General features: G+C 43.2%; 1 protein-coding gene and 1 long non-coding RNA gene across 3 annotated transcripts; both read right to left on the bottom strand.

Moving 5' to 3' along the window:
- Positions 1-3,545: 3,545 nt before the first annotated feature.
- LOC115646426 lies at positions 3,546-10,985 on the bottom strand. Its single transcript, XR_003999023.1, has 3 exons — positions 10,834-10,985; positions 3,925-4,109; positions 3,546-3,800 (listed from the first exon to the last, which is right to left on the bottom strand). It is a non-coding gene; the product is annotated as an uncharacterized LOC115646426 (long non-coding RNA).
- A 19,380-nt stretch (positions 10,986-30,365) lies between these two features.
- KCNJ15 (potassium inwardly rectifying channel subfamily J member 15) lies at positions 30,366-61,464 on the bottom strand. Of its 2 annotated transcripts, none has more exons than XM_030552251.1 (2): positions 61,398-61,464; positions 30,366-32,399 (listed from the first exon to the last, which is right to left on the bottom strand). In XM_030552251.1, exon 2 carries the CDS (start codon positions 32,381-32,383, stop codon positions 31,256-31,258), a length of 1,128 nt encoding a protein of 375 aa, XP_030408111.1. In that variant the 5' UTR covers positions 32,384-32,399; positions 61,398-61,464; the 3' UTR covers positions 30,366-31,255. The 2 variants fall into 2 exon arrangements, with proteins under 2 accessions (XP_030408111.1, XP_030408102.1); XM_030552242.1 differs by lacking the exon at positions 61,398-61,464 and adding an exon at positions 34,342-34,406.
- Between the last annotated feature and the right edge of the window lie 82,715 nt (positions 61,465-144,179).

Genomic DNA, 144,179 nt, shown 5'->3' on the forward strand with positions numbered 1-144,179 from the left:
ATTCTCTCCCTGGGGGACAACTGTGTACGCAGTGGAATGTTTTGATTTGGTAGGTTTGGGTTTTTTCTTATACACACCCTTCTCTGTGTTTATGTTGGAGAAGGCAAGGTCAAAGGACTGCATCTGGTACTTGGAATGGAAGGTGGTAAGGTCTGTCATGGTCCTTAGTTCCTGTAGGAGTTAGTTCCACAGTCTTGGATTGGCCTCTGAAAAAGCTCTGTGTCTTGCACAGACCAGCTTTATCTTTATGGAAGCCAGTTAATTGTGCCTGAGGAGAGAAGTTATCAACCACAGTCAGCATTCCAGAGCTTTAGGTCATCTTATAGATATGCCAGGCCCAGGCCATTAAGCATCTTGGAAATAAGGACCAAGACCTTGACTTTGACTCGACATTCTATGGAAAGTCAATGCAGAGAGTTGAGGACAGGTCTGATGTGCTCATGATAATCCATCTTGCTGAGGAGATACGCTGCAGTACTCTGTACTAGCTAGAGTTTTCTAAGAGCTGATGGCTTCATTCCCAGGTATAATTGATTGCTGTAGTCCAAACAGCAGATGATAATGGCTTCTATAACCCAGACCAAGTCACCATTCATCAGGATGTGATGCAATCTCCTAGCCATCCAGCAATTGTAGAAAGAGTTATTTGTGGTTCCTGTCATGCGAGAGCTCAGTGTCAGTGAGGAATCCAGAAGCCTCCTAAAGTATGGACTGAATTGACCAGTTGTGGCTGTGTTCCTTCATCCAAAGGAGACCGCTCCATAGCTACAACCTCTTCAAAGTGCTTTTCTCTGCCCACCAGCATAATCTTCATTTTGCATGGGTTTGGGATTGGATTGGGTTTGAAAAGAAACCTGGACCGCCCTGGTTATGCCTGCCTAGCTAATTCTGAAGAACAGTTCTTGCAGCAGAATGCTGGTATCTCAAGGAATGCAGATTAAAAAAACCAAAAAAACAAACAAAGAAACAAACAAAAACAACTGAGGTTTATTTTGTAAGAATTTTGCTGGACTAATACTCCTTCGGCAATTATCAGCATGGAGTGATAGCAGAATGGAAAAGGTAGAGTATGTGCAATATTATAGTCATATTGTTGAATTAGGATAATTTATTGGCGTATCAGCCTCTGTCCCCCTAACACTGGAATGAAAAACCCTCCAGCAGTTCAGAGCTCTAGGAGAGCACTTTAAGCTGCTGTAGATTTCATTTTCTTGTTCCTCCTTGGCCTACCCCTGCCCTGAAACACTGTGAGCAAGAATGCTCCTCACAGAGCTGTATCCAGAGCTGTGCTGCTTAGATGCAATGCACACTCTGCCTTGGGTCCTCAAGTCATACATCTACTCAACCCTGTACAGTAGATCCAGGCTATTTCTCCCATGGATGGGGCCCTTTGCAACTGAGGAAGAAACAGTGCTTATTTCCACAGCCCTCTGTGAGCCTGATCCAATGCCCTTTGACATCATAAAAGTATTTCCATTGACTGCAATGAGCTTTGGACTTTCATGTGAGCAGGGAACTCTGGGGGCCCCTTGTATTTATATCTTTACATAGGTATTACATGGTACATCAAATATTATTTTCTGCCATCTTTCCTACTGGGACTCTAATTTTTGCCCAACCCTACAAAGCATTTTTAGGACTACAGTCTTCAAATTTGTAACAAGTTGTAATAAAGAGACCCTTACTCTGCCTCAGTCCCTTGCTCCAGTGATTGCACCCCCACTCTGCTGTGCCCCAATTTCCCCAGCCCCTTGCTCTGGTGACTGACCCCTGCCATGCCCCGATTGGGCAGCCAGGCAGGTTCCACATCAGCTCCTCCCAGCCCAGCTCTGCAAGTGGCAGCTGAGTCCCAGCAGATGGGGGAGCAAGCCTCAGTGGCGGGGGTGGAGTGAGTGACAGGTGGGGCGGGGGGTGGGGCCTTGGAAGAAGGAGTGGGGCCTTGGGGGAAGGGGTGTTCAGTTTTCAGGGATTAAAAAGTTGGCAACCCTAGTTCAAACTGGATACTCCAAGGACCAACAGACAAAAGATTTTTTGCAAAATAGCTTAGTTTTAAACAGTCTCAGGACCTGCTTCCTGATCCATGGAGGACCCCAAGCTTTAGGGAAGTGTTGGAAAGATTTGGCTTACTGAAACCCCATAAAAGACTGGGTGTTGGTTCTGAGCTAAGGCTGTGATGAACTCGTGACCACAAAAGGGATCCCTTTTGAGGATCTGAAGGACTCATGTGCCAGAGCCCATGTTGGAGACAGCTGGGGTGAGCTCTGGTAATATTACCAGCATACATGTAGGTTCTTTAATTGTTTTTAATAGGCTTTCTCTATAGTGCTTTTTCCTTAAGAATAAAATAGGTTTGTATAGTAAGTATGTGTGATAACTTATAACTGTTGGCAGTTATTACACTGTGTACTGTCTAGGAGCAATCAGAGGCAATCAGGCTTGTCTAGGCAAACTCTCTTTTGCTGGGAATAACACACTAAATGCAGAGAACTGCTCAGCCTGGGAATTCTCCCATCAGAAGGAAGAGAGATGTGGGTCTGCACCCAAGAGAGGTGATGACCAGGGGAGCTGGATGCCTGAGAGTGGGTGCCCTTGCTGAACCATTAAAGGGAAATGCAGATGCAGGTGCCCTGAACTGTGACAGGTAGGACAAGAAATAATCAGCTTAGTCTGCAGCAAGGGAGATTTAGGTTGGATATTAGGAAAACTTTTGAACTATAAGGACAACTATGTACTGGAATAGGTTACCAAAGAAGGTTGTGGAATCCCAGTCACTGGAGGTTTAAGAACAGGGTGGTTAGACAAACACCTGTCAGGGAAGGTCTAGGTACTTGGTCCTGCCTCGGCATGGAGGAGACAGATTAAGTGGACTCTTGAGGTCCCTCCCAGCCCTATATTTGTATGATACTAATCAAAATATGTTTGAATAGTGGCCCATTTATATCTTAGGATCAAATCATGTTCAGCTCGAGTCTGTCCTCATCAATGGAACTACTCATGCAAGTAAAGCAAGCAGGATTTGGTCCTTGAACAGAAGTCATCCCAATAAATTGCAGAGTTCCATAAAGCTCATTGCTCACGCTGGCCAAGGTCAGCATGTTACACTCTTCAGTGAGTTAAAGAGCTTTCGTTAAAAAAGCTTCTTTGAGTAAATATGAGAGTTATACTTTGGGGATTCATGAAACAGTAAAGAAATAAGGGAGCTGCATTTACAGTCCGTAGCTCAACAGGCAACAGTTGCTATCTCAACTCTCAAAAATTATCTGTGTGTTAACAAAACTAAAGAAAATTGACTTGGATTTCGCTTTGTTTGTAATCTACAATGACAAAGTGGGTTAAAATTCCTAAGAAAGCAAATGTTAAAACTAGTCCACTTCTCTGGGAACCCAGAACCATGCACCATGCAAATTCATGAAGCTGCAATAGAGATGTAGGCTGCAGATGGTGTGGATGTGGGGAGCAGAGGGTGCTGGCTGCAAGGAGGGTCCCTGAGCTACCCCACCAACAAAGACCAAGTTAAGTCAGTAAGCAGGAGAAGGGAGAGTGTTTATTGTTAATAAAGGACAAGGGAGGACGAGTGCTGAAAAACTGCCCATAAAGCTTTCACAGTTACCAGGTAAACTGTGCCTCTGAGCCTTTCTGGTCTCTCAGTGCACATCCTTCTAGGTCTCAGGCCTTGCGTTGTCTCCTCTCTTGGGATGGAATGACATGATTCTTCATTCTCAGACCAGGAGCTGGGTTGCAGTCCCCTGGGTCTCAATTGTGATCACCTCAGCAGGTCTGGTTTACGCAATTCCATTCCCCTGGGGCAATAACAGTGGTCATTAGTGACCAAACAGCCTACTTAAAGGAAAGAATCATGCATTTAGAACAAAAACATTTCAGAGAAAGTATATTTTAAAACAATAAAGCCTATTGTACACATACCTAATTCTTCGCTAAGGCTTACCACTCCCTGGATCTAGGAGGCCCAATTCCTTCAGACTCCTCCACACAGCCTTGTATGTGCCAGCCTGTCTGCCTAGATGGCTGCTCACAAGCGACTCCTCTTTTCCTCTTCAGGAAGTGCTTTTTAACTCTTCAGTCTCCATTTGCTCTCCAGCCTCCTAGTTCTGGCAAAACAAGGTTTACAGGGTGTTGGAGACTCAAGCTAACAGCTTGACTCATTGCTTTTCTAGAGTGCACCTAGATCAGTGGTGGGCAACCTGCAGCTCGTCAGGATAATCCGCTGATGGGCGCGAGACAGTTTGTTTACGTTGCCTGTCTGCAGGCATGGCAGGCCGCAGCTCCCAGTGGTCGCAGTTCACTGTTTCTGGCCAATGGGAGCTGCGGAAAGCGGGGGACAGCACGTCCCTGTGTCCCGCACCACTTTCTGCAGCTCCCATTGGCCAGGAACAGCGAACCATGGCCACTGGGAGCTGTGGGCAGCCATGCCTGCAGACAGGCAATGTAAACACTCTTGGGGCCTGCCAGCAGATTACCCTGATGTGCCACATGTGGCCCGCAGGCCACAGGTTGCCCACCAGTGACCTACATGGTCTTCACTAGGAAGCCGTTATGTTGCCTCCCTGTTTATTCTTCCCACAGCCCCTACTGCATTCAATAAATATGCTATCACCCTACTATAAATTATACAGTCTCCCTCAATAACTAGACTACATATCACTATTCTCAAATGCTTACCTAGCAGGTTCAACGGTATTCATAACAGTGATACGTATCAGCTCCACTTCTGTCACAGAGTGACAGAGGCATCAGTAGTCCTTTATACAAGAGGGTAAAGAGTTGCATTAAGAGACTATAGGTGGGAAGGTTTTACTGCATGTGCCAAACATAATATAGTCTTTTATACTTGTGCTCAAAGGTTGGTTATAATTTGATAGATTATATGAATTCTTTAAACTATGCGGAGTTTACTTTTAAACATTTTTCATTATCAAAGCAAAAAGCCTGCCAACCCTGAAGAGTAGTGTTATGTATCCACAATGCACAAGCTTTTAACCACAGTAGAGTTTGTTCCAGTCATGCTCCAGTTACTGAACTATTTCCTGTTTATTTTCCACTGTAACGCAAAACTAGGCACATAAGTGGTAGTTATCAACTTCTAGCTCAGGTCACGGTGGGACCTAATCATTTGGACCTTGTAATGGGGTTGCTACTCACTGCTGGTGTGCCACCTTATCACTCATCTGGGGATTAGCTCTCTACTGGTCAGACACCCCTTTCTGCGGTCACTCTGCCTATTGTCTCCATCTCACCCTCCAGGTCTGGATATTCTTCTTCTTTGTGACTCGACCCTTCGGCCAGGGCATTTAATTCTCCCCTCCAAGAAGGTCTGTCAGCATTTCTCTGGAGAAGCTGTTCCTCTGCCTTTCCAAAAAGTCCTCCGTTCTAAATCCAAAGCTGTGCCACATACTTGGTGGCTGGTAGAGGAACCCAGGCCCATGAACTACCCCAGGTTCCAGCCCACACACCCTATGCTCCGCAACAATGGTTCTATTGACTCCCGGACCTGGTTGTTACTTCCCTGGGCTCTGTCCTACCCCCTCTTTCTTTCCTCTGGCACCTCTGGGTTTAGCACTCACCCAAGCTTCCTCCACTCCCTGTGGCTGCTTCCTCCTCTGGCTTTGTGTCAGACCCTGTAATCTGTAACAAACCTCCCTCCTGTCAGGGAGTGACAGCAGATTATTTCCCCCTGCAGCCTCCTTCTGGTCTCAGCTTCTTTGCTTTATAGAAGTCCCACCTGTTCCTGTCCAGGTGAGCTTCATCCTTAATAAAATATTATTGATCCCTGCTCCCCTTCAGATTCAGCCTAGGTGGTTAAGTGGCCCATCCAGCCTGCCTTCATACCTTCATCCCTTCAGGAAGTTGTAGGGTGAATACCCTCATCACAGACCCTTTCAACTTTCTGTTCACTTACAACGGCTATAGTGCAGACACTTTCATCTAGACTACTTCATTCATTAGCTTTTCCTTGAATGCCAATTAAAACAGAATCCCGAAGGTCTCCATTTGGTATAGTATACCCCAGGGACTGGCAACCTTTGGCACACAGCTCATCAGGGAAATCCGCTGACGGGCTGAGACGGTTTGTTTACAGGCAGCGTCTGTTCCGCACCTCCCATTGGCCTGGAACGGTACATCGCAGCCAATGGGAGCTGCGATCAGCAGAACCTGCCGACGCTGCAGGTAAGCAAACCATCCCGGCCCGCCAGCGTATTTCCCTGATGGGCCGCGTGCCAAAGGTTGCCGATCCTTGCTATACACTGATGTTTGTGAGAATGTGACGTTTTCTCTCAGTGCAACACAGCATCTCCTCAAATGTAACAACCAAGTACTGTGACTCCAGACAGCAGTCCTCTACTTGGACCTGAGTCTGCAAGATGCTGAATGCTTCCTGTGAGGTGCTGAGTCACCTTGCCTCTGACTGAACCAGAGACTAGTACAGTAATTCATTCAATCACCTGTGGGAGGTTGTACCAGGCTGCAGGAGGCCCTCACCAACTGATCTCAGGAACAACAGCTTCTCCTGTGGACAATATTTAGCATGCACAGCTGAAATTGCTTCATAGGTCTTCATACCCTTTCTCTTCAAGCATGTGGATAAAATATGATAGGCATAGAGACAAATTCTACGCTGAGGCTCATTAAAGGCTTGTACAGAATGTAATTCAGCCCCATACAGGTGTTGTGCTGGCCAACCAGGGAGATTTGCAAGCCTATTTCATTAACACCATTTTTATACCAGGCCCTATGTGTAGAGAAGCTATACTGTGACAAGGTCAACGTTGCTGTTGGTTGGTTAATCACTATGGTTTGTTTCGCTTATGGATAGAAGGAGGTTGTAAAGCTATTTCAGGTATGTCTATACATGATGCAGTCACATCTTTGATTGCAGTGTAAACATATCCTCAGCATCCAGGTTCAGTTCCCATTCTGCCACCAACGTCCTATGTGACCGTGGGCAAGTCACTGTGCATCAGGTCCTCATCTGAAAATTGGGGCTGATAATCCTTCCTTTTGTCATCCCTTTGGTGGTCTTGTCCATTTGGACTGTAAACTCTTGGGTGTGTACGTTTAAAGCAAGGGGAAGCAGCTGCAGCCAATGACGTAGAGGCATGAAAGCGACTGGTTTCCGCCCTGTGCACCAATACTGACATGGTGAAGGACATAAAAACATTTAGTATTTGTAAATGTCTCATGACTTTTAAGCCAATCTTCTGATTTTTGTGGTGAGAGTCCTGGTTTTTGACTGTATATCAGGGATTGGCACCCTTTGGCATGCGGCCCGCCAGGGTAAGCCTCCTGGTGGGCCAGGCTGGTTTGTTTACCTGCCATGACCGCAGGTTCAGTCGATCGTGGCTTCCACTGGCCACAGTTCACTGCTCCAGGCCAATGGGGGCTGCGGGAAGTGGTGCGGGCTAAGGGATGTGCTACCTGCCATGTGCCAAAGGTTGCAGATCCCTGCTGTATATATTGGGTCATAGCAAAACTTCACTAAGATTTTAAACAACTGTAAGATGCTCCAGCTGTATTTGTACTCTGTGCATGGAATATGCAAATGCAATATAATCATTTTAAAGGCAAAAGGTTTGGATCCTTTCCCTTTTGGCTAAGTAGTTAAAGTAATGGAAAATTGGTGCTTTGCACAGCACAGATAAAAGCGCAAACCAATTTGCTAATGGCAGCCTCAGCTTGTGAAATGAAGCATATCAGGTGGGAAGGTCTAGCACATATTTCAAATGAAGTTGCTCGTCTGCATGCAGGATTTGTTGTTCCTGCCAAAACATACATTTACTGCATAAGATAAGAGGGGGCCAAGGTAGGCACTTTTAAGGACAGAATCTACTTTTGAATTAAACTATTCCTGGATATTGAGAAAATGTCTAAGAAGGACCTGAACTTGTAAGCAACTGAGCAACCCCAGGATACAGAGCATCCTTGACTCAGACTGAAATCAATGGGAGTTAAGGGATCCCAGCACCCCCTGGTGTTGCTCAGCACCTTGCAGGATCAAGCTCTAAACAAGTAATAATGCATATTTATGTGCATAACAAGACATGGGCCTGAATCCAGAATCTCTTTTGAATTTCCAGGGACTTCACATTCAGTTCTCAAATCCAAATCTGCTTCTATGGTTCTAGTTCCAGATTGGGTGTATTGCAGCTCCAGGGCCTGCCTTGGCAAAGTGCTGGAGTCATACCATTGAAATTCATGGATGTTGAGGGTATGCAGCATTGCACTGAAAGTACTCAGGACCCTGCAGGATCATGACCCAGACTCATCGGGGACTGAAATCTCATAAGCACAGCTTTCCTGGTAAGGAATCTCATTAGATGAACGTATGCAATCGCCGCTCCCTCAACTATGAATGTGCATTTCAGCCCTGAGTCAGCCTTGAACCACAATGCCTGTCTGAACCTCATCCAGATTCAAACACTGCTTCTTCACCCATTCAGAACACCAAAGAATTCTAAAGTTGAATTTTGGAATTCTCCATGGTATGTTATAATCAACATGGAACAGAGTGTGGGTAAAACAAGCACATAGTAGTATTTGGTTACTGAGGCCCAGATTTTGATGCCTTTACTCACACTGAATCATAGTTTACTCTCTGGGCAACACCACTGATGTCAACGGACCAACTCATTGTGAGTAAGAGTGACAGAAACTGGCCTTTAATTTATTGCCTGTAGTTTCCTGACCCTGGAGTCAGAGAGTTCAGAATATGTGAAAAAGGAAGAGCAAACATGGGGCTCTGTTCAGGTAGTTGCCAGGTCACAGCAGAAATGTTTACTCAAAACCTGAAACATTAAACCTGGAAAAAGAGCGAGAGTATCAGCTATTTCCATCTGAGACTCCAATATTGAGTTTCTCCCCACAGGGAGAATTTGCCCTTATGGTGTCTGGTAGAACAGTGCAAAATATACAAAATAGGTGAAATTCACCTCTATGCAGAGCGACTGCGCGAAAGCTTTCCCACTGCTTAAGAGTCTCATTTAACCCTATTTTCAGGATAGGCCTCTTGCAGGCAGTTTGCTGCTCAGAGATTATTTCACCCAATGAAATGTGAGCTACCTAAAACCTATCTCATGCTTCCACAACACTTAGCAAAAATGCAGGAACCTGCGGGAAATGATACTGTGGAAATTGTATGCAATTGTATGTGCATTTTTGCTTAGCTACTATGTCAATGACGGACTTCATGTAGCAAACACAATTTGCCTAAAAAGTCATTGCCTGTTTTCTAGGAGCCCAGTCAAGCTCCCATGGAAGTCAGTGGAAGACCTTGCATTGACTTCTATGGGAGCTGGATTAAGCTATATCTTCCTGGGAGTGATTTTTTCTCTATCAGCTGGTTTACAGGTAATTTGCTAGCAATCCAAGCTACATGTTACCCTGAAAAAACAGAAACTTCACATTTCAGATAAGATTGCACCATAACAAGTCACTACTGGATAGAGAACAGGAGAAGGAAGAAAACTGCAGACAAAGGAAATAACAGATGAGCCTATTAGCTAGTTATTTAGGGCTGATTTTCTCCATGTTTTGCAGCAAAGGGGCATAGAGAAGGAATATTTCAGTCCATGGCTTTGTAAGTCTGAAGAGTAATGCAAAATATTCATCTGCTGAGCTATTGGATGCATGTTAGAGTTTGGGATTTAGGCCAGCCTCTCCTAAGCATCAAAAGTTGATTCAGAAAAAGAGTGAGAAAACACATTATGAACTCTATTCAACTAAGCACAATTCCTAGCGACAGTGGCAAGAGTGTTTACTAGGCCAAGACTTTTCGCAGAAAAATTAGAGACCGCGGTCTGGATGGCAATATGCTCTGATATGTTCCCTTACAGCAAAATAGTATAGCTAATGAAAAATGGAGGCATGGTTGAACAGATGAAGGAACAAACAGGATTTTTGTTAATGATAGCACTGGATTGTGAAATGAAGCACACTGCTAGGAAGCATGTGGCATTGCTGATGGGCATTCATGTTGTGAATGCTAAACTATGCATTTAGGACTGAATTCATCCCAGTGCAGAGGATCAACACCAGGACAACGCTCCACTTTAGTCTCACTTAAACCCCATTTTAAGAGATTAAGTGGGATTTAAAGCCTGGCTCCAAGAAAACATCTTCAACAAATATTTAATGTTAAGCATATAAGTCTTGTTGAGTTCACTGGAACCTCTCACAGGTTCAAAGTTAGCATGTGCTTAAGTGCTTTACTGAAGTAGCGTCTAATGGCAGATGGGTCTTGGGCAAACTTCTGCACATGAGTAAATATCACACACGGTTTACAAAATTACCTGTTAGACTCGTAAGGGCTGGAAGAGACCTAGAGGGATCTTCTATTTCAGCCCCCTGTGCTGGCACAGGCTCAAGTAAACCTAGACCACCCCTGCACAGGTGTTCATCTAGCTGGTTCTTAAAATCTCCACAGCCTCCCTTGGTAACCTCTTCCAGTACGTAACTATCTCAGTAGTGTAACTATAGCGCCCTTGTGGCCAAGATGGAGTCTGCTCTGTAAGCAGCTCTGGCCAAGAGAAGGTGTGCATGCAGGAACACAGGAGTGAAACTCACTTTCACCCCAGGGGCACCAGTTCCAACCCCCCCTCTCCTCCCAAGTGAACACACACACACTGGAATAGGAAATATTTGCTTACAGAGGGCTGAATGGAGGAAAAACAACAGGGGGTGGGGGGTGATAAGGGGTGTGGTAAAATAGGGTTATATCCAAAAAGAGCCCCACAGACCCAGTGGTACCACAGTATGAAAGGGAAGACACCAAACCTCCCTCCTTATTCCCAGTGCAAAGTCACAAGCCCCAGTACTCACAGCCCCATATAGCTCTGGGCAGCAGTGATACCAGGTCCAGCTCTGGTCTGGCCTTCTCAGGTGATTCCTCCCTGGTTCAATGCTTCTCTTGGCCCTGGCCCTCTCTATTCCAGGCTTCAGGCTGGTTCTCGGCTGCTTCACTCTGTGAAGACCTGCTTGCAGCAGCCCTCTGGACTGAAGCGCCAGACACACAAACATACCCTGTCACCCTCTCTCTTTCCACTCCCCTGGAACAAACAGCACTTCCGCTGCATCAGGGCAAAGTTTTAAAGGGGCCAAGCTCATTAAGTAGTTAGTTTAGATATTGGAAAATTTGTTCTAAATATCCCTTGTTGCAGATTAAACTCATTACTTCTTGTCCTAGCTTTTGTGCACATGGAGAACAATTGATCACTGTCATTTTACATCAGCCCTTAACATGTCCAGTTCTTTTAACCTTTCCTCCTCTGTCACATTTTCTAAACTTCTGATCATTTTTGTTGCTCTCCTCTGGACGTTTGCCAGTTTGTTCACATCTTTCTTAAAGTGTGATGCACAAAAATACTCCTACTGAGGCTTCACCAGTACTGAGTAGAGCAGAACAATTATCTCTGTGTCTTTCATATGACACTTCTGTTAAGACACCCTAGAATGATATTAGTCTTTTTATTTATCTATTTTTTTTGCAACTGTATCTTATTGTGGGCTTATATGCAATTTGTGATCCACTATAACCCTCCAAAGCCTTTTCGGCAGCAGCACTATCACCTAGACAGTTTCCTCCCATTTTGTAGTTGTGCATTTGGTTTTTCCTTCCTTAGTGTAGTACTTTGCCACTAGTCTTTATTGAATTTCATCTTGTTGATTTCAAACCAATTCACCATCCTCTAGATCAGTGATTCTCAAAGCCAGTCCGCCGCTTGTTCAGGGAAAACCCCTGCCACATCTGCAGGTTCGGCTGATTGCAGCTCCCACTGGCTGCGGTTAGCCGTTCCAGGCCAATGGGGGCTGCAGGAAGGGTGGCCAGCACATCCCTCCACCCGTGCCACTTTCTGCCACCCCCATTGGCCTGGAGCAGTGAACCATGGCCAATGGGAGCGGTGATCAGCCGAACCTGCGGGCGCGGCAGGTAAATAAACAGGCCCGGCCCGCCAGGGACTTTCCCTGAACAAGCGGTGGATTGGCTTTGAGAACCACTGCTCTAGATGAGTGGTGGGCAACCTGCGGCCTGCACACGGCCCATTAGGGTAATTCACTGGTGAGTCACAAGACAGTTTGTTTACATTAACTGTCTGCAGGCATGGCCGCCTACAGCTCCCAGTGGCTGTGGTTCACCATTCTCAGCCAATGGGAGCTGCGGGAAGCAGTTCTGGCAGGGACATGCTGGCCACCACTTCCCACAGCTCCCATTGGCCAGGAACGGCGAACTGCAGCCACTAGGAGCTGCAGACAGTCAGTGTAAACAAATGATCTTGCGGCTCGCCGGCGGATTACCCTGACGGGCTGTGTGGGGCCTGCAGACTGCCGGTTACCTACCACTGATCTAGATACCTACAAACAGATTGTTTAATAATTTGTTCCTGTATCTTTCCAGGTATGGAAGTTAGGCTGACTGATGTTTTGTGGTGGGTTAGGCGTGCTCTGAGCCTGCTTACTGGATCACACCTCACAGGCAAGATAGGTGAGAAACTCCTATCTATCTTGCATAGGCTTGTGAAGCACACTGGGGCTTAGTTAGGAGATAAAAATTCGGGTGCCTAGAGTGAGGCAGCAGTGCACGGTGCTCAGAAGCAGAAACATAGGTGCCTGGGGAACTTTTACTGCAAAAACTTAGGTGCCAAGTAGATTTTGGTGACTACAGAGTTCGGCAGCAGCTGAGTGGGATTTTTGTGCATACCAATAGTGCCTATTGCAATTAGGTATCTAAGTCCTTTTGTGAATCTAAACCAGTGCCTCTAATATATGCACAGAATGGAGACTCTTGTTCTGGAAAGGTAAGTATTCAGATAACTCTAAATTTCTGCTACATCTACTAAAGTCCCATATTATATTCTATCGGAACGTTTACAAGTCACGTGATTTTATGTTTCCTCTATTAACAGTCCACTAAATGAAAACCATGAAAATCATAATCATATAATCAACCTTATTCTATTGCCAGTGTTTAACAGAGAGAGAGGTTACCGTGATGCACAAACATAACGAAAAGAATAAAAAATATACATGCAAATAGTTCATGTTTCAACAACACACTGAAACACAAGAGCACATTTAAAAATGATTGAGGGAAAAAGCAAGACCTTCTTCACGGTGTAATTGGGCACAGAGCATAGTCTATGTGCTGATGGGCATGAAAATGTAATTGCCACATCAACTATTGAAATGAATGATGCCACTCCCATGCCTATAGAACAAAATTTATGGGCCAGATTCACTGCTGGCATGGCACAATTCCATTGACTTCAGTGGAGCTGAGTTCACTTAATTCAATAGTGTATTTGGCTGACAATCTCCAAAGCCCTTTGAAATCTGTGGAAAGGCTTCTTTTGCAATCAGTGAGTTTTGGATCATGCCATAAGTGCGGTTTGCCAACAATTGTATTAAACTTATGGTATAGACCATCATGTTGACCAGACATAGTACTGCAGCCCAGACCAGTATAAGAGTGGGACTGAAGTACCCAGTAGTTAGTGGTTCTATTTCTGTATGTCAGGGTCAGGTCAATAACCAGTCAATGCACATTTAGAGTAATTCCATTTAGTAATTAGACCATCCATTTGCTTGAATTATAGTTACTGCCAAAGTGTTGTCCCATCACCTAACACATTGCTCACCACCAGCCACAGAAAAATTAAGGCTATTTTGAATCACGCTTCATCGGAAAAGACATGATTATGGGCCAATGCATTCTTGCACTCCACCAGTTCTCTATTCTTTAAGCCTATCCAAGAAAATAATTTTCCAAAACAAGTTCTTAGGTAGAAGCTAGGACTGAAAAGAAACTAAGAGAGAGCGAGAGAGAGAGAGAGAGAAAATGTATTTTAACTACCAGTTAACACCTTTTATTTGTAGATCTCATTGTTATAAAATATTGCTAGAGATTTACAGTCACTGGCTTGTGTGATTAAAACAGTTACTCTAATTGTAGCTGATAAAGAAATGCAGCCAGAACCCAGTGCAATGTGAAGCTTTACAAAAACTGTACTTTAAGATGCTTTGGAATGGATCCCAAAATCACATTATGGGAATCACATATGGGTTCAGAATAGCTCTGCTAGAGAATGTCAGCAAGCCGCATCCCCAGTCAGTCTTTTAGCTGAAGAATTTCACAGGGAGTCACAACAGCTCCCTTAGCCCTGCAGTGTTTGCAAGAGGAGGGAGAGTGTCTCTTCTCCTGCCTGCCTCTGTGCAGCTTAGTGTGTGTGGAAGGGAGTTCAGGGAGGAGGGCTGACCAGGAACATGTGGAAGAAGAATGGTAAAAGAAGAATGGCAGGTGAGCAGTGATGATAGAAATGATGCAAAACAAAATAAGTATTTAATAGAGACATATCCCTGCTTACAAGGACTGGAAGAGAGAGATCCAGATCTACTGATAGAGCACATTCCATGGTGTGCAGTACAGACAGTAGCAACAATGTCACATACCTACCATGGCCTAACTGACAGAGCACTCAACTAGGAACTTGGGTTCTAATCCTAGTTCTGCCACTGGCCTATTAGGTGACCTTGGGCAAGTCAGATCTCTCTGTGCCTCAGTTTCCCCTTCTGTAAAAGTGGGGATGATTCTATTGACTCCATTAATAAGTGCTTTGAGATCTACGGGTGAAAAGTGATATATAAGAAATAGGCATTGTTATTAAATAGCAATTGCATTCAGGTATCAGCTGGGTACTTGAATAAGATTCTTGGGCTCACAAGGGTACTTGGACAACTGGCTGCTGATAGCAGATGGTCAGGTTTGAAAATATCACTTGCATTTCATTTCTGGCTACTATCAGACTACAGCAACTCTTGTTTACCCATCTGCTAAATATTAACACTGAAAAGACCTGAATTCAAATTCCAGCTAAACATCTGCATTTAAGGCATAAGAGAGAGAATTTAAATATGCCTTTATCTGTGATCAGTTTATCATCATAGGACAGAATTAGAGTTAGGCAAAATGTTTGTTATAAAATGCAAAACTATTTGACGTGTATTTCATATTTAGTTATGATCTCGATTGTGGACTCAGTTTTTGCATAGGAGTTCATTGAGGCTTTTTAAAAAAAAAAAATCAAAATGAGGCCCTTTTTCCAGTGGACCCAGGATAGTCTTCATACTATTTCGATCTATGCCAGGGAAATTCTCAGCTCAACTGTTAAATTGGCTTTACACCTTTGCCCCACCAGAGCAGTGCAAAAGGACCTTTGTGAGCCCAAGAATCTGGCCTATTGATTTCAGTGGCAGGAAATTTGACTGTTTGTTGAGCATATGTCAATTTAATTAATCCTCACAGGCAGGGGATAAGGAACCATTGTTAACAATATCATGCAGTATTAGTGCATCTTTCCTGTGAAAGAACATTTCTGTGAAAGGAACTACAACCATTACCAACAATCTAACAAAGCCTGGGGAACTCAAGTGTTATCTAGAACTGAGGGAATTGGGAAATCACACTGGAAGCAAGTTTTGTTTGATTCCCCTCCCCCCTCAAATTTAGCTCATTTGTCCAGGTCAGTGGGTTCAGTACTGTAAGTGAACAGAGAAATCAACGCTTCAGAAGAGAGCCATTTTGGAGATCAGAGCCTTTTTAAAACCATCAGTCAGCAGATTTAGTTTTTTTGTTTTGAGTGGGCTGTTCTTTGTAAACATTTTATTGCTCTAGCCAAGTTTTGTGTTCTGCTTTCGTCTGCTGTGGAGAGAAGGAACAATCAGCTTAGTTTCTCTCTGTGATTTATTTGTAGAGGTAAGCAAGGTAAATAAAGCCAATAGGTTCCTTAGCTTGAAGGGCTAGATTTACAAAGGAATTTAGGTCTGACGATGCTGGGTATCACCACACTCAACATTTAGGTGCCTAGAAATTCACTGGGATTCACAAAATCTGGTATAGGTGCCTGGGGTCTTATACACTGAATGAAAAGAGATAGGCATCTCAGAATAGGAGTCACAAAAATCAGCACATTAAATGGCTCCCTAGCCAATGGGAGATGCTGAGGCAGGGGATGTGTCCTAAACCTGACCCCCTCTCAGGGAATTAGGCTCTTAAATCCAGGCAGGTGCCGTCCTCTGCTTGAGATTCTCAGCTGCAAACCCTCCCTTGAGGTTCAGCTGTGAGGGCTCCACATCTCGTGCAATAGGCCTGAGAAGGAGGAGGAACAGCTCCCTCATAACTTTTAGCCCAATGGGACTCCCTCAGGCTCCCCTGTTGAAGCTGTTCCTCTGTGAATAAAATATAAAAAGTCATTGGAGCAGGGGACTGGATCCTAGTTCTTCCACTTCCAAGGTGACCACGGTATAACCACCTAGTGACAGAACCAATCTCATGCTTGTGCTCACTCTCCTTTCCCCTGCCCCATCGTTCTTTCATGATTTGTCCACAGTGGAACAGCTGCAGTAGGGGAGATCGAGGGAGCCCTCTCAGAACATGCCATAGCCCAGGGCATGCCCCTGAGAGATAGCAGATCCCTCTTAAATCCTTTCTCTTCATCAGGCAAATGGGGGACTTGAACTGTGAGTTTCCTCCATCCCAGGTGAGTACCCTAACCATTAGGCTAAAAGGTATGAGGGAACTCCTTCTTGCCCCGCAGCTATTCTGTGTAAGCTGCCCTATAGGGGCCAGATGGGGAAGGTGAAGTCCAAGCATCCTTACTGGACTGGGCAAAGCAAGCAAGTAACACCTATCTTCCCCCAGTTTGTACGTTGCTCTGGGGATTAGGCCTGGTCTACACTATGATTTTAGGTTGAATTTAGCAGCGTTGTCTCGAAATAAGCCTGAACCCGTCCACACGACGAAGCCCTTTTTTTTTTACTTAAAGGGCTCTTTAAATCAATTTCTTTACTCTATATCCGACAAGAGGATTAGTGCTGAAATCAGCCTTGCTGGGTTGAATTTGGGGTAGTGTGGGCACAATTCGATGGTATTGGCCTCCGGGAGCTACCCCAGAGTGCTCCATTGTGACCGCTCTGGACAGCGCTCTCAGCTCAGATGCACTGGCCAGGTAGACAGGAAAAGGCCCGCAAACTTTTGAATCTCATTTCCTGTTTGGCCAGTGTGGCAAGGTGCAGGTGAGTGCAGATCTCATCAGCATGAGTAACCATGATGGAGTCCCAGAATCGCAAAAGAGCTCCAGCATGGACTGAATGGGAGGTGTGGGATTTGCTCGCCATATGGGGAGATGAATCCATGTTAGCTGAACTCTGTTCCAGTAAACAAAATGCCAAAACATTAGAAAAAGTCTCAAAGGGCATGAAGGACAGAGGCTATAACAGGGACGCGCAGCAGTGCCATGTGAAAATTAAGGAGCTAAGGCAAGCCTACCACAAAACCAGAGAGGCAAACGGCCGCTGCAGAGCAGAGCCCCGAACATGCTGCTTCTATGACGAGCTGCATGCCGTGCTAGGGGGTGCAGCTACCACTACCCTAACCCTGTGCTTTGACTCCATCAATAGAGGATCATGCAACACGGAAGTGGGTTTTAGGGACAAAGAAGATGATGATGAAGAGATTGAAGATAGCTCACAGCAAGGAAGCAGAGAAACTGATTTCCCCAACTGCCAAGATATGTTTTTCACCCTGGACCTGGAGCCAGTAACCCTCGAACCTACCCAAGACGGGCTCCCGGACCCTGAAGGCAGAGAAGGGACCTCTGGTGAGTGTACCTTTGTAAATATTACATATGATTTAGAAGCAAGTGTGTTTAATGATCAATTTGCCCTGGCATTCGCAGCCAGTACAGCTACTGGAAAAGTCTGTTAACGTGGATGACGATGGAGCAGAAATCCTCCAGGGACATCTCCATAAGTATTATACAGACCAATAGCATGTAGTTGGGAATCATTGCATAACAAAGCATGGCAGCAAATAGTCCCGGTGTTTGCTAGCATTCAAACAACATCCGTTCTTTATCTCACTGTGTTATCCTCAGGAGAGTGATACCATTCATGGTCACCTGGTTGAAATAGGGTGCTTTTATTAAGGGGACATTCAGAGGTGCCTGTTCCTGCTCGGCTGTTTGGCTATGACTGAAAAGAAATGTTCCCCGCTGTTAGTCACGCGGTGGGGGGATGGGTGAAGTGTGAGTGATCTCTCACACCAAATCAGCAGGCTCTCAATACAAGAGCAAAATGTGACCTTGTAACGAAAGCACGTGCTGTCTGATGTGAACAGCAAGGTTTAACATGAAAGAGTGTACCCAGTTTTCTCTAAAATGTGTCTTTTTAACCACTCTCCCTTTTCCTCCACCAGCTACAAATGTTTCTCCTTCACAGAGGCTAGTGAAGATTAGAAGGCGAAAAAAACGCACTTGGATTGAAATGTTCTCTGAGCTGCTGCTGTCCTCTCAGACCGACAGAGCACAATGCACAGAGAATGTGTGAAGGCAGACAAAGTCAGAGTGCATGAAAGCACAATATGAACGTGAGGAGAGGTGGCATGCTGAAGAAAATAAGTGGCGGGATGAAGATGATAAGTGGCATGAGCTTGCTGACAGAAGGCAAGAGTCGATGCTCAGGCTGCTGGAAGATCAAACTCATGTGCTCCAGCGTATGGTTGAGCTGTGGGAAAGGCAGCAGGAGCACAGACCACCGCTACAGCCCCTGTGTAACCAACAGCCCCTCTCTCCAAGTTCCATTGCTTCCTCACCCAGATGCCCAAGAATGCAGTGGGGGGGCTGCCAGCCACCCAGCCACTCCACTCGAGAGGATTGCCCAAGCAACAGAAGGCTGACCTCCAATAAGTTTTAAAGTTTTTAAGGTTTAAAGAGCAGTGTGTCCTTGTCTTTCCCTCCTCCCCTCATCCACCCTCCCCCACCACCCAGTGCTTCCCTCCTCCACCACCCCTCCCGGGCTACCTTGGAAGTTTTCCCCCTATTTGTGTGATGAATTAGTAAAGAATGCATGAATGTGAAGCAACAATGACTTTATTGCCTCTGAAAGTGGTGATCGAAGGAAGGAGGGGAGGGTGGCTAGCTTACAGGGAAGTAGAGTGAACTGGGGGTGTGGTTCATCAAGGAGAAACAAACAGAACTTTCATTCTGTAGCCTGGCCAGTCATGAAACTGGTTTTCAAAGCTTCTCTCATGCACACTGCTGCCCTCCTGTACTCTTCTAACTGCCCTGGTGTCCAGCTGCGTGTAATCAGTGGCCAGGCGATTTGCCTCAAAATAAGAACATAACATAAGAACGGCCGTACCGGGTCAGACCAAAGGTCCAGCTAGCCCAGTATCTGTCTACCGACAGTGGCCAATGCCAGGTGCCCCAGAGGGAGTGACGCTAACAGGCAATGATCAAGTGATCTCTCTCCTGCCATCCATCTCCATCCTCTGATGAACAGAGGCTAAGGACACCATTCTTTACCCTTCCTGGCTAATAGCCATTTATGGACTTAGCCACCATGAATTTATCCAGTTCCCTTTTAAACATTGTTATAGTCCTAGCCTTCACAACCTCCTCAGGAAAGGAGTTCCACTAGTTGACTGTGCACTGTGTGAAGAAGAACTTCCTTTTATTTGTTTTAAACCTGCTACCTATTAATTTCATTTGGTGACCCCTAGTTCTTGTATTATGGGAATAAGTAAATAACTTTTCCTTATCCACTTTCTCCACATCACTCATGATTTTATATACCTCTATCATATCCCCCCTTAGTCTCCTCTTTTCCAAGCTGACGAGGCCTAGCCTCTTTAATCTTTCCTCGTATGGGACCCTCTCCAAACCCCTACTCATTTTAGTTGCCCTTTTCTGAATCTTTTCTAGTGCTAGAATATCTTTTTTGAGGTGAGGAGACCACATCTGTACACAGTATTCGGGTGTGGGTGTACCAAGGATTTATATAAGGGCAATAATATATTCTCAGTCTTATTCTCTATCCCCTTTTTAATGATTCCTAACATCCTGTTTGCTTTTTTGACTGCCTCTGCACACTGCGTGGACATCTTCAGAGAGCTATCCACGATGACCCCAAGATCTTTTTCCTGACCCGCCGTAGCTAAATTTGCCCTATTGTTGGAGTTATTTTTTCCAGTGTGCATTACTTTACATTTATCCACATTAAATTTCATTTGCCATTTTGTTGCCCAATCACTTAGTTTTGTGAGATCTTTTTGAAGTTCTTCACAAGCTGCTTTGGTCTTAACTATCTTGAGTAGTTTAGTATCATCTGCAAACTTTGCCACCTCTGTGTTTACCCCTTTCTCCAGATCATTTATGAATACATTGAATAGGATTGGTCTTAGGACTGACCCTTGGGGAACACCACTAGTTACCCCTCTCCATTCCGAGAATTTACCATTAATTCCTACCCTTTGTTCCCTGTCTTTTAACCGGTTCTCAGTCCATGAAAGGACCTTCCCTTTTATCCCATGACAGCTTAATTTACGTAAGAGCCTTTGGTGAGGGACCTTGTCAAAGGCTTTCTGGAAATCTAAGTACACTATGTCCACTGGATCCCCCTTGTCCACATGTTTTTTGACCACTTCAAAGCACTCTAATAGATTAGTAAGACACAATTTCTCTTTACAGAAACCATGTTGACTATTGCTCAACAGTTTATGTTTTTCTATGTGTCTGACAATTTTATTCTTAACTATTGTTTCGACTAATTTGCCTGGTACTGACATTAGACTTACCGGTCTGTAATTGCCAGGATCATCTCTAGAGCCCTTTTTAAATAATGGCGTTACATTAGCTAACTTCCAGTTACTGGGTACCGAAGCTGATTTAAAGGACAAGTTACAAACCTTAGTTAATAGTTCCGCAGCTTCACATTTGAGTTCTTTCAGAACTCTTGGGTGAATGCCATTCTGGTCCCAGTGACTTGTTAATGTTGAGTTTATCAATTAATTTCAAAACCTCCTCTAGTGACACTTCAGTCTGTGACAGTTCCTCAGATTTGTCACCTACAAAAGCCGGCTCAGGTTTGGGAATCTCCCTAACATCCTCAACCGTGAAGACTGAAGCAAAGAATCCATTTAGTTTCTCCGCAATGACTTTATCGTCTTTAAGCTCTCCTTCTGTAACTCGATCGTCAAGGGGCCCCACTGGTTGTTTAGCAGGCTTCCTGATTCTGGTGTACTTAAAAAACATTTTGTTATTATCTTTTGAGTTTTTGGCTAGCCGTTCCTCAAAGTCCTCTTTGGCTTTTCTTATTCTGCTCTTGCACTTAAGATGGCAGTGTTTGTGCTCCTTTCTATTTGCCTCACTAGGATTTGACTTCCACTTTTTAAAGGAAGTCTTTTTATATCTCACTGCTTCTTTTACATGATTGTTAAGCCACAGTGGCTCTTTTTTAGTTCTTTTATTGTGTTTCTTAATTTGGGTTATACATTGAAGTTGGGCCTCTATTATGGTGTCTTTAAAAAGGGCCCATGCAACTTGCAGGGATTTCACTTTGGTCACTGTACCTTTTAACTTTTGTTTAACTAACCCCCTCATTTTTGTATAGTTCCCTCTTTTGAAATTAAATGCCACAGTGTTGGGCTGTTGAGGTGTTCTTCCTCCCACAGGGATGTTGAATGCTATTGTATTATGGTCACTATTTCCAAACGGTCCAGCTATAGTTACCTCTTGGACCAGGTCCTGCGCTCCACTCAGGATTAAATCTACAGTTGCCTCGCCCCTTGTGGGTTCCTGTAACAGCTGCTCCATGAAGTAGTCTTTTAAAGTATCGAGAAATTTTATCTCTGCATTTCTTCCTGAAGTGAAATGATCCCAGTCAATATGGGGATAATTGAAATCCCCCACTATTATTGGGTTCTTAATTTTGATAGCCTTTCTAATTTCCCGTAGCATTTCATCATCACTATTACTGTCCTGGTCAGGTGGTCGATAATAGATCTCTAATGTTATATTTTTATTAGAGCATGAAATTTCTATCCATAGCGATTCTATGGAACATGTGGATTCGCTTAAGATTTTTTACTTCATCTGAATCTACATTTTCTTTCACATATAGTGCCACTCCTCCCCCTGCACGACCTGTTCTGTTCTTCCGATATATTTTGTACCCTGGAATGATTGTGTCCCATTGATTGCTCTCAGTCCACCAGGTTTCTGTGGTACTTATTATATCACTATCCTCCTTTATCACAAGGCACTCTAGTTCACCCATTTTATTATTTAGACTTCTAGCATTTGTGTACAAGCCCTTTAAAAACTTGTCCCTGTTTATTTGTCTGCCCTTTTCTGATGTGCCAGATTCTTTTTTATGTGACTGTTTATCATCTGATCCGGCCCTTACATTATCCTCTTCCGTCCTCTGTTCCTGACTATAACCTGGAGAATCTCTATCATCAGACTATCCCCTAAGAGAAGTCTGTGTCCCTGTCATAACCTTAGTCCCAGATTTGGACCTTAGCGTCCAAAATATGGGGGTTAGCATGAAAACCTCCAAGCTTAGTTACCATCTTGGATCTGGTACTTGCTGCCACCACCCAAAAAATTAGAGTGTTTTGGGGCACTCTGGTCCCCCTGAAAACTCTTCCCTGGGGACCCCAAGACCCAAATCCCTTGAGTCTCACAACAAAGGGAAATAATCCTTTTTCCCTTCCCCCCTCCAGGTGCTCCTGGAGAGATACACAGACACAAGCTCTGTGAATCCAAACAGAGTGACTCCCCCTCTCCGTTCCCAGTCCTGGAAACAAAAAGCACTTTCCTATTCCCCCAGAGGGAATGCAAAATCAGGCTAGCAAATTCAACACACACACAGATCTCCCCCCTGATTTCTTCCTCCCACCAATTCCCTGATGAGTACAGACTCAATTTTCCTGAAATTTCCCAGTAAAGAAAGCTTCAACAGGTCTTAAAAGAAAGCTTTATATAAAAAGAAAGAAAAATACATACAAATGGTCTCTCTGTATTAAGGTGACACAATACAGGGTCAATTGCTTAAAAGAATATTGAATAAACAGCCTTAGTCAAAAAGAATACAAATCAAAGCACTCCAGCACTTATATTCATGCAAATACCAAAGAAAAGAAACCCTATAACTTACTATCTGATCTCTTGGTCCTTACACTTAGAAACAGAAGATTAGAAAACAGAACTACTTCTCCAAAGCTCAGAGAAAGCAGGCAGAGAGAAAACAAAGACTTAGACACAAACTTCCCTCCACCCAGAGTTGAAAAAATCCGGTTTCTTGATTGGTCCTCTGGTCAGGTGCTTCAGGTGAAAGAGATATTAACCCTTAGCTATCTGTTTATGACAGTCCCATCCACACGCTCCTCTGCAGCAGTCGGCTTTCCCCCATCTCCTAGTTTAAAAACTGCTCTACAAACTTTTTAATGTTTAGTGTCAGCAGTCTGGTTCCACTTTGGTTTAGGTGGAGCCCATCTCTCCTGTATAGATTACCCCCATCCCAAAAGTTTCCCTAGTTCCTAATGAACATAAACCCCTCTTCTCTACACCATTGTCTCATCCACGCATTGAGACTCTGAAGGTCTGCCTGCCTACCTGGCTCTGCGTGTGAAACTGGGACCATTTCTCCCACCCCACCATAAATGTCTCCCCCTTACTCTCACAGATATTGTGGAGCGCATAGCAAGCAGTAATAACAATGGGAATATTGGTTTCGCTGAGGTCTATCCGAGTGAGTAAACTGCACCAGCGTGCTTTTAAAAGTCCAAATGCACATTCTACCACCATTGTACACTTGCTCAGCCTATAGTTGAAGAGCTCCTGACTACTGTCCAGACTGCCCGTGTATGGCTTCATGAGCCATGGCATTAAGGGGTAAACTGGGTCCCCAAGGATAACTATAGGCATTTCAACATCCCCAGTGGTTATTTTCTGGTCTGGGAAGAAAGTCCCTTCCTGCAGCTTTTGAAACAGAACAGAATTCCTGAAGATGCAAGCGTCATGTACCTTTCCAGGTCATCTCATGTTGATGTTGGTGAAACGTCCCTTGTGATCCATCAGTGCTTGCAGCAGCATTGAAAAGTACCCCTTTCGGCTTATGTACTCGCTGGCTTGGTGCTCTGGTGCCAAGATATGGGTTCCATCTAGGGATATGGGTTCCATCTATTGTCCCACCACAGTTAGGGAATCCCACTGCAGCAAAGCCATCCACTATGACCTGAACATTTCCTAGAGTCACTACCCTTGATATCAGCAGCTCTTTGATTGCGTTGGCTACTTGGATCATAGCAGTCCGCACAGTAGTTTTGCCCACTCCAAACTGATGCCTGACTGACTGCTAGCTGTCTGATGTTGCCAGCTTCCACAGGGCTATCGTCACTCGCTTCTCAAACATGAGGGCTGCTGTCATCTTGGTATTCTGGTGCTTCAGGGCAGGGGAAAGCAAGTCACAAAGTTCCATGAAAGTGCCCTTACACATTTGAAAGTTTCACAGCCACTGGGAATCCTCCCAGACCTGCAACACTATGCGGTCCCACCAGTCTGTGCTTGTTTCCCGGGCCCAGAAGTGGCATTCCACACCGTGAACCTTCCCCATTAACACCATGATGTGCACACTGCCGGGGCCAATACTTTGCGAGAAGTCTATGTCCATGTCTATGTCCTCATCACTTTCGTCACCGCGCTACTGTTGCCTCCTCGCCTGGTTTTGCTTTGGCAGGTTCTGGTTCTGCATATACTCAAGGATAATGTGTGTGGTGTTTACAGTGCTCATAACTGCCGCGGTGATCTGAGTGGGCTCCGTGATCCCAGTGCTATGGCGTCTGGGCTGAAAAATGGCACAAAACGATTGTCTGCCATTGCTCTGATGAAGGGAGGGGAGACTGACAACATGGCTTACAGGGAATTAGTCCACAAAGGGGGCAGCTTTGCATCAAGGAGAAACACAAACAACTGTCTCACAGAATGACCCCCTCAAGGATCGAATTCAAAACCCTGGGTTTAGCAGGCTGTTGATTTCATGGAGAGAGGAAGGAAGCAAATGAATATAAAACAAATCAGGTCTATTTCTTGTTTTGATCCAGTCCATCTATCTTTTACATCTTTAGGGTGGCAGCAGATGGTGCAGTTTGACTGCTAGCCATGGTCAGCTCCTGAGTGCTCATCAGGAATGACCTGGTTGAGTCACTCTCTTATCTTCCCAGGCGTTCCTGACTGACCTCACCTAGGTCAGTTGAAAGGACACCCAGGAATACGATGCCAACAGCTCTCAGTTGTAACACACTGTCTGCTGCCAAAAGGCAATGAGCTGCTGCTGCTGTGTAGCAATGGAGTCCCACGTCTGCCAGCACCCAGGAGACTTACGGTGACAGTCAGCTGTGCGGGCTCCATGCTAGCTGTGGCATGGCATCTGCACAGGTAACCTAGGAAAAAAGGCGCAAAACGATTGCCTGCCGTTGCTTTCCCAGAGGAAGGTTGGGTGGGGCCTGACGACATATACCCAGAATCACCCACGATACTGTTTTTGCCCCATCAGGCATTGGGATCTCAACCCAGAATTCCAATGGGCAGTGGAGACTGAGGGAACTGTGGGATAGCTACCCACACCTACCCACAGTGCAACGCTCCGGAAGTCGACGCTAGCCTCGGTACTGTGGATGCAGTCCGATGACTTAATGCACTTAGAGCATTTTTTGTGGGGACACACACAATCAACTGTATGAAAAAGATTTCTGAAAAACCGACTTCTATAAATTCAACCTAATTTCGTAGTGTAGACACTCCCTTAGTCATCTGGCTACTGGGGGGTAGTTCACACACTCAGAGGCAGAAACACAGGTGCTTAGGGAATATATACTGAAAACATTTAGGCATTGAGCAAATTTAGTTGCCTTCAGCTGCCTGATTCTGGGATTTAGGCCCTAAAGTGGCAGTTAGGTGCAGGGGTGGCTCTAGACATTTTGCCACTCCAAGCAGGGCGGAATGCCACGGGGGCTGCTCTGCCGGTCACCAGGAGGGCGGCAGGTGACTCCGGTGTACCTCCCGCAGGCATGCCTGTGGAGGGTCCACTGGTCCCGCGGCTTTGGTGGACCACCGGAGCCGCAGGACCAGCAGATCCTCCGCAGGCGTGCCTGCGGGAGGTCCACCAGAGCCGCAGGACCAGCGGACCCTCCACAGGCGTGCCTGCGGAAGGTACACCGGAGCCGCCTGCCACCCTCCTGGTGACCAGCAGAGCGCCCCCCACAGCATGCCGCCTCAAGCACGTGCTTGGCATGTTGGGGCCTGGAGCCACCCCTGGTTAGGTGCCCAAATCCTTTTGTGACTCTAACACTAGATCTTAACCTTTAATACTTTAACCTTAATATCTTAAAGACCTCCTCTCAGAGGACGGTGTTTCTTTCCTTCTCCTCTTTTGCTCTATATTTTGTTAAGAGTTTGCATTATTATTTGACAAGTAAAAGATGGCACAGTATGTACTGGGGGAGTAGAGCTTCTTGATATTTGTGTAGTTTCTCACCCTTCAGGAATCCCACAAATTACTTCCCGCTATTCTGATCCAAACGACACTCTGTGAACAGTAAATCAGGCCAAATGAATTCAGAGAAGAAATCAGAAGAAAAAAGTGTAGGGATCTCTTTGAGAATTATGGTTAGTTTTCAGATCTGTTCTTAGTCAAACGCCTAATGGGCACACATTGAGGCTTTTACAAAGAGAGTGATCCAAGCCAAAGGATATTGGTAGTGAGGCAAGCTAAGGCCAGGGAACTTTGTTCATTGCAGTTTTCTCAAGAGGAAAACAGTAGTCTGCAGACTCATGCTCAATGATAATCTCTTCATGGCACACAACAGGCATCCTTCATTGGTTAGGTGAAACCATTACTATAATATGTATTATTCCATCCAAGATATGTCCTAGTGTAGGATAACATAAAGACTTTTACTTAAAGACCTCTCCTACTTAATGCAACATTCTCAGAGAATTGTTAAGGATCTCTGTGAAAATAGCCCTCCCTTTTCTTGCCATAGATCGCAAGGTTAGCAGTTGAGCAGGCATTACATACATTATTCCTATTTGTGGATTTTCAGATTTATTCTGAGTCATTTCTTAATCTTGAGCACTGCAATGGGTACATTTTCGCACACAATTTTACAAGTTTCTTTGATGAAAGGATAAGCAATAATCACCTAACTTTTGTTGTTTTGGGCACAACTGTTAAGTGAAATCTTACTCTTCTCAGTGATCCAAGGGTATATCATCTTAGCAGAGGAAAGTGAGTAAGTTGTTACCCTATCTGAAATCAAACAATTAGATCCGTAACATGTACAGTATAGGGGGAGAGACTTTGGAATGGGAGACTTTGGACAATGGGAGGCTAACAATTCGTAGTAGAAAAGCTATGCACAAATATTGAAAATATACACGCTCCTTTAAAGCTCCAGGTCTAAGTCTCCACTAGAGGACAGTAGATTTAATGGAGTACAGAATCAGGCCCATAGTATCTTGTTTATGAAAATATTCATCTGATGTTGGTGTGTCTGCTCCAAACTTCTAGCAGATACCTACATCTATATACAGAACTTAGCGCCTATCAATTCTAATGATGTCAGACATCATATCACATCTTGTTCAGGCTGATGATCAAAGAAGGTAAAATTGAATGAATTTAATACAGCTTAGGCAATCTGTTGCAACGTGCAATAGTCATCAAAAAGTTTATTATTAAAAATATATACAAAATATAGTTGCTGTGCTACTTGTGGATTACATTGTTTTGTTTCTGTTTACCATGCGGTGACTCAGAATTCTAAGTAGCCTCCGCTGACAGACTATATGAAGCACTGGAAATGTTTCAAAAGTTTTTCCAAGCCAGTTAGGTACAGGAAGTTCAGCAGAAATCTTCTCCATTAAGAAGACTCTGAACTGGTAATCTAATATTTTCACAGAATAGGCTGATGGCTGACCAGCCTAGTAAGAGCATAATGTTCCATTATTCATGTAATAATGTACATAAGTGTGACAGATAAATAGTTATATTCCAGCCAGGCAGAATTTTAATATTGAATATGCAAGTTCTACTATCTACACAATACCTTCTTTTGTCCTGCTTTACATTATGGATCAGACATGATCGACGCACAGTCATATCTGTTTTGAATTGAGAGCAATCTGTCATAGGAAGTGTTCTCACTGGAGCTGGGAAAATACATACTACCAAATATAACGGTGGAGATTTGTTTGAATATAAAATCATGAATTCACTCCAGTGCACACGGACCGTTTTATTTGTCTATACAAACATGAGAGCCATTTTTGCAAGAAGTTTTGCATTTCTTCAGAAAGCAAATGCATTTGCACAGTGCTATACACTAAGGGTGGGATCCACAAAGGGACTTAGGCTTTGCAAAACTGAGTATCATGGTGCCTAACTTTTAGATGCCTAGAAAAATCACAGGAACAACAAAGCTGAGTTAAGTGTCTAGGGTCCCTATATAATGAATGGAGAGAGACAGGCACTTCACAATGGAATCCACAAAAGCTACCAAAGATAGACAGGGAGCCACCTAAGCTAGGTAATAGGGGGACACCGATCAGAGGAGCGTGTGCTAAGCCCATCCCCGCTCTCAGAGATAGGCATCTAGCCCTACTCAGCAATTCACAAACAGGAATCCACCCTTTAGGGTCAGGCAGCTTAGATGGCTAAGGCATTTCTTGCAGAAATGAGTTAGGCACCTGCCTCCAAACAAAATGGCTAGAGCAAGAGGTGGTGCTGCCACTCACCTGGGATGTGGGAGACCTAGGTTCAATTCCTCCCTCTCTTCCAGAGGGGGGAAACAATTTGAACAGGGATCTTCCACCTCTTAGGAGGTTCCTCTAAGCATGAGATATGGGATAGCCTGATGTGGGGTCTCTTCTGTTGAAGCTGTTCCACTGGGGATAAATAATGAAAGAGCAATCAGAGCAGGGGGACTGGCCCCTGATTCTCCCATGTCCCGGAAGCATGCCCTAACCACCAGGCTAGGGAGTCATTCTCTCGCTCTCTAGCTCAATGACTGTTCCACTGTAGGTAAATCATTAAATAGTCATTGGGCTAGAGAGACCAATGGATCCCGATCCAGTAGACAAGCTCAGAGGCTGCCTGTTAGATTGGGCCCTGCACATGAGATAGGTAACTGAATGCCTATCCTCTCTCAGTTCGTGATTCACTCTGGGGCTTAGGTGGGAGATAGGCATCTGGATTCCAGACACCTAGGGTGAGGCAATGGTGCTTGTGCTCAGAGGCAGTAACATAGGCACCTATGGAACTTCTACCCTGAAAACTTTGGTGCCAAGTGAGTTTAGCGCTTTCAGGGTTTGGAAGGAGTTTTGTGGATCACAGTGAAGTGAAAACTGGGATTTTGACACCTAACCCTGAGACTTAGGTGCCTAAGTCTGGGGGTTTAGGCACTTAAGTACCTTTTGGATCCCACCATAAGTGTTCAAGGCCCTCTCGAAATCTCTTTAATTTCTTTTTTCCTGTTTCTAAGATACCCAGGGATGTAGCGGAAGGTAGCCGCTTAACAGAATGAAAAACTAGTAACAAGGAGCTGAAGACATTGACAAAGCAACTAGCTCATAAACAACCCATAGGCTGAAATTTCTTCATATTTGTTCATGTGGAGGAGGTGGAGAAGAGGCAGGGATTTGGGGAAGGGGTTGGAATAGGGACAGGGAGGGGGCAGAGTTGGGGCGGGGACTTTGAGGAAGGGGTTGGAATGGGGGCGGGGAAGCGGTGGGAAGAGGTGGGGCAGAGGTGGGGTCTCATGGAAAGGGTGGAGTGGGGGCAGAGCTAGGGGTGGGCTTTTGTAACTTTATATGAAAAGGTGTCAGTGATGCAGCCCTCAGGCCAATGTTTTAGTCCTCATGTGGCCCTCGTGGTGATTTGAGTTGGAGATCCCTGCTTTAGAGTTTGCCCAGCTCTAATTCCGGTCATGAGCAAGTGAGCTAAATTTTTTCTTAGCATAAAATCATAGAAATGTAGGGCTTGGAGGGAACTCAAAAATGATTTACCTTAATGGAAAGACCCAGTGCTTCACCGACCTAGGCCCAGCCTGCATACATGACACACCCAAAGTTCACACTCAGATCAACAAGGACTTTTCTATGTACTAGGTTTGCCAGATCAGGGCCTCTGGAGCTCACCACTGCCACTGGCAAAAGCACACATGGGGCTGAAAGGAAACTCATTTCTAAATTATATCAGATAGCTGTTCTTCATGCCGAAAGTATGTTTCCAATTCACCACTGCTCCACAGCTTTCTCCCCATTCCCTGACTAATTAAAGTGAGTCAATCTGTAATCTTTGCTTTTGCTGTGTGTAAATTAATATGCCAAGCATATCCTAACTACCACACCCTCTGACTACACCACAAAGAAATCAGAAATCATTCAAATTACATTCCTTTATTAATAGAATGGTTTAATACACCAAAACCAAAATGGATCAGAGGAATGTTTGTCCATTAATCTGGCCAGAAACAGTAAATATTGGCTACAGATGTCATCAAGATTTCATTGAACAAAAATGAAATATGACCCATGGCAAAACAAGCAACCTTCAGAAATGTATTGTTAGGCTGCTAATAGAAATGATTTACACTTTATGAAAATAAAAGTTTTGGCAAAGCCAGTTTTAACTTAGTTAATTACTGTTTTGATTCAGTGTTAACTGTCTGCAGCTCCCTCCCTAGATGTTATATGCAAGCCTGCCTTTAACATGGTAAAAAAACCAAATGAGTGTTCAAGAAACTAATGGTCCCTAATGGAGCTGAGAACACCCTTTTAACAAAACCCAGCAGGGCTATTAGCGTACAAGTCATTTCCCCTCATTCAAGATAAAAGAATGTGTTTACCAGAGCTATAGTATGTCTGCATTGATTGAACCACAGGTCTCTCACATTAACTTAGTTAAGACCACTTAAAGAAAATAAAGCACTGGTATGAAAATAAACATTTTAAAGGAGCCTATTTCCTTCTGAAAGCACTGTGTGCTAACTTTGAGATCCCACTGTTATAATTAAATCATTCCAAATATCTATGTGAAGAAATCTTCTCACAGTATCAAACTCCACTTACCAAATGGAAAGTAGTATGTCTGATCTTACAGCTGGTACAAGGCAGATTCTCAAAATAAATCCAACTCTGTTAAGTCATTATGATAAACAAAGAAATCCCACCTAACTAAAACAAATACTCGATTAACAACTTGACTTCACAAAAGGACAGATTTACTCTATACCAAGGCACTTGCTTAAGAGGTCTCTGCTGCATTTTCTTAAGAGCCATACAGTATATAATGTATGCTTTTGTTTCAGTTTGTAAATAGGCATTACTAATGTTAAAGTTTGCTCATACAATCACACGTTGCTTTGCTGTAACAATATTGTTCTCAGACCTCTCTCTCTTTCATCTTCCTGTCTGTATCTCTCTTCTAGTTTCTGTTTTTCAGAGTCCATGCTATAAAAAGTAGAGTCTACATTTCTTCTGATTTGCTCAAACTGACTAAAATCAGCAACATATTTTCCATTTTGAGAGAGAGAAACCACAGGCACAAACTCATAACCCCAGTGGATCTCCTCTGGTATATAAGAAGTTCTGCTTTGGCAGACGGCACTAGTGGATTCTACTGTGGCATTCAAGAGGACAACCAGTTCAAAATCTTTTTCTTTTAGGTTTTGGGGTGTGAGATCTCTTAAAGGGCTACTCTCATCCAATATATGGTAAAAGGTTAAAGGTAAAATCAGAAAAGGACTTTCTGAAGAGGAGTCAACATGGAATTTGACACTGGCTTGGTTGAGCAGGATCCTTTCCCCTTCTTTGGTTTCATAGGTTTGAAGAAGTTTCCCAGAAAGCTGACACTGAATCAGAAGACTCTTCCTCATATTTGCCACTCTGATCACAAGGCAAAGCTCTCCATTGTGTTTGGTAATTACAGCACAATGACTGAACTTAATAGTCTCAGCCCGTTTTTTAGGTCTTGCAATTTTGGCCAAGAAGGTACCAGTGATAAAGATCTCAATCAAGGTTGTGATGACCAGCTGAGCAACTAGGAGGAATATGGCATGAGGGCACTCCTCTGTGATGAAACGAAAGCCATAACCAATAGTTGTCTGTGACTCCAAAGAAAAGAGAAATGCCCCAGTTAGTGAATTTACTTCCTTGACACAAGGCATATGTTTGGGGGGAAAATGATCCCTTTCTAAATCTCCATGAAGAAATGCAATGGCATAATAGATAACTCCAAAGAGGAACCAGGTCATCACAAAAGTAGCAGCAAACAGGGTAAGTTTGTATCTCCACTTCATGTCTATAACCGTTGTCCACAAATCTTGAAGGTAAAGCAGGTATATACCATCTACTTTGTCAATCCTCACATTGCTGTGACCACTTTTGGACATCACCCGGGGTCTGTGTGTCTTGAGTTCAGCACTGATGATACCGTTAATGAGTGAGGTACCTGACATATTGATTTGAGTGGTGCCCATTTTCAGTTCCTCAATTCTAAGAAGAGAAAAAAAGAATTCAGTTACTTAACAAAGTTAAAATACATGAGCCTTAAAAATCATTTGAAAAACACAGAAGGACACAAGGTACACAATCATGACCGCATTACATATGTATAATAAAGGAATGCTCCTGGGACAAAAAGCTACCATCATATAGTGTCTGATATTAAAGCTAGTTGACTTTTTTTTTTTTGGAAAAAAGGAATACTTTGACTTTAGTGACCGCCATATAAGGAGAAATGGACTACCTTATGGTAGCTTGGAAAAGAAATTTGACCAAGCTAAAACCCTATGTTAGTACTGTGTTTTTAAAAAGAAATGAGATAAAATTCTTCTCAAATATTGTAGCGAAAACAGGAGAGACTTGTTTTGACTACTACATTTATTCCCACTCATGCACTCAGGAGAAGGCTTTCACTAAAATTAAACACATTTTGCTGCTTGATTTAGCACACCGGACCACCTTTGTCTCGCAAAACAGCACAGTCAAAATAAGCAAAACAAATTTTGTTCATGGCTAATTAACTTCCATAAGTGATTTAATAATCATTTCTAGCTCTTCCCTAAACATATAACTAAGCTACAGGGAAACAGCATAGTCCTGTGAACACATAAAGGAGAGTTTTGGAAAGAAATAGTTGCACCTGAAAACACTTCAAGGCTCTTTGTAACATATAACACTCCAATTTCAAAACAGTCAGTGGAAAACAGGAGGCAATTCACAAATTCAGCATTCGAGCATTAGGCCCTGACCTGTGCAAACACAGGAATCAATGGAATACAAGACTCAAGCAGTTTGTTTACTGTGAACCAAGTTCAGTCCAGATGGAGATTAAGTGGGAGTACATTCAGGACGGAACAAAACCCACAAAGTGCAGGAGAAGGTTGCCTGTGCCAGTTTGATGAGGCAAATAAAGAAACACTGCTTCCAGGACAAGACAGTGGTTGCGTAGTGCAAGGACAGGGGATGTTACAGTAGTAGTTTCCAATAACAAAACTTCCTGCTCTAAAAAAAGCCCACTGTGCATCCTTTGTGCTTTGGCAGTTCATACAGCAAACATTGGTTTGTTCCATTGTTTTGCTTAAAAAGAAGCTTTAGGAAGTGTTTCTTTTTTATGAACCACAGGAAAAAAAAAAGTTCTCCCTTGTAACTACTTAAAAGAAACTCACAGGAAACTCAAGACCTATTTGTGGTGGTGGTGTGTGTGTGTGTATGGGGGGGGTGTGCCTGCCCAGGACAACAACATAATTGTTCAGTGTTGTAACTTTCCTGTTATGTCAATAAAAGAGAGTTTTGTTTACTAAATACACTGATAACCAAATTACTGTTTTTCAGGGGAAAAGAAATTGCAATTTTATTTGTATTGCCACACTGCAATTCATTCAGATTTTGTTTTAATAGTTAAAGCTCATTTTCCTTATTTTAGGCTCAGTTTATAAATATATATATATAAAGTAGGACTGCACTGATGATCCCAGTAGGAGACCTTTTATGTAACAATCAAACACCACACACACTGTGCAGCATGTCGAGATAAACAGAAAAAAAAAAAAAAAAGACCAAGTGATCTTAAAAAGAACTACAGGAGGAAGCAGAAAAAGCAAACTAAAACACAGCAGCATATGAGCAACTGCTGTTTAGACAAGTCCAGAATTCAAACGGTGCTGCCAGAGAAAATACAGCTTATGTAAGTACATGTAAGTATGTGCAACATGCAATGTAAAACTCATTAGGAAAAAATGCATGCCACACATCAAGAGGCTCCATTGCCCACATCAAGCATTACCATGATAAGATATTGATATAAAAAGTGCCTAAAATCTATCTCCTGTAAAGCTCACTTCTCCGTAGTCTCTGCTTCCATTCATGAGAAGTGACAGCTTACAATTAGTTCTCTGCCACAAGTAACTTTAATCTTCTAAAGGCCAAATTGTACCTGGACTTGGAGGCTATGCAGCAGAGTAAGGGCCAGCCCCACTCCCCTGTGCAGCCTACCAGCATTGCCGCTTTGTGTGCAGGGGGAAGAGCAGGCTCCCCAGAGCTGCTATCTCCTCCCAGTTGTGCAGCTGTGTGAGGCATGGGTGGAGGGAGCCAAGGAACCTGCCCTCTCCCCTCAGTGCACCAGTTAGTGGAGTTGAGCTGTTGGGGGATGGAGAATGCTGGGCCTGTGAGGTGGGAGGGTCCCAGAGCTCTGGCATCCACACCACAATTAAACAGCCCTTTGCCTAAGCCCCAGGAGCCCAATGTAAACATACCCTAATGGGCTATAGCAAAACAGTCTCCTCCAAGAGTTCAGGGAGGAGCCAGGGAAGGAACTGTGATTCTAAGGCATGATTCTTTCTCAGGGTTGCTCATAGCATGAAACAGTTACAACATGTGCTGCCTCTTCCATAGACATCAGATTTCAGTTTAGCTGTAACTGACCTACAGAATGTTCCAAGTAACCTCCCATTCACCCCTTTACTCAAGCGATCTGCCATTTTGTCCCCAGCCTTTTCTCCACTTCTGTGGTGGGGACTTACATGTCTGTAGGTTGCTGGATCTCCCTTAGCTTATGTACGAATTATAATAGCTTCATTCTGGTTTTTGCTAGGCTCCTCTCTTGATTTGTATTTCTATATTATCTCAAGGCTCTCAGCTCTTCAGATACTTCCTTTGGTATTCTGGAATGGATCCCATCTGATCCTGGACTTTTTTCTGACTTCCTGCATTTTCCCTGTTACATCATCTATTCCTGCGCAATTTTGAATTCCTTTACTATATTTCTTCCTCTCACCGGAAATTCATGTTGGTTTTCTCTCACTGCAAAAGTACTTCCTCTGTTTAGTGTCATCCTTGCTGCATGAATAGCGGAACAGAGGCATTGTCAGACTGTATCAGACTAGCAGCCCACCTAAACCAGTGCCAGATGCTTCAGAGGAATGAACTCTTTAGTAACCAGTTATGGGATAACATGCACGTAAGGTAAATTTTCTCCAAACCCAAAGAGTTAGAGATTGGTTTATACTCTGAAGCTTGAGGGGTTTTATCCCTTCCAAACCTCTTGGTTTTTTAAATGTTTTCTATTTTAACAGGATAGTCTTGTTACTCAGATAAATATCTAATACCTTTCTGAACCTGCTTAACTCTCGGCCTCTGTGATATCTTGTGGCAATGAGTTCCACAGGCTCACAGTGAGCTGTCTGGATAAATATTTCCTTTCTGTATTTGCCACTTTGCAATGTCATTGAATATCTCCTTGTTCTTGTGGAGATTAGAGAGAAAGCTGTCAATCACCCTTCCCTAAGTCATTAATTATTTCATATACTTTTACCTGATCCCCTCTTAGTCAGTTCCTCTGTAAGGTTAACAATCCCAATCTTTTCAATCTCTCTTCTAATGAGAGCTTTTCCAAGCCCTGAATAGTTTTCATCACTGGTCTCTGAACCCCCTCTAGTTTGGAAAATATCCTTTCTGAGATGAGGTAACCAATACAATATCCCAAATGAGGGCAAGTCACTGAGTTATATATATACAGGCACCTTAAAAGATTTCTTCAGGGTGACTTCCTTACATCTGGAATTTTTAGGTCTGTCTTGATTCCCTGCCCAGCTTTTATTCTACTTCTTTTGCTTTCAATTTTTTCCTGAATCAGCAACCATTCCTAAAACAACAAATTTACATTTTTCAAAGAAACATTCCCAATAACATTTGCTAGTTGTAAGGGAGCAAACTACTTGATTTATACTGAAGTGAAAACTAGCAGGTTATTTAGCCAAAATACCCTGTTAAAAAAGAAACCAAACCACGCCCCAACTCTAACTACAGAATTAATTGATAGCTTAAAGAAACAGTAGCATAATAAGGGAAAGGAAGGAGTAGTCTCAGATTTATATTGTACTGTACTGTACGCTTAGAGGCCGCAGGGACCGGGTGGCCACTTTTTTCCCGGAGCCAAGGCAAGTGATGCCAGGACCCCATAACCTCGCCCGCACCCCAAACCCCTCATCCCCGGCTTCACCCCCAGCCAGAGCCCTCATCCCCCACCACACACCCTAACCCCATGACATAGCCTGGAGTCCCCTTCCACATCTCAAATCCCTCATCCTCGGCCCCACCCTAGAGCCTACATCCCCAGTTGGGGCCCTAACCTCCTCCTGCACCCCAAACCCCTCATCCCCAGACCCATCCCACAGCCTGCACCCCCAGTTGGAGCCCTCCCCCTCCACACACCCTAATCCCGTGCTCTAGCCCAGAGTCTCCTTCCACACCCCAAACTCTTCATCCCTGGCCCCACCCCAGAGCCTACACCCACAGCCAGAACCCTCACCCCCTCCTGCACCCCAACCCACTGCCCCAGCCCAGAGCCCCCTCCTGCACCCAAACTACTCATCCCTGGCCCCATCTGCAGCTGGAGCCCTCAAACCCTCCTACACCCCAACCCCCTGCCCTAGCCTGGAGTCCCCTTCCACACCTCAAACCCCTCATCCCCAGCCCCACCCAAGATCCTGCACTCCCAGCCCAGAGACCATACTCCCTCCCGCCCCCCAACCCCCTGCCCTAGCCTGGTGAAAGTGAATGAGGATGGGGGAAAGTGATGGAGGAATGGGGGATGGACCGAGCCGGGGCAGGGCCTTGGAGAAGGGGCGGGGCATGGGCAAGGCCTCAGAGAAGTCGGGGTAGGGGGCGGGGCAAGGGTGTTTGGTTTTGTGTGATTAGAAAGTTGGCATCCCTAGTCACACAAGGTTCAGTGGGTTGTACAAGTGTCTCAGGAATTCTCATAACTTTGTCCACCATCCCTCTGGGCTACACAAGTGCTGCACAGTGGCAGGTTCTGCTCTGTGACAGTTGATCAGCTAGACCCTCCTCCATGTTCCAACACAATGAATCAGAAAGATGGGCAGTGCCTGACAATGAGCTCCTCACCTTCCCCAGGCTGCAGCATCCAGTAGTAGAGCTTTGTCACCTGAAACCCTGGACACTTCCAGCAACTATTACTTTTAAGCTCCTGCCTGGGCTCCAGGCTACAGTAACAGTCTCCTCTACAGCTGGGAGCAGGGAAGGACAGGCTGGTAGCCCATGTGATCAACAGTGCCAATATTTTTTTAAATAAATTGCTTTTTATTTGTAAAGGGGCTGGCCCCTCAAGCCTATAAATATATCTGCCTGCGGCTGATAGATCAGTTCCTGAAGATAGTCATTTAATAGCCTGTCCATTTGCCTCTCCCCAACCACTAGTTGATACTAAGGCACATAAAACAGAATCCAATGGATGATATGAATAGCTCTCTCTGTCTGACCTTAGACATGCGTCTCTCAGCGAAGGGAGTAAAACATCCAAATCCAGTCATGGTTTTTCATAAGTTTTTCTCTGCCTGACTAACATTTGGTCAAGTTGAGGATGAGGTCAAATCAAAGAAGTCTGGGTGTTCCATTGTGTCCCGCAGAGATTCATATCTCTCCAAGGGCCTGATCAGGGCCATTGCTATTGATTTGATGTGTAAGATGCTCAGGTACCACAATGATGGGCTGAAGAAAGAAAGAAAGAAAGAAAGAAAGAAAGAAAGAAAGAAAGAAAGAAAGAAAGAAAGAAAGAAAGTCTATCCAAGTCAATGATTCCACTGTTTTCAACGGGCTTTAGATCTGACCCCCCAACAGGTTTGAGGAACATATTCCCTGCCACTGCCCATGTCCAGTAGATAAACAGAGGGTTTTGCTGTCCACAGAGCTATCAGTCTGAAATCCTTTATGAGCACCATTTTTTAAAACAAACTAAACCGTTACTAAAGTTTGTTTTTCTGTTGTATGAGACAAGTTATAAAATGCTGCTGGAACAGAGACAAACATTTATGCAAAGCGTCACCAAAAACCTGTTATGTTCAAACTTTTTTATGAATGACTTTTCCTCAGTAACAAAATGTTCAGAACTTTTTATGTGGCTCTTGCTGGGATATTATTTTTTCAAATTCTTTAAGTTCAAAGCGCTTTCATCTTTACTCTTTATTAGCATAGCCAGGCACTCTGACTCCTAATTCCTGTGCGGTGCTCTGCCCTCCCATCACCCTTCCCCTAGTTCATGCTGTGCAAACCTTACCTGTCTCTTTAGGAGGGCAAGTCTAAACAGATACTAGTTCACTATGAAATCACACTTTCCATTTCTGAGGCTCAGAGTGCTAGAATTAAACTGCAGGTTACAAAGAGCCATTATCAGCTGAACATGCTTATCATCATCATACTTAGCACTTACCCACTGTATCACTTACAGCTTCAAAGCACTGTACAAATGCTATTTAATGCTCACAACTCTGCTGTGAAGCAGGCAAGCATCCCTAGCCCGCTTTATGTAGGCAGAAAGGAGCAGAGAGAGTGCCAATGTCTTAGCCAAAGCTGCATAACAAGACAGCAGCCGAGCCAGGATTAGAACTCCGGAGATCCTAGAGCCTACCCATTTTTTGTCCAGTAGGCTTTGCTATATGAAGCTCCCCATTTCTTTTCCCTTACCTTGTTAGTGTGCTCTCCTGGGGTCGTCCATCCCCATGCCCTCACCCCCCCTTCCCACTGGAGTGTCTCTTTTCCCTGTGAGGTATTCCTTGGTGTCCTGTTTTCCCTTGTCCTGGGATGTATCCCCTTCCTGTCCTGCCCTCCTCAGCTCTTTGAACTAAAGGGGCTCTACTTATTTACACGTGTTACCGCATTCACCACACAGTATATTGGTCTCCTACATGTATTATTTATTGCTTTACAAGTATCTTATGTTAGGTAAGGCTGATAGTACCACCTACAGTGAAGGTGGTCTAACACTTCCCATTATCACACCCTGTTTTTAGTTATAACTTTGCCAAACTTTAAGCATTTGGGCTCAAATTTTCCATGCTGGGGTTCTGCTGCAGGGTGAATTATTTCTGGGAGTTTTAGCCAAAATGGTTCAACCATTTCCAAGAATGAAGCTAGGGGAAAATATGTTGTTTTATGTAGTGGCAAGTGTCCACAGTCCTGGGGCAGGCCTGTTGTGTGGCTAGCTTTGGGGATAGAGACCCCAGGGCTTCCCGTGTCTATGGTTCCAAGGCACCTCCTCTCTGGCATGGAGCCAGGAGCCTGGAAACATTGGAAGCCCCCACTCTAATTATGGCTTGGCTCCAGTCTCCATAGCAAGTAGCCTGGAAATCTTGAGGTTCCCAGGGCTTCTAGGATAAAGCTGTGGAGCCATAACCTGGAAACTGTGGGATTCTCAGGACCTCCCGGCACGGAGCCAGGAAGTCTTGGGATGGATTTCCCAAATGAAGCTCCTGGGCAGCCCCACCCTACAGACTGTCCTGGGATGTGGAGACCAGGGCTTCCAGACTCCCAGGCCAGCTGGCTCCCTGGGTTTGGGGAGCCATTTGGCCTGTCTTTCTGGAAGTCCTGGCATCCCCAGCTCAGGTAGTCCGTATAGCAGGGCAGCGCCTAGCCACAAATCCTGTAATCCAGTCCCTGGCAGTTTGTGGTGAAACTGGCAGGATTCTTGTCAGGTTTACTGCTGCTCACTCCTGAATCCTATCAAGATTCCTGTCAAGACAAGAATCCTATCAATTTCATGCAGCCTATGGGAGACTTTTTCATTTCAGAAACACTCTGAGTCAGCATTTTCAAAACAAACCATTTCTGGAATTTCAGGTTCACAGGAAAATGTCAAAACATGGGTTTGGTCCAAGTCAGAATGAAAAAATTTAAAATGTGAAAATTTCTTGTGAACTAGAAATGCTCAGTTTAGACCATCGCTAACAAAGAGCTAATATCTAAGCAGCCAGAGTGCTACTGAAGGTGCTTAGCCCTCTTAGTACACTTCACTGTGAGAAACACTGCAGACCAAGGACTTTGCCACACCAGACAATTCAAAGAACTTTAGGGTGTGGGACAGTGAAGGGGACAGCAGTTCATTGAATGGACATTCCTTAGTAAACCTGACTTATTAAAATGGGTTAGGTAGTGGTACCTCTAAGCAGGACCAGGCAAGCTGCTCCTTTGGGACTGAAGAAGACCTGCAAAGAGACACTTGGCCTACCGATTCCAACAATGAGTGGGTCTTGGTGGATGGGTGAGGCAGTACAGTCAGGGGACTCCCATAGCAGAGGGGACGGAACTTAGGCAGACTACCACCAAAGTTGCTGAAATGGGTTGGGTTTATTTGCATATACTGGTGCTGCGTTTTCCCAACTTTAGCACTGGGTCCCCTAATAAAGATCTCCTTCTGCGTACGCATTTGCAGAGAGCTTGTGCACAAGAAAGTTCAGTCTGTTAAGGGCTAGGGTGCATTTAACTTTCCCAGGTTTCTGGGAGGGAGCTCGAGACATCAGTTTAGTTATTTGGCAAGAGGGACCCTACTTATACTGAAGCTGGCCCTTATTGCTGCTGTTAACTTCCTGACAGAAGGAAGGTGTTTGTGTACACCTTAAGAGAAGCTCACAGTGTTGCTACTGATGAGGACTAGGACTGGTACCTGCCTCCCCTGCTGCATGTGGCAGAATCAGAGACAAAACTAGAAGAGGAACAGTTGCAATGAGAGGTGGAGGCATAGAGTGCGAACAGCCAGACAGATGGTGAAGAAGAAAGAAAGGCAGCATTTGTTTCTTAGACAGCTTCTGCACAAAGGGACCGTCTGCTGGCACCTGGGGAGCAGCAGCACTAAACTCTTACCCAAGGCTTGTCTTCACTACCGTGCTAGATCAGCGTCGCTGCCTCATGTGCTCTCTCGGGGACATAATTACTCCACATAAATGAGAGGCAGAAGCTATGTTGTGGGAGAGCATCTCCCACCCACCCGCCGCGGTGTAGACAGTACTTTAAGTGGATGTAAGTCACATTGCTCGGGGTGGTGGTGGTTTTTTTCACATCCCTGAGCGACGTAACTTATATCAACTGAAGCGGTAGTGTAGACAAGCCCTCAGCCTCAGCTGCCTTGGAACCAGAAATGGGGCAAATTAGGACTCTCTCAGGCAACCTGGGGCAGCTGGTAAGTCAGGCTTAATTTTTTAAGCGATGCTCAATTTTGCTAAACTGATAAGGATTGTTAATTCTGGATCTCAGCCTCTGTGTAAGCAGAAATATCACTGGTCAAAACCTTTATCCAGAGGCTCAACAACCTGGGGGGCAAGGGAGGGGGCGTGAGACAGTGGCCTCCAATTGCAGACAGATTATTCATCCAGTTGTAGGCTAGACACTCCTGTCTTTGTAAAGTTTATCACCCTGTTCAGGACTGATATAAAATCAGGCATGGTTTTTTCCAGTATCATTGTGACGTGGATGCACGGAGAACATTGTTTTACAGGGCACGCTGCTCCACCCCTGCCAGCATGGTCTCACCATTGCACCCCGGGATAGAGACTTTTATCAGTGATATTTCCACTTGGTTTTTACCATGTTATGTGTTACAGTTGCTGAGCTCCAGAATTAAACATTGTCATCCATTTAGCAAAATTGATCACCAGCACTTAAACAGCAAGTCAGGCTCACCCTGTGCTGTGACTGCGCATGTGAGGTCATTCTGCTGGGGGTGGGGCAGCAAGCTCTGCAAAATGGCATCCTCTGTGTGGTGTGACTGGGCAGCAGCAGGGTCGTGACAGCAGGGGTGGGCCACACCACTCCGGAAGTCCATGCAACCAAGCTGGATGTCCTGTATTCTGGGGATGCATCAATGGCCACCCTACCCACTTTGGCCCCTGACCAGAGCAGGACATTTGAGTGGCATTGTGCCCCCATGCACCAGTTTGCAATGCCACTCACTGGACAGCCAGGCCACTTGGAATAGCATTGCAACATCCTGTGCCTGCTTGTCCCCCCCAACTTTTGTAGTCTTTCTGGTGCCCATGGGCATGGGGGCCTCCCAGCTCCTGGGGAGGAGTGGAGCAGAGGATACCTGGAATTCCCAGCATGATGGGAAGACTGGAGCTGGGCTTTCAGTACTTTCTGGGGAAGTGGAGATGCAGAAGGAAGATGGGATCTGGGCCTCCCCAAGCTGCCTACCCCTACTGAGGATGGTGCTCTTCAGCCTGACTGCCTCACTGAGTAAGAGCACAGAGCTGGGTGTGGGGGCAGAGAGGCTGTGGGGCTGGGCGCAAGGAATGCATGAGCTGAGAAAGTCTGGGACCACAAGAAGGGAGTGCGTGTGGAGCTGGGTGCAGGGGGACGAGCACAGGTCTAGGTGCAGAAGAAGAGAGCTTGGGGGCGGGCTGCAGGGCTGAGGAGGGAGAATCCTGTTCCCCTCCTTAGGAAAAGTCTGGTTGTACCCCCATCTCTAGCCATCTGCCATACCTAACCTATACTGCCCCCATTACCACATTGTCTGAGTACTGTATTTATTAACTGCGAGGTAGGGCAGTGCTATTATCCTCCTTTCCAGGTGGGAAAACTGAGGCAGAGAGAGTGAACAAGTCGCTTAGCCCCTCATGCTAAGTCACACAGGGAGTCTGTGACAGAACCCAGGTCTCCCAAGCCAGCACCCTAACCATTGGCAATCGTTCTTCTCCCGAAACCTTTGAAATCTATTGCACGTTACTTCTCACTATACATGCTTAAGGGTTTATTAACGTTAATAGGAATAGGATCTTTGATGTTCACTTCAGCCATTTTCTGCTTAGCACCATTTCTCCTCTGCACAAGCACAAAATAAGACACACTCCCTGCTCCAAACTCCTCAGAAGCCAAGTAGACAAGGCAGATAAAGAGTGAGAAGAAAAACAGAGGCACAGCAAGGTAAAGCAACTTGCCTAAAGTCCCACAGCAGGTCATGGCATTGTCAGAAAGAGAATCCAGGTCTCTTGGCCCACAGATGAGTGTTCAATTCACTGGCCAACAATGCATCTAAAATTAACTAGATTACACTCGTTTTTCACACGTTTCCATTTAACTTCTCAATGATTTCAACCCAAACCAGTTTTCCCAATGCAGCATTATTGCAGAGTGGAGAAAATATATTTTAAAGTGAGCCACTCTCTGCTGGGAGCATAATTACTAACAAAATTGACAACTCGGTAACTCACAACAGTATTAACTTATCCTGGGCTTTTCCTAGTCAGGAGTTCAGCAAGTAGATGAGGAAGCAGACCAGAATCTGTCTTAGGCCCCAGTGACACTTAGTGAAATGGAGAGCACAGTTGTACCCATAGGTATCACTTTTAAATGGGCAGGGTTTCTTCATCGTAAATAAATTAGGAATAAACAACAACCTGGATGACTCAGAGAATTTGTATGGGATGCAAGCACTTTTCTAGGTCATTGGATCAGTACTGGCCCACAGGCACTAGTAGTGATCAATGTGTTACCATCTGTTTGGCTTTCTAAGAACTATATACCACCGGAACCTAGCTGGTGTAAATTGGGGTAGGTCCATTTACTTCACTAGAACTTGGACAATTTATAACAGCTGAGCATCTGGTTGATAATTTGTTCATGTCCCAGAATTATTGAGCTGTCGTCGCAGGATTTTTCCCAGGGAAGGCTGCCGTGTCCCCTCTGTCACCAATTTCAGTTATTCTTTCTTTCTCTCTTTTAACAGACCAGACCTTCCAGCTGCTACATCTCTCATGTTACTCTCTCTCCATCGGAGGTTACTATATGTGGCCCAGATCATAACCTTCCATAGAAAATGCTACAAGGGTGCCGTGACCTCCACAAAGTTCCCCTCACGTATCCTCCTGTCAGTTGTTCAGGGATTTCCATCGAGGAAAGGGGGGCTTGGTTTCCTCAACTGAGGATCTTAGGATGTCAGTGGAAGTCAGGACCATGCACTGCCCTTGAACCTTCCTTAAAGAGGATTCCACAGCCTGGGCTGGGCTTTACTCCCCACAGGGTTAATTCACTCCTGAGTTTGCTCTCCATGTGCTTGGGGAAGGAGGCAGGAGGAGTAATGCGTGGCCTGACCAGACACAATCACCCCTTAGGAACTAACATAATAAAACAACCAGACCCAGACTAACACGGCTACCCCTCTGATAGTAAATCAGTTACACAATGCCATGCTATAGGCGGCTTGGCTGTGCGTCCATATATTGGTTTGCTCTGAAGAGCTCTTTCTTTTAGGTAGTTGCAGGAAACTATTTGCTAATTCATTTCACTGCTGCCTGTGCTCTCTTACAGTCAAGTTGGGGTTTGTTTTTTAATTAGTCTCAATACACTTGCTTTTATAGCAGAGGGTAGGTGCGGCACCAAAGTACGGCTCACTGGAGGGTGTCAACATTTTGCTGTGGCAGCTTTTGTAACAAACTAACTCCTTTATTCAGCAGCTAGAAGGGCTACACATCATCAGTAGTGACCAAAGAGTGGGTGGCAGTACTAATCAGAGGAACCCCCCACCCCATACTCCCCGAACACGCTCTCTCTCTCTCTCTCCAAAGTAATTTTATTTGACACAGCATGATGAAAATTCCAAGCACAGCTCTGAAGAGGGCTCAGTAGAAAGTTTATGATGAAATAAAAACATTGCATCAACCTGGAAATATCTTCACAAAATAAAATTCTTCTGGTATACAGGAAGCACAGCATGCTATTTAAAACCATACTACAGCTTTGTAAGGGAAGAAAAGGGGCAAGGAGTACAAAGTCCTTTATTAAAAGGTCAGTATATTTTGGGGTCTTTTGGTCATCTCAGATCTAATGTAGATAGAATCTAATCTAGTTGGGGAAATACAGCATATTTTTTCCCAGAAATGGGAGAGACCCAGTCACACTACTAGCGTTTTCTGTCTCTGAGAGCAATGGGCCAGATTCACCTGTACGCTTCAGCTGCTATGCAAAATAGCAATAAATATAATATAACCTGCTAGTTAAATCAGATTTATGGCTGCTTTGCATGACCAGAGCATACCAGTGAATCTGGTCTTATGATTTTACAATATTATAAAGTGTGTTTCCAGGAAAGGATGATGCCTCTTGTCAAGGTTTCATCTCAAAACTTGTTATAAGCTGGTTTTCTCAGGAAGTACTTGTGCTATGCAGAAGAATTCCATTGTCTGTGTGAACAAGTTCATGCTGTGGAAGGGCAGATGATAAGACAAAGCATCTTTTTTCCCCATCTAAGTCTATTAGTTTTTAAAGCAAAGCTTTAATTTCATTCTGCTAAACACTAACTCAGGCCAGGTCTACACTACATACTTGCTGTGGTATGACTACCTTGCTCGGGGGTGTGGAAAATTCACACTCCTGAACGAGGTAGTTATACCGACCTCACTCCTCTTCCTTCCCCGTGTAGACAGTGCAAAGCTTCTCCCGCTGAGCTAGCTACCACCTCTCGCAGAGGTGGAGTTACTAAATCGACAGGAGAGTTCTCTCCTATTGGCTTAGAGCATCTTCATCAGAAGCGCTACAACAGAGATGTTTGTAGTGTAGACCTGCCCTCACATACCATCTGACAGTATTCTGCTCTAAGCTCAGCAACTGAAAACCCCAATTACAGCAGAAAGTCACTAATTTGCACAAGCAGCTGGAAAACACACTACAGGTTACTACAGTCTGGGTGAAATTTACTCCTGTATAGTTGGCCACTAAAAGGTCTATGCGCCACTTAAGCTACACAGGCATAAATGGGAAGTAAATGGTGCCTTAGACTTCATGCTGGTCTTTTGCACAGGGGTGAATTTCATCCTTTGTTAATCAGTAAATAGCCATGATGAAAAAATAAAACTATTTATATTTTCAAAATCAAAAACTAGGACACTTGTGTAAACATTATTTTTAGGGCTGCGACATAGCCATTCAAAAGATAAAAGTACACAGTGGGTAAAAAGGTGGCTGCGCTGAAGTCAATGGCAAAATTTCCACTGTCCTAAAGGGTGAAACCCTTGCTCCCTTTATTTTGAAAATGTGTGCTGGTGTCATACTGCCAGCTTCTGAAACAGCAGAGACACATGCATGTTACTCAGAGCAGAGGATTTTCTTGCAGCTACTTCGGGTTTTGAATGAGCTGATCATGTATTACTGAATAAACATGTTGAACACTCACTCCGAGTTAAAGAACAGCTTCAAGGATGGCCAGTCTCTTTTGAGTTTTTGCTTTAAGCTCCAAATGTTGTAAAGCACACAACCACTTGTTCCCTTGAACTGTTTGTTTCTAGTAAACACAGAGCAAATTCCACTCTTTAGTTCTTAAACAGACAAACGTGAACTGATGCAATGAAAAACTGGTACTGTCTGGTAAAATCAGGACATGGAGTCACCTTGCAGATGATTCATCAGTACATATACTTTGTTCATTTATTCTGACCACCTCAGGTTAGCTTCCACTACGTATAAAAGCACTATCAGAAGATAGTACTCTCTTAAATTACCAGTAGTGTATTTTGTAAAAGTAACTTTTGGTGCAGTAGCAGGGTCTACACAGACCTATTAATAAAAAGAACAGGAGTACTTGTGGCACCTTAGAGACTAGCAAATTTATTTGAGCATAAGCTTTCGCAGCACCATAGTGTGCTTTAGAAATTACATCCCTGTAATGTGCATTCTCCCACCACATAGACATGTCACTGGTAACATGATTTATCAGTGCAACACTCATTTGCTGCATCTTCATTGAACAGTGGATTGAAAACAAGCTGTTGCAAGTATGAGCAGGTTTACCTATTAACCGAGTGTTAATTTGTGAGGTGTTGCTGGCTCTAGGCTTGGTTTGGAAACATCTAGTTTTGAATACACATTCCTCTGCACTTCTTGCCTACAGAATTGCTAGGTTCAATTAGGAAAAGTGTTCAGATCGTGACACAAATGGAACTTCTGAACTGACCCTTTGTGATACCTTAGCCATATCACTCATGTCCAACAAATACAGGGCTCAGAGTATTCTCTTTGAGCTAAATCTTCAAGTTCTTCATCAAAACGCCCACTGAGTTTTGCCAGCAGGCCATACAAACATGCAGTTCATGTCCTCAAAGAGGCCCCTCTAACCTATGACTGGCTGCTAAATGAAGCAGTGCAAAGGGGCTATAGCAGAATGGCGAATTGGGCCCTAAGCCCAGACTGTCAAAGGTACAGAAGCACCTAACTCCCACTGGGAGTTCCACGTCTAAACACCTTTGAAGATCTAAGCCTATTGCTCAACTCCGGCAGCAGCTGCTGGTGCATATACCACTGAGCCTTCACCATCACCCATGTGGTTAATGGCTTAAAGCTACAGTCTGAACTTATAATGAGCACTGAAATAATTACACTGTGAAACTAACGGAATGATATTTAAAATGCCAATGACACTGTCAAATTGGGGCAGTAGTGCTTCTTTTCAGTATCAACTGAATGTATTATTTCATGGCAAATTTCTATTTCTTTCCTCACAGGTCCATGCATGTGATCAATTTATGGTTTAAAAGGCTTTCTCTCATACACACACACACACCCTCATATATGTTTTCCACTGAAGTCTGTGCTTTTTCTTAGACCCACCCAAATTCCAGTACATAATTGTCTTGTGTGCCAAGTTTTCATACTCTCCATGCAATGAATGGAAAAAATGCCTCCCCCCCGCCTTCTGCACATTTCTGGGGAGAGGAAGGAAAGGCCTCCAGAGGAATTTGGTTATACCTGTTGTTTCAGAGCAGAAACATGAGAGTTCCACGGTTAATGAGAACATTCTAGTGCTGCCTGTGGAAGGAAGTTTATGGTGTTGGAATCCCAAACTATTTGATTATGTTTTCAAGCCGTAAATACAGAATGCTACAGAGATTTTTTTAAAAAAATAATTATCAAGTGAAAATAATATAATCTATTAGATTGTGCAGCTCCCTGCTCTGTTTATACAAAGTATTCCAATTACACTCTTGAATGCATTGATGTTTTATGAGGGAGGGTAAACAAAAATCAAAGCTCAAGGGGGAGAAATATCAGGGAGCTTTATAAGGAAATGGTAGCTTGCAGCTGTAACAGCAGAGCCTCCCTTTAATCCAATATGGCAGGGGTTTAGAGAGGGTTTGTGAAAGGTGCTGGACTGACAGCACTGCTGTCCGTTCCTTATCCACAGTGCAGAAAGGAGAAAGGCTGCAGCACTGTGGGCTTCCTCACACTGCCACAATTGCTGCTCTAGAGGGAACCACTTTTAGAGCTGAAAGGATCCACTGGCTGCACTCCTCTTCGAGCTCCACACTATCTCCAAAGCTAACTGGAATGCCTGTAGTGTTCTGAAAGGCCTGATTCTGTTACTTTTACTCACACTGTGTAGTAGCTTACGCCACAAGTGGCCCCACTGAAGCCAGTGTCCCAGATCATCCCCATGGTGGTAAGGCCCTCAGGACAGGCTCTGGAGGAGGAAATCTCTGCAAGCATTTCCTCTTTGGGGGGGGGGAGGGGAGTGTCAGCTTCCCTCCAACCCAAACCTGATGATTCCCAGGCTATCTGCTGGAGGTCAGGGCCATCCACACAGAGCTCCTGGGCTGTATGGCTTCATTGGGCTGGGCTGCAGTGGCCACTGGGATCCCATATGGTGTGGTGCTCTGTGGAAAAGATAATAAAGCCCCAGGCTTCTTGTTTTCCAGGTAAATTCCAGGGGAATGGAAGGGAATGTGTATGTCCCCATGGTCCTTTGCCCATTTTCCCACTGTAGTCTCTGCCCCCTCCTGCAGCAGAGACACCCCCCCTCCCCGGACCTTCAGAGAGATCATCATGGATTCCATAAAGGGAAAGTGGGCTGTGGGTGTGCAGACAGGGAAAGGGACTGTGAGCACTCCTTCTGCATAGGTCATCGCAGGGGCACTCTCTGAGCCAATGGAACTATTGGTGGAACAAGTTACTACTTGTCCTAGGTAAAGGTAGCAGAATCCATGCCTAAGCTCTTTATTTGGGGGGATAACTTTGTGGTAGTCAGTCCTAATTTATTTTCTCTTCACTTTATGGCTCCTTAGGAAACCTTTGTAAAATCTGTGCTATGCTGCCCTGCAACATATTTCAGAGAACAATGGTACATTCCCAACAAGATAAATACCAGCATGTTTTTCAAAGTAAGCATATCTATAACTTCACTGAAGGGAGGTTGTATTGCTTGTTTATTTACACTCCATCTTATCTTTATTATTGTTTCTTTATGATCCTGTCTTAGCTCAAAAGTTCAATGATCTTATGCACTAGGGAACTTGAGAAAATCTAGCTTTGATCACTGAAGAATTAAACTGGATATTTTTTCATGTTCTGTTGAGACATAGGTTTGTTCTTTTTTTAGAGCTCCACAAATTTATTCTTACAACTCTACAAAATTCAACAACTTGAGTAATTATATTAAATTTTTTTTATCTTAACTTTTCCAGATGCCAAGAAGGTCAGAAGTTACACTTTGATGTTTTCCAAGTCATCTGCTTTACCAGAATAGCAAATATGACCTTTCCCCAACTACCTTACTATGTCACTGCTAGGTGTGTGGTTGACAAGGATAACTTTTCAGGCATTTAATGGCTTCATAATATGTATCACAGAAGAGAACAGAGAAACATTTAAATTTAAACATGAGAGCTGGTTGGAAATGGGGTTTTTTTCCTGCTGAAATTTTCAATGAAAACAAATTATAACTTTTCAGATAAAAATTGAAAACTAAACTATGCGGCCAAAAACTAAAATAATTCTTGTCAGAAATGCTACTGCAGTGACTCAAAGACATTGTAGTTTGAATGCCTCTGTCATAAACAGATAGCTAAGGGTTAATGTTCTTTTACCTGGAAAGGAGTAACCTGAAACACCTGACCAGAGGACCAATCAGGAAACAAGACTTTTTCAAATCTGGGTGGAGAGAAGTTTTTGTGTGAGTTCTTTGTCCTTTGTCTTGTGCCTGTCTCTCTCTTGGCTATGAGAGGATTTCTGTCTCCTGCTTTCTAATCTTCTGTTTCCAAGTTGTAAGTACAAAGATAGGAAGAATATAGGTTTGTTTTTTTTGTATTTACATGTGTGTAGTTGCTGGAATGTGTTAAATTGTATTCTTTCTGGATAAGGGCTTTATTCATATTTCTTTTAAGCAATTGACCCTGTATTTGTCACCTTAATACAGAGAGACCATTTTTATGTATTTTTTTTCTTTCTTTTTTATATAAAGCTTTCTTTTAGGACCTGTTGGAGTTTTTCTTTAGTGGGGAACTCCAGGGAATTGAGTCTGTAGCTCACCAGGGAATTGGTGGGAGGAAGAAGTCAGGGGGAAATCTATGTGTGTTAGATTTACTAGCCTGACTTTGCATGACCTCTGGGTGAAAAGGGAAGCACTTGTGTTTCCAGGACTGGAAACAGGGAGGGTGGAGTTTCTCTGTTTAGATTCACGGAGCTTGCTTCTGTATATCTCTCCAGGAACCCAGGGAGGGAACACCTGGAGGGGGGAAGGGAAATGGTTTATTCCCCTTTGTTGTGAGACTCAAGGAATTTGGGTCTTGGGGTCCCCAGGGAAGGTTGTTGGGGGGACCAGAGTGCCCCAAAACACTCTAATTTTTTGGGTGGTGGCAGCTTTACCAGGTCCAAGCTGGTAACTAAGCTTGGAGGTTTTCATGCTAACACCCATATTTTGGACGCTAAGGTCCAAATCTGGGAATAGGTTATGACAGCCTCATGTTTCTGTTCTCTTTTATAGACCAGGCTCTTTGGTTTCCCTTCATGGGGAGGGGAAGTCATGCATCATAGGAGTCCCGGTCCATAGAGAAGAATGGGGTCATGAGAAAACCAAACCACATCCTCACCTTGAGACACACAGATTTCAACTGAAAACATTTTGGTTTTCAGGTGTCTGCTTTTGGATGAGAAATGTAAATTTTCCATCAAAATCAGACACTTTTAATGAAAGATTTTGTTTAATTGAAATCCCCCTGGTTTTTTGATCAGCCCTAGTAAACAGCCATATGTAATCTCATTGACTGATAATCTTATATAAAGGTAGCTCTTCTACTGTCATCAATTGTTAAAGAGAAGTGAATCTAACAAGGAGTTCTGAAGCTTTAGTTGAGAGGTACTGTAGGCTAAAATACGACATACTATTACAAATCAATAAATGTAAGGAAATCTTTTCATGTTTTTAGTACATAGCACACTATGAGTCACCTGCTCTTGGTGATAGATAATAAAAAAAATAACTAAAAAAAGACCCATGAGCATTAATTTGCAGTAGTGTATTTCAGTGGAATCTGTTTGTAACCAAAGTGATGGATTAAAGACAGATCCAGTCTTCACACTCCAAAGAGGCACAGAGCGCTGTGTTTCCATTATGGATTATGCAAATGATACAATATTGTGTCATCTTGATGCAAATATAACATCAATCCAGAGGCCTTCATTTGTCCCTGTGTAAGCAAAGTGGCACCTTGAGAAACCCATGATTTACAAAAGGAACATTTTCCGTATGATACAGCATCCTTCACTTCATTCATTAAAGAGTAAAATCCTCCCTTTCTGTTGGCAGACACTACAAGAGAGCCAAAATCCATCCCTTCCTCTGTGAACCCACTGCCAAACTCTGGTTCATTAGCTAGGTGTTTTCTAACTTGCTTCTGCAACCGTGTGTTCTCGGCCCTTCTCCTCTACCTTATGGCCTAGCCATCCAAAGGGTTGCTGCAAAGATAATTTTTCTTTCCCATTATTCTGACCATGACTTCCTCTTTCCTCAGTGCTTGCACAGCCTTCCCTTCCATTACTGAACAAAAGGATAGCTCAAGGTAGCCCAGCAGATTCAGGGGGGCTGGGGCAAAGCAATTTTGGGGGCCCCTTCCATAAGAAAAAGTTGCAATACTATAGGATACTATATTCTCTTGGGGGGCCCTGCAAGGCCTGGGGCTTGGGGCAAATTGCCCCACTTGCCCCCCGCCTCTGGGCATAGCTCACCTTCAAAGTTTCCAATAACTTTGCCTTCATTCACTCCTACCTGGCCTCCCACTTCTTCTGAGTCACTTCTGACTGCTCCTTTTGTCTCCTTTGCTGATATATCATCCTGAAATTTCTCTCCTACCACTCAATGTACCTGGAACAGCCTCCCAATAAACATATGCAAAATCCCATCTCCGGCTGCTTTCAGAACAACTTCTCAAAACACATCTGGTTTGATGAAGTATTCTAACTATAGTAGCTACATGCCACCCTATGTTTGCCTATAGAGTACCTGTATCTCTTGTTTGTACTGTATCGTACTCCACTTGTGCTGTTAGATCTGAAGTTCTTCAGGGCAGAGATTCTGGTCTTTGACTTCAGCACTGTATAAATAATACATTCAAATTATGGACCACATTCAGAGCTGATATAAATTAGAAGTGGCTTAGTAGTTTGGAGGTATGTGTATTGCTCATGAAGACAAAGGACCCACCTCCAAATCCCACAGAAGACCCTTCAGGTGGATAGAGATAGGGTTCCTATAGGACGTCAGCCTAGATCATCTAAAAGTTTCTTCTGGCCTTCACATCCATGAGTTTAACTTATGTATGTGTAAGTTATGCACAGAGGAGGCAGAAGAGAGTGATGTAACAGGAAAACAACTAACTGAAAATATAAGATAAGGTATGGAGATGTATCTTATGCTTTTCCTGCCCCAGTTCATCCTTCCATCTCCTCTTCATGTAAATTGTACCACCTTAGACTCTCTTGTACTGACTTACTGATGCATAACTTACATCACTGGGAAGAATGCAAAAAAAAGCAAACCAGTGTCGGCATTAAGACAGAGTAACAGACAGCAAGACCTGCCTGAATAATTCAGATGGACTTTCAGGACCAAAGAGTCATAGGAATAAGGGATGAAAAAGACCTTTTTAAACCATCTAGCTCCATCCCTTACCAAAGCGTGGTCTCACAAATCTAATGCTGTATAGGCCTCGCAGCTCCCTAATCCATGATGAGATCTAGGGCTTGGCTACACTTGCAAGTTAGAGCTCATTAAAGCAGCCTCAGGTGCCTTAACTCCTGACGCGTCCACACTGGCAGGGCACGTAGCGCATCCAGGCGCTGCAGCTGGAGCACTCCTGGTAATCCACCTCCACAAGAAGCATAACGCTTGCTGGGCTCAGGCATCAGTGTGAATGAGCTGCTGCATTACTGCGCTGTGATTGGCCTCCAGAAATGTCCCATAATCCCCTTAAGTCAAGGGTCCATTCTTGTCATTGTTTTGGAATCGATTGTAGGAATGCGGATATCCGCTTTCAAAGCTCCGTTTCTGACAGCAGACATGCTTGTCTGATCTGGGACAAAGTAACCATTACTGTGGAATGCTGCTGCTGTGAGTGTGTGTGTGAGAGAGAGAGGCAGGGGGACGAGGGTTCTGCTGCTGTATGAACTTACAAGACAGCACGCTGACACACACTCAGCACCCCAAAACACACGGTCTCTCCCTCCATATACAGAGAACACATTCCCTGTCACACTCCACACCCCCATTGAAAAGCGTGTTGCAGCCACTTGCACCCTGGGATAGCTACCACAATGCACTGCTCTCTGTAGCACTGAAGAGCTGCTAATGTGGCCACACCAGTGTGCTTGAATCTAATAGTGTAAACACACGGCAGCGTTTTTCCTGCTGCTGTCTCCGAAGGCTGGTTTAAATCCCAGCGCTCTACATCTGCAAATGTAGCCATGCCCCTAGATGAATTTACTTTTAAGATGAGTGCACAACTGTTGAAAGACTGTACTCAGAGAGTAGTAATCAATGGTTTGCTGTCAAACTGGGAAAGTGTATATAGTGGGGTCCAGCAGGGGAGAGTCTTGGGTCTAATACTACTCAATATTTTCATTAATGGCTTGGATAATGGAGTGCAGAATAGGCTTACAAAATTTGCAGATGACACCAAGCTGGGAGGGGTTGCAAGCACTTTAGAGGATGGAATTAGAATTCAAAGTGACCTTGATAAACTGGAGAATTGGTCTGAAATCAACAAAATGAAATTCAATAAAGACAAGTATAAAGTACTGCATTTAGGAGGGAAAAATCAAGTGCACCACTACAACAATTGGGAATAACAGGGTAGGTGGTAGTACTGTTGTAACAGATCTGGGAGTTATTGTGGTCATAAACTGAATCTGAGTCAACAATATGATGTATTTGCAAAAAATGCCAATATTCTGGAGTGTATTAACATGTGGGTTGTATGTAAGACACAGGAGGTAATTGTTCGGCTCTACTTGCACTGGTGAGGCTTCAGCTGGAGTACTGTGTCCAATTCTGGGCACCACACTTTAGGAAAGATGTGGACAAATTGGAGAGAGAGTCCAGAGAAGAGCAAGTAAAATGCTAAAGTTTAAAAAACCTGATTATGAGGAAGGGTTAAAAAAAACTGGGCATGTTTTATCTTGAGAAAAGAAGGGTGGGAGCTGCCAGTCTTCAAATATGTTAAGAGCTGTTATAAAAGGACTGTGATCAATTTTTTCTCTGTGTCTACCAGAGATAGGACATGAAGCAATGGGCTTAATCTTCAGCAAGGGAGATTTATGTTAGGTATTAGGAAAAACTTTCTCAATCTGAGGATAGTTAAGCTCTGGAAGAGGCTTCCAAGGTAGGTTGTGGAATCCCCATCACTGGAGGTTTCTAAAGACAGGTTGGACAAATACGTGTCGGGGATGGCCTACACTTACTTTGACCTCCTTCTGCACAGAGCAGGTGGACTTAATGACTTCTCAAGGTCCCTTCCAGCCCTCATTTCTATGATTCTACATGTATGCAACTCCAAAACTGGTATTGGCTGTTTTTAGTTGCACATTTCATTGCAAACTCATCCAGTTCCCTGTCCACTATCAGCCGTACATCTTTTGTAACATCATTTAGATCTCCCAAAATGATATTTGTTTCTTAATTCTGCCATTGCTTTTTAGTGATATTTGCATTCACTGAGAATTAGCCAATAAGCAATAAGAAAAAGAGACAAAATTAAAGCCAAGCACTGTCACCACAAGCCTCTGACAGATGCTGCTCTGCGTTGTCTGTCTTTGCCTTTCATCTTAAGATTTTCAAAGTTACTGATCAGCTACAAGTCCCATTGATTTCAACCTGAGATCTGGATACTCAGCAGATTCTGAAAATCAGGTCCATTGTTTTCTAAGGCTGAGAAATAGTTGTCTGTCTGTTGTTCAAGCCTTCTTTATATATTCCCATGTTAACATTTCAGCTCCGACAGCCTGTGTTTTTAAGCAATGTACTATAACTGATGTTTTCAGAGGTTATTGCCCTCAGCGGCACTTTCACCCTTGAACAGTGAAAGTTACTATAACAGCTTAAAATGATTAACTAGTTTCTTAAGACTGTCTAATGTATCTAGAAGTAAATGGTTTGTTTTGTTTTTTTGTTTTGTTTTCTAGCCATTACTCAGAAGCATTCCAAGAGAAATGTGTTCTTTAAAATCTACAGAGAACCACTCTTAAAACTGTAAGTCTACAAAATCGTGACCACACTCAGCAAAAACAAAACTCCGTTACAGGATACATCACTGGGACTGCTCCACTGAACTATTTTCTGCACTCCACTAAAGGACAAGCACAGACAAATGGCATCAGGGTAGTATTTCCAGTTCTCTATCACACAGGAGGACTGAATATGATGTTGCAAAATTAATGCAAACGTTATTTTGAAGACTTAAAAGTCAAGTCACAACTTGTTTATTTTATATTGGAAAGAAATAAATCAAGACCAAAGAGCAAATTTTCTGTTTCAGGAAATCCAAACTTACCCTGCAGTACATTCTTCAATTGCAACAACACTCCTGGAAAGAGATGAACTCAACGGGCCACATACCCCCGAATCCTGTAGTGGCGCTGACACTATTATGTATGGGAGATGCACAAGGGAAGAGACGTGTGTAGCTTTAAGTATGTTGGTAGAGTTAGTTCAAGAAAAGCAAGGATATGAAGAAAAATAAGACAAACTATTGCGGGGGGAAGTAAGCATAGTAAGCACAACTGCACTATTGTGTTTGGCTTTTAAGTTATCTGAAGTTGAGTTTAGTGCTCATGAATTCTATCCAAGGGATCTCAGTGGAGGCAAAGGACCTGATTCTCACTTGCAACAAGATCTCTCTACACCACTCTGGCAGTGTAAAGGGACCTTGATGGGAATGAAAAGAATCAGGCTGAAGAAAATTGTTTATCCATAGTGTACAGATAACAATAACAGTGCAAGTTTTCCCTCACTGGCTGTTCTATGTTCTTCCACTTTTACTGGTGAAGCAGCATGTCACATGCTGTGCCATTTCAGTCTTTGACTCTCTTGTGAGACTGCCAAAGAGGACCAGTGTGATGGCAGTGGTTTTTATGAGGTAACATCAGTATACCAGGAACTGAGCTGAGGCCAAGGACATGTTCCATATGGGCCACTAAACAGCTGCCAGATGTTAAATCAAAAGTTTCCTGATCAAATATTAATTTCTTGAATCACCCAGTCCCCTGTATTCACTCAGTTCACTGCATGAAATGTTATGCAAATAGAGCCTCAGTTAATTTCTTCCTAAGAAAATGAATGAGAATTACACATGTCCTAGAACTAGGGTGACCAGACAGTAAGTGTGAAAATCAGGACAGGGGGGAGGGGGAGGTAATAGGAGCTTATATAAGAAAAAGACCCAAAAATCAGGACTGTCCCTGTAAAATCGGGACATCTGGTCACCCTACCTAGAACATCTATGCATCATCACACATACACCAGGGCCAGGGCCTTATTTATATGAAGGACAATCTGACTCACATTTCCACAAAAATAACAGAAATCACATTGCCTTTTTTTCATTATTTTTCATATTTTTTCGTACACTGGCTGCTTTTGTAGCTTTGTGGCATTTTTTGGGGGGGAGTTAATAGATTTAGCATCTAGCATCTAGGAAGTTAGGGAGATGCATTTGTGGATGGCTGCAGGTGGCTAAGGCAGCAGGGAAGTAAGGACTGTTTTCTGGGGCTAGAGAATGGCATTGGATTCACCAGCTGAGAGGAAGAGTGAAGATTCTGGGAGCGGGACCAGGCCGTAATGAATTATAATCAGAGCTTGTCAGAAAATTGAGTGGAAGGTTCATGGAAAATGTCAGCAAAAACAAATACAATTTAGTTTTCATTGACATTTTCCGCAGAAAATGTCAACTTATTGACACCCCCCCAAAAAAAGAAACAAAAGCCCAACCAGTTTTGGTAAGAAAACAGTTTTGATGAAAAACATTCAACCAGCCTTAGGTACAATATCCATAGCTCTGCCATGACTACATTTGCCTTTATCTCCCATGATCAATTAATCTTGATGTGATGAATTATGCCTTTGAGAGAACCTTAACTATTGTCCACAAAGTTATCTATTAACAACAGAGCTGGTCAAAAGATTAGAGAATTTATTTTTTATGAGATTGTCCAATTTTGTGATGCAAAAAGGGGAGAAAGTTTGATGAAATATTTGTGATTTTTTCCCATATTTTCTTCCATCAGCTCACTCTAATCCACTTTTAAGTCAGAAAAGCAACACATACAGCACTTTTAACAGCATGCATTGAATGTGTTGTGTTGTACATTGGTCCATTACAAATTACACTCATTGTTTCAACAGATAATCTTTATTATTAAATATCCTTAATAAAAAGTTAAGTTCAGATTAAAAAAAGTGTAGATGAAAATAAGATTTGAGAAACTGGATGTTTTGTAAAAGCTCCGCTCTAAGAATTATTTCAGGGAATTTCTATGTCTTGTGCTATACAGGAGGTCAGACTAGATGATCACAATGGTCCCTTCTGGCCTTGAAATCTATGAAACTAGAGAAGAGGAACAAGCTGTGATTTAATCTAGTATGAAGCACTTGAGTTGAAGCTTTGGAAACAAATTGAATCTAACCAGGTCAAACTAGTGTGCCACTGCTGATCAAAACTTACTGTACTTTACCACTTTTGATTTATAAAGAAAGTTTAAAGCTGCCTAGTCAAAGCTCTGTCTACCTTTTATGCTTATTTAAAAACACCAGGCATACAGCAAGTCCAGCTGCTAATCCTTGCTACATAACAAAAGTGAACCAGACAAGCTTTAAAAAACACAAAACTAGTGAAATATCTCACCCTTCTCAGCTGCTAATCCTCAGGTGTCCCCCATCCCTCCCTAAAAGCCAGAGGGAGAAAAGAACTTTGTAGCATGTCCTGAAGATCAACAAATTGGACTATTTTGAATCAAGTGGAGAGCAATTTCCTAAGTTAAGGGAAAGTAACACACCTGCAACTCCTTTGCTCCAGCTTGAGCACCTCTGCAGGTTTCAGCTGCAGCAGTTGTGGCACAGGCAAAGGAGGGGGGAGGGAGGTGTTTCTCAAATAGGCATTTCCTAAGCCAGTTAGAGCTGCATAGGCCAAAATTAACATCTTCAGCTCCACAAAGAAATCCGAAGGATGCCAGTGTAGTTCCCAGAGCACCAGTGTAATATGGCATCCCATGGTGAAATGCACAGGGAGGCAAAAGATATGCTTAAGACTTGGTGACTTTACAATCACAGAATGTCCATAGTATCACGCAGGTGGGAGGATGGGCTTTACCTCATCAATCAGTTTGGTGGGCCCTGGAACATCTCAGGTTATCATCTTGCAGAACTCAGTAAATCTGAGTGGAGCACCTGCCCCTTCATGGTACTCCCTGGCCCTAGCCTACCCAACAGCAGCATTGCTTCACTTCACACCTGAGGTGTAATCATGGCCCCCCGGAAATCAATGGGAGTTTTGCCATTGATTTCCTAGAGTCAGGATTTCACCTCTGGACCATAACTACTCTCCCTGAGATGGGCAAAAATGAATAGAGCTGATTTTTTCAGAAACTAACTCTGACCCTGCAATTGCACAAGAGTTTCCATTGGCCACTAGGGGGATGATGATACGTAGAGCCACCCTTTCTAGTTTTGCTCCCTTTCCACCTAGCCGTGTCCTTCAACTTAGTGAGCCTCAAAATATCTGCTGTCCATGCAATGGACTTTCACACCTATTCCTGGGCAAGGAACGATGCTGCTGATATTCCTTACCCCTCCCATATGAAGAATTTATCAGCTGGTTTGGGCTGGTATGCATTGCATTGACTCCCATGCATGTCTAGGTACCGAGAGAATGATTTGGCCTTTCACTTTGAACTCATATGCAACAGTTATAAGAGTGCTGTCTGTTTCAACTGTGCCATTTACTCCGATAGTGCACACTCGTCTTAGTTCCAAGCCTTTTAACGTATTAGTAGTATAGATATGCAGAGCGCTGAGGTGATCCCAGAGTCGGTAGTAACTCATTCAAGTAACTCATGAATGCTCTTTCATGCCAGTGAGTTAGGGACATCACAGCAGGAAGGCAGCTTTCAAATACTTGACATTTAATGGATTCAACTCAGATTAGAGATTTTCAGTTTAACTGTTTGAGGGTCCAGTCAATGTTTTCCCCAATTACATGTATATTTTTACAGGCAATAAGATAAAGATTGCCTGACCACAACCCCCCGCCAAATTAAATACAAACCCTCAACTCACAATTCACTCCAGTTTTTCTAGAAGCTAAAAGAATCCAAGTTTATTTCAAAATGTACTGAAGTTCAGTGTGCAAAATGATTACATTTGTTTTTTTGGTCTCTACCTGTACCCAAAGAATACAGCTGGTCTCTGCTAGTTGTGTGTGTCAGGAGAGAGAATAGGGGTCAGAACACTTTTGTAAAATCTGTGCAAACCCAAATTTCAGCTCCAATCAGTACTACAAGCTGATGACTTGTTTTTTAATTGGCATGAGCAACCCGGGTAAAAATCACTATTTGTGTTCACTTGAAATGCTATCGAAAAGTAACGGGACTGAAGTGTTGAAAGAGTGAAGCCCAAGTCATCTGTTGCTGTTTTTGTCTCCAGTCCAAGCCTAATTTACTCACATGGAATTCTTCTGGAAGTTTTGGTCTCCTCAATACTCCAATTGGCAAAAGTGATGCCAGTTTATAATATACAACCTACTGCACAAAGTTATATTTTGAGCCTTTCTTCCCTACATAAGCTGGTTACCAGAGAGTGCAGAGAGCCCAGAGCAACATTTTACAACAGAGAAAAATAAAGGCATTTCTCTCTGTTTTGAAAATGCCCCTCCTACCTCCCTGCTTTGAAAGAAGGAATAGTGAGTGGTGATATCAAATCAGAATTAAAAAACAAAATATGTTGAGGTTTAAGGTGGGCACTCAGATACTAAGAGGAAGAGGACTCTAGAATTGCCTATAAATATAAGCAAAGTAAAGTGGAGAAACAATGTTCAGTTATAAAGATAATATAATTTTCCATGGTTCATGTAGAAAAGCTAGTTTTGTTGCATTTTCATAACCTACGTAACATGGAAAAAGTAATGTAACTATAAATACGGTCAAAGCATAAATTATACAGAAAAAATAATAGCGGGAAGGTACAAAGCTAAGCAGAAGTAATGGGGAATTTTCAGCTCAGATCAAAGATTCTGATTGCTGACAGTAAGTCAGGCTCATCATACACTTAAGGAAGAAATATAAAGACACCATCCAGGAGCTAGGGGGAAAGTGCATAATGCTCTCCAAGTCAGAATCATTTACATTCCTTACACCTACCACAGAAAACTTACAAATCCTTTCTTATCCAGATATGCACAAGAGGTTTTAAAATGTTTCGGTCTAGTTTCTCACTGTGGAAACTATAACTGATTTCTCCACTGAAAAAGGAGAAATAACTGACTGAAAATTAGCAAAAGCAGGTATTTAAAAGAACAAAAATCATTAAAAATGTCTTCAGAAAAAAACCATAACAGGAAAAGTCTTGCAAAGATTACTCTTGTATTATCCCCTAACAGACCAAAATAACCCCCCCCCCCACACACACACATTGTAAACCTAATGTTTTGAATACTGCATCAATAGGTAGAATAAAACATGACAGCTTTTGCTGCACCATCACTAAACTGCTGTGTAGTTCTAGTATTCACATGCGGGCATGATCTAATAAGCAGATTTTCTTTTGCAGATAGTTTCTGGAATCATGCATTATTAAAATAGTTAAAATAGGACAAGAATGGACTCATTAAGCTTTGCCTGAAACACAAAGTTTTCAAACCTCTCTTAAGCACGTATGCAATTTTTTTAAAACCAATTACTTCTTACCTGTGAAAGATCAATGTTCAGATTCCTTACTAGATGTTATCGTCATGACAGGTCAAACAACTGTTTATAAAAGAATGAGTATCCTTTAGGTACAGCAAATATGTATGTTTTAAACACTCTCCCTCTTTCCCCCTAAAAAGTCTTCCTTAATTCACTGTCAGTCAAAAACAAGTTGGTAAGAGTCTGAGTTGGAATTACCTGAAGGAGGAAATCGGAGAGAGAGGGAAAGGAATCTGAGAGGAGATTCAGTGATGTCAGCAGTATGTCTTAAGGAAATCTAGAGCTGAGCCCAGCAAACTTTATAACTACAATAGCACTCAACACCCAGTTACGTGGTAAGCAAATACCTGCTTAAAAGGAAACTGATGTACTTTTAAAGAATGCCAGTTAATCTTTGAAGAAACTTTAGTCACACTGAGCAAAGTCCCTCAAAGGCCTTCTTGCTGAAATAAATAGGAGCACAAAGCTTTGCACACATGAAAAAAAGAAAATAGAGACCAAAAAAAAAAAGTCAACATTATTGATGATCCCCTTCCTTCTGGCAAAAAGGAGACTGAAACCCATCTGAAATGAATTTATACCAGGACTATTTTAGCACACTGAACCATAACAACCATGGTCATAGCTGAAATCCCTGAACACTAATGTTTCCAAGCTGGTTAGCCACGACACTGTTTCTTTTTGATGACTTATTCTGAGCTTTCCCGTGTGCCATTTCCTCTGTTATTTACCAGACGCAGAAAATAAAACGAGGTGGTGCAGATTTGATTTGGGGTAATTGGGTGCCTTTGAATGTGAAAAGTGAGTGGTGTAAGTGTTTTGCCATCTATAACCCTTCCGAAGTGCCTTAGGTAATACTTTCTTGTTTGATGGGATTCCCAGAAGCAAATCCCCAAAGCAGAAATGAAAAAAAAGACATTATAGCACTGGAAACACTGATCTGCTGGCTCTGGGATATTGTTCTCTGACATACATCCTCCCAGATGCACATCTTCAAGGAATTATGTCACAGCAAGCTGGTCCAATGCAACAGATCATTGAGACAGGTAACCATAGAGACTTGTGATGGTGCACTTGATGCTAGGTTAATCTTGCCCCCTTTGGTGTTGAGGTGTGAGAGGTGTTTTAAGTATGGCTTTTTACTAACAAAATCACAACCATCTCACTTCAAAGAAAATATACTAGCAGAAGCGAAAGCTCTTTTTTCCACAGTGGCATTGGTAAACAAACAATCATGTCATCGATATGCAACCATAGGAAATAGAGGCCTGGAATTCTGCCTTCATGTGGTCAAGTATGTAGGCATTTAGGCAGTGACAGCAGGCAACAGCTGTTTTAAATTTAGAAGAACATAAGTAAGATGTGATTTTATTTCCTTGTCAAAAACAAACAAATTTCACAGCACTCACACATGCACTCCTCCCCCCGTCCTTAGACATGTGGCATTGAGTGTCCCTTTATTAATTATTATGAGAGGTGGGGCTGGTAGCAACCCCTATGTTTAGGTTGTCTAGTGCCTTGCGTTATAAAAAGAGTCCAGTGGCCTTTTTTGAGATGCTGTAACTTCACCGTTGTTTGCAGCAGGCCTTTGGAACGGGGCAGGGATAAAAGCCCTTGAGCTAGAGAAATTCCATTTAGGGTTAGCTGAGCTATGAATGATTAAAATTGCTATTTCCCGGCTCTCCTGTGTTCCTCAGGAAAATGGTGGTAGCTTGCCAACATAACTGCATGTGAATATTCAAAAATGTCAGGTCCGCACTGCCACTGATGCAGCACACACTGCACTGGGAAAGCCTGGTAGCTGCCAAACCAGGGATAATGGTGGGTAGAGTGGAGTGGGGGTGGAAAGAGAGGCAGGCTGGGCCCTCACCAGCCCTGGCACATGATTTCAGCATCCTAGCCCCACTCTGTGGATATCAAATGGGGCAGCAGTTCCTCCAACTCCCGGGGGTGGGGAGAGAGATAGAGGTGGCTGAGCTCCACCCTGGCCTGGTCTACACTATGCATTTAAACTGATTTTAACAGCGTTAAACCAATTTAATGCTGTACCCATCCACACTACGAGGCCCTTTATATCGATATAAAGGGCTCTTTAAATCGATTTCTGTACTCCTCCCCGACGAGAGGAGTAGCGCTAAAATCGGTATTACCATATTGGATTAGGGTTAGTGTGGCCGCAAATCGACGGTATTGGCCTCCGGGCAGTATCCCACAGTGCACCACTGTGACCGCTCTGGACAGCAATCTCAGAGTTGGATGCAGTGGCCAGGTAAACAGGAAAAGCCCCACGAACTTTTGAATTTCATTTCCTGTTTGCCCAGCGTGGAGCTCTGATCAGCACGGGTGGCAATGCAGTCCCAAATCCAAAAAGAGCTCCAGCATGGACCGTACGGGAGATACTGGATCTGATTGCCGTATGGGGAAACAAATCTGGTCTATCAGAGCTCCGTTACAGAAGACGAAATGCCAAAGCATTTGAAAAAAAAAATCTACAGGCTACACAGTGCTGCGTGACAAGCATAACGGGAAGCCAGAGACTCAAATGGACGCTTATGGAGGGAGGGAGGGAGGGGGTATTGAGGACTCCAGCTATCCCACAGTCCCCAGCAGTCTCCGAAAAGTATTTGCATTCTTGGCTGAGCTCCCAATGCCTGTAGGTTCAAACACATTGTCCAGCGTGGTTCAGGGTATAGCTCGTCAATTTACTCCCTCCCCCCACCACATGAAAGAAAAGGGAAAGAAATCGTTTCTTGACTTTTTTCACCCTATGTCTACTGAATGCTGGTGGTAGAAGCGATGCTGCAGCAGTGAAGAGCAGTATCTGCTCTTCTCCCCTCCCCGGTGGCAGATGGTACAATATGACTGATATCCGTCATCACCATCAGCCCGTGCTTGATAACTGCTGAATACCCCTGGCTGGCCTCAGGGGCGCCTGGGTAAAAATAGGAATGATTCCTGGTCATTCCCAGTAGATGGGACAGAACGGCTGGTAACCGTCCTCATCATAGCAACTGGGGGCTGAGCTCCATCAGCCCCCTCCCTTTCCTGTGTAAAGAAAAGATTCTGTACTGCCTAGACTATCATAGCAGCGGCATGCTGGGCTCCTCTCCCCCGCACCGCTTAATGTCCTGCCTGGACTGTCATAGCACTGGAAGGCTGCCTCTCCCTCATTTTATCTCACTAACAGGTCACTGTTTGTTATTCCTGCATTCTTTATAACTTCATGACACAAATGGGGGGGACACTGCCACGGTAGCCCAGGAAGGTTGGGGGAGGAGGGAAGGAACGGGTGGGGTTGTTGCAGGGGCACCCCCTCAGAATGGCATGTAGCTCATCATTTCTGCGGGATCTGACACGGAGCAGCTGTGCTCTCTGATACACTGGTTCTCTAGTACAGTTGCCCCATCTTCTAGGCAGGACGGACTCTATTTTTAGAAACCATAAAGAAGGAATTGACTCGGGGAGTCATTCCCAGTTTTGCTTTTGCGCCCCTGGCCGATCTCAGCCAGGGGCACACATGATAGCAGCAGACAGCACAGAAGGACAGATAACCATCATCTCATTGCCAAATTACACTGGCAGCAGACAGTACAGAACAACTGGCAACCATCTCTGCTATCATGCAAAAGCAAATGAATGCTGCTGTATAGCGCTGGAGTATTGCCTCTGTCCACGGCATCCAGTACACATACGGTGACTGTGAAAAAAAAAGCTGAACGGGCTCCATGGTTGCCGTGCTATGGCATCTGCCAGGGCAATCCAGGGGAAAAGAGCCCGAAATGATTGTCTGCTGTTGCTTTCCCGGAGGAAGGAACGACTGACGACATTCACCCAGAACCACCCGCGACAATGATTTTTGCCCCATCAGCCACTGGGCTCTCAACCCAGAATTCTAAGGGGCGGGAGAGACTGCGGGAACTATGGGATAGCTACGGAATAGCTACCCACAGTGCAACGCTCCAGAAATCGACTCTAGCCTCGGACCATGGAAGCACACAGCCGAATTAATATGCTTAGTGTGGCCGCGTGCACTCGACTTTACACAATCTGTTTTATAAAACAGGTTTATGTAAAATCCAAATTATCCTATAGTGTAGACGTACCCCTTCAGTCACACCTTGGACCAGAACATGCACCAGCAACAGATTTCCTCTGAGAGAAGAGCCTTCTTCTGCTGTTAACTGACGCAGTTATCCCCAGATCTCAAGTGGCAGTAGTCTGTACTGCAGCGCTGAAGGTTCACAGTTCACACTCTGTTAATGATGCATGATGACAGATCTCTACATTTTCCCGTTTTATAAAAACCTAGAAAATTACTTGCAAAATGTTATGTTAAGGTTGCAGAGTTAAGCACTTCAAAATTAGGAAATGCCTGTTTTACAGTTGCCTGTGAATGTTTATGTACAAAGGGGCTAAATATGTGCTATGATCCAGTCTTTAAGTACATGATCCATTACTATTTTTCCCACAGGATGCCTGCTTCATTCAATGCACAAAGTGGCAGAATTAAGGGTCTATAGGTAAATATAAATCTGACATTGACCAGCTTTTCCGTGCTTGACTTTGCAACTCAAATGCCTTTCTTTTAATGTAGCTTTTTCTGCGTAATTTATTATATGCAGTGCCCATAGCATGCAAGCCCCTTTACAGAGACTTGTGAATATAAGGTCCCTATCTTAAACCACTTACACTGCATATAATCTCTTCTAGTGTACCTCAGTACTATGGCTCACATTTAGAACAATGATAGGGAAGAGTTTAACATCCCAGAAGTTCAGCTGTTTATCTGTACTTCTTGGATCTATAAATTTGGGCAGGAAATCTAATGATAATAATTGACTTTCTCATGGTATTTCCAACTCTTACACTGTTTTTGGAAAGAGTCAAGTAGGAAAGAGATAGAAGAAAACAAAAATCTCAGGCAGAAAATGCTCCAGGTAATTCAGACTTGCAAAAAAGTTTTAGTCAAGGTTCAGTTCAACATGTATCTGCATGCATACCAAAGGGAGAACAAAAGTCATAAGGAACATTTGAGTTTTAGTTCTTCCCTATCACAGATGTGTCAGAAAAATGTTTTACTGTCCCTCTGAAACAAAAATAAAGATACACATTTCATTGCACAATTTCTCTAGATAAATATATGTAGGAAGTAGCAAAAGTTGTGTTATAATTTATAAACATAAACAAGTGCAGAAACATATCTTGACCAAAATGCATCTCTAAGTTCTATTTCCTAACAAATAAAAAAATTCTTAAATCTTTAATTCTGTGCATTAATTAGAAGTTCAGGGTCGCTGGGTGGGTTAAGCAATGGAAGAAAGAGGCTAAGAAGAGAGAGGCTACTGCCACCTAAATATGATAGATGTGCTTGAGCCATGAAGTTCAGACCTGAAATTATATCTGAATCTGGATCCAAAACGTCCCCAAAGTTTGGGGGAATTCAGTTCTAGGATGTTGGCCCAGCTCATTACAGAAATAGGAGCCACTATGCACTGCTTGGATCCTGATCGAAATGTCCTGCAGAGGTATCTGAATCAAGGAGTTTGGGTGAGGACAACATCTAATTATTATTGAAGGATTTGGGGAGAAGAAAAAATGAGTTTATGGTGCATCGCAAAAGCTTGGAGCAGCAGAAGGCATTGTTTCCAAGGGACAAGATCTTCTTTTTGAAATGCTAGAACTATTTTAGGTGAGCTGGTAGACTGAAACCACTGATTCAGTCCGTACATGTCACCTAAGACACCCACCTAAGTAGGTAGAGACCATTTGGTCAGGCTAACCTCACAGTGTGGTTCACTCTCCTGAAAGTTGCTTGTGCTGAAGAGGACAGTTCTTGGGATACTACTGAGCACCTTAGAGGGAAAATCCTAATTATGTAATATCATATACATTTTTAGAAAAAACAACTAAATTTTAATATGATTTTACCATTGTTATCCTCGACCATTTGGTGGTTTGAAGGAGAGTATAATTGAGTTCAAGTCCCAGTTCCACACAGGATTCTTGTGTGACCTTGGGAATGTCATGTAGGGCCAGATTTACAAAGCCATTTAGGTGCTGAAAGATACAGGTGGGCACCTAGTGGAATTTGCAATCGCTCCTGAGCAGGTTAGATGCTTAACTTCCACTCAACATCACTAGTTAAGTGCCTATCTCAGACAGGTGAATTGGAAAATTCCAGTAGGCATCTATTTGCACCTTTAGGCACTTAAATACCATTGCAAGTCTGGCCCTTTGTCTCCCTGTGCCTTTATTCTCCATCTGTAAAATGGGGATAAAAGCATTTTTTACTTCACAGGGGTGTTGTGAGGATAAATACATTAAAGATTGTGAGGCCCTCTGATACTGTGGTGATGGGGGCCATATAAATACCTAAGAGACAGAAAAGCTCTCCCTCATAATATTAAATTAATTTTGACAAAATTTCGACAAAATGTTGAGGTTCAGTGGCTGGGAGTCCTGCCTATCCTAGGTCTGGTCCTTGTGGTTTTCTGTGTTCTGGGTTACTTCAGCTTTTTGTCTTATACATTGTATCTATAGCTAAAGAGTAAACTCCAGAATCTTTAATGTTTTCTTTACGTAAAGAAACAAAATACCAGTTGGGTTTCCACTTCAATCACTAAAATATAATTGTTTCTGTTTTTATTATTGGCTTTTTAAAATTTCATTTGTAATGTCAAAACATTAGGTCAATAAAACAATGATTGAAAAATTGGCAAGTCGTTTCCCCGAATTGTCAAGGAAAAAAATGTAAGCTCCTTGCAAACCCCTTAAAATATAGTTTGGTTAGGAAGTAATAGTAGAGAGAACAGCTAATATAACCAAAAACATTCCTTTCAGAATAACAACTTTTCACACACACAAAAAACTAAGCTCAAAATGCATTTTTATCAATCACTCTAGTTAAATGAGACCTGGTTATTTAATATGTAAAATCTACATAAAACACGCTGATTTCCAGTCCCATTTTAAAAAATGGTAAGAAAATACACATTGCTCTCTACAAACAATAGTTTTAATTAAAAAAAGAAAAAAGATGCTAACTGAAGACTTCTTTTTAGATTCCTGGACTAAGTAGAAAAGCCTACAAATCCGGATCCCTACTGACATTCTATTCTGCAAATACTCATGTATTGCTTTCCAAACTATAAAGCTTGATTACGAAAGATCAGTAGAAATTTGTCAAACTGCATTTTCAGTCAGTTACCCTTTTTCAAAAAACCCATTGACAACTGTGTACTCTCTCCTTAGTATATTTTCTTTCATTGTTTTTAAATAACCTTGTATTGTTTGCATACTTTTCCTGAGATTAGAGATTTTATTTGTAACTATATCTAATTTAGAATTAAAATGGTAAATCTGTTTCTTAATGACTGCATTGTTGATAAAGTTAGATAAAGAGGTAGCAAGGACATACGTTTCAACTAAATGTGCTGTTTCTAGTGCAGTTGTGGGCAATGTGACCATGAAAGGAAATGAGGCCTCACTTCTGCTCCACTGAAATCAGTGGTAAAAACTGCCATGGAATTCAATAGTACAGGATCAGGTATTGAACGAGAAGACATCCTCTTCAGTGTCACTCCCTCCCATTTAGATATCATACTGGTAGTCACTGTTCTCCACTTTTGTGTTTTCATCTTGCCTTTGTCTTCTCTTTGAAAATGTCACAGAAGTCCACACTAGGGGGATTGTACCATAGTATAGTTAAAGCAATACAGTTTGTGTGTGTAGACAAGCCTTCCTTCGCCTGTATGTTAGGGTGGATGGGGATGGGAGACAGAGGTGCTGGCTGACAGTTGGCAATGACATGCCTGTAAGAGTACACAGTTGGAATGGGCTTCTTTTCCACTTGAAGAGCTTCACACTGAAAGATTTGGGTGGGATTTTCAAAAGCATCCACCACTGGCCTAACTCTGCTCCTGTTGAAGTAGATGATACGTTTTCCATTGACCTTGGTGGGAGGAGAGTTACTCCCACCAACTAATGCCTTTGAAAATTCTTTCCTTTTTATCAAGTAATTTTATTTCACCAAGTGAACTATTGCTGAGATGGTTCTTATCAGTGCATTGTGAGGAATTTGTTTTTCCACCTGATTAGTCACATTATCAGAGCAGCAACAGAAGTGATTTCTTGTTAGTTACCTGAAAACTTCCATTGTAAACTCAGTTTTAAAAAGCTTTTCAAAAATGGACATTGAAAGTTAGGTATCTACATCCTGAAGTTTTGGTCTCAAATGACAGAACTATTGATATATTTCAGCTCATGATGTCAGGAATCTCAAAAGATTTCACAGGATGGCTGTAACCTCATGATGATAGCTGTTCCTATGAATTTGTGGCTTCATTTTAATTAAAGCAGTTAAATTAAACCCTTCTAGTTTTGATTGTGACCCAGAACCAAGACTGAAGGTCTAGATTTAGATGCAGGAATTCAAATACGAATGGCCTTCAAGCCCCAAACTGGAAATTTTAAAAGGCTCAGGTTCAAGAAAGTTGTTTTTTTTGTTTTTGTTTTTTTTCCTGATATGTTCATGCAAGTTCAAAGCAGCCAAAATTCACCTCATTTGCCTGAATCTCAAACATATCCCTTTCCCATCCCAGGACTCTTCTGGTGAGTAACTAACTGGCCCATCTGCTGTATTTTGAGGTGGGAGGACAAAGTGAGCTTTCGCTGATTACACGCACAATATCGCTTCAGAGGAACAAATTACCCTACCGGCTTGTAACATACTAACCTACTCAGACGCTTCATGCATGCCCCTTCTTTCCCTCCTCTTGGATCAGGAACAGAAGGATCCAAAAGATTCATCCAGGTCTGTCAAGCTGTGTGCAATGGTGCTGAAAATGAAAAATCTCTATTGAGGTTTCTTCCCCACAAGGCCATTTATCTACCTCGCAAACAAGGAAATCACTTCAGATTGGTGATCCTAAACACTGAGAAATCAGTGCCTCATTGCATTCCAAATTTGTATTCCTGGAAAAAAAGCATCTTGAATAAACATTTGAGAGTTCTTCATCATCTGACTGTAATCAAAGGAAATGAAATCTGTGTTTTTGCAAATACATTACTAAGAAAGGCTTCAGAACTGAGCCTTGAGAAAACTATTGAGGTTGATAGTGCCTATGAAATTTTATGATAAGTCCAAGAAGTAATGGCAATAAAGAGAAGAGTACACATATCCTGCACCTCAAATCCGGTACAATGATTATCTCTAGGAATACTATCTCAGAGAGAGCTTTTTATTTCTACCATGGAAAAAGTTAAGAAATGCCCTTGGAAGGTCACAAAATACATTTATTTCCAGATGTAGCTAAAATTACTCAATCTTAAGAAATAATCTATAGAAAAGAGAACTATTATTCTTTATCCTGCTAAATTCAGGATTAAGAAGGGGTAAAAAAAAATTCTTCCTTCTAATTAAGTTGGTCCAATAAAAGACATTACCTCGCCCACCTTGTCTTTCTCATATCCTGGGACCAGGGCTGCCCAGAGGAATCAGTGGGCCTGGGGTCTTCGGCGGCAGGTGCCTCTTGCTGCCGAATTCCTGCCAAAGACCTGACTCGTCAGCAGCGGGTTCCAGGACAGAAAGACCCCCTGCCGCGGGTCTTTGGGGCACTTCGGAGAGGGTCCCGGAGTGGAAGGACCCCCCTGCTGCAGAATTGCTGCCGAAGATCCGGAGCGGAAGAAGCTCCGGGGGCCTGGGCCCAGTGAGAGTTTTCCGGGGCTCCCAGAGCGAGTGAAGGACCCCGCTCCAGCTGCCCCGAAAAACTCGTGGGGGCTCCTATGGGGCCCAGAGCCTGGGGCAAATTGCCCCACTTGCTCCCCCCTCTGGGCGGCCCTGCCTGGGACCCATAGGGCTACAAAGAACACTGCAAACACTGAGAGACAGTGCTTTTCTTCACAAGAAGATGTAATAGTAGGTCTTGGCCACACCTATTATCACTATAGTTGCAAAATAGTTTCCATTATAACCCTCTGTTTTCACATGCTCAAACATTGCAAAACACTGACCTCTGGGGCTTCATTTTTCCATAGTTGCTCTCTACCCTGAAGGTGAATTCTTTTAGAAAGTTTGAATAAAATCCCTTCAGAGACAGAGGCTATTGCTTTCAGGCAGTCGCTGGGACAATTTGCCTGAGGAAGATTGTATAGTAAGTGTTTTGTTCCTCTGAGGTAAAGTAAAATCTGCACTAAACCATCTGCAGCTGAAAATTACAGGCATGAAAAATAATCAGGGACTTCCAAATTTTAAGGTCTGCAAGGAATTTTTTATGTTTTCAGGTGGCTGGGGGTTGAAATGGGGGAATAATTAACTGGAAAAGTTATTTTAAGAATGATTGTCCCTTTTCCCCCTTCCCCACTCTATGTGCATCTCCTTTAATGCAGACTATATAGAGTATTCATATTAGCAGAGTATATTCCTCTCACACTCTTGGTTTGATGGTGCTGATCACTGATATTTGAAACCTGCTAAAAGGTACCAGTTAAAGCAGGGGACAAGGATTTTCACTGTTTAAGGTGACGGCAACAAGAGGGAATCAGCCAGTTAGTGGGTGTCTATAGAAAACAAGGATCAGCTTTTCCAACTTGATGCCTAAAAGGGAAAAAATATGTCACTAATTTTCTCCATGCAGCAAAGCAAGGAGTAAGGCAATGCCTTTCTCCCCTGTATGGCCTCTGTGCATTGCCGGGGAGAACAGCCTGCTCGGGTCATTCCTCTATTCGCCCCCGCCCCTCCAACACTTACACACAGACAAGAGGGGACTGGACAGAGGTGAGCAGAGAATGGATGAAGTTTTGGCTCCCACCCCTGCAACTCCTAAGCTGGCACACAGAAGGAAGCAATCTACTACTGTTGTAAGCCAGTAGTAGATTAGTATCAGAGGGGTAGCCGTGTTAGTCTGGATCTGTAAAAGCAGCAAAGAATCCTGTGGCACCTTATAGACTAACAGACGTTTTGGAGCATGACCTTTCGGGGGTGAATACCCACTTCCTCAGATGCATGTCAGTAGTAGATTAGTTCCTCTCTGGAGCAAGGGGAAACCAGTGAAGGAAGTGTGAGTCTCAAAGCTCCTGGGACAGGGGAGCTACATGTGGTCTCTTACACAGGAGCAGGCAAAGTCATTGTGTGAAATTCTTACCCTGTTCAAGTCAATGAGAGTTTTGTCATTCACTTCAATGGGGCCAGAATGTCACCCTTAGTTAGACACCTGCATCCAGTAGATGTCTAAATTAGTGACCTGATTTTCAGGCATGCTGAACTCACAGCCTATACTGATGTCAATGGGAACTGCAGGTACTTTGCACCTCAGAAAAATTAGGCCACTTATTTAGAACTCTAAATGAGAATTTCAGTGCCTAACGTCAAGTATGCAAATATTGGCCTTACAGAATACGGATCGATGTTCATTATCCAGTGCTGTAGCAATCATGGATTCAAGTCTGAGTAAGGAACGAGAAGAGCAGCAACATCCAAATCAAAAGTAAGATATGGCATTAAGCCACAACACTCCAGGAAGTCTGCAGCCTCATGTGTCCACACTCCTGAATGTGTCATCAACATAAGACATATTAGAAAGAAACTGTACAGACAGGAAAAATAAATCTCCCTAGAGGCAACAGCAAATACATTTGTTTTGTTAGGTCTAATTTGTGATGATTCATCTCATGCATATTGCATGTTATTCAATGCCAAGTTGCAGCAGATGAAAGTTGGCATTAGTTCATTAACATTTGGCTAACACTGCATCTCCAGTGTAAAGCTGGTTGGGAACTTTTGACCAATCTCATTTTTGTCAAAAAATGCCATTTTGTCTCAATCAAAACTTATCACAAAACAGAGGCATGTTTGACAAATTTCCTTACTCAAAAAAAAAGGCAATGGAAAAGATTTAAAATTGTCAAAATACTTCATTTTGGCAATTTCAAAAAAAATCTGGTTTTCAGTTTCAAAATGACATTGTTTAGAAATGTCAGCTAATTAGAGTGAGAAAATGAAAAAAGATTAAAAGAAAAAAATCAAATGTTTCAATTGACCCAAAACAAACATGTTTTTGGTTTGTCGGTTTGCAAATATTTTTAAGATTTCAAATTTGCATCTTGATTTGAGAAAGGAAAAAATGTGGAACTCTTGCACAAATTCCCAGGATTGAAAAACAATTTTCCACCCAGCTCTGCTCCAATGGCAGAGTACCTGCAGGGATTTCTGCTTCATCTTAGATTTTAATCCACCTGACATTTTGAGGTAAAACTAAATGATCTACTTTGATCATGTATGCCATCCTTGCCCCAGCACTGCCATCACCCAAAGCCCAACTACAGCCTCTTGAAAAAGCTGCCTCTTTATGAGGCAAACCTTCTGCCTTTTCCTTCACTGGCTTTTTCTGCTACTGCTGACCATCTTCATTTTCTTTTTGCAGTTGGTATGAAAGAGATATTTATCTTGATCTAACAAATAGAGAACGTGGGCCTGCAAAATATACTTATAAGACACTTAGGGTACGTCTACATTGCAGTCAGAAGGTGAAATTACAGCTCATGATACCTGAGCAAGATCAAAGAGATCTTGAGTAATAATCTCAGTGAAGTTGAGGCAGCATGGGCTGGCTGCTCATGTATCTCTCCAGAATCCTGGGTGAGCAAGGCTAGCTTGTGCTACCTGGACCAAAGCTAGTGCATGTATGTCTACACGTGCAGCAATCACGCCTCCTGACTGCAGTGCACACATATCCTTAGAGAGCAAATTGGACAAAGAAAGGCAAGTAGCATAGGTCTAAGTTTACACGAGCCTGGTCCCTGAAAAGAAAATCAGAGCTACACAATAAAAAATATATATTATTACAAATGCAAAAAATGATTCTGTCCATCCCTCCCTGGCTAATTGATGACAACAAGACAGTGATTTTGTGTGTGTATAAAAGCTACAATATATGCAGTTGCGTTACTCCTGAGAAAAGATATGCAAAGATCAGTGAAACAATTTCTCTTGGGGTGTAATTTGCCTATTTGCAGAGGGCAAGCACCAGTCAAATGCCACTTGCAGTCTAGTTACATGCCAGCCCTTTGCACGAGGATGAATTTTACCCTTTACGGACACACAACCACAGCCAGCAATATGGTGGTCCCTTTGACTATATGGAATTCAGTTGGTTCAGCCAGAGTTCCAGAGAACCTACTATATAACTTACTCCAGGGGGTGTTTTGCAATCAACCTGAAATGAACCCATTAAACTTAACCTCTAGACGTTCACATTACTCCAAGCAGAGCAAGGTATTTCACTTCTAATTGTGGCAAGAAGTTTGCAGTCTCATAAACGGTTCACAAGGCACCTTGCTGTCTCTGGTTTTGGGTTCACTCTCTAAGGCAGATGGCTGTTTGCATGGCCTTCACTTGCACTGTGAACAGACCATCTCACAGGGCCCTAGCCAAGAAGAGACCAGCTGACTGTTAGTGAGAGGAGGTTAAGAAAATGCCCCCTCTAAGCAGGTAAGGACTTCAGGGCTATTGCACTCTCTGCCAGCAATTTCTGAAGCCAAAAAACAAAGTATTAAATTAATTAAGATCATCAAGTATGATACTATATATATGCAGATTAAGAGTGAATCATTAAGGCTTCAGAGGGTGCCTGGACACATCTACAGGCTCTCTGTTTCCTTGTACCACACCCTTTCATAATATTCCCTTGGACCTATTAGGTTTCTGGGAAGTGGGCGGGCGGAAGCCCGCCCACTGCTAAAGTATCCCCCCCCAGCCTAAGGGGAGGATCTAAAGGACCTCAGAACCCAACTGATTTCGGGGAACAACTCATAAAAGAACAGGGACAGGAGTGCGGTCAAAGGGTCATAAGAAGGGAAGAAACCATGGGAAAACTCTGTCCTTAGGTGCTACTTTCATTCCTCTGCCTCCCACCAGCATATTGACTAATCAAAGCACAGTGCTGCTTCCTTTACTCTCCTTTTCTCATATTAGGAATAGGCCTACCATGAAGGACTTTGGCTGCTGAATCTCAAAGATTAACATATGTATATATAGTCTGTCAATGGCAGGTAATGCAAATAATTAATGCAAAACAAATTAACTAGATTTTAAAAATAGTTGTGATTAATCACAGTTTTAATCACACTGTTAAACAATAATAGAATATCAATTTAAATTTATTATAAAAATATTTTTGGATGTTTTTCTACAGTTTCAAATATGTTTGTTTCAATTACAACACAGAATACAAAGTGTACAGTGCTCACTTTATATTATTTTTATTACAAATATTTTTACTGTAAAAAGATAAACAAAAGAAATAGTATTTTTCAATTCACCTCATACAAATACTGCAGTGTAATCTCTTTTGTGAAAGTGCAACTTACATGGTAGAATTTTTTTTTTTAATATAACTGCACTCAAAAACAAACCACTGTAAAACTTTAGAGCCTTCAGGTCCACTCTGTCCTACTTCTTGTTCAGCCAATTGCTAAGACAAGCAAATTTGTTGACATTTACAGGAGACAATGCTCATAGACTCATAGACTCTAGGACTGGAAGGGACCTCGAGAGGTCATCGAGTCCAGTCCCCTGCCCTCATGGCAGGACCAAATACTGTCTAGACCATCCCTGATAGACATTTATCTAACCTACTCTTAAATATCTCCAGCGATGGAGATTCCACAACTTCCCTAGGCAATCTATTCCAGTGTTTAACTACCCTGACAGTTAGGAACTTTTTCCTAATGTCCAACCTAAATCTCCCTTGCTGCAGTTTAAGTCCATTGCTTCTTGTTCTACCATTGGAGGCCAAGGTGAACAAGTTTTCTCCCTCCTCCTGATGACACCCTTTTAGATACCTGAAAACTGCTATCAGGTCCCCTCTCAGTCTTCTCTTTTCCAAACTAAACAAACCCAATTCCTTCAGCCTTCCTTCATAGGTCATGTTCTCAAGACCTTTAATCATTCTTGTTGCTCTTCTCTGGACCCTCTCCAATTTCTCCACATCTTTCTTGAAATGCGGTGCCCAGAACTGGACACAATACTCCAGTTGAGGCCTAACCAGCGCAGAGTAAAGCGGAAGAATGACTTCTCGTGTCTTGTTTACAACATACCTGTTAATGCATCCCAGAATCATGTTTGCTTTTTTTGCAACAGTATCACACTGTTGACTCATATTAAGCTTGTGGTCCACTATGACCCCTAGATCTCTTTCTGCCATACTCCTTCCTAGACAGTCTCTTCCCATTCTGTATGTGTGAAACTGATTGTTCCTTCCTAAGTGGAGCACTTTGCATTTATCTTTATTGAACTTCATCCTGTTTACCTCAGACCATTTCTCCAATTTGTCCAGATCATTTTGAATTTTGACCCTGTCCTCCAGAGCAGTTGCAATCCCTCCCAGTTTGGTATCGTCCGCAAACTTAATAAGCGTACTTTCTATGCCAACATCTAAATCGTTGATGAAGATATTGAACAGAACCGGTCCCAAAACAGACCCCTGCGGAACCCCACTTGTTATACCTTTCCAGCAGGATTGGGAGCCATTAACAACTACTCTCTGAGTACGGTTATCCAGCCAGTTATGCACCCACCTTATAGTAGCCCCATCTAAATTGTACTTTCCTAGCTTATCTATAAGAATATCATGTGAGACTGTATCAAATGCCTTACTAAAGTCTAGGTATATCACATCCACCGCTTCTCCCTTATCCACAAGGCTCGTTATCCTATCAAAGAACGCTATCAGATTAGTTTGACATGATTTGTTCTTTACCTAGATTTGTAAAGAACAAATCACCTTATCACCTTACCACCTTCCAAGTGTTTGCAGATGATTTCTTTGATTACCTGCTCCATTATCTTCCCTGGCACAGAAGTTAAACTAACTGGTCTGTAGTTTCCTGGGTTGTTTTTATTTCCCTTTTTATAGATGGGCACTATATTTGCCCCCTTCCAGTCTTCTGGAATCTCCCCCGTCTCCCATGATTTCCCAAAGATAATAGCTAGAGGCTCAGATACCTCCTCTATTAACTCCTTGAGTATTCTAGGATGCATTTCATCAGGCCCTGGTGACTTGCAGGCATCTAACTTTTCTAAGTGATTTTTTACTTGCTCTTTCCTTATTTTCTCTTCTAAACCTACCCTCTTCCCGTAAGCATTCACTATACTAGACATTCCTTCAGACTTCTCAGTGAAGACCGAAACAAAGAAGTCATTAAGCATCTCTGCCATTTCCAAGTCTCCCGTTACTGTTACCCCCTCCTCATTGAGCAGTGGGCCTACCCTGTCCTTAGTCTTCCTCTTGCTTCTAATGTATTGATAAAAAGTCTTCTTGTTTCCCTTTATTCCCATAGCTAGTTTGAGTTCGTTTTGTGCCTTTGCTTTTCTAATCTTGCCTCTGCATTCCTGTTATTTGCCTATATTCATCCTTCGTGATCTGACCTAGTTTCCATTTTTTATATGACGCCTTTTTATTTTGTAGGTCACGCAAGATCTCAAGGGTAAGCCAAGGTGGTCTTTTGCCACATTTTCTATCTTTCCTAACCATCGGAATAACTTGCTTTTGGGCCCTTAATAGCGTCCCTTTGAAAAACTGCCAACTTTCCTCAGTTGTTTTTCCCCTCAGTCTTAATTCCCATGGGACCTTGCCTATCAGCTCTCTGAGCTTACCAAAATCCGCCTTCCTGAAATCCATTGTCTCTATTCTGCTGTACTCCTTTCTACCCTTCCTTAGAATTGCAAATTCTATGATTTCATGATCACTTTCACCCAAGCTTCCTTCTACTTTTAAATTCTCAACAAGTTCCTCTCTATTGGTTAAAATCAAGTCTAGAACAGCTTCCCCCCTAGTAGCTTTTTCAACTTTCTGAAGTAAAAAGTTGTCTGCAATGCAGTCCAGGAACTTATTGGATAGTCTGTGCCCCGCGGTGTTATTTTCCCAACATATATCTGGATAGTTGAAGTCCCCCATCACCACCAAATCTTGGGCTTTGGATGATTTTGTTAGTTGTTTGAAAAAAGCCTCATCCACCTCTTCCGCCTGATTAGGTGGCCTGTAGTAGACTTCCAGCACGACATCACCTGTGTTTTTTACCCCTTTTAGCCTAACCCAGAGACTCTCCACCCTTCCGTCTCCTATGTCCATCTCCACCTCAGTCCAAGTGTGTACATTTTTAATATATAAGGCAACACCTCCTCCCTTTTTCCCCTGTCTATCCTTCCTGAGCAAACTATACCCATCCACACCAACCTTTATTTCTTTTCTTATTTACAGTGTCACCTGAAAGTGAGAACAGGAGTTTGCATGGCACTGGTATAGTATCGTGGCACCTTTAATTACCACAGGCTAAGTGGTCAAGACCTTATTACACTATTGTGCTGCCCACTTCTTATTTACAGTGTCACCTGAAAGTGAGAACAGGAGTTTGCATGGCACTGGTATAGTACAAAGTGAGCATTGTACACTTTGTATTCTGGATTCGGGTAATTGAAATCAGTATATTTGAAAATGTAGGAAAAAACTCCATAAAAATGTATAATAAACTAAAATTGGTATTCTATTATTGTTTAATAGTGCAATTAAAATGGCGATTAAGTGTGACTATTTTTTAATCTCGTGATTAATTGCGATTTTTAAAAACTGTTTGACAGCCCGTATATAGGTGTTGCTATAGACACACTGCAAACCCTTTAAGAAGCTTCAGTACAACTTGCATTTTCACATAGTGCTACAAAAACCATAGCAGCTTGTGGAGATTCCAGAGGAGCATCTACAAAATATCTGGTAAATAATATTTATTTTCAAAATTGATGTGTGAGCCAAATACAATATGGGGTATTTATCAGCTTGGACCCATTACAATCTTTTAGATAAATATTCTTGTTTTTAAAACACCTAAAACGTGTATCTAATCCTGTTGTGTCACTTCTCATTTCCTTCAAAGAGAGGGGGAGAAAGCTAAATTAAGTCTGAAGCTCTTTTGAATTTACTGCCACTTCATCATTAAGAGGCCTTGTTGTGCCAAGATATCACTGCATATATTGTTTCTGAGATCACTCACTTGCCTCAGACCCCTGCAATGCCTAAATACAAAGTGGTGCACAATAATGGTAGTATCACTTTACATTGATATAGTGCTTCTCATCTCAAAGGACCCTGAAGCACTTTGCACACTGAGCTACTACCTATGGACTAGATTTTACCCTTTATGGACCAACTCACACTGTGTGCGGTAAGTGCTAATAAGTGAGAGAAGGGGAGGAGCCCACTTGTGCCACCTCACATTAGGGTTGCCAGGAGTCCGGTTTTCAACTGGAAAGTACAGTCAAAAAAGGGAACTGGCACTGGCTTGGGCCATGGGCAGCCCCTTTGAGGAACATGGTTTGCAGGGCTGCAGCAGGGGACAGAGTGCAGGGGCCCATGGATTCCAGTGGGCATGGAACGTTCCCTGAGAGGGAAGGAGTGCAAGCTGCCCCACCAGCCAGCACTTCCCCTGACCATGCTCTCAGGCAGCTCCAGGATGGGGAGGACTCGAGTGGGTGGGAAGGGGACTGCTGGGCAGGCAGTGAAGAGGGAGGCGGTGAGGGGAGGGCTGCTGGGCAGGAGAGCCACATCTTAGCTCACCAGCAGGGCTGCCTGGCTGCTCCTATGCGGCCACAGCACTCCTCTGTCCTGCACTGCTAGATGACCTGCTGGAGCTGGGGTTTGCAAGTCCCTTGGGACTGTCCATGTTGGAGTGGAGGGGGCAGAGCAGAGAGTAATGTGAGAGGGTAGAGGAGTGAGTTGGGGGGCAGGGCCTTGAGGGAAGAGGTAGGGCAGGGGCAGGGATGGGGCCTTGGGAGAAGAGACAGAACAGAGGCAGGGGAGTCCAGTTTTCAGACATTAGAAAGTTGGCCAACCTATCCCACATGCTTCCAGTTAATTTGCCATTTCTAAAGTGTAGCCCAGTGAGGCGAAAAACCACAGGAAGCGCACAGCAGCCCTGCACTGTAGTTCCAAAACACAAACCGAAGAATGCTCAGAGCCTTATTCTCATGTACACTAAGGTCTCTTCACATCTCCCTGGCAGAACAAAAGGAGCTTACGTAAGAGCCAGGCCCTCATTCTAACTGAGACTGCGGGGGAAGAGTGGGGAAGAATTTATGTTTGCACAGGGTGGTTAACTAAGCTGCAGCGCAGCCAGGACATCAAGGTTAATGCATCCTTATTCTGATGAAGTAGTATCGTGGCACCTTTAGTTACCACAGGCTAAGTGGTCAAGACCTTATTACACTATTCCCCTAAAATCTATCAGTTCCACCCCCCACTCATTCTTCTTGCAATCCTCAGTATTCAGGGATCTTCTTTTCAGCAGCACCTCTGCAGACATTCAGGCTGAGCAGCTTGCTCTTGATTCTGCTGTGTTGGTGACTGAGACTCCTATCCTCCCTCCCTCAGTTCTCCTGCCAGTTTCTCCCACTCCTCCTCCTCTGCTCAGCCATTCCCTCAACTTCCTCTCTCTCTCTCACTGGACAAGCTGGAGGTGCGGAGCACAGATAGTGAGCTGGATGGCTGGCAGGGGAAGAACAGATGGAATCTCTACTATTGGTCATGCCTATCCTGAAAGATAGCCAAAAATAGCACAACCCAGGGGAGAGGCATAGGAACTGGACCTGAGGCCAGAAAGTTCCAGCAAAATTCAAGTGTTCAACAGGTCTGTTCCTCCAGCAACATGATAACCCATCATTCTTAATTGTCAACGCCAATGTCCTGTGTTCTTCTTCCCTAATCTGCTGAGCAGCAACAAGAGAGAGAAGATGACAAAGAAACCAGCTGCTCTGGAAGAAGAATGCTACATTTTTTCCAAGCATGCAGCAAGGACTAGTCGAACTTGATGCACATAGTAGATTGAGCTAGTACACCTGCTCCTGACCTTTGCAGGTAAAACGCCTGCATCCACTGTAACTATGCCTCCTCTCCATGCTCTTGTTTAGTTTAATTGTGGCCCTAGGAACATTAATTCAGACCTTGACTTTGACTTCATTTATCCCAGCTGCTGCATTAGAGGGGAAAAAACAGCAATTCACTGAAAACACATGTTGCCTCTGCACTAACTAGATAAATCAGCTACACAAATAAAAGATTGTTATGTACCGTTTTGATTCTCTGGCAATGTTTTAGTGTTTTCACTCTTAATATACTGATATTTATATCCCAAGTATGTCAGAACATTTTATATTATGGGAAACATCCCACTGGTATTTGTTATGAACACAGTAGTTAGTTACCATTAATTTAGCATTAAAAATTAGGGAGAAATCAGCATTCAGTTTATTAGAGTGGAACATACAGAACATTCCAGATTTTTCTTCAATTTACATTTCTTCAATCTACTTTATAGTTTTTATTATATTATATATAATATTATATTTTATATATTTTATTATTATTTTATTATATTATATATAATAAAAGCTATAAAGTAGATTGAAGAAATGTAAATTGAAGAAAAATCTGGAATGTTCTGTATGTTCCACTCTAATAAACTGAATGCTGATTTCTCCCTAATTTTTATAGAGAGAGAGAGAGAGAGAGAGAGAGAGAGAAAAAACTGTTCCACCTAGGTGCTGGACTCAACTTGGTCCAGCCCTCTACTTCTCAGATCATATAGGTTCTACAATAAATAACTCTGGATATATTCTATCTTAGCAGTAGAACAAAGAAAAACACTTTATCACATATATGCTTGCTTGCTTTCCTTTGTTTTAATGCAATGTCCCAAGCTGATCTTACAATATATTAGATAACACTGATTTGTGTGTGTGTGGAAACATTTAATCAGTGTTTACAGTTCTAAGGAAGTAAAAGAATGTACTGAGCACTATAACCTTGAAATCTCACATGAAAAATACTGGTGCATTTCAGAAGTTGAATTAAATGGAGACAGAAAAATATTATGTTGAATGTAATTTCTTCTATATCTGTTAATTCACAATTTCATTTAGGATTGATGAATAGAGTTTCAGAAGCAGACAAATTTGGAATTCAGTTAAGCTTTAGGTTTTTTTCCTTAAATTGAATTTAGTAGAATGTGTTTATGAATGCATATACAGTACATACACCAATGTGTGATGAAGTTTATCTATGATACACAATGAAAAAATAGCAATGATATTTTGACTATACAGCCACCTTCAAGATTGAGTAAGGAAAATGCAGAGGTTTCAGAGGAACACAAGGAGAACTAAAGGTTAAGATAAAAAACAAAAGATATGATTATGTACTCAGACAATAGTTATATACACTCCCATCATTCCCACTCTCTTGTGATGTCTCCCTTGGAAACATGCAAGCACAATGGCTCAATTAACTTGGTTTCAGATAGTCCTTCCTACAGCCGGTCCAGAAAAGAGAGGACTGCACTACTCCAAGCACTTATTTTATGGTGCCAGAGGAGTCTCAGGGTGCTAGGGTCTTGACCACACCTCAAGATGCCAGTCAACAAACACCTAGGGCAAATGACCATTCCTAGCATCTTAGTTTGACCACCAGCATAGTACGCAGAACACTAAGTCACCATTCTACCTGCTTCCTGTGCAATGCAAATTAACTGTCAGGCAACACGTAAGCAGAGAAGAGTCTCCCAAACTTTCTTCTTCCTAGCTCAAGACAAGGCAGAACTTACCTCGTATCATTTTTCTTTACAGATGATTTCAAAAGGGGATCTTCAAGTTTGCAGCACTGTTCCTTATTTGACTATTTTTAGTCATCTGTTTTTCTATTTACAGCCAAAATGCTGATGCAACAGTTGGTATTGACTTCAGTGAGTTTGAATGAGGCCCTCACATCACTCTGGTGCACACTCTGTGAAAGATCACAGGGTATAAAGCAACAGAAGAGAATATAAAACCTTAGCCTTTGACTAGGTTTGTGATTTCTGTAGCTATTTGTTCCCACCATGAACAGATCACAAGCCCTCAAGGATATATACAAAATTTGAACATGTCTACAAGTGGATAGGTCATCATTGTAAGTATAACTTCTTGATGGGATTTCCGCCCGGGCACTAAAGTCACGATCTCATATTCATGAAGTGTAAGAGCAGCTGTAGCAATGAACAGAAATCTGTTCCAGAGTTGGTTTCTAACTAACAAGGAACAAGATTGGGTGTTGAGATTGCCAGAGCCCTAGCCACCAACTGATGCCAAGCAGGAACTGGCTGTGGAGCCACTGGAAGACGCCAGTACACTGGACATTGTTGCTGAATCCAGGTGAATTATTTGTACTGTGTCCATTTTAAGAACACGTTTTGTTAGAGTATTTGTTATTGATCATGGATATCATACCTAAAACTGGCTTTATTATGGCCCTACCCTGTGTGTAGCACATGAAAGTCTGTTGTTAGTCTCAAATGTTTCCCCCTCAGCACTGAGCGTTATAATTGTATATAGCAGCAAAAGTGTGCCAACAGCTATATGCTATTGGTGTGGATTAGGTGTCTTAGACATTTTTATAAAGCGATTCAGGGGGAATTTTCTCCCTCAATGTTTTATTCTTGAGGGTTAAGAGTGTATTTGTTATAAGAAGAGAGGGGAGTAAAACAATTGTACATAACTAGAAATAAGAGAGTGAAACATTCTCAGCCAAGGTTACCATGGCAGATATTCATTACGAAGATGCAGATTTCCCACAGTTTCCAGCGCATCATTCTATTATGTCTCACAAGTAGTTGTTCTTATAAAGTTTCCTGTGTCCCATGCCCAAGGATGTGTCTCACACTGTGATGAAAGACTTGTGGCATTGCAGTGACTGGCCCAGGTCAGCTGACTTGGGCTCATGAGTTTGGGGGGTTATAAAATTGCAGTGTAAACATTTGTCTCGGCCTGGAACCAGACTCTGAGACCACATGGAAGGGGAGGGACTCAGATCCAGGCTCCAGCCTGAGCCTGAACATCTACGCCACTATTTTTAATCCCACTGCCCAAGCCTCACAAGCCTGAATCATTGGAGACTCTGTGACACAGGTTTTTTTTATAGCTGTTGACATAACCTAAAAATCTGAATGGAACTTACTACCTCATCACTGTCTTATCACTTCCCCCTGACCATCTGTGTGAGGTCTTAGCAGGGAGCTAGCTCCCTTCATGTTGGGCACATCTGACAAAGTATGCAAACCAGTTCCCTATCCAAAGAAGCTCACAATACAAATCACGAGTGAAGCAGCACATCATTCTCCATTTTCATTACAACATTCTCCATTATTTTTCACAGGGATATGTTAAACTGTGAACTTGATTACCTACTCCGCTTATTTGTCCAGTGAGGCCTTTATTTACTAGCATCCTCCTTCTTGTAGTGGCTGAAAAACTGGCTTCAGCTAAAACTGAGTTTAATAAGACTCTGCTATACAATGAATGCAAGTTAGCAAAGTAATTGTACTGGCTATTGTAAATTAACCCCCAGCATGAAACCAGCATGACACATTTAGCTCTGAAGGTCACAAATCAGAAGTTTTAAGTAATCTGCTGAAGTTCTCCAGTTCATTTATTGATACAGATGTGTTAATTCTGTATGTAACAAAAACACCGTATTAGTTTTTTGCAAGAATAATAAGATGTTATTTGGGAGGGGTTGTGCCAACAATAAAACTTAAGGGTGAAAAGTAAAAGTAGCTATAATGTATCTTGGTTCTATATTCCAGTTGATGGCTAATCTCCCATTGACTTCAGTGGATCCAGGATTTCACCCTTGCTCTTCAAACACACTTGAGTTCAAAGAATAATCCTCTACCTACAACTACAGGAAGGAAATAACAGATATTAGAACCTTCACTGAAGAATATTTAATATTTACCTTAATATTTTAACTTTAATATTCACCTTCATCCTCTTTAATATTTAACTTGTCCTTATGGCTACTTTTACTTATTAACAATGTCCTAGCTACTTTTTAACTGCTCTTGATGAGCATAATCCTGACAATGCATGTCAAAACAAGTTGTTAAATAATCAGTGTGAACTTTTAACTCAGTTAGTTTTACTCACCCCTCAGGCAAGTGGTTAAAAACCTAGAGAATAACTGAGGGTCTAGCCAACCTGTAATATAGTCATTGGGACAAAGCCCGCTCACCTGAACAGTCCCATTAAAGCCAATGGAAACACTTGCATGAGTCAAGCAACTAGAAATCTGCCCATTCTTATGGTGGCTGATGCAGTGGTCATGGAGATCACTGGAAGGCTCCCATTGATTGCAATGGTTGCTGGATCAGGCCTCTAGTTTACAGTATGTTAGGATTATGCTTGGGAGGTAGGAAAAAAGAAAGTGATTGTTGTATTAAATTGTGATGTGCTTTTTTATTTAATTCATCCCATTTCAAACTGTGCATCTTGTAATCTTTTGCAAAAATCATAACAGAGCCCTGGAAACATCTTTCAAGAATTGCAGTAAACAAAGTGTAAAAGTAATCATTGCTCCAAGAAAAAAAAATATCAGTACATTGATCAGATTTTTTTCAGCTGCAACATGAAGATCAAGGATCAGGAAATTCAAGCCAAACATCTGAGCTAACTAATGAATTTTTAACAAAAATGCCATTTTTTTCACTGTACAGCTGCCACAGCAAAGCAGATGCTAGAAATTCTCACTCCAGAACTCTCAGCTTTCAGTCCAAAATAAAAACTGTGTGGCGTTCCAATTTAAACTCACAAAAGAAAGAGAAATATGCTTGTGTTTTTGCTGTAATATGAATTTTCCATTGAAGATGTGGTTGAATTAGCAGTTCATTTTTTAAACTATTACTTTAATTTACTCTTTGTGGTCAGTGTTTTCTTCCATAAAAGCCATGCCCCAGTCCTAGTTCTTTTGAGACACCTCACAATAAAACACATACAAGGGCAGAGAAGTGTCTAATTATATGTCTGTAATATGCCTAGCACACTTTTGGGTGCAGTGAAACAAATAACAGAAAATGTGGTGAAATGTGCTGCTGAATGGAAGTGGGTATGGTCATCTTTTTTCTGGACATGTGCAGCAATACACAGGTGTTGGGAGTAATTCCTTAGTTAAAGTTGAGTCTAGACACCCATTGTAAGTCCTATATTTTCAAGCCTCCCTTCATTACTTCAGGCAAAAGTTGATTTGTTTCCACATAGGGACACTAAAACACAAAGAGGTTTTTTTTATCCCCCTGAACATTGGGAATGTACTTAATTAAAGATCAGAGGGGTAGCCGTGTTAGTCTGGATCTGTAAAAGCAGCAAAGAATCCTGTGGCACCTTATAGACTAAGCATGAGCTTTCGTGGGTGAGTACTCATGCTCCAAAACGTCTGTTAGTCTATAAGGTGCCACAGGATTCTTTGCTGCTTTTAATTAAAGATGTTTTTGTTGTTTTTTTTGCTGTTTGATCACAAACTGCCTGTGTTTTAATTTCTTCTCTAGCATTATGCTTTTGGTGGGGCCTCATATTCCCATCACTGGTAGGTTTTCAGAACCTCAGATGTTATAGTCTGCTTTGACTATTTAGGGCAGTTTTAAATCATGGGGCATTTTTTCCAAGGAAAGAAGTCTTTTTGACTCTTGATCCTTATGGACAGAAGCCACATCGAACAGGAAGGCATCAAGGCAAACAGACTAGGTTCACTGTTCCGGGAAGTGTCTCACCTGTTTGCTAGGATTGTCTACAATTCTGGAGAAAAAGAGATGAAATCCCAAGAGCTTGGTGGGGAGAAAATGGAAAACGGAGAGAGAGGAACCTGGAGAGGAGTGAGAGAGGGTGGAGACCAGAGCGGGGAGCATGGGGTGTGGAATGTAAAGGGAGTGCTGGAAAGAAGCACCTATGTTTGTTGTGGCTGAAGATGCCAGTCAAGCTCGCTGAGTGGCTGACCTGCCCAGTAAGGCCCTTTGTGTTGAAAGAAAGAGGGGTTCTGGGGAGTGAAGAACCATTTCCCCTCTCTTCATCATGATACTTCTGGCCTGAGGCAGGAAATGTTGGACAACAAAGCACTTCTACACCACCTATCCCGCTATGTCCTGATGCTCTCTGTCATCCATGCAGCAGGACTCTGCCCTTCTCACACCCCCTGCCAGGGCCATGGTAACATGAATGTTTCACTGATATTAAAAAAAACGACAACAGAAAAAAAACAAGGAAGTTTCCAGACAAAAAAAACACCTTAGATAATGCAGGAGTTAAGGTTGAGAGGAGGTGTCAGAAAGCGTTCCAAGAACATGACCACACATTCTGGAATGCTTTATAAAGGCCATTATATAGAGTCTGATGTCACTGGTGGGATGAACATCTTTGTAATGGGTGGATAAAGTTGTCTTGGATTTTGGTTTCCTTGGTCAGGGTACCACCATTGGGGTACAGGTAAGGTTGTTTGGATGCCTTTAACAGGGCATTTTCACACTTTCAGGGGTTTGGGATCCTTTTAACTTTGATTCTGAGTTTAATCGGTTTCTAATGCTCTTTGGTAATTGCAACATTCTAAAACTTTCTTTTCTTCTCCTCAAAATTACTGACATGTACTCTCAGCAAGTGTGCGTGTGTGTACAACAGCTCTTTCCTAATTCTCTACTTATACCATGCCAAAACTCATTTTTCTGAGCACAGCAGCTGACAGACTTTCATAATAACTTACTACAGATTTAGACTGCATTTTTCCTCCAGAAGGATTCCAAAGTGATTCACCCTGCACTAAAATAACACCACGTGCAGGATGAAACTAACTGACTTTTTAACCTCATCATGCAACACTACACAACAGGTTAATCCAAGAAGTGAAGAATATCATTATCCAGTTGAAACAATGTCTTTCAGGGCAGGCACCTGTCTGTTTGGCATTGACCTATACCTGTCCAATGCTACATATATTTGTGGCACTATTGAAATATTGTGCCATATGCCTTTCAGAATTCTCAATCCTTTCTCCATACTAGTAGATTTTAATTCTTACTCCCATTTCATCTTAATCGGTAGCGGACTTAATTCCCCCAAATTTACTTCTCTGAAACTGAATGTCCTTGTACTGCTGCATTCTATGACTCCCATTCCTTACTATGCTGAATTCAAGTAGTTTGAGGTCATTGGTTCCAAGCTCACCTATTAGCTTCTATCAATGCCTCCCTGACAGGAGGAAGTAGATCCAGGATGGCTTCTCCTCTGGCTGAAGTCTCTAATTTCTGGACAACAAGTTGTCTCTACTCTATACAATTTAGAAATTTTTCTGATTATGACTGTTTATCTGTATTTCCTACCCAGCAGCTCTCTGGATGGTTAAAAACCCCCATGAGTCCTCTTCCTGTCTTTGCTGTCTACAGCTTATGTTCACAGTCCTCTTGCCTTTGCTTTTCATTTGTTGTTTTCTTACCCAAAAAAGCTGAGCTTGGACAAGATTCAGTAACAATTTACCTTACAGTAAATTCAGGTTATAACTCACTTGATTTTAGTGGAGTTACTCTAGATTTTTACTTGCATAACAGAGCAAAATCTGGCCTCCCGACTTCTGCAACGGAGAGAAATATGATGAATATTTATATTGTCTGATCACAATAAGCCTAATTGTGCAAGCTTTCTTCATATGGGGAATTATTGTGTGAGTAAGTGCTTTTGAAAATGAGTAAAGGCTGCACAACTGAGTTATATGTCATGTTCAGTTGACTAAGATCTCAATACAGCAAAATACTTGAGCGAAAGCTTGATCGTCAACATGTGCTTAAGTCCTTCCCTGTTCAGCAAAGCCTTAAAAACACATGCTTAACTCTCAGTCAGGTCAATATCATTTAACCATATACTCCAGTGCTTTGGTGAACAGAGATGGACATAAGCACGCACTTTGCTGAGTCAGGGTTTAACAGTCTAAATTTTTATTTATTTATTTTTTATTTTTTTTACAGAGGAATGTGTGAGATAGTTTAGAGAACTCTATGAGCATCCATGATATACTACTTCTAGTTCAGGAAAATAAAAGATTTGAATAGAAGGTGGCTGATATTTGAGAATTAACTTTGTTGTAAAGACGTGAAAGCAATGACGTTGACTATGGTGTCCATTCCAAAAACCTCCAGGCCACTGACTGTGCAACTCTTTGTAATCTAAGGCTGAATAATGTATTGCTTCAAAAGAGAGACTATGAAGTAGATCCTACTGTGCTTTTAACATGTGGCTCCACTAAGTTCCAGAATTACTTTTTCAACGTTTAAGAAAATAGAGGGGTCAGCATCACAGAATGTTCCTAACCTGTCTATTCCCAGGGCTGTTTAAGAAATAGAAGGCTTCTCCTTTGGACTAAATCACACTTCCTCCACCCCACTGCTGCATGCACACCCACAACTGCTGTGGAATTTCTCTCTTTCTGGCTTTGATCCTGCAGGATACTGAGAGCTTTTGATGGGCACTGCTGAGTCCTGTCGGGAGTATTCTGTAGTCTGCATTGTGCAGGAGATCAGACTTGTCATAGTATAAGTCCCCAATCTGAACCTTAGAGTCCAAAAGTTGGGGTACCAGCATGAATTCCTCTAAGCTTAATTACCAGCTTAGATCTGATAAGCTGCCACCACCCAAAAATATAGTGTTTGTGGGGCACTCTGGTCCCCCAAAAAACCTTCCCTGGGGACCCCAAGACCCAAATTCCTTGAGTCTCACAACAAAGCGAAATAAACCATTTCCCCTCCTTTCTTCCTCCCAGATCTTTCCCACCCTGGGTATACTAGGAGATCACCGTGATTCAAACTCCTTGAATCACAACACAGAGAAATTAGGTTTTTTCTCCCCCTTCTCTCCCTCTCCCAGGCTTTCCCTCCCTGGGCTATCCTGGAGAGATAGACAGATTCAAGCTCCGTGAATCTAAAACAAAGGGATTCCACCTTTCCCCCCTCCTTTCTTTCTCCATGTCTCCCACCAATTCCCTGTTAAGTACAGACTCAATTCCCTTGAGCCTCAACAAGGGGGGAAAATCAAACAGGTCTTAAAAAGCAAAACCTTTAATAAAAAGAAAGAAAAAAAAAGTAAAAGGTGTCTCTGTAATTTAGCTGGTAAAAGTTACAGGGCCTTTCAGCTTATAGACACTAGAGAGAAGCCTCCCCCCAGCAAAATTACAATTTAAATTACTTCCAGCAAAATACACATTTGCAAATACAGAAAACAATCAAAAAACTATAACCGCCTTTTCTACTTAATACTCACAAATCTGAATATATAAGAGACTGTAGCAGGGAGATTGGCAAGAAACCTGGTTACATGTCTGGTCCCTTTCAGGACCCAGAGAGAACAAAGCAAAACCCAAAAACACAAAACAAAGGCTTCCCTCCACCGAGATTTGAAAGTATCTTGTCTCCTGATTGGTCCTCTGGTCAGGTGTCTCAGGTTTACTGTTTGTTAACCCTTTCCAGGTAAAAGAGACATTAACCCTTAACTATCTGTTTATGACAAGACTAGGTGATCATAATGGTCCCTTCTGACCTTAAAGTCTATGAGACCTACTGAAGTCAACCTGGCAGAACTGAGCTCTTTGTTTCTAGCTAAGACCTAATTCAGGAAAACATAGGGATGTGAACTTAAACCTCTGAACTTTAAGTGCATGCTCAAGTCCCACTGAAGTCAAAGCAACATAGTAAGTACATGTTAAATGTTAAGCATGTGCTTACAGGTTTTCCTGAGTTGGGGACTGTTATGGGACAGTCCCTTCAGCCGGGTTATTCAGTGTTCCCCCTTCTGGGGTATATCAAAGTCTTTTCTTCAGCTGTCCTAGGCGATCATCACCTCAGGTGCCACTCCTTCAGTGGCTGGTAGGGGAACCTGGGCCCATCCTCTACTCCAGGTTCCAGTCCAGTGTCCAGGGACCCTCAACCCAGCCGTTCTGGGCTTTACTCTCCCAGGTCTCACTTCTCCTTCCCTGGACTGCTTCTTACCTGATTCCCCTCATCTTTGGGTGTCCTAGCTCCTAACGCTTCTCCCACTTCCCAGGGAGTGACTGCTATATCTCAGCAGCAGTCCCTGTCTGTTGCCAGCTTCCTGCTTTATAGGCCCCACCTATTCCTGCACAGCTGAATCTGCCTGCAATCCATTCCCTGCACCCTGATTCTCCCCCCAGGTGCAGCCTGTGGAGTTAATAGGCCTACCTGGCCACTTTAGATTAGTCCTGTATGGGGTGAATACCCCATCACAGCACCTAAATTCAGAATTGCAGCAGGAGGGCATACAGTGCATTCTATAGATAGAATAGTTGGTTTAGTTAAGAATAAATACCAATCTGATTCTTTGAGCATTCCTGAAATGGAATCAAATCTGTTTTCTTTTAATTTTTTTAAACCTTTGGGAAACTTCAGTAAAAACTACTCCTCTCTCCCCCTCACACGCTCCCTCTGTGGCCTTCCTGTTCCCAGACCTGGCCTGAGTGCCCCCTTCTTCCCTCTATCTCACCATCAAATGAACATGACCTCATTTGCCTGCCAGTGCACTAGCAACTACTAGTGGACTTTCGAATGAATTCATATCATCACTGCTCTGAATAGCCCCTCTGACAGGGTCTTTGCCACCATAACCATTGCTTTAGGAGAACAGTATGTTTTATTGCCCCTTAGCTATTGAGGTTTCAGTCTGCTTGCCTTGGCTACACACATACCCTGAGAACAAGCTCCCAGTGTAGTTCCCTTGCAGATCTGATTCCTGTGCTTGAAACTGCCAAACGTTGGTTACTATTTAGGCTCAGTTTTCATTATGAGAATAACTGGCAGCTGACCAAGCTATAACAATAAATGAGTGCAATGGGTGAACAGTAGTGAACTTGCAAACTATAAGGGACAGTATGTTCACCACTTTGGCAAACAGTACCCTATAAATTATCTATAATGTTATTTTAATGTCTGAAAGCAAACTGCAAATTCTTGCATTTTGCCCAAGTCTAAAATACAGTCAACTGACCCAGGATTAAGTCATTGGGAACAATACAACTCTAAAGTAACACAGAAAAATCTAATCAATGTTTTAAATTAGAGGTTCACCAATGAGGCTGTGTTCAGGTCCAGCGGAGGCTGTAGTTCAGAGAACAAGTTTGAGGATAAACCAGAGCTCACTTTTCAGGTCAGATTCAGTAATGGTGCCAAATGTTAGGAGGCTTGGGAAATAAGAAAGATGACCAAAAGAAGGGATGCCAGGGAACAAGTGACTATAGAAGAAGAGTGCTGCACAAGTCTGAATTATGGGAACATTCTACAGGAGCGTGGCAAACCAAAACTAAGTACTAAGTAACTCCTCACTTAACGTCTTTCCACTTAATGTTGTTTTGAAGTTACGTCGCTGCTCCATTAGGGAACATACTCGTTTAAAGTTGTGCAATGCTCCCTTATAACGTCATTTGGCTGACTTTACAAGGGAGCACTGCACACGTTCCTCTTCTTCGCCTCCTCTCCTTCCCTGCCTCCCTCTCTCCCAGGACTTCCCTTGCTGCCAAACAGTTGTTTTGTGGCGCTTAGGACTTTCTGGGAGGGAGGAAGCGATCGAGCGGGAAAGCTGCCCTCCCCCCAGCAGGCAGGGCCAGCTGGAGTGCAAGGGCTTTAGGGCCACTTCTCTTCAGCTGACTTTGAAGGGGAAAGCGCCGCTTCTCTCTGGCCGTTGGCTGCCCCTGCTCCTCCTGAGTCCTCCAGCCCATGCTCACAGGGCTGTATTCCAAAAGGGTCTTTAAAATTTCAGGCCAGGGCCCTGGGCCCCCCTTAGCCCAGGGCCCTGCAGCCCTTGAAGCCCCTGCATTTCGGGTGGCCCTGCCTGGGGGCGGGGGTGGCAGCTCCCAGAATCATGGCTCCCAGAATCACAGCCATGGGGGTGGTGCTGCGCTGCACAGAGCCACCTGCACACCCTCTGAACCAAACAGGAGCTGTCCCAGGTAAGTGCTCTGAATCTCCTGCCTGCCTCAGCCATAAGCGCCCTCCCACATCCTAACTCCCTCCCAGACCCCGCACCCCACCTTGAGCACCTTCCCACTCCCTAACTCCCTCCCAGACCTGCACCCACAGCCCAGAGCCCCAGGGGTAAGCCGGGGCACCTCCCCACCACAGTACAGTACAGTACTGTACAGTATAAAATGCCATTTGTCTGCGCCCCCAAAATTTCCTTGGAACCTAAACCCCCACATTTACATTAAATCTTATGGGAACACTGGATTCGTTTAACATTGTTTCACTTAAAGTTGCATTTTTCAGGAACACAACTACAACGTTAATGCTCATAAGAGAAAGCAGAATACTATTGCTTTAGGATAGCTGCTGGTGTACTCAGGAAAAAGATCAGTGGAAAAAGGTTACAAAACTTTTGTCCGATTCCATAGTTATATTCACTTTCATAAATGTGTTAGATAATAATAATTTACTATATAATGCACTTTATACACTTCAAGTAATTCATCTTCCCAATACCTACATTAGATATTTAAGTACGTATTGCCCACATTTAACAGATGGGCAACAGACACATACTGAAAGAAAGTGGGCCAAACTCACTCCTGATGTAACTCTCCTGACTTCAAGTGACCTTCCTTATCTCATAGTAAGTCTGAGACAGAGTTTGGAATAAAATTGAGGAATTCCTTACTCTCGGTTCTGTGCTAAGACTACCGGACAAGTCCCCCTCTCTCTTTAAGGAGACTAAGATGGCTGGCTGGGACACCTTTTACAGAATTTGTATCAAGCAGACAACTATCATTTTTAATCTAATGAACTTTCATTTCTGTATATTTTTGTGAGTATTCCAATCTTTTAAAAGAACTTACAGCTTTCAGTTTTACAGCTTAGTGGTGACAACAACAACAAAGGTGCTGAAATGAGTTTGTTGACATCTAGAAATGATTTTGATAACTTCTTTCAGAGGCTCTGGGGAAAAGTTAGTTTTTCATTTTCTTTTATGACTGCTTTTTCTTATGACTCAGCTTATCCTTCTGATTAGTTTATTCACCAAGCATGGACAGCTACATTGAGAATGTCACTTACTTTCAAACCATGATTCTTAATCAAATTACTTCAAATTGCCTAGGTGTCTGTCTGGGAGTTAATTTTCTCAGACTATCATAAGTGAAGTATTATAATTTCTTTTAGGAATACAGAAAACACATTCAACTGTTTCTGTAGATCTATGCGTCATTCAGAAGTTTTGCAATGCATTTATCAGTTTGTATGGTCTCAATAAGCTGTTTCATTTGTGTGCATTTTAACTAGGATGAAACCATGGGATTCATTTGATTTTTATATTTTTAAATATTAAACTATGTAATTGATATTTACATATAAGGCATCCAAATGGAGATGAAGAGTTCTTCATAAATAATTCTGGCCAAAACAACTGAAAAACAAGAGGCACAAAGTTATCTTAGATTTAGGGACACTTTACTATCAATTGTGTCCAATTATCTACAGGATTGCTACTCCTATGCAATTGAAACAAAGAAATGGGAACGACTACTTTCTTTGTGAAATAAACATATTTGGGGTCGGGAAGGAATTTTCCTCCAGGGCGGATTGGCAGGGGCCCTGGAGGTTTTTCGCCTTCCTCTGCAATGTGGGGCTTGGGTCGCTTGCTGGTGGATTCTCAGCAGTTTGAGGTCTTCAAACCAGTTTTGAGGATTTCAATAACTCAGTCCTGGGTTAGGGGTTGTTATAAAAGTGGATGGGTAGGGTTCTGTGGCCTGCCTTGTGCAGAAGGTCAGATTAGATGATCATATTGGTCCCTTCTGACCTATGAGTCTATGAGTCTATTGCATTTGCAGCTCTTGTGTATGGGAAGAGTCTCTTCCAAATCTTTCTTCTTCATTCACAGTTGTCACCCTTACAATATCAATGGTTAATGTAACTAGCAAATGCCCTTGCTACATAGCCTTAAAAACTGCAATACTAAGGTACTGCCTAGACTATGATTCTGAAAGCTAATTACTAACAATGCTTCATTTTTTGGTAAAATGAATTAATCACAGTAGCACTAAAGACATCAACCAAGATTGGGGTCCCATTGTACTTAGCACTGTATGTAAACATTGGAGTTGATTGGGAATTTTCCATTCTAATGATTTTTTTTGACAGAAAATATAGTTTCTGCCAAATCAACATTTTCTACAGCATTTTGATCTTGCTGAATTTTTTCAATTTCCTGATGGAAATCCAAGCAAAATATTTTAATTTCAGGTCCATTTGACCCAAATTGAAGTATTTTGGTTCTCTATAGTGATGCATTGTTTCAATGGGAGTTGTAGTTCCAGGCGCTTCCAGGCCACTATTCTCCTATATGGGATGAACTCCCTGGCTGGACTATATTTCCTATGGCATGCAACATGATCTCCTCTCCTCTCTGACTGACCCATGGGAGTCATATGGCTACAGTGCATCATGGCAGATTTAGTTTAACCAGAGAGCTCAGCCCATAGGAGATAAGGGGGCAAGAGGCACCCAGAACTATAATTCTTATGAGGCAGTGCAGCACTATAGGGAAATACAGTTTAGTGTTGATCTTCCTGAAACCTAAATCTTACAATTCTGTTCCACAGAGCGAAATGTTTGGCTTTGACATTTCTAAATGGAATTTTTCTTAGAACTTTTCATTCTTTGAAATATTTTGACTTTCAGCCCAATTTGTGATGAAAAAATGTCAACATATTGGAATTTCGCACAGGATGGATTTTTTTTTTTTTGCTCAGCTCCAACAGACATAGTAAAAAAAAAATCTATGCTCTGTAGAGCTTACAGTCTGAACAGGCAAGACAAAATATGGGAGAGCACATTATTATCCATGTTTTACAGATGGGGCATACGATTAACTGATTTGTCCATGTTCTTACAAAAGGTAGGTGTTCGAGTCAGGGACAGAACCCAGATTTCCTGATTCCTAGTCCATACTTTAACCACAAATTCTGCTCATTAATCTTCTAATTTGGTACACAGACCAAGAGACCAGGCTATAATATGTATAGTGTGATAGTGGATGTAAGTACACATAAAGATATTATGAGCTATAATTCTACTCTACATTTTCTAGTGGTAGAATCCCCAGCTTCTTTTTCTTCCCAGAATTCTCAGCTATTTGTTGTGGGGCTCCAGGACTAAAGAAGCAGGAGTCTAATCCTGACCACTTCATAAGGGATGATGTGAGATAAGCTTTGCTGGCAACAATTCTATGGTAATGCAAGCACAAATTCTAGAAACAGAATGTAATAACGGGATGGGAACTTGCAAGAACATGGGTTTATATTAACAGTTTTAATTAAATGTTTCAGTGAAGTTTTCAAAGAGCTTGTCTCCTGACATGCCTGCACAAACTCTTTTGCTGGCCAAATGTTCTCTTTCCAAGAGGAAGTGCTGCTTGTCATGAGGACAAGAACCACCTGATGAAATTCCCTATGGCAATCACCAATATTCCCATTGAACTACAGGTTCCAACTCCCTCCTGCCCCACACTTCCCACCGAGATAAAGTTGAATTTCCTTTTGGTGGGGAACACCCCCTTGCATTGGCAGAAAGTGATATTCTTTTACAGTTTTCAGGAAACATCAAAATTCACCAGTTTCATTCACTCTCCAAAACTTGTCACCAATACTGTATATGGATATGGTGCATAGCTGCAGTGGTCATCCTCCATCATCAAAGTAGACTCGTGGTAGGGAGCAGAACAGACTGTTGCAGGTTACAGCAGGTTCCTACCATTGTACTACATAATATTCTAATAATAGATTGTAAACTTTTGGGGGCAAGCTCTTTTTTTGTTCCGTGTTTGTACACCACCTAGTACAATGAGGTCTTGATCCATGACTGAAGACATCACAATACAAATAATACATAAAATTTTTGAGTGCAGGCTCTTGACCACCACAAGTACCAGTTCTTTCCTCTCGTCATAGAATCATAGAGATTAGAGAAATAAAAAACCTGGCAGGTCAATTATTCCATCTTCAACTGACAATCCAGGATTGAATTTTCTACTGTTTAGTCCTTTAAAAATATATTGAAGTGCTGGCACTTCCCATGGGAATCTATTTCACATTATAATAGACCTCATTCCTGAAAATAATAATAGAATTCTTGAAGAACCTTGGACCTTATGCTTGGCTTCGGCTTATGAAATTCTTCATCAGGGTCATCAGTGAAGGTAGGCTACCGAAAATATGGCACACCACAAAAGTCATTGGCATCCTAAAGCCTGGAAACGATCCAAGTCAAGCATCAAGCTATCATCCCATATCATTATTGTCGGCGTACTTCAAGGCACTGGAGTGCTTGGTCCTACAGCATATGTTACCTGATGTGGAGAGAATTTTGAGCCTTGACCAAGCCGGCTTTCACCCGAGGCCATAGCACATGCGACCAAGTATTCATGCTGACCACACTTGTTGAGAATGGCTCCCAGAAAAACTTGAAAACAGGTGCTATTTTCATCGATCTAACAGTGGCCATGATAAGATATGGCACGCTGGCCTGCTTGTGAAGGTATCATGGGCTCTGCTACCTTGGGTCACAGGTGTCGTTGAACTGATCCTATGCAATAGGCAGTTCAGAGTCCATATGGGGAGAAAACGAGTGCTTGGATATGACCGAGCAATGGGTTATCCCAGGGCTCTGTGCTTTCTCCAACCCTGTTCAACCTTTACATCAATGACCTGCCAACAACAGAGTCAGGAAAATTCATTTATGCAGACAACATCTGTTGTGGTACCCAGGCCTGGACGTTTCATGAGCTTGATGCCACCTTAAACCGGGACATAATAAAGTTAGATGACTACTGTAAGACTTGGCACCTCCAGCCAACCGTCATAAAAACTGTCTCCAATTTGTTCCATCTTCACACCAGCACAACCCGAGAACTGAATGTTTATCTGAATGGTCAGAAGGTGAAGCATAAAGAAGAACCGGTCTATCTAGGTGTGACCTTAGACTGCACACTGAGTTACCATGCCCACCTGAAGAAGACCACAGCTAAAGTTAAGACATGCAACAATCTTCTTAGCAAACTAGCAGGTTCTTCATGGAGTGCTCTTGTTCGTATTCGGCGGCAGTGTACTGCGCACCAGTATGGAGTTGATAGTGACACACCAAACTGGTGGATACACAGTTACATGCCACATACGCATCATTTCCAGCACCCTGCGTTCTACTCCACTCCCATGGTTTCCAGTTCTGAGCAATATTGCTCCTCCTCATATCAGACAAGAGGTTGCCACTAGCAAGTTACTGGAGAAAGTACGCACCAACTCAAGTCTGCCACTGCACAATGACCTTTTTAAATCACCAGCTGCACCTGTTTGCTGTCATGTTGCCCATTATGGTCTCATCCGCCACCCCAGGAAGTTAGGGCGGAAACACTCTGGTGAGAGGAATCGAATCTGTTATAATCACCAACCAGTCCCTCGATGCTGACCCCACAATTTGCCCACCTGGGTTTGACCTGCCCCATGGCCAATGGTCCTTGTTGAACAGGTTCCGGACTGGGCAAGGTCTCTGTGCAGCCAACCACTATCGCTGGGGCCTACATGGCAGCCCTTTGTGAGCTGCGGCCCAACACAGTCAATGACGCACATTGTCGAGGAATTCCTGCTGACTAAGCTAAGCAGTAGCCTAGAAGAACTGCATCAAGACACTGAAGATGCCATCACTTGGCTAGATGACTATGCACACACTAAATAAAATAAAATAAATAGCCCTCATTGACAGAATGCTTTTCTTGATATTCAACCTAAACTCCATTACTTCTGTCCCTCTCAAATTATCTCTCCTTTCTTGCTGTTTATATCCTTCAAATATCTGTAGATAGCTGTATCCTCTCTTCATCACTGCTTAACCTAGTCCTAGAGATTTTGCTTTTTTAATCTTTTCTTACAAATTCATCTCTCTGTAACAATTTGTGTTGCTTTTCTCTGGTAACCTCGATTGGTGAGGTTCCCAGAACTGAGCACAGTATTCTAGATGCAATCTCACTGTCTGATCCATGTAAGGTATAATAGCATCTGAACTTTCCTCACATCAGGCTCGCTGCATTTATGCCATCTTCTGGTTGTTTAGTGAATGGTATTTATGGTACATATGGCTGTTGTACTCTTTGGGAAATGCATAGGTCTCTTTAATGAATTTTACAATTGCTTACAATTATTTTTTTCCCTTGTAGCATTATGAAAGTCTGAACTATTTCTGTTTTTTCTCAATAATTTTTTCCCTCTCCAGTATCTTTACACTATACAATGAAATTGCCATTTTCCCTTATGTGACAGTGTTATGTATCGCTCATCAGTAGGCTGCTCCTGCTCCAAAGAAACAATTACTGAATCTAATCCAAAATCCTGCTTTGGCAGTAGGGCTAGATCAATTTGGCAGAGCTGAATGCTAGTTTGAAAGATTGCCTCTTTTTTGCTGTACAGTGCATGAGTTAGTAGTATTTGCTATGGACTGCCTTTTCACTACTTACTCTCCTTTTATTTTTGTACCCATTATGGTTCTGATGCCATTGACTTCAATGAGAGCAGCAGCAAGCCTTCTATCTGCTATTTTAGAAACAATTATATCTGAAGGATGCTGCATTTATTATTTCCTTTGGGGATAATGGAATGTTCTAATCAGCTTCTTTTCTTACTATTTTCATTACTCTCCTGCCAACATTTTCACAGATGAACTTGTATTAAAAGAAAAATATTGATTTCTGATAGCCTTAAATTCTTTGCTGTATAGAATTCTACAAAAGTAACTCCTGTCTGTGGCCCATATTCAGTAGAACTTCAAGTGAGGAGAAAGCAAGTCAGCAGGGAGCTAGCAAAGGGGGGGAACAGCAAACAGGGGAATTTGAGAGGGAGAGAAGGAGATCTCCCTGCTGAAAGAACAAAGTGTGAGTACTAATCTTGGGGGTGAGTGAGCTAGTATTGCTGTTTGGTTTTTGATTGTTTGTGGTTTTCTCTCTCTTTCAGGCATCGGCGCTGACTCTGGTACTCTAGGGCTGGAGCACCCATGGAAAAAAAATGGGTGCTCAGCACCCACCAGCTTCAGCTGTTTGGCCACACCCCTGATCAGCTAATCAGGGACACTGCCAAACAGTTGATCAGGGATGCCACCAAATACCTGTTTGGGGGCTCAAGAAGGAACTTAGGGGAGGGCAGAAACCAGCGAGTGGCTTGCAGGTGGGGGTCTCAGAGAGGGGGCAGAGTGGGAGTGGGAAGAGGCAGAGTGGGGGCAGGCCTTGGGGAAAGGGGTAGGGTGAGACCGGGGCCCTGGGGGAGGGACAGAGCAGGGGTGGAGTCTTGGGAAGAGAGTAGGGTCAGAGTGGGGCCATGGGAGCTGGACCTCAGGTGGAGCATCCCCAGGGAAAAGTAAAAGTCAGAGCTTATGCTTTTGGGTTATTTAAAGTTACAGAGTCAGTTGGGATTGTGTGTTTGGGGACTGTTTGGACTTTTGTTCCCTTGATCAGCTTTGATCATCCTCAATCAGTCTTGTGATCACCCTTCCTCTGTGTGATTAATGAGTGCTGACCTAGGAGAGAAGCAGGGGAGGCTCTAGGGATTTTGCCGCCCCAAGCCGGTCCACCAAAGCTGCGGGACCAGCGGACCCTCAGCAGGCAAGCCGTGGAAGGCAGCCTGCCTGCCGCCCTCGCGATGACTGGCAGAGTGCTCCCCGCAGCTTGCTGCCCCAAGCACGCACTTGGTGTGCTGGGGCCTGGAGCTACCCATGGAAAGAAGGCCTTAAAAGCCAGAAGCTAAGCAACTAAGGGAAGCTAGTGAATGGAGGACAGTAAACAGTAGAGTTTAAAATAGAGTTTGTAAGAGAGAGTCATAATATAATTGTTATGGTTAGGAAGGGCCGCATCACCAGTGCCAACGATGCTCCTGTCTCCTCCATCTGTGCCTGTATCCAGACAGACAATCTAACCATGGATGCCTCTACCCAGATCCTGGTGTGGATTTGCGGAGACTGTGGCCTGCATTTCCCACCCACAGAAAGCCAGGCTGGGGGACATCAGCTGTGTGAAAGGTGCCTGCAGGGGGAATCTCTCAGGAAGCAGCTGGGAGAGCTACAGGAGGAGCTTGCCAGGCTGAGGAGCACCCATGACCACAAGAAATTCATAGAGAGTATTCACGTGGAGATATCCAAGGCTAAGGATGCTATCCAGCTACAGAGGATTGCTGTCACACCACTGGGGGAGGAGGATATCGCTCTGTCACCGGGAGGAATCTGGATACTGGATACTTATGGCGGCAGGCATTGCTCCACTCCTACTCTGAACCTACTGACCATCATGATGAAGAACCGGTATGCTGCCCTGGCAACAAGTGATGTGAAACTGCCTCCAAAGGTGGAGGAAGAGAAGCACAGTGTCCCCAAGGCTGGGAGGAAATGTAGGGCAGTGGTGTATGGTGACTCTTTTCTGAGGGGGACAAAGGCACCCATCTTTCACCCTGACATGGCATCCCGGGAGGTATGCTGCCTGCCAGGGACTGGTATTTGAGATATTACAGAGGGACTGTCAAGGATCATCCAGCCCTCTGGTACTACGCCATGCTGCTCATCCATGTCAGCACTAGTGATACTGCAAGGTATCACCCTGAGCAGATCAGAAATGACTACAGGGCTCTGGGAGTAAGGGTGAAGGAGCTGGCGGTGCAGGTGGTGTTTTCTTCTATCCTTCTGGTCAAGGGTAGGAGCCCAGGCAGAGACAGATGCATCCTGGAAGTGAATGCATGTCTGTGCAGATGCTGTTGCCAGGAGGACTTTGGCTTCCTGGACCATGGGATGCTGTTCCGGGAAGAAGGCCTTCTGAGCAGAGATGGGGTCCACCTATTGAGGAATGGGAAGAGCATCTTTGGATACAGCTGGCTAACCTAGTGAAGAGGGCTTTAAACTAGGTTTGATGGGGAGAGGAAGAGAAAAGCACCCAGGTAAGTAAAAAACATGGAGACCTGGGAGAAGGGTCAGAAGTTGGGAGGATCATGGGCCATTATAACAGGGATAAGGGAGAGAGAAGAGAGAACACAGAGGGAAATCAAATCAGTATCTTATATATCTGTATACTAATTCAAGAAGTCTGGGGAATAAGCAGAAAGAACTACAAATTCTAGTTAATAAACACAGCTATGACACAGTTGGCATCATAGACTTGGTGGGCTAAAACACATGACTAGAATATTGGTATAGAAGGGTACAGCTTGCTCAGAAATGACAGGCAGGGATAAAAGGGAGGCAGAGTTGCCTCATATATAAAAGATGTATACACTTGGATTGAAGTTGAGATGGAAACAGAAGACAGACTTGTTGAAGGTCTCTTGGTAAGGATAAAAGGGGTAATAAACAGGGTGATATCAAGGTAGGGGTCTACTACAGACCACCAAACCAGGAAGAAGTAGTGGATGAGGCTTTTTTAAACAATTAACAAAATCATCCAAAGCACAGGACTTGGTGGCAATGGGGGGACTTCAGCTACCCAGACATTTGTTGGGAAAATAACCCAGAAAGGCACAGATTAGCCAACAAGTTCTTGGAATGTATTTGAGAGAATTTTTTTATTTCAGAAGGTGGAGAAAGCTACTCGGGGGGAGTCTGCTCTAGATTTAATTTTGATAAATCAGGAGGAACTGACTGAAAATTTCAAAGTGGAAGGCAACTTGGGTGAAATTGATCATGAAATGACAGAGTTCATAATTCTAAGGAATGTTAGGAAGGAAAACGCAACAATAAATATAATGGATTTCAAGAGGGAAGACTAGCAAACTCAGGGAGTTGGTAGGTAAGATCCCATGGGAAGCAAGTCTACAGGGGAAAACAGTTCAAGAGAATAGACAATTTTTCAAGAAGACATTATTAAGGGCACAAGAGCAAACTATGTGTAGGAAAGAGACCACCCTGGCTTAACCAGGAGATCTTCCATTATCTGAAACTCATGAAAGAGTCCTACAAAAAGTGGAAAGTAGGTAAAATTACAAAGGATGATTATAAACAAACAATACAAGTAGGTAGGGATAAAATTAGAAAGGCCAAGGCACAAAGTGAGATTAAACTAGCTAGATACATAAAGGGTAACAAGAAAATATTCTACAACTACATTAGAAGCAAGAAGATAGAATCATAGATGAATCATAGAATCATAGAACTGGAAGGGACCTCGAGAGATCATCTAGTCCAGTCCCCTGCACTCATGGCAGGAGTAAGTATTATCTAGACCATCCCTGACAGGTGTTTGTTCAATCTGCTCTTAAAAATGACCAAGGACATGGTAGGCCCATTACTCAGTTGGAGGCGGGGGAGGAACAATAACAGAAAATGTGGAAATGGCAGAAGTGCTAACCAACCTTTTTGTTTCAGTTTTCCCCAAAAAGTTTAGTAACAATTGGATGTCTAACCTAGTGAACAACAATGAAAATGAGGTAGGAGCTGAGGCTAAAATAAGGAAAGAAAAAGTTAAAAATTACTTAGACAAGTTAAATGTCTTCAAGTCACCAGGGTCTGATGAAATACATCCTAGAATACTCAAGGAGCTGACTGAGGAGATATTTGAGCCATTAGTGACTATCTTTGAAAAATCATGGAAGATGGGAAAAATTCCAGAGGATTGGAAAAAGGGCAAATATCGTGCCTATCTGTAAAAAGGGGAATAATGACAACCCAGTGAACTACAGACCAATCACCATAACTTCAGTATCTGGAAAGATAATGGCGCAAATAATTAAGCAATCAATTTGCAAATGTCTAGAAGATAATAAGGAGATAAGTAACAGTCACCATGGATTTGTGAAGAACTAAATCATATCAAACCAATCTAAAAGTTCTCTTTGACAAGGTATCAAGTCCCTGTGGATGGGGTGGGGGGAGTAATAGATGTGGTATATATTGACTTTAGTAAGACTTTTGATACTGTCTCACACGATTTTCTCATAAACAAATTAGGGAAATACAACCTAGGTGGAACTACTATAAAATGAGTATAAAATGGGTATATAAAATGGAAAACTGTTTCCAGAGAGTAATCAGTGGTTCAGACGTCAAGCTGGAAAGGCATACCAAATGGGGTCTCACAAGAATCGGTCTGGGATCCAGTTCTGTTCACTATTTTCATGAGTGATTTAAATAATGGCATAGAGAGTACACTCATAAAGTTTGCAGATGATACCAAGCTGGGAGGGTTTCCAGGTGCTTTGGAGGATAGGATTAAAATTCAAAATGATCTGGACAAACTGGAGAAATGATCTGAAGTAAATAGGATGAAATTCAATAAAGACAAATGCAATGTACTCCACTTAGGAAGGAACAATCAGCTGCACACATACAAAATGGGAAATGACTGCCTAGAAAGGAGTACCACAGAAAGGGATCTGGGGATCATAGTGGATCACAAGCTAAATATGAATCAACAGTGTAACACTGTTGCAAAAAAAGCAAACATGATTCTGGGATGTATTAGCAGGAACGTTGTAAGCAAGACACAAGAAGTCATTCTTCCGCTCCACTCTGTGCTGATTTGGCCTCAAGTGGAGTATTGTGTCCAGTTCTGGGAGCCACATTTCAGGAAAGATGTGGACAAATTGGAGAGAGTCCAGAGAAGAGCAACAAAAATGATTAAAGGTCTAGAAAACATGACCTATGAAGAAAGATTGAAAAAACTGGGTTTGTTTAGTCTGGAGAAGAGAAGACTGAGAAGGGCCATGATAACAGTTTTCAAGTACATAAAAGGTTGTTACAAGGAGGAGTTAAGAAAAACTATTTTTCTTCCCTCTGTGGATAGGATAAGAAGCAATGGGCTTACATTGCAGCAAGGGAGGTTTAGGTTGGATATTAGGAAAAAAGTTCCAAAGTTTCAAGGTAGTTAAGCACTGGAATAAATTGCCTAGGGAGGTTGTGGAATCTCCATCACTGGAGGCTTTTAAGAGCAGGTTAGACAAACACCTGTTAAGGATGGTCTAGATAACACTTAGTCCTGCAATGAGTGCAGGAAACTGGACTAAAAAACCTCTCAAGGTCCCTTACAGTTCTTCTATTCTATGACTATCCATGGTTAGGCACATGCTTAAGTAACTGGCTTGAATCAGAGCCTGGATACTGAAAGATTTGAGTAATAATTTTAACTGTAGACATAGAGAACTCTGCTTACCATTCAGGTTTTCATCTCAACTGCAATACATTGCTTAAAGGAATGTAAATAATTCATTGGAAAACTGAAAGAAATAATTGGAAGTTTTACTTTAAAAAAAATGGACAGGCCATTAAGGATCGAAATGTAGAATGGTGCTTTTGTACAATACTTCCTGGATTTCAGTTTAACCCAGTAATAACTGGTGTTTAGAAATAAACAATAAAAGTTACAATTACTCCAGTGTGCAAATTTTTTTGTGAAAAGTGGCATTTGAAAAACAAACTTTAAAATAAAATCAAACTCTCAGTTGCCAGAAAGACATTAAGGTGAATCACTGATATTAATTGCATGTCCTGCTACTACTTATGTTTAATTTTTGTACAATTATTTTTGGTTCAATTGAGAGAGAGAAAATTAATAATCTAGATAAATTTAACACCTCAATCACACACTAAGAGCAAAGAATTCTAAATCTAATATACCATTGTTGCATTACCTTACATTAACACACATCCATTTATTGACGAAGTCTGGAAAGACAATTCCTGCAGTTGTTTTGTATGTATTGAATAGCCACCATTTCTAGTATGAATAGTTCTCTATTTTTACTGGCCTGATTGTAAAACAAATTATTTGTGGAAGCTGAGGCTTCACTGGCGAAGTTATATGCATGTTATATATACTACGTTATTTTTTAAAAAGAAAAAATTAAAAAGAAAATAATTCAGTTTTGTCTGTTTCTAGTTAAATTAGTCATTTAGTAATTTACAGATAATTTTTTTCAGAGAGGCCTGCAGTCCACATTCTCAATGCAGACACAATCATATTTACATGACACACATGGTAGGTGCAAATTGGAATTTGCACGTGCAAATTGCACATACTATTAGGACGTCTGAATGGCTATATGCATAGTCACAGCAACAGACACATCATCACATACATGTAAATGCATGTGAACCTTAGATTTCTCTTACTCAAATTTTGGCACTTAATTTAAAAAAATCTTAGTTGTCCTCTTCAAAACTAGCATTTTAATATCACTAGTGAATACAGAGCATTTCACGCTTAATAATTGTGTGGATGTCATTACTTTAGATCAGCAGCAGGAAGCAAGACAGGGAACTAAGACAAGTACTAGTCAGAATCACTTCAGTGAAGCAAAAGAAAGAGATAATAGCTTCAAGTATCACACTGTTTGCTTTTTTTGAAAAAAACTAAACTGTTCCTTATTGAATGTTAGAAGAAGTTACTCTCTCTGCAGTTCTTTCCCATTATGTCATGACAATGATTAATTGTCAGCTTTTTCTGTAGGTATTTTACCTTAGGGCCAACAAGTGAGAATATGCGAAGTATTTTGGATAAAATAGAAACTACCTGAACTTCTACCCCAAAATCAACTTTTTCACACACACACAAAGGTTATATCTACACTACAAAGTTTTGTTGGCAAAAGTTTTGCCGCTTTAATTAAAGTGCTTTAATTAAAACCACTGTTGCATGTCCACACTAACTCCTTGTGTTGGCAGAGTGCATCCACACTAGCAGCTTTTGCATCGACACAGAGAGCAGTGCGTGGTAGGTAACTATCCCACTATGCAACTGGCCACAGAGTGTTCTGGGAAGGGTTTGCAATGCCTCATGGGGCAGGTACAGCATCACATGAGGCATGTTTCTCAATCCCATCATTCCATGGGCATCCTAGTAGATTGTCAGCTGCTTTTTCAACTGAAGTGTGTGGGGGGAGGGAAAGGAGAGTGGTGTGGCTGGGGCAGGCGAGACAGCAGGCTAACCACCTATCCTGAGACAAGGGGAGGGAAACACACCCCACGTCAGCCCCCGCCTCTGCTTGGCAGTCAGCACAGCAGTCTCCCCTAATGCAGACTGCTCAGCCTGCCTATGGTTCTATGATTCCCTCTGAGTTCTCCTACAGCCTCCTCAGCTGCCAGGAGCAGCATCCTGAGCAACTCTGTGAGCTCTCCATGCTGAAGAATATCAAAGCAGCACAGCAGTCATCCATCATCCCCCCTGCTCCCTGCAGCAGCAGTCTGCCTGCCGCTATGGTCCCAGTGCAGGGCAGAACAGGAGCATTCCACGCTAATGTTTTGCTCTTTGTTTCCCAAACTGAGCAGCAGGCTGAGCTGTCAGATACTTCCCAGAGTTTTGAAAGGGAAGGGGTGCATGCCTGCAGGCCAGCAGAGATCAAAACAGTGAGCAGAGCGATCACACAGGCATTGTGGGATACTGGTTGAAGCCAGTTCTATCGACAAAACAAACAGCAGTGTCTACACTGACATTTTGTCGCTTTAACTTTGCCCCAAAAGGCTTTATGCCTCTGGTGTAGGTGGTTTTATTTTGTCAGCAAAACAGTAGAATTTTGCTGACAAAAGTAGATTTGTAATGTGTACGGTTCCCTTGTTTTGTTGGCAAAAGGCAGCTTTTGCCAACAAACTTTTGTAGCGTAGACAAGGTCTCACACACAGACACACCCACACCCACATTGAGAGAGAGAACATGTAAGGGGCCTAACATTCAGTAGAACAGTGGTTCTCTCCCATCTGGAATATTCTGCCAATATTTCAACACTCCTCTCTTTTTGTAGCTCCTGCCGGAAGTCCTGTTGCTCCCAGAAGAAGAGGATCATTTCCTCTCCCCTATCATCCCTTGGTAATACGAGTAACAGTAAGGAACTGATCAGGGTCTTCATTTTCACTCCCAGGCCTTGAGGGGCAGAAACTGAACCAGCCAGGGAGAAATAGCCACTTTTCTTCCCTCCAGAGGCAAGGAGCTGAGCCAGCTGGGAGATCTTTATTCTCCTCTCTGCTGACAGCAGCAGGCCTAGAGAGTACAAAATTATCAGTGACATTTGGGTTATTTATGGGAATATCAATCATATTCACAGTTGGAAAACTTGGTATTTGATCCTCCCCCTTTTTTTGGGGTGGGGGGTATGAAAAAGAAAATCAATCATCCCTGTCCCTTATTTCTCATTGTCATTTGTGTCTGCAGTTCCAGATTATGGCCAGGAATGGAAGTGTTGAAATACCACGAGAAGATTTATTCTTACAGTATTTCTGGCCTGACTGGAAGCAGAGAGTATCTGAAACCCAGTGCTTTGAGATACTAGGTTTCCATCCAATTTTTGGAGATTCCAGAGGTTCATACTCTATGTATGAGCACCATGAGAACCTGAACTGTTGGGTGTGTTTTCGGGTTCACCCATGAGTCCTACAAAAGGTGGTGAAGCAACAACACTATCCAAGAACATTACAGCTATTGCTTGATCTCAAATCAAGATATTAGGCTTCTGCTTGCTAAATAATGTTCTGAACATAATCAATGACAGAGTCAGCAAGAGCTCTGCCTCAAAGGGACCAAAATACTCCCTATCAAATCTGTACCTGTACCACAGTGAATCATTAAATTGACTCTTTCTCTGAATCTAAGAGTGATTATTCCCTAGAGGTGTGCATTCCAGTTTTGTTTTATTGTCAAGTTTCAGTCCCAGAAATTAAAGATTCCCTTATTCTGCCTCACAATCATCTGGAAATAAACATAAATCATAGATATATGCCTTAACCAAAATCTTGGATATGAAGTTTCAAAGGGGTGGACATACAAATTTGAATCTGTATTCACATTATACAGCTTGTCTTTATCTCTCTATTATATTGAGCCAAAGTTCAAATCTAAACTCCAATAGTTTCCGAGTAACTGCATTTATATTTCCCCCTCCCTCGAGAGCACCCACTTAAAGGTTTCTGCCTCCCAGTCATCACCTCTTCTGGGCAGAGAGCAGTGCCTGACTCCCTTCTGATCTTGGCTTTTAAGGCTGCACGGCTCACTGTAATATTCTCAGCAAGCGAGCCTGCTTTGCTTTCTCTCTGAGGGCTATGACTAGAGCAGTGATACTCAGACCTCAGTGGTTCAGGAGCCAAAAGAGAGATCAACTTTACCTAGAAGAGCCACAGTAGTAGGAATTTGTCGTTTCATTTACTATTTTTATACGTATGTACATTATTCTCATAGCAAAATAACTGATGAAATATTATTATTTTATCAATTCAAATGGGTTAATACCATAGTAAAAGCATCCTGACTGGATAGTAACTAAGCCCTGGTCTACACTATGAGATTAGGTCGAATTTAGCCACGTTAGATCGATTTTATAAGCAATGTCAAATATCAGAGGAGTAGCCATGTTAGTCTGGATCTGTAAAAGCGGCAGAGTTCTGTGGCACCTTATAGACTAACAGACATATTGGAGCATGAGCTTTCGTGGGTGAATACCCACTATGTCGGATGCATGTCATGCTCCAATACGTTTGTTAGTCTATAAGGTGCCACAGAACTCTTTGTCACTTTTATAAGCAATGCATCTACACATCCGACCCTTTTCCGTCGACCTAAAGGGCTCTTAAAATCGACTGCTGTACTCCTCCCCAGCAAGGAGAGTAGCACTAAAATCGATCTTGCTGGGTTGAATTTGGGGTAGTGAGGATGCAATTTGATGGTATTGGCCTTCGGGAGCTATCCCAGAGTGTTCCGGTGTGACCACTGTGGACAGCACTTTCAACTCTGATGCACTAGCCAGTTACACAGGAAAAGCCCTGGGAAATTTTGAATTTCATTTCCTGTTTGATCAGCGTGGTGAGCTCAGCAGCACAGGTGATCATGCAGTCTCCCCAGAATCACAAAAAAGCTCCAGCATGGACCGAACAGGAGACACTGGATCTGATTGCTATATGGGAAGAAGAATCTGTGCAAGCTGAACTCCAATCAAAAAGAAGAAATGCTGATATACGTGCCAAAATCACACAGGGCATGGTGGAGAGAGGCTACAACAGGGATACACAGCAGTGCCGCGTGAAAGTTAAAGAGCTCTAGCAAGTCTACCAAAAGACAAAGGAGGCAAACGCCAGAGCTCCATACATACCGCTTCTATGATCAGCTGCATGGCATTCTAGAGGGGGCCCCTACCACTACCCCACCACTGTCAGTGGACACCTGCAAGTGGGGAGTCTTATTCAACAGGGAGGAGGATTTTGTGGATGAGGAAGAGGAGGAGGAGGAGAATGCGCAGCAGGCAAGCGGAGAATCCATTCTTCTAGCAACCAGGACCTTTTCATCACCCTGGAGCCAATACCCTCCCAAGGCAGGTTCCTGGATCCTGAAATCAGAGAAGGCGCCTCTAGTGAGGGCACATTTGTAACTACAGTACAGGGTTTTAAAGCAATTGTGTTTAATGTTTGATTTCCCCTGAAGACTTGGGATGCATTCGCGGCCAGTACAGCTACTGGAAAAGTCTGTTAAAGTGTCTGGGGATGGAGCGGGAATCCTCCAGGGACATCTCCATGAAGCTCTCCTGGAGGTACTCTGAAAGCCTTTGCAGAAGGTTTCTGGGGAGGGCTGCCTTATTTTGTCCTCCACAGTAGGATACTTTACCACGCCAAGCCAGTAGCAAATAGTCTGGAATTATTGCAGCACAAAACATGGCAGCGAATGGTCCTGGGTTTTGGTCACATTCAAGCAACATTCGGTCTATATCGTTCTGTGTTAGCCTCAGTAGAGTGATATCGTTCATGGTCACCTGGTTGAAATAGTGGAATTTTTTAAGGGAACAGTAAAAGGACCCCATTCATGCTGGGCTGTTTGTGCTTGGCTAACAGGGATCATCCCTGATAATAGCCACGTGGTGGGAAGAAGGGTGAAAGGATCATCCCAAATAGCCACACGGTTGGGGTGGGGGGACGGGCGTGTTGCACATCCACTTGAAATCCGTGGCCCTTCCTTTTAAATACCAAACCCAACCAGCATTTCTTGCTATGGGAAAGGAGGGCACTGCAGTTTGAAACCATTCCCACATGTTATGAAGGCGGAAGAAGCCAACCCGGCTTACCCTTTGGCTTACTATGGCAGCCTGGAAACCATGTTGCCCAGTCATGTGTAACGTGTAAATATAAAAGGCAAAATGCGACCTTGCACCTAAAGCACATGCGCTGTCTGCTGTGAATGCTTGATTCACTGTGAAAGAGTCTCCCTTTTGTTCTCAGAAATGTATTTTCTTAAATTCTACTCTCCCTTTTTATCGCACCACAGGTGTAAATGTTCCTGTGCTCCCCCTAACATCTCTGTGCCTGAGATTATCACAGATTAGAAGGTGAAAAAAACGCACTCGCGATGACATATTTTCCGAGCTCATGCAGTCCTCCCGCACTGATAGGGCACAGCTGAATGCATGGAGGCATTCAGTGGCAGAGGCCAGGAAAGCATACAGTGAACACGATGAGCAGAGGCAAGAGGTGATGCTGAGGCTAATGGGAGAGCAAACGGACATGCCCAGGCATCTGGTGGAGCTGCAGAAAAGTCAACAAGAGCACAGACCACCACTGCATCCACTGTACAACTGCCTACCCTCCTCCCCATGTTCCATATCCTCCTCACCCAGATGCCCAAGAAGGCGGTGGGGGAAGGCTCCGGTCACCCAGCCACTCCACTTCAGAGGATGGCCCAAGCAATAGAAGGCTGTCATTCAAACAGTTTTGATTTGTAGTGTGGCTACAATAAGCAATGCGGGGAAAAGCAACTAACAAAGTCTAGGAAAGTGGCCTTATACGTGCAAAAGTTTTGCAGCCACTGTGAATCATCCTATACCTGCAACACTATGTGGTTCCACCAGTCTGTGCTTGTTTGACGGGCCCAAAATCTGCGTTACATGGCATGCGCCTGCGCCATTGCCACTAGAATGTCCAAATTGCCACATCCTGTGCTTCCAGGAACGTCTGTGTCCATGTCCTCATTACAATCGTCCTCATGCTAGCGGCTCCTAGCCAGGTTCTGCACATACTGCAGGATAATGTGCAAGGTGTTTACAATGCTCACAACAGCAGTGGTGAGCTGAGTGGGCTCCATGCTTGCTGTACTATGGCGTCTGCATGGGTAACCCAGGAAAAAAGGCCTGAAATGATTGTCTGTCATTGCTTTCACAGAGGGAGAAAGAGAGTGGAGGCTGATGACATGTACCCCAAACCATCTGCGACAATGTTTCTTCCCCATCAGGCATTGGGAGCTTAACCCAGAATTCCAATGGACAGCTGTGACTGAGGGAACTGTGGGATAGCTACTCACAGTGCACCACTCTGTGAGTCAATGCTAGCCATGGTATCGAGGACCCACTCCACCAACTTACTGCGCTTAAGGGGGACATACACAATCGACTGTATAAAATCGCTTTCTAAAGATGGACTTCTATAAAATTGACCTAATTTTGTAGCGTAGACATACCCTTAGACTAGTTAATAATTAAATCACACAGTGTTTTACTACCACATGCTGCAAAGAGCTGCAGGAGACACATTAAAGAGCCACTTGAGGCTCATGAGCCTCAGTCTGAGTAGCAGTGAACTAGAGTATTGCCAGCAGTTTCAAGTTACCACACAACCAAGCACATTTATTCTTTGGGTAAAAGCATTGCAGAGAAAACATAGAAAAATAATAGACATTCCTATATGCATGCTAAAAGCTCACCAGAGGTTACCCATCACTCTCACGGGGCCCTTAAGTCTTTCCAATCCTTCTGGAAGGGCTGGAGCCCCCCTTGGACAGAAAGTCCTGTAACTTGCCTAAAGTCCTATGAGTCTATGGTTAAAATTCTAGGAGTCCTGATTCTTGAGTCCACTGCTCTAATCCTGCTGGATCACATCTCCTCCTAAAATCAACTAATTTTATTATAATTAATGCAATACCTTTCATGTGAAGGACACCACCTACAAATAAAGGAAAAGACATATGACAATGAGAGTGCTTTGCAAAGTTGGCTACAGCAACTTGTATTCTGGCAAGAAAGGGAAAATAGAAAGAAAGGAAGGTAAATAATAGAAAGCTGAAAGTTACAACGATAAAGATAATAACAGAAACTACACACTTATGACATTTTTCATTTGAGGATCTCAAGGTACTCCCCAAACATTCAATGCCCCTCGGAAACAAAATATTTTACAGATGGATAAAATAAGGCACACAGAGACTAAGGCCAATATTTTCAAAAATGTCCATTAATTTTTATCTTATTTTTTGGATGCTCAACTTTGTTTCCAGATGCCATAGTGATCGATGATACTATAAAATGAAAAATAGAATAAATCCTCCAAAATGGATAAATAGAAATAAAAATACTTTATGCCCAATTTTCAAATGTGCCGAGCCTAACATTTTCAGCTGGAGAAAATGAGGGCCACAGCTACTCAGCAGCCCTTAAATATCAGGTATAATGCTGTTCAGGCTGGGCATCCAAAAATGGATGCACCAGGAATTAGTGGACTATTTTGAAAATGTGGGCCTTTTGGATTGACTGTGTCAAGACAATGAGCCAGCAGCAGCAGCAAATCTAGCAATCTTGATTTCTAGTCTCCTCTAACCACTAGATCATTCTGCCTCTTACACTTATGCAAAGAAGTATTTCTAGAGACTAGTTACGATGTGGGAAGAATAGAAAGATGCAGTAAGGTAGGGAAAGGAAAAAGGAGCACATTTCAGTGCTGATCAGACTCTAAAGTGAAAAAGGGTTTTTAAAGTTACAGAGTGGCTTGGAGAGAGCAAGTGTCAGACAGAAGGAGCAGGAGAAGTAAAATTCGCAGCATCCTTTGTGGAAAGTAGAAGGGAGGGGGGGGACAGAAATAACAGCCAATCAATCATTGTGTTTAATAGCAATAACCAGATTGCACATGGTGATGGAATTCTACTCTGATTATTCCAGATTTTAAATGTGTCTGTCTCCAGTCTCACCTGAACTGTTCTACCTTTAGAACCCCATTACCCAACTTTCCACCACTCTTCTCTAATTGTATTAATAATCTCTCTCCAAAGCATGTCATAAACTTTCCAAAAAAGAAAAACCGCAAGAGATACCATTCAATAATAACTCTTCTACATTGTTTTCTAAAGAGCCATTACTAATCTAATTATCTGGTCCAATATACCTATGATGCTGCTCCTAAATCTACTTTGTATTTGTTAATCAATTACTTATGTCTAGATAATAGGACAGGGTTCTTTTGTTTTTTTTTCTTGGTTTTTTTTTCTGTTCTTTCATTATTTCTCAAGTAATTGATGTTAATCTCACAGGTTCTGGGATGTTGGCTCTGACAGGTTTGATCCAGGTTTGCAAACAAGTGCTATAATCCCCTTGATGCCCCTTGTATATCCAATCTACATTAAACGGTTCTGCAACTAGTTCAAGTGTATTTATAAAGTAAAGAAGCAGGTTTTTAAGCAGTACGTTGCAGGTATTAGTCTATTCCAAACCAAGCACAAGAGACTCAAGGGTCTTGCCCAAGGTCCCATGTTAGGGGCTCGATCCTGAATGATGCTAAGCACCTTCTGTGAGATATTGAAGTCAATGAGAGCAGTCAGCACTTTGCTGAATTGGTCCTTAACATTGGTGGCTCAACCCAGATTACTATGAATTCTCCTCCTGGCTCCCAGCACAGATAAAAACAAGAATCCATGTGAGAGGGGCACTGAGAGGTATACTGAAAAGCAGTGACTGAAACCACATCTACACTACAGCTGCTACAGCAAACTAGCTATGGTGCTGTAACATGCTTCCTACAACGATGGAAGGGGGATTTCCATTGATGTAGAAAATCCACCTCTCTGAGGGCAGGTCTACACTATGGCGCTAAATTGACCTATGTTATGCAACTCCAGCTATATGAATAACGTAGTTCGAGTCAACACACCTTAGGTCGACTTATTGTGGTGTCTACTCCGCGCTGGGTAGATGGGAGAAACTCTCCCATTGACTTACCTTATGCTTCTTGCTCTGGTGGAGTATCAGAGCCAATGGGCGAGCAATCAGCGGTTGATCTAAAGACCTGCCAAATCAACCCCCAGTGAATCGATTGCCACGAGTCAATCCCCTGGTAAGTAGAGACGAGTCCTAAGAGGCAGTAGCTAGGTTAACAGAAGAATCCTTCCATCAACCTACTCGTGTTTACACTGGAGGCTAGGTCAACCTAACTACAGCATTAAGGGTGTAAAATTTTTCACAGTCTCTACCTAATGTAGCTAGGTCAATCTAAGTTTTAGATGTAGACCAGGTCTTAGACTAAGACAGGACTCCATTTGTGTTTGGTTGATGGAAGTGACTGACATAATATTGAAATCTCTCTGCCAAAACCCCCAACCACATGGAGAAGTTTTATGAAGAGGTAGAGGGGAAAGTCTGGGATGCTGACTACGAGAAAAACACTTGGGCTCCTTGATATCAGTGCAAAAGAAGTGTAAATGGTCACTATTCTGATTTAGTAGATGTTACATCCACTTTGTACTCAGGTTGCACTAGTGTAAATGACTGCACAACAAAGAGTCTGATCCACTGACTATCTTCTAATACTCATGCCACTCTGTCTTTTGTTTAGGTGTTTATTCCAATGGTGTGCATTTTTATTATTAATTATTTAGGCATACATAGCCCTAGTCAGAGCAGGGAGATGGAACAAATTGAAGGAATTTTGGCACAGACCCGTGCTGCAATGGCAAATTTGGGGGACAAGGTATAATGATTTAACTTAAAAAAAAAGATTTAGTGACCAGTATCTATTCATAAAATTATCTAATTAAAACAACCCTCTAAAGGTGATGTTATAGATGAGATCCCAAGGGCTCTACTGTAGAAGTTAGATTTCAGTTGGATAATTTGTGGAGATTTTTTTTTAAGTTTACATATTCAGTGGAATCTTCTTTCAGCAATTTATTTTTCACAAAAAGATGTTTCTAGCCAGAACTGTCATTTACACACTGCAATGCACTGAAACAATGAGACTTCCAAACCACTGTAAAGAGAGTTTTACTATCGTTATCTCACCTTTAGCAGGTTCCTCGGTATTTTTCTTCTTAGATGTGCTGAAATGACTAGTTGACAGTTCACACTGTAATAGGAATATTTTGTTTTAAATGGCTAACAAACCCAGTAACTATACACAGCATAATCAGTTCCATGGGTGTGCCATGCGACCAGAAGCATGGTTCTGCTCTATTTTCATTGACTCCACTGGGCTTTGGAACGGGCCCTATAACAACAAATCCAGGGAGTCTACTACTCCTCTTTTATCAGAGGCAGACTTTTAGGCTGTTACAGAAAACTGGGTGGCATATTTCATGTTGAAAGACATATAATACAGCATAAAAATCCACATGTAATTTATATGACTATTAATAATTTCAGCCATTCTGAGAGATTTAGAGAAGTTCAGTCTGAGGAGCAATAGGGCTGCAGTTCATGAAAATGTCCATATTGGGGAAGAGATTCTTAAATGGCTAACCCTCCATTTATTACATGGTTCAACGGTTCCAGGAATGACACAAAGCTAGGTAGGAACAGGCGAGTGAAAGCTGCATGTACACTTTCTAATCTCCTCCTTGCTAGCCTCAGAGTGCTAGTTAGGATCTTTTTACCCAGGAGAACCCATAAATCCAGTCTTCATCCATCTTTCTACAACAAAATTAGACATCTATAAAATCCTGCAGAGGGCAGGAAAATGGCAAACATTTTCTAAAAGCGACTCATTTTTTCCCTGTGGGAGGGAGACTGAAAATTTCATTGATTCCACAAAAGCTCCTTCTGTGTTTGGAAGAAAATGTCCCCTTTAATTGCACAGAGTGAATACTATGCCTCTCCAGGCCAGAATTACTTACAAGAACCATTTGAGTTGAAACTTGGAGACTCCAAGGCCTTATGGATGTTAGTCCTGTGATAGATATCATTTGGCTTCTACCAGAATTTACTGCTAGCACTGCCAGAAGAGATGGTTCTCCCTTCACTATGGGCCTGCTCTAAAACCCACTGACATTACTACTCCTCACTTAACATTGTAGTTATGTTCCTGAAAAATGTGACTAAGTGAAACGATGTTAAGTGAATCCAATTTCCCCATAAGAATTAATGTAAATGAGGGGGTTAGGTTCCAGGGAATTTTTTTCACCAGACAAAAAATTATACATACACACACAGTATAAGTTTTAAACAAACAATTTAATACTGGTACACAGTGATGATGATTGTGAAGCTTGGTTGAGGTGGAAGAGTCAGAGGGTGGGATATTTTCCAGGGAATGCCTTACTGCTAAATGATGAACTAGCAATTGGCTGAGCCCTCAAGGATTAACTCTCACACGCTACAAGGCAGCAGGAATGGAAGGAGGGGAGACAGCATCGCAGACAAAGACAGAGACACATATTGTTGTGTGTGAGAGATAGATGCACATTTCCCCTTTAAGTACACTGCCTTGTTAATTAGATCAGCTTACTGAGATGGCAGCTGCTGCCAGCAAGCTCCCTCCATCCTGAGCCTTGTCGTGTGTTCCCCCTGCTCTGTGGAAGATAGGGTAAGTGGGGTGCAGGAGTGGGGGGACACACCCTGACATTAGTCCTCCTTTTCCTTCCCCGACCCCCGCACAGCAAGCAGGAGTCTCGGGGAGCAGCTCCAAGGCAGAGGGCAGGAGCAGCACATGGCAGTGGGGGGAAGGACAGCTGCAATTGCTAGCCTGCTGCGCAGCTGCTGCACAGGGAACTTAGGGGAGTGGGGAGCTGATAGGGGGGCTGCCGGTCCACCCTGGTTCCAAGCCTCCACCAGCTACCTGCAACAGGCTGCTCTTCCTGCAAGCAGCGGACAAAGCAGGCGGCTGCCAAACGACGTTAGAAGGGAGCAGTGCACAACTTTAAAAGAGTATGTTCCCTAATTCATCAGCAATATAACAATGAAACAACGTTAACCGGGAGGACTTTAAGTGAGGAGTTACTGTAGAAGTCTTACCATTGACTTCAGTGAGCTTTGGATCAGTCCCTATGACCAGGAGAGAAAGTTGTCACCGTGCCTGGTATGGGACATAGCTAAAAGTGCCAATCTCAGGTCAGACTGTCAGAAAACAACTGACTATCATGAGATGTCACCAAGCCAGTAACTAATGTGTGCTTCCAAAATACTACACTAGTTATTATGAAGCCACACACTGTTCCCTTCAGGCCATATATCCCCTCATGCGTCACCCAGACAAACCAGACTTCTGGTTTTAATAATAATTTATCACAGAAATCACATTATGTTCTTCCAGTTCCAGAGAGCCAGCCACTCGTCCCAAGTCAGAGTATATGCCAGACCTTACCCTAAAACCAAACCTTTCATAAACTAAAACTAAAGGTTTGTTAATATAAAAAAAGAGAAGAGCATTATTAAAAGATTAAAATGAATCATATACATTAAAGTTGATTTCAAAGATGGTAGATTAGGGTAATAACAGTGATGTTAAATCTGCCAGTCTGTAATAAGTCTCTCTGGTACATTCAAAATATTGGGGTCCTCAGTCCATTGCTCAGAGCTCCCCTGTTGTTAGAAATCACAGTCCAGAGATGTGGAGCAGGAAAGCAGCCTTGAGGTGATGTCACACTCGCCAATTAATACTCCCAGTTCATCTACATGGAAAAATACTGGCTCAAACATGGAGTCATGGAACACATGTTCTATCTGTCCTGCTGAGTCATGGGCTTCCATTGTCAGAGGCATCCTTGGCGGAGTGTGTGGCCCCACTGGAAGAGTTGATTCTCCTTAATGGTCCATCAACACATGGCTGGCTAGTCATGATGTAAATCTGTCTTGTGGGTGTTACCCAGGAACACAACATGTTTTGTAACAAGCAAAATGTCATAACTTCATACCCAATAAGTGATACACATTTTTAAACAGGATAATAATACGTAGCAGATTTTAACTTTTCCAGTGTTACCTTACAAGGCATACTTTGTACATGATTTATCACACTGGTGTAACATTGGTGACAACATTGATGTAGATGGCCACCTTCCTTTTTAATACAGCATCACAAAAATAATGGAAGCCTTTGACAAGAGACAATTTAGTAAATAGTTTGATCTGAGGAAAGTTATTCATCTACTGATCTGACATTAATAGCTGAACACAAGGGTCTGGGGAGAAAAGAAAGAACAGAAAACCCAGAAATAACATCTTCTTTCATATCCTCTTCATCAGCTTTGTCCCCAAATCAGCCAATTCACAGGCAATCTCTGGACCTGAGCATGTTCTTTTGTTTCCCACTCTTAAGAGTTAAATCTAAGGCTATGGCTACACTACCACATATGTCAGCAAAGCACACACCTGAGCAACATAAGTTTCACCAACAGGAGCACCAGTGTGCACAGCGCTATGTCAGCAGGAGAGCTTGGGCATGGCTACACTGGAGAGTTGCAGCGCTGGTGATGGGGTTACAGCGCTGTAACTCACCCTGTGTCCACACTTGCAAAGCACGGCCAGCGCTACAACTCCCTGGTTGCAGCACTGGCTGTACACCTGGTCTGCTTAGGGTGTAGCGATTCCAGCGCTGGTGATGCAGCGCTGGTCATCAAGTGTGGACATCAAAAGCACTTTTATTGGCCTCCAGGGTATTAGGAGGTATCCCAGCATACCTTTTCAGCCACTCTGCTCATCATTTCACACTCCACTGCCCTGGGCTCAGGTGACCCGCCCTTTAAATGCCCCGGGAATTTTAAAAATCCCCTTCCTGTTTGCTCAGCCAGGAGTGGAGTGCAATCAATCAAACAATCAGTGACCATGCCTCCAAGCCCCAAACGAGCTCCAGCATGGAACACTTCTGAGCTGCAGGACCTCATCAGTGTTTGGGGTGAGGAAGCTGTGCAATCACAGCTGCGCTCCAGCCGCAGAAATTATGATACCTATGGGCAGATATCAAAGTCCTTGCTACTAAGGGGCCATGAACGGGAAGCGTTGCAGTGCAGGGTAAAAGTAAAGGAGCTGCGGAGTGCCTATTGCAAAGCCCATGAGGGAAATCGCAGCTCAGGAACTGCCCCCAAGACCTGCCATTTTTACAAGGAGCTGGATGCCATACTTGGGGGTGACCCCACTGTCAATCCTAAGAACACGATGGAGAGTTCAGAGCAGGGAGAAGTGAGGGAGGGTGTAGAGGAAGCTGAGAGTGAGGCTACTGGGGTGGAGGGAGACGCCCTGGAGTCCCAGGAGGCATGCAGCCAAGAGCTCTTCTCAAGACAGGAGGAGGCTAGCCAGTCGCAGCAGCTGGAACTTGTTGGTGAAGAGGAAGCAGAGGAGCCTGTTCCCGGCAAGCAGATTTTATTTTTAGGATGGAAATGTTTTGAGAGAGGAGGGTGGGGGTTATGGCTTCCTGCATGCATGCCTAAATGTGGAATAGCCCATTGATTTGGTCTATCACGTCTCTGTAATCGGCCTTGGTAATCTCTTCAAAAGTTGCAACCAGAGCATGAGCAATGTGCTTGCGCAAGTTTATAGGGAGAGCCACCGTGGTCCTTGTCCCGATCAGGCTAACTGGTCTGCTCCACTGTGCCGCGAGGGGTGGGGGGACCATGGCTGCACACAGGCAAGCTGCATAGGGACCAGGGCGGAATCCACGTTGCTGTAGAAGACCCTCCCTCTCTTCCCAGGTAACACGCAGCAGTGATATATCTGGCAGTAGAAAATCCTGTGGAAAATGTAGGGATAGCGTTCAGTGCAGGTCCCTGCTCTCTGCTTTCCCCAGTGCAGGTCCCCAAGTAGATGCTCTCTGCTTTCCCCAGTGCAGGTCCCCAGGTAGCTGCTCTCTGCTTTCCCCAATGCACAGAAACCCCAGTGAGCCCTCAGGCAGTTCCCCTTCCCAGGTGAAGTCACGGCAGAAACACTCACCCCATTGCTCGCCATGCCTTTGCTGCCGTGGCCTCTCTGTGCTATGTTAGGTATGTGTAAATGATGCTACAAATAGTCTACAAACTCCTTCACTGTGATAATAAACAATGCAGCCTCTGTATTAAATGTTTCTATTTCTGTTATTTTAAGTGTCTTTGAATACTCCAGCCCTATCACCGCCTGCACGAAGACTAAAGAACTTGAGGAAAAATCCTAGAAAATCAAAAGAAGATTTGATCAAAGCAGTTATGAATCAGTACGCCAGAGACAGTAAGAGGCTGCAGGACTGGAGAGAGAAAATGCATGAGTGGAGGCAAACACAAAGCAGGAGAAAGGAATTAGCTATCAAGAAAAGCACAAAGCAGCTGATAAGCCTCCTGGCTCGCCAAACAGACTGTATGCAGTCTCTTGTAGCCATGCAGGCAGATCAGTACCGTGGTAACCCCCACCTCTCCCAAAGCTCTCTCCCTTGTTCCCCAGTGTTTGCACAAAACACCTTTCTCCAGCAGCCTGGTTCTTACCACCACCAGCTGCCCCCAACACCTGTATGTTCACTTACCAGCCCTGAGAACTACAACCCTTACCCTATGCACTCAACCCCCATCACAATGCAGCATATTAATCCTGAAGTGAAGCAGGCACTGAACAGCAATCTAAGCAGGACATATTCAAACCTCTGAATGCACAGTCCAACACCCTACCCCCCTGCCCTTTTATGTACTGTATTCTGAATAAATGATTTCTTGGCTTTTAAAACATTTTTTATTATTGCAGAAAGTGAGAAATACAATACCCCAAGGGAAAAACAGGCACTGCAAAGGCACCAAACATTACTGTTGGCTTTCAGCCTCAAATTGCTCCCTTAAGGCATCCCTAATCCTTGAAGCCCTTTGCTGGGCCTCTCTAGTAGCCCTGCTCTCTAACTGTGCAAATTCAGCCTCTAGGCGTCGAACCTCGGAGGTCCATTCCTCACTGAATGTTTCACCCTTCCCTTCACAAATATTATGGAGGGTACAGCATGCGGATATAACAGCAGAGATGCTGCTTTCCCCCAAATCTTGCTTCCCGTAGAGACACCTCCAGCGACCCTTTAAACGGCCAAAAGCACACTCCACAGTCATTCTGCACCGGCTCAGCCTGTAGTTGAACTGGTCCTTACTCCTGTCAAGCTTCCCTATATACGGTTTCATGAGCCATGGCATTAAGGGGTAAGCGGGGTCTCTAAGGATCACAATGGGCATTTCGATGTCCCCTACTGTGATCTTGCGGTCTGGAAAAAAAGTTCTGGCCAGCAGCTTCCTGAACAGGGCACTGTTCGGAAAGATGCGTGCATCATGCACCTTTCCAGGCCATCCTGAGTAAATGTCAGTGAAACTCCCACGGTGATCCACAAGCGCTTGGAGAACCACAGAGAAATACCCCTTGCGATTAATGTACTCGGATGCCAGGTGGGGTGGTGCCAGAATAGGAATATGCGTCCCATCTATTGCCCCTCCACAGTTAGGGAAACCCATTTGTGCAAAACCATCCACAATGTCCTGCACATTCCCCAGAGTCACGGTTCTTCTTAGCAGGGTGCGATTAATGGCCGTGCAAACTTGCATCAACACTATTCCAACGGTTGACTTTCCCACTCCAAACTGGTTCACCACCGATCGGTAGCTGTCTGGAGTTGCCAGCTTCCAGATTGCAATAGCCACCCGCTTCTCCACTGGCAGGGCAGCTCTCAATCTCGTGTCCCTGCGCCACAGGGTAGGGGCGAGCTCAGCACACAGTCCCATGAAAGCAGCTTTTCTCATCCGAAAGTTCTGCAGCCACTGCTTGTCATCCCAGGCTTGCAGGACGATGTGATCCCACCACTCAGTGCTCGTTTCCCGAGCCCAAAGGCGGCGTTCCACGGTGCTGAGCACGTCCGTTACTGCCACTAGCAATTGAGTGTCTTGTGCGTCAGGCAAATCAATATCATCGTCTGACTCCTCACCGTCACTTTGGAGCTGAAGGAATAGCTCCACTGCCAAACGTGATGTGCTGGCAACACTCATCAGCAAGATCCTCAGCACCTCGGGCTCCATTTGTAACAGAAATAGCGCTGCAGACTCACAATGGCGCCAAACTGCTTGGAATGTGTAGCAAAACACCACGGGGCGTTGGAACAGGAAGCGGAAAGACCCGCATCTTTCCATCCCCTTCCCACAACCAACAGCGCCAAAATGGGACGAGGTGCTCTGTGGGATAGCTGCCCACAATGCACCACTCCCAACAGCGCTGCAAATGCTGCAAATGTGGCCACACTGCAGCGCTGGTAGTTGTCAGTGTGGCCACACTGCAATGCTGGCCCTACACAGCTGTACGAACACAGCTGTAACTCCCAGCGCTGCACAAATGTAAGTGTAGCCATACCCCTCCTCCCACTGACATAGCTACTGCTGCTTGTTGGGGATGGTTTAATTATGTCAACAAGAGAGCTCTCTCCTGTCGGCATAGAGCAGCTACACAGAGAGCCTATAGTGTAGCCATAGGCTAAGAACATTTAATATAGGGGAAAAAAACAGACTTGAGAAATTACAGTAGCACAAAAGAAGAATCACTATTGTTTCTTCTGATAGGCCCAGTCCTGCTCTCCAGCAGTCACACTAGGGTCCACAGAAACCTCATAGGTATAACTCAGGAACTTAGCATAAGGAATCAGCACATACCAACACCCACATTCCCATTTGCAGGTGGTGATGTCTGATTTAAAGAGTGACTTTTACTTCTTTGGTTTGGAAAGTAAGACCAAGGCTTAGAATGAATCAGGAGCCAAAGACATTTGAAGACCAATTTTCTGACGGTACAAGTTACAAAACTGTAGCAAGCAAAACAAATCCCACGATGGTTTTCAAGGAAGAGTCTCACATTTCCCCCCACCCTCCCTGCGTTACAAATTGCTTTTCTATCTGACAACAAATTATATAGGCATCATGCTTTCTCCCCAAGTTATTTATGGGTGTTCTGCAAACTGAGGATGAAAATACAATGTATGCCATTCAGCTGCTATTCTATTTGTAATACCAGAGTTGACAGTATCTGAATTTCAGTGAATTGGTTAGCATATTTCCTGTCATAGACAAAAAGTTATTTACAGCAAAGCAAGGGCAATACAGTAACAGTAATTAAACCAGAGTGCTTAGAGCATATTGTTCATTGGTAGGAGAAAACTTCAATGATAAGTTACTTGAGCAAACTATTTGACTAGAAAAAAGAACTTTGCTAGCTTCAGAACTTTAAATATGAGTCCTGCACAACTACCTGGTATTGCTACACAAGTTGCTATAGGGAGCTAGACATACCAACTCATCAGCAATCACAAACTTGGGATTGAGTATTGAGAGTTATTTGATGAAATGAATGGCTTTGGCTTTGTGAAAATTTCAGAGTGAATCCAGTTTCATGGTTCTAAATTTAATCTAATTTTTATCTGCTTTTACTGTTATTACTTCACTTTCCATAGTGCCTTTCATCCTAAAATCTCAAAGGGATGAAGTCCTTGTGGCTCTCAGTCAATTACTGACCCATCTTGACTTTGTATAAGTATTTTGTACCTTATGGAATCACACTACACGGCTTTGGCTGTAGTATGTGTCCATTATGCACTTGTTCAGCAAACTGTGATCTTTTTAATGAATTTGGGCTTAAATTTGCCGTTTTGGAAATAATAATAATATTGGTGACTGACTATTTTTCCATACTTACATCCAAAGCTTCCAGAAAAGAAAAAACAAAATTAGTCAATTCACCTTGATGTGATATCTCGCGGCCCCTCTTCCTCCACCCATGGTAACAGTCAGTTCCTGACTATATAACCTGAAAAGCATTTGCCTGGATTGTGGTCAGGCAAAGCATGGATTCATCTGCTTTCAGCAATGGAGAAGGAAGATAGACGATAAACCATGGCCACAAAAAGAATAAAGAAGTGCTGAACTATTGCAAAAAAGAACAAAGCAGGCCAACAAAAGAAATCCCTCTTGCATGGCCGAAGAGTGAAATATAAATCATGTCTCTGACACAGAAAGAGTTTGCTGCAAACCAAACACCAGCAGGCTTAGCACAAACCAAAGTTATTCCGTGAGATCTGGAAACATTTTAAAGGTTTGTCTATTCTAGGAAAATGACCTGTCACTGACAACCATTGTCAGCAACAGAATTCCCCCCTGCCCTTACATACCATTTTCCTCTCAACTGGTGATAAAAATGATTTAGTTGCTAGTGTCTGTGGGACAAAAATCATTTTCAACACCATTATAGAAAGGCTGTCTGGTAGAATGGGTATCTAACGTGCTTTCAGTAATAGTGCTGAAAATGTTTTAGCCTAATCTAACACTAACCTTTATAAAACTCTTCAACACCAGTTGAGGGGGAACAAAGGGAGACCCAACCCATTGCTGACAACCTCTGGCAGCAGCAGATAATTTTCTGCATGCAGATGGACTCTTGAGTCTTGTCTATACCTTTGCTAACACTGGTTCGGTTGTGAGGGTGCTAGGAAACCATAATGTAAATAAGTTCTTGGTTGCCACCAGGATTTGAAGCACTGCCTTGCCTAACCTTGCTTAGCACAGGTCTAAACCAACAGTGTTTGAAACTGGGAAGTGGTAGCATGTCTACCACAAGGATCTCAGCATTGGTACCACCAGTGGAGCTGAACTGGTGTTAGCAACAGTGGATGTATTTTGGAAAAAATCCTTACTGTAGACAAGGCTCTGAGCTGTTGGGCAGCTATGGCACTTAGCAGTGTATATTAAGGTTAAGAAGGTGAAAACACTTCAAGAGGCTAGATGGTCCTGTCACAACATCCTCTCACTGCTAGGCCACCTCTTCCTGGTCACTCTGGGGATTAGCTTTTCCCAGTTCCAATGCCCCTTCTGCTGTTCATTGTGCATTGTGCCACCTCTCTCACACAAACACACTCTCTCTCTCTTTCCCTGCGACTCTGAGTGCTTATCCCTTCATGGCTTGCCCTGGCCAGGTCACGATAGCTTTTCCCTTCCTGGGTATCAAGTCTTTCCAGAAAAATCATCTCAGGAAGCCAGAGCCGTCCCTTGGGTATGTTGAATCAGGGTCAGTGCAATTGGCTGGCTTCCGAGACCCAGCTGTGTGGGGCTGGCAGCCAGAGGAGCCTGGGTGTGATGCAGACCCCCCCCACACACACCCTAGTTCCCATGTCTATGACAGGGGCTGATTTGTCCCTGGGCACTGCACCCCCTTAGGGATAGCCCTGCAGGCAGCCTTCCCATTCATTGCCCATATAGTGCCACTTCCCCAGTGGCAGGTAGGGGAATCCAAGCCTGCCCACTACTCTAGGTTCCAGCTCAGGGACTCTTTAATCAGGAGCCAAGGTCTCCACTATCTTAAATCATGCTGTCCTTTCTTGCACCCTCTCCCCTAGGTTGTTTGTTTCCTTCCCTAGTGTCCAGAAAAGGGCAACAGGCTCCTTCACTGCAGCTCCCCTTCCAGGCTTTATACTAGCTCCACCCGTTCCTTCTCACCTGGGGTCCATCATCATTAACGGGATTACTTAGGCCATCTAATTCCTCTCAGCTGCAGCCTATCATGTTAATTGGCCCCTTCTCAGCTTTCTAGGCTAGTATGGGGTGAACACCCCATCACAGGCCCTCACGAAGTAAATCTTCAGCTCAGGGTCAGCATGAGATACGCAACCCCCTCCATTATTACTACTGTGTCCTCAGGACTGCAGTGCTGTCAGCAGCTCACTAGCAAACCCTACAGGCGGCATTAGGTTAGTAGATCAATCTAGGCAGTTAGTCCGCCCTCTATAGGCTTCCTGGAGAGGCCAGTAGGGAGCCCCAGCTCACAGCATGTAGATGCTACAGAAGCCCCTTTGTCTTCCCCCCATTTCCTGCTCAGCAAAACCATGTTAGTTCCCCTGCAGTCAGTGGATGTACATCATGGGCAGGCAATTATCAGACTGTTAATAAGAGAGGCTCTATCCCTGTTTTGGGACAAGTGACTTGAGTGGCTATGTACAGATGGATGGGAGAACAACAAAGGGGAAGGGAAGGAATAGGGAAATGAGACTGGTTTCATGTCTTATATATATTTTTTCCCAATATAGGTCTGTATTCTCACCTCAAGGGTCTGCGACTTGAACTTCATTTTTGTGGCTCTTGATTTCATCGGGATCGATTTATGGATTTACAATCCCTAAAAGTACACGCTAAACACATACACAGCACAGCATCACACAAACACTAACTTGGTAACCCTCTCAATGCCTTTATATGATAGAAAGATAGCATTAAACCTATTTTACTGTTGGAGAAACGTACACAGAGGGCCATAGCCTTAGGGCCAGCTGTCCCAGGCACAGATGTGCTGAACTCTTAAGACTACTAGACACTGGGCTGGTTCCAAGGGACATCTTAGAGCAGCTCCAGGGTTATTCTAAACTGCACTAGTAACAACAGTTCCCAGAGACCTTTCTGGCTGGGGATTGCTGGAGTGTAGCAGCATTCTGACCATACCATTTTGTGCCTAGATTAGGGGAAATGGTGTAGATCCAGCTTTAAAGTTGCTTTGAACCATCAGTGCAGCACAGAGCAACCTTAGTGAGAGCTAAGATCTGGCCCACAGCCATGAAGAGCCATATCTTCAGCACCTGGTAAACTAAAGGGGATTTAAATTTCTGTTAAGGCAGCAGCTTAAGATTGCCCTGTCATAGAAGCCACATGTGACCCATCTTCCCAGCCCCAGCAGTGTAGGAGTTAGGGCCAGCTCACAATGCATTCTTGAGATTTTGCCCAGTGGAACAGCTTCTAGGAAGCTGCTATCTGCCTGCAAAAGTTGAAGCAACCCTGAAATTGACAACCCGCATTGAGAGCACTCAGAGGCTGCCCCCTTTCCATCATAGGATCCACAGAGAAGGGAGCTGGAACAAAGCCACCTCTACACTTCCTCCAGGCACACTGAATGCTCCTGTGGAGTACTTGGGGCTCAAACTTATCATGACTTGTCCAAGGTCATGCAGCAAGTCCATATAAAAACCAGGACTACACAGATCAGAGCCAGGATTAGAACTCAAGATTCCGATCCTCATTCCTATGGCATGATGCCTGTTCTGCAGTGGCTATGAAATCATTTGTGGAAAGATGCTTTTTGGTCACCTTGTTCCTTGTGCGATGCAAAGAAGGTACAATTTCTCCTTTTACAGTTAAATGTGGTAGCCTTGGATTATTTCCACTAGATGGCACCTCCGTTCTTCAAAATGCCTCATTTTTACAGCATTTTCTAATGCTGCTAGACTTACAGTGCACATATACCATAATTCCATTGTTTCAGAATTAAAGATGGGCAAATATTTTATTAGCCTGTATCCGCTTCTATTCCTAGATACTCAAGAAAGCTTGCTGAGCTGCAACACACTGCAATATCTTCCGTGTGAACATCCCCACCAGAAAGCAATGAAGCCAAAAATGACTTTCCAGTGGGATTGAATCAGTGTTTCCAGTAATGGTTGACGAAATCATTTCCAGGTGCACAGTCAGATTTTCAGCTCTGATAAAGAGGGTGGTATGTAAATCCATCAGTTCTAGTATTGGCAAAACAAAGATTGTTACCTCAAAATTCCATGTATGTATTACATCACAGCATGTTCAAGTTATATTGCTTATGTCATGGCTACTAGCATGAACATAGTAGCTGTACCACACATTTCTCTCATAAATGCCTTGTCTCAATATCTTTTCAGCACTTGTTATGATACAGTTTGGAACCTTTAATAGATGCTCAGGCCAGGGATGGCTCTAGGCATTTTGCTGTCCCAAGCACGGTAGGCAGCCTGCCTGCTGCCCTCACGGCGACCGGCAGATTGCCCCCAGTGGCTTGCCAGCCCAAGCATGTGCTTGGCGTGCTGGTGCCTGGAGCCGCCCCTGGCTCAGGCTGAACATAAAACTACAGCGCCTCATTGGGACTGGGTCTGCAATCCAATTTCTGATTAAGAAGTCTGCCTTTAATGAACATAGTTTATTAATGTGCCTTCAAGTCCACGCAGGCTGAACTTGCCTGAATCACAGTACAGTGAAGACACATAATGGATGTGGCATTTAATTTTGCACTGTTCTGATACACAATGGGCCCAATTCACCACACCACATTTGTGTCAGTGGAATCAGTGGTGTAAAACAGGGATAGCACTGGGGAGAATCAGGCCCCAAAAGACATAGCTGAAAACTAACCAATCAGCTCTGGTAAAGGAGGTAGAAATTAACCCCCAGCACAGCTGCACAGATGCCACTTGCAGTAGCAGTCTCTGTACTTGGGGAGAGAATGGGGCCTGATCTAACTCTCAGTACTGAAATCAGTGGAGAGGGACTCATTACATGGAATGGATTTTGGATTAGCCCCTTAATGCTCACTCCTGCTCTTTCCCCCAGGCATCCACGGATGCAGAAAACTGAAAAGGGGAGCAGACAGAACTCTGAGCTATTGCCCCATCATCTAGCCTCATTTCACACCAGCCCATGGAGTGGGGCCAGTGTGCCAGAGGGAACATTCAGCACCAGCCAATGGCTGGTGCAAAAGGAGCACTTCCTACATGTGGGGAGCAGCACGGGGAGAGATTTGTGCCTTGGGGATTTGTGCAATCTCTTTGGCTTTCTTCTTGGAGCAGCGCAGCTCCATTCTGCATCCTAGTCAGACTGTGGCATTTTAGTCACAGTCTGTCTGCTTAGAATGGGTTGAGAACATGTTACTGCAGTGGATGCAGCATAAGCCAACAGAGCAGGGAGATGCAGAACCTTTTCAAATTTACAGTCTATTTGCTCTAAGTTTGGGCTTCGTGACCCAAAGAGCACCCACTAGTCAACTTGCTGAGCATAAGGACTACTGCAAATGCCTTGGTAACATTAATCAAAAGGTAAAACTATAAAGATTTTCATGGTGACGACCATGTGTACTAATTACATGGATAGAAGCACAAGGAAACAAAGCAAAAATTAAAAAACCTCATTGATGACATGGCCATAAGTTAATGAACTGTACATTACAGAGCTGTCAATGGATGTTAATGAGATGTATCAGAGCCATGTTAGTCTGGATCTGTAAAAAGCAACAAAGGGTCTTGTGGCACCTTATAGACTAGCAGATGTATTGGAGCATGAGCTTTTGTGGGAGAATACCCACTTCATCAGATGCATGTAATGAAATTTCCAGAAATTTAAACAAAGACTGTGAATGGCTAGCCAACTACAAAAACAGTTTCTCCTCCCTTGGTGTTCACACGTCAACTGCCAGAAGAGGGCCTCATCCTCCCCGATTGAACTAACCTCATTATTGCCAGACTGATTCTTGCCTGCATATTTACATCTGCCTCTGGAAATTTCCATTACATGCATCTGACGAAGCGAGTATTCACCCACGAAAGCTCATGCTCCAATATGTCTGTTAGTCTATAAGGCGCCACAGGACTCTTCGTTGCTTGTTAATGAGATGGTATTTCCAGTGAAACAGTTAGAGCTGCAGATGCAAGAAATCTGACTTTTCGTTTGTGTAGGAAAGGAACATTACAACAAAAATAATTGAATAAAGAACAAGAGCTATACTAGATGTTCAGACACTATGTGGATGGAAAGGTATTCTACTATACCAGCCAGTGGAAAAGATACTGAAGTGGGAGCCCAAAGACCTATGTTCTACTGCCAGGTCTGTCACTGACTCATTCTGTGACCTTGAGCGAGTCTCTACAACTCTATGTCTCATTTTCCCCACAGGTAAAATGACGGTAAAAAATTTTAGGCATGTTTATTAAGTGCATTGAGATTTACAGCTGAAAAGTGCTAGGAGAGTCATGTATTATTAGCTGTTTGGGGGAGGAGTGTGGCTCCCCTGGCTCTTTTCCTCTCTTTCTGTTACGTGCTTATGGAATATAGGATCATTTTAAAGTGCATAGAGTCCTTCCACTTCTTCTCAGCCTCTTAGTCTGTTGGATGCTTTTAGAGACAAACCCGAACCAAAACCATGGACACAAACTGAATTGTGTTCATGTCTGAGAATCAAATCCAAATGTATGAGTTTGGTTTTCTCCCTAGTTTAGAATCCATATTCACCACCTATAGCTGAACGTTGGACCAACTGGGACTAACCTCACAGAAGAAGTAGTAAAGCTATCTACTGATTGCAGTCATGATGCAGTGATGTGGACTGGAATATTTTGTTATTCCTTCGAGCAGTTATGTTGACTCGCATCCTTGGGAGGACTGTGTATGAAAAAATTGTATTTTCTTGCCAACTCATTGGTGCAATTTTTGACCATTTTTATCCTTGTGACAGAGTTCACTCACAGAATATCACCTTCTGATGGCCATCTCGGGGATTAGCTTTCTCTGCTGGCATGCCCTCTCCACATGGTGCCTCTCCCACTGCCTTCTGCACCTGCAAACCTGTCTCAGTCCAAGTATCACAGAATCCTCTTTATGATTCAGCTTTCCAGCTGTGACAACATCCACATTTTCCCCTTCCAGGAGGAGGGGAGTAACTTTCCCAGTGGTGACTGGAGTAGGGAGGAAATCTGGGCCAGCCCACTACTCCAGGTCCTGGCCCAGGGAACCTGCAGGTAGCAGTCTTGTGCTGCCTTTCCTTAAATTCTCTGCAAGTGCTGCTTCAATTCCCTGGGCCACTTCCCTACGGCCCCAGCACATTCCTCACCCTCTTTTCATGGCCTCTGGCCAACACAACCCAGCAGCCAGCCAGGAACTCCCTCTTACTCCCCTGGTCCCTGCCAGCAGCTGCCCTCTCCAAGGTGCTACCTTTCTGCAGCTCACTAGAAGCACAGTCCTCTCTGCTTGGGCTCCCTACAGTCACTGACCCTGCTCTGCCCTTCAGCTCCCTTTTATGTGAGCCCACTGGGCCCTGACTGGTTGCTCTGTGCAACCTCTCTCTGATTGGATGCCCCTGGTGCAGCCTCCCTAGGCTACTTTTAACCCCTTCCTTTCCAGTGTGCAGTGAACACCATATCACAATCCTCCATCTTTCTCATGAACCTAATGAGCAATAGATTGACTGTGAAAAGCAAATACAAACATTAAAATGTTGGAGCGACACATAAATTTGTAGCACTTGCAAACCAGCTCTAGTAATTGCACTCCATGTTAATATATGTTAACTATATTAGTAAACAATACAGCTGCAATGCAGCTAGAACTTTTTCCTTTTTTAAAGAAACAAAAGACTTTCTTTTACATGAAGTTCCATTGTCATAACAATATTAAGTTTACACAATTAAAAATCTAAACACCTCTTCATTCATATGCATATTTCTTCTATAATAAAAAAGCCATCCAGAAATTTCAGGTTAAGTTCCTTTATGATAAAAACCTATGCCCAAAACCCACTGTAATTGTTGTGACTTTTTTCTTAAGTATTCAATTCCTAGGAAAGATTAGGAGTATAATGAAGGAAAATGTCACCATCTGGTCTCAAACTGGCTTGGAGAGTGAAATGAAAAAAAAAAAAAGAATTTTCTTCCCAAATATAATTTATCATTTTGACACAAAGATAAAAAAAATTCATTAAAAGGAACCAAATATTCTAATCATCAGTAAATCTTTACAATTTCTGGGAACCTTGTATCAACACTTGCCTTTCATTATCATAGAAGAGATGACCATATTAAAGCATGAAAGTGTTGCAGGTACAGTGAGAAACAGATGGCTTGAACAGTGGAATAAACCAAGATAGAATGGAAAAAACCTGGAACCCCTAAGACTACCTGCTGGTTTACCTAATGCTAGCAGATACTGGAACACCTGTACTATAGACCTAAGGTTTGCATGCTGTTGACTTATAGCTCTTTGAAGAATGACTTGTTGTGGACTGCTGCTAACAATCAAGTCAGAAAACTGAGATTATAGTTTTGAAGCAAAGCAGTGAACTGCATTAAAAGCAACAATGGGCCTTTACTTTCTTTCTGGTATATTTGTTAAAGCCTAGCTATTATAATAAAGCTATAACACAAGGAGTGTTGGTAGGAGACCAGTCTTTATTTCCTGGCCTCAGTTCCGTGACAGGAGTCCAGGTTACAAAATACTCCATGTGGAATTTCTGGCCCCACTGAAGTCAATGGCAAGGCTCCCGTTACTTCAGTGGGGTCAGGGGTCACAAGGTGAGGTCAGTATCACCAACTCCAGGGACCACTGTTGCAGCTACAATGATTATACTCGAAGGACTGTTCCATTTAAAAGCTTGTTCCATAAGGAGTGATATTCCCCATTCATGACACGAGGATGCAGCTGGACTTGGTTTTAGCCCTAAAAGTTGAGTGTTTTTTGTTCACTTTATTAAAAAGTGTGACCACTGTATGTTACAATTGGCCTTTTGGTTTTACCATTCCCTTAAACTCCATTGAGGCCAGAAAGAAAGCACATACATTGACAGCTTCTTGAAAGGGTTTGATCTCACGGGGGGTTCATCCCTCTGTTTATCCATATTCTGAAATAGCCAAAAAGAAAGTTACCTCTTGGCTTTTAAAACCACAAATATATGAGCCCTGTGATGAGGAGAAAAAGTTAGGGGTTTTAAATACCTAGCTCACATATATAGCCCTTTTCAGCCATAAATTTCAAAGCACGTTGACAAAGGAGGCAAGCATCATTATCCCCATTTCACAGCTAGAGAAGCTGAAGCACAGAGGTGAAGTGACTTACCCAAGATCACAGAGCAAGTCAGTGACAGAGCCCGAAATAGAACTTGGGTCTGAATTCCAGTTGAGTAACCTATCCACTGGACCACACTGATAATCTGTTCCAGTCTCACACAAAGATAACAGTTGCACTCCAGTGGCCTTCAGACATTAGAGCAAACATGGTAAGTACTAGTGGTCATTAGAGTTACATTTGTAGGAGCATTTCCAGTCATATTCTAGATTTTCAGGCATCCATAACTTTCACTATTAAGGTGCTAAATTTAGGCCTGGGTTTTAATGCACCAATGTGTTAGCCAACTTTTACACTACTGTAACTCCACTGATTTCAGTGGAATTGCACCAGCAATGGAATGGAGTAAAGTGGCAGTGATTCACACCCTCCAGTCTGCCTAAAAGTGATAAAGTTCATGTCAGAAGAAATCAGCCATTTTGGGGCTGGGAAGGGAGTGAAAACAAAACTATTTTTTTAATTTAAAATATCATTGCAATTTTTCCCCCTCTAATAGCTTGATCACCAGAATGCCCACATGTAGAATGTGGACATTTGGCATGGAGAAGAAGTATAGAGCAGCTCTGTGCTGGGGAGTCACCATATCTGAGAAAATCCCCAGGCCAACACCAATCAAATTGGCTTCATGGCTGGAAGCACAAAGGAGATATTGTGGGACTCAGGATCTGGCCCACAGTGTAAGTGATACAAGGCAGTGGAGGATCAGGCCTGCAGATTTTCAGTGCAATGCTCAATTTTATATTGGCTGCAATTTGAGCTTCAACAATTTGGTTCATTGAACAACTGGGCTCTGGTTAAGAATGCCCTGTAAGCTGATATGGAAGATGAGTGCACCTTTATGTTCAAACAATACCCTTATAGTCTTCTTGTGTAGCTGCTTCGTTATGAAAGCACTAAATTGCATCAGCCAGGTATGTGATAAAAGGTATGACTACACTACAGAGACTATACTGACAGAGCTATGTCATTGCAGCTATGCCAGCATAACCCTGTAGTGTAGACATAGCCTACCATGATGGAAGGGGTTTTCCCATCTGCGTAGAAACATCACATCCCTGAATGACAGCAGCTAGATCAATGAAAGTATTCTGCCATCAACATAGCTATATCTGTACTGGGGGTTAGATTGACACACCTACATCAGTAAGGGGCATGGATATGACCTAACTTTTAAGTGAGGACTAGGCCAGAGACTGCTGGCATCCTCCCAGAGCACTCTGCACTGGTCCTGCCCTGGAGCAATGACTTATAATTGCTGCAAAGGCAAACACTAGGAGTACCTGGAATTTCCTATATAATTTTCCTGTTAAATGGCCAATGGAGTGGGGATGGAGGAGGACTTGGTAGTGGAGAAAGACAGGGCAGAAGAAGACAATATTTACAATACCTTTAGTCCTGTCTCCAAGGAGAAGTCTGCAGCTTTTGGAGAGGAGAATCCAAACTAAGTAATGATTTTTAATTTCAAATTAGTTTAAAATATTTGTAATTATGACCCAATTCTTCCAATAGGAGAGGGAAAGAGGGCAGACATCTGATTTTTTCTATTACATATAATGAGCCAGTGCCTCAGCTGGGGTAAATAGCATAGCTCCATTGACTTCTATGCCAATTTGTATCAACCATGGGCAGTCTGGCTGAAAATGGCATGCTGTGTGTTAAAAGTGGTTTGTTGAGAAGAGGCTGCCACTGGGAGGGAAACAAAAAACAGGATAGTATTTTTTTAGCTCTGTCACTTTAAAAACGCCTATTCCTGAACATGCCCTCAAGGCAGAATTGAAACCTGAACAGATATATAAGTAACAGTAATTAAGCCTTCCTTGGATATCAGCTGGGGAGCTGTAAAGAAACCCTGCTCACCAGGCAGGTTGTTTCAAGCATTCACAGCCCATAATGCTATTTGTTCATCAATATTCAACCTCCACACTGTGCCTTCCTCCTCTTTCTATTGCCATTCTAATGCTTTTGAGAAAGCATCCCTCTCCTACGGGGGTTTCAGACATTCCAGGCAAGTTTGTTAAACCTAGCAGCGCTGAAAGTTACCCCATTCTTTTTCTGCACTCCTGCAGCAGATCTAGAACTGCAGCTGATCTAAAACGTCCTTCACAAAGCAGGCAGAAGGCCTCTTCTAAACGCAGAGTTCAGCTGAGCCATCACAAGCCTGTCAGAAAATAGAAATGCAGAGCCAGAGATTGTAGGGAAAGCTTTAAAAGGTCGGGGTCACATGGTGAGGTCAGTATCACCAACTCCAGGGACCACTCTGTTTTTTAACAGAGTTTGAATCCAGGACTGGCGCTAGGGGTTTGAGCGCCCTAGGCGGATGGCAATTTCGCCGCCCCGCATGCTGGTCCCACAGCTCCGGTGGAGCTGCCGCAGTGGTGCCTGCAGAGGGTCCGGCACTCCGCGGCTCCAGTGAAGCTGCCGCAGTCGTGCCTGCGGGAGGTCCACCGGAGCCGCGAGAGCAGCCGACCATCCGCAGGCACGACTGCGGCAGCTCCACTGGAGCTGCGGGACCAGCGGACCCTCCGCGGGCACCACTGCGGCAGCTCCACCGAAGCCGCCTGCCACCCCCTCCGGCAAAACAGCGCCCACCAATTATTCTGGCACCCTAGGCGATTGTCTAGGCTGCCTAAATGGTAGCATCGGCCCTGTTTGAATCTCAAGCAAAGAGTTTTCTTAGCTCAAGGTAATGCATCAAAATCCCGCCCCGACAGATGGACTCCATTTGATTACCTGGGATATTAATTTTCTGGGATCAAGGCTGGCATGACTGATAAGAAGGGCTTTAAACTAGGAGAAAGTTGGAAGCAACGCATGAAATCTCCATGCCTGACTTCAGTACATAGGAACAGGAAAATCAGCTAAATGAAGGTATAGTAAGGGATAATGGAATGTCACAAGCAAGAAAACTGGGTGAAGTCTGAGGGAAACAACTGAAATGCTCATACACGAATGCAAGGGACCTGGGCATTAAAATGAAAGAACTGGAACTACTGGTTCAGAAGGTCAAACCAGGTATTATAGGGATTACAGAAACCTGATGAAATAGCACTCATGACAGGTATTGGAAGGCATGTGCTGCTTAGGAGAGAGAGGAATAAAGTTAAAGATGGTGGGGTAGCATTGTACATCAACAAAGCAGAGCATTGTAAAGAAATAGGAAGTAATAGTATGGACAACAGAAACTGTTTGGGTCAAAATATGTTGGGATAGTATTAGGGGTCTGCTATAGACTTCCCAGGACCAGGCTCAGATATGGACAGTGATCCCTTAAATATATTAGAGAGAGAAATACTTTGGGGAATTGTGTCATCAAGGGAGACTTTAACTTCCCTGATGTAGATTGGAGAGTACATGCTACCAATACTGGTAGAGACCAACTTATTCCTGGACATGATAGATGACAGTTTTCTTCCTCAAGTCGTCACTGAAAAAACAAAAGTTGATGCAATTTTAGATTTCATTTCAGTGAGTAGTGAGGACACCCTAGGAGAACTGGTTGTAGGAATAACCTTGGATCGAGTGATCACAAGTTGAGACTGTTTAAATTAAATGGAAGGATAATCAAACCCAGGTCATCAGCTATGATTATTTATTTCCAAAGGGCAGACTTTAGGAAATTAAAGGAATCAGCTAAAGAAGTCAACTGGCCTGAAAAGCTCATGGATTTAAAAGCAGAGGAGGCTTGGAATGGCTTCAAATCAACTATACAAAATCTATTTGAAATTCGCGTCCCACAAAAGGGGAAAAATCTTGTAGAGAGGCTCCAGACTCACCTGAACGAATAATCACCTCAAAAATACAATCTAGATGGAACTCATGTAAGGTGGGTGCATAACTGGTTGGAAAACTGTTTCCAGAGAGTAATCAGTGGTTCAGAGCCAGCTGGAAGGTTATAACAAGGAGGATACCACAGGGTCCGATTCTATTCAATATCTTCATCAGTGATTTAGATAATGGCAGAGAGAGTATACTTAAAAAGTTTGCAAATAATATCAAGCTGGGAGGGGTTGTAAGTGCTTTGAAGGATAGGATTAAAATTTGAAATGATCTTGACAAACTGGAGAAATGGTCGGAAGTAAATGGGATGAAATTCAATAAGGACAAATGCAAAGTACTCCATTTAGGAAGGAACAATCAGTTGCACACATACATAATGAGAAATGACTGCCTAGGAAGAAGTACTGCGGAAAGGGATCTGGGAGTCATAGTGGACCACAAGCTGAATATGAATGAACAGTGAAATATTGTTGCAAAAATAGCAAATATCATTCTGGGATGTATTAGCCAAAGTGTTATAAGGAAGACACGAGAAGTAATTCTTCCACTCTATGCCGCGCTGATTAGGCCTCAACTGGAGTATTGTGTCCAGTTCTGGGAGCGACATTTCAGGAAAGATGTGCACATATTAAAGAAAGTCCAGAGAAGATCAACAAAAATGATTAAAAGTCTAGAAAACATGATCTATGAGGAAAGATTGAAAAAAAGGGTTTGTTTAGTCTGGAGAAGAGAAAACCTGATAACCATTTTCAAGTATATAAATATTCTTACAAGGAGGTGGGAGAAAAATTGTTCTCCCTAACCTCTGAGGATAGGACAAGAAGCAATGGGCTTAAATTGCAGCAAGGGTGGTTTAGGCAGGGCCGGCACTACCATTTAGGTGACCTAGGCAATGGTCTAGGGTGCCAGAATTTTGGGGGGACGCTATTTTGCCGGGGGGGGGCAGCACGCGGGTCCGGTGGACCTACCGCAGTCATGCTGGTGGACGGTCTGCTGCTGGAAAGGCTCCGGTGGAGCTGCTGCAGTCATTTCTCTGGATGGTGCGCTGGTTTAAAGGCTCCGGCGGACCTACTGCAGTCATGCCAGTGGCAGGTCCACTGGAGCCTTTAGACCAGCAGACGGTCCACTGGCATCACTGCGGCAGCTCCACTGGAGCCTTTCCAGCAGCGGACCGTCCGCCGGCATGACTGAGGTAGGTCCACCGGACCCACGGGGGGGCAGCGAAATGGCCGTCCGCCTAGGGCGTCAGAAACCCTGGCGCCGCTCCTGGGTTTAGGTTGGACATTAGACAAAACTTCCTAACTGTCAGGGTGCTTAAGCGCTAGAAAAAATTGCCTAGGGAGGTTGTGGAATTTCCATCACTGGATATTTTTAAGAGCAGGTTAGATAAACACCTGTCAGGGATGGTCTAGATCAGGGGTCAGCAACCTTTCAGAAGTGGTGTGCCGAGTCTTCATTTATTCACTCTAATTTAAGGTTTCGTGTGCCAATAAAACATTTTAATGTTTTTAGAAGATCTCTTTCTATTAGTCTATCATATATGACTAAATTATTGTTGTACATAAAGTAAATAAGGTTTTTAAAACTTTTAAGAAACGTCATTTAAAATTAAATTAAAATTCAGAGCTCCCAGACTGGTGGCCAGGACCTGGGCAGTGTGAGTGCCACTGAAAATCAGGTTGCGTGCCGTCTTCAGCATGCGTGCCATAGGTTGCCTACCCTGGTCTAGATAAATACTTAGTCCTGCCAGAAGTGCAGAGGACTGGCCTAGGTGATCTCTTGAGATCTCTTCCAGTCCTGCGATTCTGTGAAAGGTAGTTAGGAGTAAGCAGAAAGCCTAAAGGGAATGGAAAAAGGAGTTGATTAGCAAAAAAAGCTACATCATGGAGGTTAGAAAATGTAGGACTAAAGTGAGAATTGCTAAGCGGGAAGCTGAATTAGCTCTTTCCAAGAAAATTAAAATAAATAAGGGAGGTTTAGTTACATAAACAAAAAGAGAATAATGAAGGGTGAGTTTCAGCCACTATGCAGTGTGGATGGGAAGGAGATTAAAATAATCTAGGTATGGCCCCAAAACTAATTGAATACTTTGTCTCCATTTTTCAATAGCAATGCTAATATGGAACATGTGCATGAAGGAAGTCAGTTGATGGAAATTAATGTCTAGAAATGGATATTACCACATCTGTGGCGGAAGAAAAATGTAGAGCTTAATGCGCTCAAATCAAGGGAATCAGATAATTTCCATCCCAGAATACTGAAAGAACAGGCACATGAGAATGTATGTGCAGTAGCAAGGATTTGTAATAAATCTCTTTTCAGGGGTCATACCATATAACTGCAGAATAGCTAATCTCCCTATATTTAAGAAAGCGAAAAAATATCATCTGGAAAATTACAGAGCTGTTAGTCTGACCTCAGTAGTATGTATGGTTTTAGAGTAAACAGTGAAAGAATTAACAATTAAAGTCATAGAGATAAATGTAAAGGAGATATAAAGCAACATGGGTTTACCATAGGTAGATCAGCCAGACTAACCAGATTTCCTTCTTCAAGAAAATAACTGATTTTTTAGATAAAGGAAGTGCAGTAGAGCTAATATATTTGGACTTCAATAAAGCATTTGACCTGGTACCACATAGGAAATTGTTAGTTAAATTGAGGAAGATGGGGATCTGTATAAGCATTGTAAGGTGGATAAGGGACTGATTAAAGGGGAGAAAGCAATGGGTTGAATTAAAAGTAGTAGTAATAGAGAAGTATTAATGCCATTTTACAGGACACTAGTAAGCCCTCATCTGAAATACTATGTAGGAGTAAAATGAGCATTCTGATCACCCATGTTCAAGAAAGATGAATTTAAACTGGAATAGGTGCAGTGAAGAGCTACTAGGATGATCAGGGGAATTGATGGTCCATCTTATTAGAGGAGACTAGAAGAGCCTGGCTTGTTTAGTCTTGTAAAAATAAGACTTGGAGGGGATATGATTGCTGTCTATAGATACATAAGAGGAGTAAATACCAGAGGGTGAAGACCTATTTAAGTGATACCAGACACCTCTGTGTTCTTGGGGAACCAGTGTGCAGTATCCAGCCTGACTCATGAAAGACACCCTCCTCCCCTAGCCTCTGCTTAAACCAAAACCCATCAGAGGAAAAAAAAACTTGCAGAGAGCAGTGAAGGGCGTTGGGAGACACATCTAGACCCCTCCTGACAAGGGTGACAAGATTAAGACATCTCCATTAGCATACTGAATGGAGAGCAGAGACGACTCCCCTAGCCTCATCTGCATGAAAGATGGGACAGAAAGACATCTCAATTTACATACAGAATGGAGAACAGAGAACCGCACTGAATTCTGGGACCAAAAACAGGCAGGGAAGCATTGCATCATGGGAACCTCTGCTCCAGATGCTAATGAACCTATGTCTGCACACACCCAGCTCAGCAATTATCAGACCAATTCTAGTAATGAATCCTTAATTGATATCCAAATAGTGAAGCCGCCTAGTTGCATTGTGAGCTCCCTGGTAGAAAATACCACCTATAGCCAAGAATGATCAGCTCCTTTTGTCTAGTCTAAAGAAAACCCTTGAGTTATCAGCCTTACCTATAAACAAATCTATTGTTCTCCCTTGAACAATTGTATTTTCTCTACAAAAATCCCTATTCACCCTCCAATCAGTGTTCTGATGCTTAGATCCAAACTAGGCATCAGTTCCACTGGAACTCCATCTTCTCCTGGCTGATCGTGCTGGGGACTCTACCTATCTCCAGCCCTCAGACCTTCAGCTACCACCATTACCTGGGAACCCCGACCAGTTCAAGCCTCATGGAGTGGGTGAGACCCCTCCCCTCTTTCTCTTTTTTCCTTTCTACTGTAGGTATTAACCAATAAATAACTTGTATGGTTAAGCTGATTACTTTTCTCTCTCTTGCTGAAACTTACTCTTTTGTGTCTTTAGCTTCCCCCATTTACTTTGCAGCAACACTTCTTTTACCTAAGCTAAAGATCCCTGCAGTGCTCAAAATAGTGGGGGGGCAGTTGCTCGCCAAGTAGGTTACTGCCAGTACAATTGTGTTGTGAAGGTGGGGATAGGGACGTGCTGAATCTGGGACTGTCATGGTATATAATTCCCCACTCTGAACCTTAGCGTCCAAAAGATGGGGTATCAGCATGAATTCCTCTAAGCTCAATTACCAGCTTAGTACTTGTAGCGCTGCCACCAATCAGGAATTCCAGTGCCTAGTACACTCTGGTCCCCCAAAACCTTGCCCAGGGACCCCCAAGACCCAGACCCTCTGGATCTTAACACAAGGAAAGTAAACCCTTTCCCTCACCATTGCCTCTCCCAGGCTTCCCCTCCCTGGGTTACCCTGGTAGATCACTGTGATTCAAACTCCTTGAATCTTAAAACAGAGAGGAAAATTCACCTTCCTCCCTCCTTCTCTTTCCCCTCCTAGACTCTCCCTGAGAAAGTGATCCTAACACAGAGAGAAATTAGCCTCTCTCTCCCCCTTCCCTCCTTTCTCCCCACCAATTCCCTGGTGGATCCAGACCCAGTCCCCTGGGGTCTCACCAGAATAAAAAACAATCAGGTTCTTAAACAAGAAAAGCTTTTAATTAAAGAAAGAAAAAACAGTAAAACTTATCTTTGTAAATTTAAGATGGAATATGTTACGGGGTCTTTCAGCTATAGACACTGGGAATACCCTCCCAGCCTAAGTATTCAAGTACAAATTAAAATCCTTTCAGCAAAATACACATTTGAACTCCTTCCAGCCAAATACACATTTGCAAATAACGAAAACAACCATAAGCCTAACTCGCCTTATCTACCTAGTACTCACTATTCTGGACGTATAAGAGCCTGTATCAGAGAGATTGGAGAGAAACCTGGTTGCACGTCTGGTCACTCTCAGAACCCAGAGAGAACAACAACCAAAATCTAACAGCACACACAAAAACTTCCCTCCCTCAAGATTTGAAAGTATCCTGTCCTCTGATTGGTCCTCTGGTCAGGTGACAGCCAGGCTCACTGATCTTGTTAACCCTTTACAGGCAAAAGAGATATGAAGTACTTCTGTTCTATTAACTCTTACTTATCTGTTTATGACAGGGACACATAAGGGTAACAGCTTGAAAGTTCTGCTTGACCCAGTCCATGGAGCCTAGGGGCATATAAGAAGAGTCAGCTTGAAAGTGCTGCTTCATCCAGCCCAGTGAGTCCAGGGACATATAAGGGGGCAGCTTGACAGTGCTGATTGACCCAGACTGCTCAGACTTGCTCTGTTCATGTATGTGTGGGTCAGTGTGTGCTCATCCGGTTTTGGGGCTGGAGAAACCCAGCCCTAGGGAACCTAGGTCCTGCAGGATAGCTCCATTGGGAGGGGACTTGCAGAAGGGAGGAGTAAAGTTCCGTATAAAAATACAAGTGACACAAGCAGTACATTGATAAAATTTCAGAGTCCCCTTCCCCTGAAAAGTAACCCGAATAAATGAGCATACCCCAAAGTAATGGGCAAATCTGGTAACATAAGCTAATGGACGATGCTGACACAAAAACAAATGGATATTCATTGGCCATGAACAAATTCAGGTTGAAAATTAGAAGGGGGTTTCTAATCATCAGAGGGGTGAGGTTCTGGAACAGTCTCCCAGTAGTAGTTGTGGGGACAAATAACTTAATTAGTTTAAGAGAGAGATGGACAAATTTGAGTGCAGTTGCATGACAAGGTTGTTTGTGAGGAGCAAGGGTGGGGGCAGAGATCAACAGCTCTGAGGCTCACTTCCATTTTGTCTTATGTTCCTAAAGTTCGTGCTTCTAGGTTCAGTTGGCCGCTAGCAGGAGTCAGGAAGGATCCCTCCCCTCATCTCCTTCTTCTGAAGCATCAGGGATAGCCACAGCCGGACATGGGACACTGGGGGCAGATTGGGCCAGGGCTGTGAGGTGACACTAAGTATTCTCTCTCTGGTGCTTGGTTGGCTGGTTCTTGCTCACAGTCTAACTGATCACCATCTGTGGGGTTAGGAAGAAATTTCCCCCAAGTCAGATTGGCAGTGATTGTAGGGGGTGGAGTTCACCTGCCTCGGCAGCATGTGGGTGCAAGTTACTTGCCAAGATTATCTGGGTAGATCTCATTTAATCATTATCCTGCCATTGCAGGGCCTCAAGCACTGGTGCACCTTGGTCACTCATATTCTCTTCCTGTGGCACATCATAGTCTCCTCTCATGTGGGCTGTAATGCTTTGTTCTAATTTCAGTTGGTAAGTTTAGTGTGCAGTGCTGGGTGGGGTTTGGTGGCCTGTGGTATATGGGGGGTCAGCCTAGAGGATCTAGTGGCCCCTTCTGGCCTTAAATTATATGACATTCTGACTCAAATAAACCTCTGTATGAATTTCTTGATGGGCTGTCAGGATGTACAAATATTTTCTAAAACAGTTTCTTTCAACTGTGGAAAGAAAACAAAAATTGAGAGCAATCTCCAGAGGGGAATTCTTTTGTTGCACACACATGATTTTTCTATAAGTGTTATTGATTTGCTCTGTTA

The sequence above is a fragment of the Gopherus evgoodei genome, chromosome 1, assembly GCF_007399415.2.
Source record: "Gopherus evgoodei ecotype Sinaloan lineage chromosome 1, rGopEvg1_v1.p, whole genome shotgun sequence".
Lineage (NCBI taxonomy): Eukaryota > Metazoa > Chordata > Testudines > Testudinidae > Gopherus > Gopherus evgoodei.

Excerpts from the sequence above, each read along its gene's own strand:
- KCNJ15 (XM_030552242.1), bottom strand. The coding sequence starts at position 34,406 with ATGCTGGTAGGCTGCACAGGGGAGTGGGGCTGGCCCTTACTCTGCTGC. Across the intron at positions 32,400-34,341 it reads TGCATAGCCTCCAAGTCCAG|AATTGAGGAACTGAAAATGG; the intron begins GTACAATTTGGC and ends TTCTCTTCTTAG.